Source organism: Ananas comosus, linkage group 17 (genome assembly GCF_001540865.1).
Source record: "Ananas comosus cultivar F153 linkage group 17, ASM154086v1, whole genome shotgun sequence".
In the NCBI taxonomy this organism is placed as follows: Eukaryota; Viridiplantae; Streptophyta; class Magnoliopsida; order Poales; family Bromeliaceae; genus Ananas; species Ananas comosus.
Window position 1 is genome coordinate 1784164 of NC_033637.1, and position 138035 is coordinate 1922198.

At 37.1% G+C, this 138035-nt stretch overlaps 20 protein-coding genes and 1 pseudogene across 35 annotated transcripts in view; 10 read left to right on the forward strand and 11 right to left on the reverse strand.

Moving 5' to 3' along the window:
• Nucleotides 5636–10703, forward strand: LOC109723466 (ultraviolet-B receptor UVR8). 4 transcript variants are annotated; one of them, XM_020251834.1, is made up of 13 exons: nt 5636–5811; nt 5927–6073; nt 6491–6677; nt 6779–6925; nt 7028–7109; nt 7428–7583; nt 8113–8286; nt 8579–8650; nt 8992–9063; nt 9290–9408; nt 10008–10093; nt 10197–10249; nt 10391–10703. In XM_020251834.1, the coding sequence occupies exons 2-13, from the start codon at nt 5962–5964 to the stop codon at nt 10484–10486; spliced, it is 1356 nt and encodes a 451-aa protein (XP_020107423.1). In that variant the 5' UTR covers nt 5636–5811; nt 5927–5961; the 3' UTR covers nt 10487–10703. The 4 variants fall into 4 exon arrangements, with proteins under 4 accessions (XP_020107423.1, XP_020107422.1, XP_020107424.1 ...); XM_020251833.1 differs by having other exon boundaries at nt 5935–6073; XM_020251835.1 differs by having other exon boundaries at nt 5944–6073.
• On the forward strand, nt 23070–25757 carry LOC109723549 (amino acid permease 3). The gene is made up of 7 exons (XM_020251974.1): nt 23070–23477; nt 23594–23827; nt 23925–24018; nt 24098–24312; nt 24410–24549; nt 24734–24964; nt 25069–25757. Exons 1-7 carry the CDS (start codon nt 23372–23374, stop codon nt 25492–25494), a joined length of 1446 nt encoding a protein of 481 aa, XP_020107563.1. The 5' UTR covers nt 23070–23371; the 3' UTR covers nt 25495–25757.
• Nucleotides 27511–30064, reverse strand: LOC109723535. 2 transcript variants are annotated; one of them, XM_020251948.1, is made up of 2 exons: nt 29264–30064; nt 27511–27783 (listed from the first exon to the last, which is right to left on the reverse strand). In XM_020251948.1, exon 1 carries the CDS (start codon nt 29828–29830, stop codon nt 29306–29308), a length of 525 nt encoding a protein of 174 aa, XP_020107537.1. In that variant the 5' UTR covers nt 29831–30064; the 3' UTR covers nt 27511–27783; nt 29264–29305. The 2 variants fall into 2 exon arrangements, with proteins under 2 accessions (XP_020107537.1, XP_020107535.1); XM_020251946.1 differs by having other exon boundaries at nt 27511–27860.
• On the reverse strand, nt 30522–32146 carry LOC109723424 (WEB family protein At3g51220). The gene has a single exon (XM_020251781.1). It carries the CDS (start codon nt 31450–31452, stop codon nt 30709–30711), a length of 744 nt encoding a protein of 247 aa, XP_020107370.1. The 5' UTR covers nt 31453–32146; the 3' UTR covers nt 30522–30708.
• Nucleotides 32647–36255, forward strand: LOC109723066 (dihydrolipoyllysine-residue acetyltransferase component 5 of pyruvate dehydrogenase complex, chloroplastic-like). The gene is given in 7 exon segments (XM_020251276.1): nt 32647–33598; nt 33601–33764; nt 33880–34077; nt 34179–34266; nt 35367–35437; nt 35542–35625; nt 35739–36255. Coding segments are annotated over 7 exon segments (1458 nt in total). The 5' UTR covers nt 32647–32850; the 3' UTR covers nt 35844–36255.
• On the forward strand, nt 38152–39080 carry LOC109723067. Its single transcript, XM_020251277.1, has one exon. The coding sequence runs from the start codon at nt 38281–38283 to the stop codon at nt 38758–38760; it is 480 nt and encodes a 159-aa protein (XP_020106866.1). The 5' UTR covers nt 38152–38280; the 3' UTR covers nt 38761–39080.
• Nucleotides 39999–42107, reverse strand: LOC109723068 (cx9C motif-containing protein 4, mitochondrial). Its single transcript, XM_020251278.1, has 3 exons — nt 41930–42107; nt 40976–41137; nt 39999–40355 (listed from the first exon to the last, which is right to left on the reverse strand). Exons 1-2 carry the CDS (start codon nt 42013–42015, stop codon nt 41032–41034), a joined length of 192 nt encoding a protein of 63 aa, XP_020106867.1. The 5' UTR covers nt 42016–42107; the 3' UTR covers nt 39999–40355; nt 40976–41031.
• On the forward strand, nt 45400–49463 carry LOC109723259. 2 transcript variants are annotated; one of them, XM_020251573.1, is made up of 7 exons: nt 45400–45713; nt 45810–46454; nt 47224–47579; nt 47880–48091; nt 48279–48535; nt 48664–48842; nt 48928–49463. In XM_020251573.1, exons 1-7 carry the CDS (start codon nt 45461–45463, stop codon nt 49009–49011), a joined length of 1986 nt encoding a protein of 661 aa, XP_020107162.1. In that variant the 5' UTR covers nt 45400–45460; the 3' UTR covers nt 49012–49463. The 2 variants fall into 2 exon arrangements, with proteins under 2 accessions (XP_020107162.1, XP_020107161.1); XM_020251572.1 differs by having other exon boundaries at nt 45401–45713; nt 45804–46454.
• Nucleotides 50129–55367, reverse strand: LOC109723055 (protein disulfide-isomerase-like). The gene is made up of 12 exons (XM_020251267.1): nt 55285–55367; nt 54235–54475; nt 53507–53537; nt 53107–53394; nt 52831–53019; nt 52566–52691; nt 52160–52297; nt 51947–52069; nt 51675–51792; nt 51285–51397; nt 50972–51174; nt 50129–50459 (listed from the first exon to the last, which is right to left on the reverse strand). Exons 2-11 carry the CDS (start codon nt 54417–54419, stop codon nt 50977–50979), a joined length of 1509 nt encoding a protein of 502 aa, XP_020106856.1. The 5' UTR covers nt 54420–54475; nt 55285–55367; the 3' UTR covers nt 50129–50459; nt 50972–50976.
• On the reverse strand, nt 56650–65009 carry LOC109723054 (pentatricopeptide repeat-containing protein At2g13600). 4 transcript variants are annotated; one of them, XM_020251263.1, is made up of 5 exons: nt 64916–65009; nt 62116–64783; nt 61896–62023; nt 61690–61762; nt 56650–57113 (listed from the first exon to the last, which is right to left on the reverse strand). In XM_020251263.1, exon 2 carries the CDS (start codon nt 64577–64579, stop codon nt 62492–62494), a length of 2088 nt encoding a protein of 695 aa, XP_020106852.1. In that variant the 5' UTR covers nt 64580–64783; nt 64916–65009; the 3' UTR covers nt 56650–57113; nt 61690–61762; nt 61896–62023; nt 62116–62491. The 4 variants fall into 4 exon arrangements, with proteins under 4 accessions (XP_020106852.1, XP_020106855.1, XP_020106851.1 ...); XM_020251266.1 differs by having other exon boundaries at nt 61896–61963; nt 62116–64999; XM_020251262.1 differs by having other exon boundaries at nt 62116–64999.
• On the forward strand, nt 66613–67997 carry LOC109723556 (NAC domain-containing protein 104-like). Its single transcript, XM_020251981.1, has 3 exons — nt 66613–66809; nt 67117–67415; nt 67684–67997. Exons 1-3 carry the CDS (start codon nt 66647–66649, stop codon nt 67822–67824), a joined length of 603 nt encoding a protein of 200 aa, XP_020107570.1. The 5' UTR covers nt 66613–66646; the 3' UTR covers nt 67825–67997.
• Nucleotides 71147–75244, forward strand: LOC109722958. The gene is made up of 4 exons (XM_020251133.1): nt 71147–73316; nt 73510–73614; nt 73685–73842; nt 73926–75244. Exons 1-4 carry the CDS (start codon nt 71702–71704, stop codon nt 74988–74990), a joined length of 2943 nt encoding a protein of 980 aa, XP_020106722.1. The 5' UTR covers nt 71147–71701; the 3' UTR covers nt 74991–75244.
• On the reverse strand, nt 75471–78981 carry LOC109722959 (SAL1 phosphatase). Its single transcript, XM_020251134.1, has 8 exons — nt 78661–78981; nt 78045–78120; nt 77532–77605; nt 77246–77448; nt 76727–76937; nt 76549–76647; nt 76316–76469; nt 75471–75866 (listed from the first exon to the last, which is right to left on the reverse strand). The coding sequence occupies exons 1-8, from the start codon at nt 78949–78951 to the stop codon at nt 75694–75696; spliced, it is 1281 nt and encodes a 426-aa protein (XP_020106723.1). The 5' UTR covers nt 78952–78981; the 3' UTR covers nt 75471–75693.
• LOC109722876 (U-box domain-containing protein 26-like) lies at nt 89787–92027 on the forward strand. Of its 4 annotated transcripts, none has more exons than XM_020251047.1 (3): nt 89787–90461; nt 90600–90670; nt 90768–92027. In XM_020251047.1, the coding sequence occupies exons 1-3, from the start codon at nt 90392–90394 to the stop codon at nt 91998–92000; spliced, it is 1374 nt and encodes a 457-aa protein (XP_020106636.1). In that variant the 5' UTR covers nt 89787–90391; the 3' UTR covers nt 92001–92027. The 4 variants fall into 4 exon arrangements, with proteins under 4 accessions (XP_020106636.1, XP_020106637.1, XP_020106639.1 ...); XM_020251048.1 differs by having other exon boundaries at nt 89788–90461; nt 90565–90670; XM_020251050.1 differs by having other exon boundaries at nt 90376–90461; nt 90570–90670.
• Nucleotides 102759–104343, reverse strand: LOC109722725. Of its 3 annotated transcripts, XR_002219534.1 has the most exons (5): nt 103875–104343; nt 103755–103795; nt 103599–103672; nt 103363–103501; nt 103131–103272 (listed from the first exon to the last, which is right to left on the reverse strand). XR_002219534.1 is itself a non-coding variant. In XM_020250841.1 (3 exons), exons 1-3 carry the CDS (start codon nt 104271–104273, stop codon nt 103088–103090), a joined length of 723 nt encoding a protein of 240 aa, XP_020106430.1. In that variant the 5' UTR covers nt 104274–104343; the 3' UTR covers nt 102759–103087. The 3 variants fall into 3 exon arrangements, 2 of the variants coding, with proteins under 2 accessions (XP_020106430.1, XP_020106431.1); XM_020250841.1 differs by lacking the exons at nt 103599–103672; nt 103755–103795 and having other exon boundaries at nt 102759–103272; XM_020250842.1 differs by lacking the exons at nt 103131–103272; nt 103599–103672.
• On the forward strand, nt 105123–106244 carry LOC109723318 (annotated as a pseudogene).
• Nucleotides 107077–108257, reverse strand: LOC109723605 (photosystem I reaction center subunit N, chloroplastic). Its single transcript, XM_020252043.1, has 3 exons — nt 107850–108257; nt 107597–107722; nt 107077–107386 (listed from the first exon to the last, which is right to left on the reverse strand). Exons 1-3 carry the CDS (start codon nt 108138–108140, stop codon nt 107297–107299), a joined length of 507 nt encoding a protein of 168 aa, XP_020107632.1. The 5' UTR covers nt 108141–108257; the 3' UTR covers nt 107077–107296.
• On the reverse strand, nt 111159–112869 carry LOC109723283 (transcriptional activator Myb-like). Its single transcript, XM_020251606.1, has 2 exons — nt 112487–112869; nt 111159–112191 (listed from the first exon to the last, which is right to left on the reverse strand). The coding sequence occupies exons 1-2, from the start codon at nt 112641–112643 to the stop codon at nt 111419–111421; spliced, it is 930 nt and encodes a 309-aa protein (XP_020107195.1). The 5' UTR covers nt 112644–112869; the 3' UTR covers nt 111159–111418.
• LOC109723500 (small RNA degrading nuclease 5) lies at nt 123790–130243 on the reverse strand. Of its 3 annotated transcripts, XM_020251885.1 has the most exons (15): nt 130063–130235; nt 128946–129002; nt 128802–128867; nt 128006–128139; nt 127746–127858; nt 127504–127611; nt 127352–127422; nt 126863–126922; nt 126667–126722; nt 126316–126376; nt 125965–126232; nt 125227–125408; nt 124838–125133; nt 124297–124421; nt 123790–124195 (listed from the first exon to the last, which is right to left on the reverse strand). In XM_020251885.1, the coding sequence occupies exons 1-14, from the start codon at nt 130156–130158 to the stop codon at nt 124298–124300; spliced, it is 1692 nt and encodes a 563-aa protein (XP_020107474.1). In that variant the 5' UTR covers nt 130159–130235; the 3' UTR covers nt 123790–124195; nt 124297. The 3 variants fall into 3 exon arrangements, with proteins under 3 accessions (XP_020107474.1, XP_020107475.1, XP_020107476.1); XM_020251886.1 differs by lacking the exon at nt 130063–130235 and having other exon boundaries at nt 128006–128096; XM_020251887.1 differs by lacking the exons at nt 123790–124195; nt 124297–124421 and having other exon boundaries at nt 124988–125098; nt 130063–130243.
• LOC109723534 (probable gamma-secretase subunit PEN-2) lies at nt 132384–134594 on the reverse strand. Its single transcript, XM_020251945.1, has 2 exons — nt 134198–134594; nt 132384–132721 (listed from the first exon to the last, which is right to left on the reverse strand). The coding sequence occupies exons 1-2, from the start codon at nt 134469–134471 to the stop codon at nt 132561–132563; spliced, it is 435 nt and encodes a 144-aa protein (XP_020107534.1). The 5' UTR covers nt 134472–134594; the 3' UTR covers nt 132384–132560.
• Nucleotides 137835–138035, forward strand: part of LOC109723255 (thioredoxin M-type, chloroplastic-like) — a 1555-nt gene continuing 1354 nt past the window's right edge. The window contains exon 1 of the mRNA XM_020251568.1: nt 137835–138035. This exon is cut by the window's right edge and continues 159 nt beyond it. Coding sequence (XP_020107157.1) covers nt 137975–138035 — 61 coding nt within the window. The 5' untranslated portion in view covers nt 137835–137974.

Genomic DNA, 138035 nt, shown 5'->3' on the forward strand with positions numbered 1-138035 from the left:
ATAATAATAATGTCTCATATCATAATTTATCCATCGTATAATAACTTTTTTTAAAAAATATTTTTATTATATATATATATTTTTTAAAAAAATATAATTGACTGATTATAGATAATATGGTGTATTCATTATATAGTAAATTTTCTTAGAAATTCTACATTTGCGCACACACTTATCTAGTAAATTTAAAAAAAGCACGCTGCTACTGAGGGTGGAATCCTTGACCTTCAGATTATCTCTACAGTATACATAAGCTTGCCTATCAGCTAGGTGTGCTTTTATTAGTGTTTGGTGGGAGTGCTTTGTTTCGGTTTCAGTCGAAATAGTGAGACCCACAAAGCAACGGTTCTATGGAGCTTTCAATGGCAAATTCATACCTTTGGTCCTCCACTTATGATGCACATGATGCTGTGCTCCTCAAATTTTAATTTATTATAATTTTTTTATTAATTTTTTTGATCGTTATAATTATATCTCGTAATTCAATTTAGCTAGCTGAATATTGATAGATTATTATTAATACAAAAGTAATATTTAAAATATTATGATTAGTGATTCGGAAATAATTAGGATATATTATTTTATTTTAATTTCTACATTAATAATTTGTAAATATTATAGAAATTAATTATAATAATTTTAAAAAATTAAGCTAAAAATTATAATAAATTAAAATTTAAATAGTAAAGTACAACCCTTTGTAGTTTGGGGACCAACAAAACCTACAAAAAAAAAAAGCATAATTTACCCGAGCTTTAAAAGGGCACAGTACAACGCAAGCCGTGGGAGGCGAAGCATGTGGGGAAATAGCCGAAGGGGGGGGGTCCCACACCAGCATAGCATTTCATTTCGTGGCGGTACAACGACTCTTATGTCCACAAATTAATGCCTGTGTCCTGCGCATACAAATATTTTCAAAATTATATTCTAATTCGATTGACAGATGATGTTTTATACAAATCATCAAAATATTCATATGTTTAAAATTTTAGAGATTGTTAATATCTACGCATTCAATGCGTTAAGTTGGCGTGTCTATTCTAAAATTTTTTTTAGAGATTGTTGCAGATAAGCTATACGATACTATTTATAGTGAACGAACAATATTTTATTATTTAATTATTGCCGTCAAATAATAAATCCTACGCATCTAAGGCACGTTTGGTTTGCGCTATCTTTTTAAGATTCCTAATAATCTGATAGAAATAAAAAAAATATGACGGTGTTTGACTAAACGTACTAAGTAATCTAGCTGGTGATATTAGATTTACTTGGAAATGAGATTCATTCCAGAGTACTAATCTCATCCCCTTGAGGGAGGGTGGGTATGCTTATATTAATGGATTCGGATAATTATAATATGTCTAATTTTTTTCTTTCTCCCTACCCGCGGGCTAGTTGGTTTTATTTTTCTTTACACTCTAACCTCATATCCCTCTCTAAACTTTTTTTTTCTCTCTAAACTTCAACTCTTTTTCTCTCTCTAAACTAAGCTCTCTCCCCCCTCTTTTTCTAAAATCTCAACTCTCTCACTCCCTCTGATCTCGATTCTGTTTCTCTTCCTATTTCTATAATTATGCTCTCTCTCTCTAACCTATGTTCTCTCTCTCTTTTTTTTTTAAAAAGATGTTGAAATTTTTAGTGATATTATCTAAACTTAATTAAAAAAAAAAATAAATTGTATATTTTTTGTAAGCTTAAATAACATGACTAAATAATATAACCGTACGAACCAAACACAGGAATGCCACATTCTTAGTAATAGAATGAATAGGAATAAGATTCTCGGACATCTTTTTATTGCTAGTAATCTTTCATTGTGCGAACCAAACGCATCCTAAGAGTATGATTTCACGTCCGTCAATAATATTCTAATTTTTCTCATAATTTCTCCTCCATTTGAGGTGCAGGGCTTGATGGGAGTAGTGATGTTGAACTTGAAATTTGCCTTAAACATGACAAGCAGCTGATTAATACATTAACACTTCTTTGCTTGTCTTTTTGCATCAGAGGTACTGATATTTTGTTGTGGTTCCATTTAATTAGTTGGAGAAGCATCACCCATTTAATTAGTTGGAGAAGCATCATCAACCCATTAAATAGGAATTTTCGTTTTGTTTTTCTTTTTTTATTTCAAGAATATATTTTGGCTTTTCTGTGATGATAAATCCACTACTTCATCACCTCATCCATTGAGATATACGTGAAAAAGTAAAAAAAGAAAGAAAGATTCTGAAGCTAGCATATAGTGTATTGTGCAAATATCGGTTGCTGTGGATGCAAAGAAAATTTGGAAATGAGTTTTTCTACAAACTCTGATAAAATAATTTGCAATTTGCTGCATTAATGATACCAATAGAGAATCTATTTAGTACAGTTTTCATATTAATAGTGTCAAATTAGTAGTTTTAACTCAGCTAATAATACTATTCAAAATATTCAATACTGCAACAGTATGCACAGGAATATTAGAGTTTTTAATATTAAGGACATATTTGGTTCATGGCTGAAATTTAAATGGTAAAGAAAACTATATTGCATTATAAACTATGTTTGGTTCATTATAGAAATGAAAATTAAAATTGATATTTAAATTTTTTTTAAAAAAAAATCTGTTAAAAAAAGAGAAGAGTGATGAATGGAGAGGAGTGCGAGATGGTACGTTTTGAAATAGATCAATTTAGAATTCAAAACTAGATTGAGTAATAAATTGATTAGTCATTTCTACTCCAGAATGAAATAAGAATCAAAATTTAATTTTTGTAAAGTAAGCAACAACTACCAAAAAGATGAATCTTATTTAGATTTCAAAATCTAAAACAGTTGAAATAACATTTAATTGTTGATTATTTTAGCTAAAAATTTAAGAAAAATAATGCTATTCTCTCTTAAAAGTTAAAACCAGCAAGATCTATCTATTTCATGATTATGGAGGCTAATAAGTAATAGGGTAAACTTTAAAAATCCACCCGTGGGTTTCGCACTTTTTCATTTTAGTATCCTGTAGTTTAAAGTATATCAAGTTAGTACCATATGGTTTCGTACTTTCTGACTTTAGTATCTGCAGTTTAAAGTGTATCAAGTTAGTACTATGTAGTTTTATTTTTGTATCAAGTTAGTATCCAGTGATTTTATTTTTCTCTTAATGAAATATTAAATCACAGGGTGCTAAAGTAAGAAAGTGTGAAACTACAGGATACTAACTTGACACATTTAAAATGAGAAAGTGCGAAATCACATTATACTAATTTAATACACTTTAAATTACAGAATACTAAAATGAAAAAGAGTGAAACTACAAGGGGTATTCCAAGTTTTCCCTAAGTAATAACAAACCCAACCACATGCACTGCGCTTGGAACAGGATCCACCGTCCCCACTCTCAATGACTTATCTTTGTCTCGAGCGCACCGCCAATCGAGTTCGCCACGTGTCGGTATTTCATTCGCGGCTTACTCTGACAGCGCCACAGTGAAATTGGCCTCCACGTGGCTCGCTCGGCGAAAATGCACGTACAAGACCCTGTACTATTCTCAATTGCGACATTTCACCATACCATTATTTTTCAAATATTTGACTTTTTTTTGTACTTTCGTTTTTCTTTTTAATTACTTGCTTATATTAGTAGCTTATTTAAACAATTCAATATTTATTGTAAGATATACTATTATTTGATAAATACTATACAATTAATATTACTAGAAGAAAATTATATACACATATTTTTTTATCAAATCTTAAAAATGAAAGCAAAAACAAAACTACCGGCAAATGATTATTTAAGAGCGCAAGTAATCAAATACTAGATTTCTCTTTCTTTCTTTCTTTTATTTTTTTTCAGTCACAATAGTATATAGATGTTTCAAAAGCTAACATTACAAGTACAACATTAGTACTAAATTGTAATAAACGAATTCGGCATGGACAACTCGTACATTTTACTTTTTTTTTTTTTTTTTTTTTTTTTTTTCTAAAGAATGATATTTTTTGTGGAGAGAGACTGAGAGAGTGATAGTATAGTGTTGTACTCGTGTTTTCTTCATCTTTTTTAATAAATTTAGTTGAATATATATATACAAATAATTAGATATTATTAATTATTAAATTTTTGGGTTTATCACTTGATTTTAAATGGTTTTACTAGAGTAGAATTGATAAGCAAAACTGCAGTGAAATGAAGAGAACTACATGCTACTTCAACTTAGGGTATGTTTGTTTGGATGGAAGTGGGATGAAAGTGGAGAGCAGAGAAGTCGTTTTCGTTCTAAACGATCTCTTTCGTTGTTTAGTTCGCCGTAAAAAAGTTACGGTCGAAATTCGAGTTAACCTCGAACGGCGTAATTGACTTCGCCCCATCGTGGGCCGAAGTCAATTACGGTGAAGAGAGGTGAAAAAAAAAATTATAGATAAAGCTAGTTATATTTAAATATATTTAATTATGTTACTAATTATTTTTTTATTCAGTTAATATATCTAAAATATGATAAAAATTGATTAGTTAAGTTTTAATATTTTTTTATTTAGTTTGTATATTTAAAATATGATACAAATTGATTAATTAAGTATTAATATTTTTTTACTTTATAATTTTATAATTGTATTACTATAATTTATGTATAAAAAAATAATTTAGTTGTTTTAAATTAAATTTTAATTATATAAAAATACAATTATATTATTTTTATTTATTAAAATATTTATTATTTATATATAAATTATAGTTTTATATTATACACTTCCTACCAAACAAACAGCAGAACTGATAGAATTTCACTTTCATAAGTCATAACTACGAAACAAGGGAAGAAGTAGTTTTAACCGAACTCCGTTCAACCCAAAGTTCAGTTTCGGTGAAAAAAACATGTCCTTATTGTCTCTAGTGCAAGTGACAATAGATTTGATGGTTGATACTTGAGATTCCTAATTCGAATTCTAATTGATTTATATTTTTAAACTAAATTTATTTTTTTAATAAATAAATAAAATATATAGTATACCGTCTTTCTCTTTTAAAATAAAAAAAAATTCAAAAACCCCCATGTAGTTTCATACTTTATCGCTTTAGTACCTTGTGGTTTAAAGTGTATCAAGTTAGTACCCTGTGATTTCGCACTTTCTCAATTTAGTACCCTGTGGTTTAAAATGTATCAAGTTATCATGTAGTTTCGTACTTTCTCACTTTAGAGCCATGTGGTTTAATATTTTGTTAAATTATATACAAAAAACTTCAGATACCCTAACTAGTTTTATCGAATATTTATTTTAGTACCTTTAGTTTTAAATTTGTAATTGATTTAACAAAAAAAATACTTCGAAATGAATAATAAAAAAAAAAAATAAAACTACAAATATTAACTTGATACGAAAATAAAATCATAGAGTACTAACTTGATACACTTTAAATCACAGAGTATTAAAATAAAAAAATATGAAACTATATGATACTAATTTGATACACTTTGAATCATAGATTACTCAAGTGAAAAAATACGAAGAGAAAAATTTTTGAAGTTTTCCCAAAAAAGAAAAAAAGAAAAAAGACATGCTCACTTCACCTTTTTGATGAAATTTCAAGGGGATAAACGGTGGGTGTTTTTGGGTCCGCAGCGCATTGAATGCGCGCGCTCACACCCATCCAATCCCCTCTCTCTCGCTCTCTCTCTCTCTCTCTCTCTCTCTCTCTCAATCTCCCGATCCTTCTCCCACCAAAAAAATAAATATAAAAAAAAATGAAATAAAAAAGAAATTTGAGTAAGGAGACCAAAAGGAGGAACCTGAACAAGGAAAGTGAGACATCTTCCCGGAATCTAGGTATCCTCTGCTTCCCCTTCCCCCTTTTGGCCCTTCGATAGTTCTATTCCCCCCCACCCATCCTTCTCCTTTTCTCAATTTAATGGATTTATTATCTTCTTATTCTTAAATTTATATCCGGAGCATTCAAAGTTGATCGTCTCCGGCGGAATGGCGGAGGAAGGAAGCGGCGGCGGCGGCGGCGGAGGCGATGCGCCTGCGTCGGCGGCTCGGGAGGTTCTCTTCATCTCCGCCGGCGCCAGCCACTCTGTTGCTCTTCTCTGTGTGTATCCAAATTTCTTTTTTTGTTTCCGTTTTCTCTCTCTGTTTTTTTTTTTAAAAAAAAAAAATCTGAGTTCTCTTTTTCTTGGTGGGGTATTTTAAGACGAGATAATGTTGCTTCACACTGTTCCAAGACAAAATTGTAGTAGTAGCTTCTGGAACAGCTATCTAGCTTTGTGCTGCAGCAAAAGGAGAGATTTTTAAACAAATTATCTGTGCCTTTTGAACAGCAGCAGCTTTATTTGCAAAACCCTCTGTGCTAAACCCTGCTAATTGGGGTACAGTGAGTTGAATTCTCGCTTCGCGCGCGCGCGCATACACACACACTGATTTGTGTTTACGTTTGTAGCTTGCTTTTTTCATCGCTTCCCCGCTAACGAGCTGGTTTTTTTTTTTTTTTTTTTTTTTTTTTTTGCAGCTGGAAATGTTGTATGCTCGTGGGGAAGAGGCGAAGACGGGCAGCTCGGTCACGGCGATGCCGAGGACCGGCTCGTCCCGACGATATTGACTGCCCTGGACTGCCCCGGTATTGCGTCCGTTACCTGCGGCGCTGATCATACAACAGCATACTCCGAGTCCGAGCTCCAGGTTTACAGCTGGGGATGGTATAGTTAAATTAAGTTTGCATATTTCTACGTCGTATTGGTCGATAATTAGATGCGAATGAGTGCAATTTTCAGCTGCTTTGCTGTTGTTTCATTCGCAGGGGTGACTTTGGAAGGTTGGGCCATGGCAATTCCAGTGACGTATTCACTCCGCAGCCGATCAAAGCATTAGAAGGCTTAAAGATTAAACAAATAGCTTGCGGCGATAGCCATTGTTTGGCTGTGACTATGGACGGCGAAGTGCGAAGGTTGATTTCCGCCATATTTTAGATCGTTTTCAAGCTTTTACGTCCTCGATGATTAATTTGTTTGGGTTTCGTTTGATTATATGTATCAATCATTTTTTGAAGTTGGGGGCGAAACCAAAACGGTCAGCTTGGTCTTGGCACCACCGAAGACTCTCTAGTACCACAGAAGATCCAAGCCTTTGAGGTAGAATTTTTGCTGCTTATCATACATTTCTTACTTTCGAGTGAGTCAGTACTTGTCTTGCTTGGTTTGTGAGCAAGACATGTCCAGTTGCCTCTCAATGAATTGATAGGATGGAATGATAAACAACAACGTGATTATGTAAACAAATGAAATGATTGAGATAGCTGATTTAGTGAAATTCTTTTCTTCTCTTTGACCTCTCACAGCTTATTATATTTGTGTTGTTTTCTCGAGAATAGCTGTTTCAATATTATCTCGACTGCCGCCAGTTCTTTTGCATTACGCATGCGTCACTCTGACAGTGTGAGAAACTACCAGGGAATTTCTGTTAAAATGGTTGCTGCTGGTGCGGAACATACGGCTGCAGTTACAGAAGATGGTGAACTATATGGATGGGGGTGGGGCCGATACGGTAATTTAGGCTTGGGTGATCGTAATGACCGCTTAATCCCAGAAAAGGTCTCGTCTATTGAGGTATGTTTGCTGTACTTTACTTTTAGATGAAGTGCGAGAAAGATAGGAGCTTTTGCATATATTCTATAGGAATGTAGTATACTTGTATATATACTTTGAATTTTCAAGTATACTCCTCCGAAGTGTAGTTTCTTACAAAAGTACCCTTCTCTTAAGCTGAGGAGTCACCAATTCATGGGAAAAATTGGGTTTTGTAAGCAAGGGTGTTTATGAGAATGTAGATAGCTGCAGTGGTAATCATGTTAAAATCTCAGCGTGATATGTGCTTTGCTCTAAGGTTCTCAAATATACGAGTTCTTGACTTCACTAGTCATTGTGAAACTGTTCACTGCAGGCGGAGATTAACTTCATTCCCTCTCATTAACAGGAATATTAGACTAGTGATAGGATGCGTAACTTACAGTAATTGCCTATCATTGTAATGGCTACCATCCTTATGTTACCTCATTTTGTTTGTTCCCTATGTCCGTTGTTTTTCTTTTCAACATGTTTTTTATCTGCGACTTCATTACATATCTTTAATTTCTAGGGAGAAAAAATGGTGCTTGTTGCATGTGGATGGCGCCACACTATAACTGTTTCCTCCTCTGGAAATTTGTACACTTATGGATGGAGTAAATATGGTCAGCTAGGGCATGGTGACTTTGAAGATCATCTCATTCCTCATAAGCTGGAAGCCCTAAATGACTATTGCATCTCACAGGTCCTGATTTATTGCTTCAGTTAACTCATTCTTCAGCTTATTACTTCTTTTTTTCACTTCGTCTATAATGGTATATGTAAGCATAAAGATATCCAAAAAAAAAAAAAAAAACATTTACGTGCAAAAGCAGTTGAGTTCACCTCATTTCTTTCCAAAGAAGTGTTTATTTTTCTTTTATGTTTGTTATATGACTTTGCTGTAGAATTATTAATTAAAGTATGCTTTCATCGGTACGTCCAAAATCCTTTCATGCCAAATATTAAGTATGACCCTGTCTGGTATTTGTCTTCAGATTTCTGGTGGCTGGAGACATACTATGGCGCTCACATCTGATGGAAAACTTTATGGATGGGGATGGAATAAGGTCTCTGTCCAATTTTTAAATCTGTCACCAAAGTTTTATCCTGGTTTCATACATCATTTGTATATTTTGCGATCCGCTACTTGTGAAGAAAATTTATTAGTCTTCATAGTTCTCAAAATTTTTAACTCATCTCAGAGTACCAATTTGTGGGTTTTGGCATAATTAGAGAGCTTCAGTAGAATTCAATATATTAGGATTAAACTAGGACATTCAATTTGTTTTTTGGTAGATTTTCTTCTTTTGGTCATTATCAGGGATTTTTAGGATGGTACTATTTAATCTACTTTTCATTTTGCATGTGTCAGTGGCTCTATGATGCTCATATGTTCTTTCTTGTGTAGTTTGGTCAACTAGGTGTTGGCGATAATGTTGATCACTGCTCTCCAGAACTGGTTAACTTTCCAGATGAGCAGGTTCGATGTCATCTCTTAAAACTCTAAATTGACGAATGTGTTTCCTTTTGTGCTCCAATTGATTACTTGGAACCTTACCTTTTGCACTGTAAGCCAAATAAAGATGAATTTTGAAGGATCGGATAAGCTAATTCTTTGATTCTCGTGCAGTTTTATTTGCTTAATTTTGCTGTTATGATCAGCATTTCGACTGTTTGCTGATTCTTATTATTGGACTTAACTGCAGAAAATTGTTCAAATTTCTTGTGGATGGAGGCACACTCTTGCTCTAACCGAAAGGAAAAATGTCTTTTCTTGGGGGAGGGGTACAAGCGGACAACTTGGTCATGGCGATATAGCTGATAGGTATTTATACAGCTCTCAAAACATTCGATAGGTATTTATACAGCTCTCAAAACATTCGAAAGTACCGAGTTGTATTGTCATTAGATTAGTTAATACTGTTGAGATTCCCAGTTTCATTTAGGTAATCAAATAGCCCAGCAACATATTCGGGGAAGTTGACATCTGATGAAATTCTTCCAATTTGTATCATGAGGAATGTAAAGTTATTTCTAATCAATTTTGTTCATTTGGATACTGGTTAACAAAATAAAGAGTTCCATTCTAGGGCAAATGCTGTGCTAGATAGCCTGAAAGGAAGCTCTCAAGTTTCAACGCTATTTGATTAAGCTGGAAGAATTATGTGATATGTTGGGCCATCGTGTTATAACTTGTGCTTAATGAGGTTAAGTCAATAACAGTTTAATGTGGCTAAAATAGTAGAAGTTTAATCCTTGTCCTAGGATATTAGCTATAAGCATCTTTTAATGAAAGTTAAATTGTGTCCTCCTCCTTTTGCTTCATTTACTTTCTTTAAGCAATTGATCTTAACTACTATGAACCATGCTTTACATGTAGTTAGTACTAAGTTCTGACAGCATATATTCTTTGGTAAATTGAAGGAACACACCTAAGATGATCGAGGTCTTAAGCTCAGATGGGTCTGCCTGCAAGCAGTTAGAGTCCTCGAAAGCAGTCCCTTTGTCAGGTTTGACTTCTTAGGAGGGGAAAAAAGAAAGAAGAGAAAATACAATATTACCTATCTAATATCATGAAAAATGCCTCTTTTTTACTTTCCCATTCTCTCGCAGGAAAAGTCTGGGTATCGCCGTCCGAAAGATATGCTATTGTTCCTGATGAGAATGTAAGTATTTGACCTGACTAGTGATTTGTTTAATCCCATAATTTTGACAGAGTTGAAGATTATGTCTTTTTGGCCTTGTAACTCATTTCTATGTCCTCAAAATAAAATGTGGTGACTTAGAATATCGAGAATTTCTTTCAGGTTCCCGGGTCAGCAGGAAACCCAGCCAGGGGAAATGGTAATGACGCAAACGTACCAGAGAACGACGTGAAGAGGATGCGGCTACATTCGAATTGAATTCCCCTTTATTCTAAATGTTACTAGTATTTGATGTCTGTCTTTACTCGTCGCTGCGACTCTTGGTCATCTAGAACTCTTTCGTTTGGATTTTCTTCCAGTTTCCTGCAATTCTTCTCTATCTTCTTTCAGCTGTGTTTTTCTGTTTTAAGGGAATGCTTGCTGTAATCTGGAAAGACCTTTGTTTGGACTGAAATGAACAGTTAGCTTCTAAGTATGTGGCTGGCCTCTTCTGAATACTTTCGTAGGTAAAGAATTAAGATGGTAATGATATAGGTGAAAAGTAAAGATGATAATCAAGATACAAATCGACGGTTTTCATATAGTTGAGAAGAGAGTCGGGCTAATGCGACAGATGTGAAACTGGTACTAAAAAGCATATTGAGTTAGATAATTCTGAGAATCAGGATCCTAAGTCTGCTGAACTTGTATTAGATCTTGTTAGTCCATAAAGACAGCTATTGCGTGTCAGTTTCAGTGAGACATTTGAGGCCTGCTTTAGGAACTCAGCTAATCAGTTACCTCAGAATAGAGAGATTCTTAGAAACTTCCCATGTTCCATATATCTTTCAAATTGAATGCACTACCATCGCCTGCACCGCTGTCGGATTTCGGACCACTCGTTAATTTTCTCCAACCATTTTTAACTTTATGCCTGTCGCGGAGATTTCCGGTGCCTGCTGAAAAATTTCTTTTCATGTTTTGTCAAACACCTACCAACTTGTTCATATCTTTCTATGCACCTTGCTTTCTTGTTTCTCCAAAAGATAAAAGAATGGTGCAGAAAATTTCCATTTTATAAAGACCTTATCATAAAGAGAGGCATCGAAATTCAACAATATAGGGTGCATCAATTGCGCGTAATTGCCTGTTTGGCTTCACTTTTTGTGTAAAATTTTCAACTCGAGATGCAGACGTTAAAGCTTAGCCAAAAACCTACTGAGATTTTTCGTCATTTTAACCCGTTGTCGAATCAATTCGCCATTCGAAGCAACAGGGATGCTCCGAAATGTTATCAGTTGGCTGCGAGATCGGAGGGTCCAAAACTAGGGTTTGAGAAACCAATCCATGAGCTAGTCAGGTATGATTTCTAAGGTGCGTATATATACACTCTCAAACAGTAAATTCAAACTGTTAATATTAATAAGCCAAACTCCTTGCTTCCAAGTAAGAAAGAGTTCCTACCTTTCCCAATATAAAAAGGGAGAGCAAATTGAGCAAAATTACTTTAAGAAAACCTACTTTAGGCGCCAATAATATAATTAGGTTTAAAGAGGGGACCAAAACCAAACTCTGGTTAAACATGTGAGTTCCAACACTTTGGCATGCGGTGGGAGTTATAAAGAGAAATTAAGGACTTCTTTAAAAAAAAAAAAAAAAATAGAGAGAAAGAAAAAGAGGGAAAAACTGAACATGAAAAGTGATGGGCGCTTTATAGTGGAAGGAAAAGTTGGCGCCGGGACATCACAATAATTTGAAGGCGAGATGGACCCAAAGGTTAGTGGTTGGTAATCAAGGTTCCAAATTTGAATCCTAATTGATTCACATTTTTTACTAAAATACAATGTTGCTTTTTTTTTTTTTTTGTTGAGAGAAAGAGAGAAGGGAAGGAAAAAAAAAAAGAAAAAGAAAAAAAAAAGAGCCTTTGCAATTTGTGCACCCTGAAAAAAAAAAAAAATGTATACTTACGCTCCTGATCTAAGAGTAAAAACTGATTTCTTATTTTGCTTTCTTTTAGTACTTAAAATTAATGAGATTTTTATGAATTTTAAGATGAAAAGTATAAGATTCACATCGAATATGTACAAATTGAGAAAATGTATGCAATGGGTTAGAAAGCGATTTTTTTATTTTTTTTTTCGCCCTTCTCTCGAGACCCTAGCTATCTCATTTTGTAGCCGAGTTCATCAACGTAATGAATGGAGTGGTAGCATGCTACCTTTTCTCAAAAAAAAAAAAATAGAAAAGAAAAAAAGGAAAGTGTTTGCGAACTCCTGCCTCATTGGATGGTCCACCTTTTAACATGGAGGCAATGAGCAATTGCAGCAAAAACAATTGTAATAAAAAAAATCTATACTTTACTCCTCGTGGGGTGCGCGCCATCACACGGGTGATGGAGGAGGATGGAGAATTTTTAGATCGAATATATAAAAATTTAAAAATAAATGTTTTACTAGAAATATAAAATCGGTAGATTTTTTATTATGCAAATTGGTTTTTTTTTTTTTTTTTTTTTTACTTTCAAGATTTCTTGTAACAAATTATTATTCATTAGTTGGCTTAAGTGTATTGCAAGCTAATTGATTATGACAATAAAAAATATTTTGTTTTGATATATATTAAATCATGGAGAATTAGTATAAAAGATTAAAAAAATAGCAGTACCTAAAGGAGCTGCATATATGGTTGCTTTCTTGTAACTAATTTTCAGATTGAAAATAACTTTTGTAGTTGAACTTGGGTTCGGGTGATTTTTTTTTTTTTTTATTTATTTTTTTTTTAATGAAATCAATAGTTGTAAAATCATAATTATCCTATTTTTTAATTTAATTTATCAAAACTTTTATACTAGCACATAAGAGAATGAAAAAATGTTATGGTTTTTAATTTTTAATTTTTATTTATTTTTATCTCTTTCCCTTTCATAATTGACTTAGTCACCATCAATAACCAAGTTAATTAAGACATTTTGAGAAAATGGAGTTAAAGATAAATTTAATTTATGATAAATCAAACAACGAAAGTGAATATTTATGGTCAACCACGCACCTTCAACAAAACAAATATGTTCTCAGAAGGTGAACTTCTGTATCAATATTTACGTGTATGACTATTCAATAAGCTACTATTTAAGTTACGCCGGACATTGTAAAAAAAAAAAAAAAAATCATATCAACAAAATTTGTCTAGTAATTTTTTTTTATAACAAATATTGTAAGCTCTCAATTAGCTTCTAATTTCAAATCCATGGTTAATTCCATGCAGCGAAAGTTACCTACCTTTATATTTGCCAAATATCTATAAAAAGCTGGTATGGTAAAAGGTAACATTTGAAACAGAGTCAAACAGATAATAAACTATACAGAAATTAAAACTATTGATTTAAGTTACTATAAATTAATTATATTTACTAGCTTTTTCTAAAAATATAGTATTATATTTTGGGAAAACTTTAAAAAAATCCCCTGTGGTTTCGCACTTTTTCATTTTAGTACCATGTGATTTAAAGTGTATCAAGTTAGTACACTGTGGTTTAAAGTGTATCAAGTTAGTACTCTTTGATTTTATTTTTGTATCAAGTTAGTACCCTGCGGTTTTATTTTTGTATCAAGTTAGTACTCTGTGGTTTTATTTTTCTCGTAATGAAATATTAAACCACATGGTACTAAAGTGAGAAAGTGCGAAACCACATGGTACTAACTTGATACACTTTAAACCACAAAGTACTAAAGTGAGAAAGTGCGAAACCACAGGATACTAACTTGATACACTTTAAATTAACCACAGGATACTAAAGTGCGAAAAAGTGAAACCACAGTGGGATATTTGAAGTTTTTTCTTATATTTATACTGTACAAATTTATCTGCATGCAGAGTACGTGTTATAATAATACCGGAACATGCTATATTAACAGCGTTTTGTAGTGGTTCTTAGATGATGCGGGAGATCTAGTTTTCCAGGTATATAATAATAACTCCTCCATGCTAAAAAGACTCCGCAGTCCACCTCACACGTACGATCTGGGGAATAACTTATCACAATAGTGTCCCCCAAAGTCGTGTGAAGCAGTTGGTGCCGCTGCAATTGCATGCGTGTTAATTAAAGCGCTTTTTGGATCAGTGTGAAAGGAGAATGGGAATGGGATCGAGCAAGCAATCACCGCGTACCACCCTATCATCATCATCATCATCATCATCATCGATCTATAATTAAATCGTCCCCAGTTGTTGAGTGCCCCGTCGCCACTTTTGAAGATTCAAACGCACTTTGAAGCTAAAGTTTTCACTCGTCAGGTAAGTTAATTGACCATATCGTCATTGCTCACTGCTACCCAACTAGTTATGCCTTCACATTTGTTACGTGCATACTTTTTTTTTTTTTTCTTTTTTCTTTTTCATTTTTTTGTTTTGATTTTTGACACTAGTGATATTGATGTACATAGTTAAACCTATTACGAATAAAGCAAATTTACTGCACTTGATCGTTATTCATATAGCCTAGTTTTATATATATATATATATATATATATATATATATATATATATATATATATATATATATATATATATATATATATGATATCAGAGTTGATCATATTCATTAACTTGCTTTCTTGGAAAGATAAGTGAGAAAAGTATTTCATTAAAGCATCTACTTGCTGGTGTTTTGGTTATTTTGATGGGGTTGCTTAATAAGAGTATTAATTCGCGAGAATTTTGAAGAATGTAAGGTGCTTTTGATATTATTGCTCGTGTTGAAAAAGATCGAAATACGAACCCTTTGATCGAGCATGGTTGCATTTGTGTGTAGACCCCTATCCTGAAACTTTCTAATATTTTTTTGAGAGAACTAAAACTTTTTAATATAAATCATTATTTTTAATATCCAAAAAGAAATTAAGGGATACGAGGTTCCAAATTCGAATACTAATTGATTCATATTTTCAACTAAGTGTATTTTTAAATAAAATAAATGAAGCGGGTAGCATACTATCTATTTCTCTCAAAAAGAAAAAAGAAAAAAAAAAGATACGAATCGTGCTTTTACAGTATTGGTATGACAAATAATTTTATTAATGATTGGTCTCTCTCTCTCGTAAAATAATAATAATAATAATAATAACAAAATAAAAACAACGCATATCATGAGTTAACTAACATTTCCCATTAAAATCTTTTGGTTAATTTTGGAAAATAAATTAGAAGAGCAAGAATGAAATTATCCAAACACTGCACTATTCATCCACCACGTACTTATGCTAGTGGAGGACTTTGACCAGTAAAGTGTTAAAGGACTTTTACAGAAGTATTTTCATATCAACCGTCTACGTCCAACTTTTCGAATTACCCGATCGTTCTTTGCGCAAGTGACAAATTAAGGACATCGTTGGTATCTCAGATCCTAAATTTAAAATTTAATTATTTAATATTTCAATTAAATTAATTTTTTTTAAAAATAAATGAAATAGATAACATACTACCTTTTTATCTCTTTCTCAAAAAAAATAAATTTATAGAGTAGATGTTTTGGAACGTACGATAGGAGGCACTGATATTGCACTTTCTTTTCGAAGCTTTTTCCATATCATTTTTTCTTTCATATGCTTAAGATATGCGATAATCTAGTCGGTTATACTCAAGATCAGCATTGCTTTTTTATGAAAGAATTAAATATATTTCTAGACTCTTTTGACTTAAAACTATCTTTTAAGTGTGGTAAAGTTAATTCGTAGCTTCTGCATTCTGTAAAGTTGTGTGTTCAATTTTCCATCATCTCATCATATAGTTGAATTTCGTCTCTTGTATAGCGTTATCACATATTGTATTTTTGTATTATATGTATCTCAGGACCTAGTTAGTCAAGTCTTATGGAGCTAAATGTCAATTCAAAGTTTGATTTGTACATATTATGAAACATAAACTAGTAGATAAAGTTGGCTCATTTGACATCAATCAAGCTTAATTGACGTAAGATGTTATATATACTATGGAAACAATTTGTTCTTTTTTAATTTATCATTTGAGATCAAATCAAGCTCCATAAATTTATGTAGTCAAAGTTCTTAGACCTAACTAGTTTGGAGAAAAGGGGAAACTTAGTGTTAATAATAATAAACACGAAGGGACCTTTTTGACTCTTGGTGTTTCACAACCCTAGTTTATTTGAATCCTTAATTATTATGGGATATTCTAGTAATGGTCAAATTATACAATCTATCAAATATCTCTATCAGGAACTTTTTGAAATGTGTATCTTTAACAGGATTGCGGGCTTTGGCTGTTTCTTAGTTCTTAAATATTATTGTATGGTTAATAATTTAGATGTAAAAATAAAAAGTTTCTTCAGAAACCAAAATTCTCTATCACGGGATAAGTTTGTAGTTGTGTTCGTGTTCTTTATCCACTTTAATAATCATACATAGACTTCTTCTTCATAAAGTTAAACCACTACTATTGAAATTATTGCCACATGCACCTACTTGGCTAAATTTCTCAAATAGAACTCAAAAAAGTATTGAGTATATAGTTAGGGATCAATCAAAAACTCTAAGCTTTTCTTATAGTGGACGATCAAATTAAACTTTTCAGCTTTTCGTATAGTATAGTGGACGATCAAAATAAACTTTTCAGCTTTTTGTATAGTATAGTGGACGATCAAAATAAACTTTTTTATTCGTTCATAAAAGTTCTTAAACTATCAATTTCATAGTTTCCGTGACATGCAGTTCCTAATACAATTTTATAGTATTAGACGAAAAAATAAATTAATTGTATTTTCCAATCCTTTTGATCTTTCAAAATATAAAAGTAAGTATTTTTAGACATGTAATCTAAAACTAGAACCGTATGCTTTGTAAAAAGTTTGTACAATTGGGAAAGAGATTTTTATGGATAGAAAAGAAAAATCTACTTCAACCGATGTGCCTTACATAAAGGCAAAGTTTGATTTTTTTTTTCTTTAAGATAATAGTAAAAAACATGGCAGATAAGTCATCTTTACTGTCATTCTTAAGGTAATAGTAAAAAAATATGGAAGATAAGTTATTCTACAAAACCATACATAAGATTTTCACTTTATACGGCTTCTCGTTCAATTCTAATCTTCCAATCATCACTGGCCTAGTCGGTTAACACCTAGTGATGGTAACTGATGAGGGATTGGATTACTTTTGATTTGAGTGCGAAAATATTAGATTTCTGAAATGCTTAGAATTTTCTAAACAAAAGGGAAAAAAAAAGAAAAGAAAAAAAAAAGAAGAAGATCATGATGAAGAGGCTGATTGAGATCTTGCATAAGATCTCTAAGATTTTGAGCAATCTCTATCCTCAATGATGTACAGGGACAACCATTACCCACACAATCACTCGCTCTTTCTAATAAGACAAGAAAGAAGTTACACTCTAAGCCGAAAGTGCACCCGAGATATATATATATATATACACATGTAGCTATTTTATTTTATTTTTTTTAAATTTTTTTGGGCAATTTCAATACTTTGACCTTGACTTATACACCTACCCTACTATTTAATACAAAAAAAGTAACACAAGTAATTAATAATCGATCCCCAATGATTGAAAAAAAGATTTTTAAGGCCTAACGTGTCAAGTTGATTGGCTTGACTCGTAGCCGCGGCGACTAGCTAGTGCAGTGCACGCGGACCTGATCAATTTTTAACTCGATGTGGATGGTTGTATCAAATCTTTTTTTTTGAAAAAAAATAGTATTACTATCCGATTTATTTAATAAAAAATAATTAGACTACATAAGTGAGACAACAGGGATTCAAAAAAAAAAAAAAAAAACTGCAAACAAGAAGTAAAAAATCTAAACCAAAAATAAAAAATAAAAACTATAGTTTACGAATAATAATACATAAACTGACTTCAGCTAGTTCAGTGGTCTTTCCAGAGCATTCTTAAATTAGGAATTTAGCTTAAGGCACGATCTATATTATTTTTCAAATTTTAAAATGTTATGTAATTTCACTTAGGGCTCGATCAATTTGTTGACCACGTACAAAACCCATTAATTAGTCGAGTCGTTTGGGTCGGGTGTACTTTGTAATTTTTTTTTTTTTTTTTTAAACAGTGGGACCAATTTTGACTACTTGCCCAGAGGGTGACTGGTGTGGTTTGTTTGGGAGAACAAACTTCCTACAGTTTCACGCGTGCGCCGAATTTTTCTACACCATATCTTAAGATGGAATTACTGGAAACTGATAGTTTGGACGCGGATTCCTGATTCAACTCATCTTAGATAAGCAGTAGGACCATTCCGTGTGGAGAAAAATTCTGTACATAAACTTGTAGACAACTCGCACCCTCATTTGGTATGGAGTACGAACTAATTATTTGTCATGTGAATTAACAGAAGAGATAACTAAAAAGATAATTTGTGATAACACAGCTAATTAAGTGGTGGGTGTGGGATATGTTATAAATTTCTGACCTATTTTTTGATCTGAGGAGTTTAAGATTGTTAATATAAAAATATTTAAACACCGTTCTTTATAAGCTTAAATTTTTAGAGTACATTGGTTGTTTCATATATGTCACATGATATCAAATTGATCAGAAAGTCCTGAGTTCGAATCACGCTAGATTTTTGGTATTATTAATTTCTTCCCATTTAAGTCGAGTCCACGTTTTCAGGCCTACAAAAAGTCTCAAGTTCAGATGTGAGGGAGAGCGTTAAATATAAAAATATTTAAACACCGTTCTCTGTCACTTTGAACTTTCAGAGTATAACGGTTGTTTCACATATTTCACAAAAATCTGATGTTTGCGAGAAATTAAGAATTAAGAATGAAGTGAAAAAATAATCTTAACAAAGATCGCATTGGGAAATTTTTTGCAAGAAAAAAATGATGAAAATGATATTCTTGATAAATTTTATGCAATCTTGTGAACAAAATCTCACATAAAGAATTTTTAGTTGGTGCAAATGATCCTAAATGGTAGATAAAAGTGCCAGTAAGTGGATTCACTACAATAAAAACGGTGTATAGCGATATTTTTAAATATCGGTACATGTCAAAAAAAAGTACTGCTGGTTAAATTACCAACACTTTTAAAAAATGTTATGTGGGGTCGCTAGGTATATAGTAACAGTTAAAGAGTGTTAGTATAACCTAAAAAAAGTGCTGCTAATTTACCAACACTTATTTAAGTATTAGCAACCGCCGGAACTCTAAATCGTTGGTTGCGGTGGCGTTGGAGGAGGAGAGGAAATGGCTCTTCGTATAGAATTTCAGTGGATTGAGTGAAGGAAGAAGGAGAGACGATAATCGAATTTTCTTTTTTTTTTTTTCTTTTATGTTTGTAATCGGACTGAATGGACTGGGTGGGGTGGGTTGAGTAGAGTAACCTTTTATTTTTGGTCGGATTGGGCTTTATATTTAGGCATTAGTAGATTTTTTTAAAAGTTTTGACATAAATGAGATACTTATACAAAAGTATTTTAAACATGTGTCCTTATAATCTAATTTTGTTGTAGTGATTTTTCTCCCCACATAAAGTGCCAGAATATATTATTTTCACAACCAGCTCATGAGAGAGAGAGAGAGAGAGAGAGAGAGAGAGAGAGAGAGATTCCTACGTTTTGACATGTAAAATGGCATTAATTTCTTGATGCTAATGATAAATCAAACCAGTACTAATCACTTGGTTTACATTGCTCCTACAGAATCTACAATTTATTAATTTATTACAATATTTCATGCCAATCAAAATTGGTATGGTCCGTCCATGTCTGACGACTTCTTAGCTAAAAGGGGCTGGCATGGTCAGTCCATGTGTTCTCTTTGCTCGAAGAAAGGCGAAGATCTCGAACACATTCTTTTTTCCTGCCGCTACGTGACGGATGTATGGACTCACCTGCTTCATAATATCCCGATCAACCCACAACCGATTGCTTCTTTATCAGGGAATCTGCCTGCTTGATGGAACCAAGCAAGAAGATCTGTGAGTGGGCGGCACAAGAAGGTGTTCAATCTCTGTTTTGCAACGGCATGTTGGGAACTGTGGAAGGAGCGAAATAGGCGCATCTTCGACCCCGGCTCTACCGGTGCTGACGAAACTGTACGAACAGTTCTGAGCCTCATCAATCTGTGGCGAGCTGCGTTACAAGCATGACGGTTCTGACTGAGGAGTTTTTGGTTGTTGCCTTCGACTCTTTTCTTTATCCTTATTTTGTTGTGCTGTACCTTTCTGTACCTTTGTGTTTTGTCCAACTTTGTCACTTCTACGTTCGCTTTATACCAGGGCAATAGCTGCCTCTGTACTGACGCAGTTGTAACCTTCCACCCTCTTTATAAATAGGGTATATCCCTTATTCCTCAAAAAAAAAAAAAAAAAAAAAAAAAAAAAAAAAAAAAAACAAAAAAAAACCAATCAATTAGTGACTAAAACATATGAGAGAGAGACTCTCCACTCAATTAGTGACTAAAACATATGAGAGAGAGAGAGAGAGGGATTATGTTCTTAGAAGTGGTCCATGAATGATTCCAAATTGAAGAAAATGCACCCTAACTAATTATTTAAACCCCAAAATTAAGGACCATTCTTTATGAGATTGTACATTCTCTCCAAAGACCTGGTTCGTTCTCATGCAAACAAAATTAATTCAATTATAATTAATATTCCTCTAATCTCCTCCATTATCATGGTCCCTACACCTACACAATTAGAGGCAAAGAACTTTAAATCTATGTTAATTAAGCACTGAAAGGAAGAGAATAAGTTCGAGATGTTCACCGTTCTTCGCTCCCCCACGTGTCGCGTTAATTTTTTTTTCTTCTAAACCCACCAACATGAATGATTGCTAATAGAGTATTAACCATTATTATCAACTTGTAAAAAGTTGGTCAAAAACATGAGAGGTTTAATTTCTCCTCTCTAATGATGTGATTTAGATTCTAAACTTCCCTTTTCCTCAGTGTTTGGAAACATTAAAGTTGGAAGAGTATAAACTAATCCTATTTATATTTACAAGTGTGTGGTTACTTACATGTGTGTAGTGGTAATTAAAGCTAGGAAAGGTGAGTGACATTATCTTTAATTAAGTTTCTTACTGTTGCCTTTTTTTGTAGTAACACTTTTGTTTTCCACCTCTGCGCGGCCGCCGACTAATATAGAGAATAAGAAAAAAGCAAACAATAACAAAAAAGAAAATTCAAGAACCATTCAATTTGATGTGCTACAATAACCTTAACCATCCATTTATAATCATGATGATGCTTAATATTCTTTCTTAGCAGATAACATTTTTTAAGCCCTTGGGGAACATGCTAACACTAATTGGGTTAATTAATAATGTAAGTTATTATTATTATTTTTAAAAGGAATGTACATGGTATTGTTTACATGTTTCATTGAAAGTAATAGGAGTTAATGTAAAAATGAGTATAAATTATAATTGTTAGGGTTGAGCTGACCCACAACAATAATTGAACTCCCTAATTGAACCTCCAATTATAAAAATTCGAACCACATTAGTGTATTATTTGTGATACTCGAACTAATTCTTCACATGATGTCTACAATCCATTGAAAATTCTATTATTATGCTCCTTTCATACGTTCCAGCATATGACAATAAACATTGAGTCAATTTTAGGTTGCAGTTTGATTGATGCTTTTTTCCTTATTTGGATTCAGGTGAAAAGAAGAACACCATCTTACTATAGTAAAAGCCAATGGGTGTATTTGGAGAATTTTTCACATTTAGCCCAAGTAAGCTTGAAACAATTACGGCAAGTAAAAAGAGATAGAGAGAGAGAAAATGAATTTTCTATCTACGCAATAATGCTCCTCCCTGTTTTCTTATATTTTTCATCTCTTATTACTAGTACTAGTGTACAATAGATCGCGATTGTTAATCCTCAGTTTAAAAGTTGATAGTTGCTGTAAAATTAGTTGATGAAATAAAGTATAAATGAAATGAAAGTATGGTGCACATGAAGTGAAATGATGAACATGCCTAATGCAATTTTCTTCTATGTTTTTGAGAAAAAGGTAGCATTTCTTCTAATGCAAGGTTTCAACACTATTAAATAAACTTACTGCCAAGTGCCAAAGTGGCTATTGAGAATATTAACGCTCGATTCTTATTTGTAACCAGTATAAAATTACTATTTTCACTCCTTTCAAAAACAAAAGAAGCTATTTTCAGTTGTATCTACCTAGCAAATAACATACATCTAGAAAATAGTACTCAAAACTCATAGATCAAAATTGCCCGGACGAAGTGGTTTGGGGCAAAACTCGGCCAGACGAATTAATCTTTTTTTTTTTTAGCTTTCTATCCTAAATTCATTACGGAATACAAAAGCGTCTTCTTCTGCTATCCTTAATTCACTTACTCTCTTCTTACCACAAAATTAGAGATGCAAGCGAATTAGGGATACAAGCGAATTCAAATTAGTAGAGCCTCCGATCTGATATGTCTTAAATGAGATAATAAGTGAGGGCCCAAAATATAGAAAAATAATAATTTGTTTCGAATATCAGAATATGTACCAATATGTAAAAAACAATAAAATAAAAAATAAAAAACTACCAAAAATTTACCCCCACCTCAGATATGGGAGCACCGGAGCAGGAAATAGTTTGTATCTCTGGTCGGAATTCGACGGCACGAGAGTGAGTACAGTTGACTACTTTACTGTACATGGAGGTTGGGGGACTACGTCGGTCGTTGACCTCTCCGTGTACACAACACGGCCCCCCCACTGCTCTACATGATAATTGTGTCACGTTTTCTCCTTCAAATATTTCCCACATGGATGAATTAATTAATAATTAAACTACTCTTCTTTCCCCACTACACACCCACCACGCCTCTCTATATATACACCCTTCACCCCTTTCCCCTCATCGCCCATTCCATACCCTTTCCTCTTCGTCTCCTTCTCCCTTGTTTATAATTACTCAGTTGGTGTGTAGGTCGGCTGAGTTTCACACATAAAACTTGAGCTTTTCCTTCTTTTCCGTACCAAACCTTCCTTTCTCAACCTTTGTCGTTTAATTTCGCCTTCAGCACCGTGTGTGCGCGTGAGAGAGAGAGAGAGAGAGAGAGAGAGAGAGAGAGAGAGACAAGAAACAGAGCATACTCTGTAAACACACGCGCGCACTCACACGCACACAAACGCTTCATCTCTCATGGGTTACGAGAAAAATGGTTACCCTCCAATGGAGGTCTCCCTCGAGCTCGGCAACAATGGCGACTCCAAATTCTACGACGAGGACGGTCGCCCTAAGAGAACAGGTGAGGAGGAAGCGCGTACCCTTTTGTTCCTGCTCCAACGTGAGATCGTGTGGCTCGAGAAAGATTGGATTTTTATGCAGCAGATGACTCAAAGGTGGGATTTTTTTTTATCGCAGGGACGGTGTGGACGGCGAGCGCGCACATCATCACCGCGGTGATCGGCTCCGGCGTGCTCTCGCTTGCGTGGGCCATCGCGCAGCTCGGGTGGGTCGCCGGCCCCGCCGTCATGATCCTGTTCTCCTTCGTGATCTACTACACCTCCTCCCTCCTCGCCGATTGCTACCGCTCCGGCGATCCCTCCACCGGAAAACGCAACTACACGTACATGGACGCGGTTCATGCCAACCTTGGTTTGTTCTCTTTGTCTCCTGTATTATAAAGATTAGATTTTTTATCACAACTCTTTCGCTAAAATTATCGACAATTCTCCGCAATTTCGACGACTAGGTGGGCTCAAGGTCAAGCTTTGTGGATTCATCCAGTATGCTAACCTCTTCGGAGTCGCCATCGGGTACACGATCGCGGCGTCCATTAGCATGATGTGAGTGCAACGCATCTTGTTTTGATCTTTAGAGCGGGGAATTGGACTTTTATAAGTGTTTGTGCTTGTGTTAAAACAGGGCGATAAGGAAATCGAACTGTTACCATGAGAAAGGCCACAAGAACCCGTGCCACACCTCTAGCAACCCTTACATGATCCTGTTCGGCGTCATCGAGATCGTGTTCTCGCAAATTCCCGACTTTGATCAGATATGGTGGCTCTCCATTGTTGCTGCGGTCATGTCCTTCACGTATTCTACCATTGGCCTCTCCCTCGGCATAGCCCAAGTTATAGGTAGGGCACCACGGAAACAGCTTTGTATTTTGCCTCAGTTTCTTCTACTATGTATCAGATAGTAATATCTGTATTTTCATATGCTTTGTACATGTAGTTAACAAAGGAGTTAAGGGTAGCTTAACTGGCGTCAGCATCGGCTCCGTCACACAGACGCAGAAGATCTGGCGCAGCCTTCAAGCCCTCGGCGACATCGCCTTCGCCTACTCCTACTCCATGATTCTCATAGAGATCCAAGTAAGCTCTCTTTACACCATCATAAACCATCCGTGTTTGTTCTTCCTTTCATATGTGACAATATTAGCGCAAAAGGGTTTGATATTGAGATATACGCAAGTTCAATATATCTGTTGTGTCCGTAACCACAGTATTCGTTCTCAGTCCGCTTGCTTATCTGGGTATTGCTATAATCTCACCCCAGGACACAATAAGGGCTCCGCCGCCATCGGAGTCGAAGGTGATGAAGAAGGCGACGCTCCTCAGCGTGGCAGTGACCACAGTCTTCTACATGCTGTGCGGATGCATGGGTTACGCCGCCTTTGGCGACAATGCTCCAGGAAACCTCCTTACTGGCTTTGGCTTCTACAACCCATACTGGCTCCTCGACATCGCCAACGCTGCCATCGTCGTCCACCTTGTCGGCGCCTATCAGGTACATACTCGCAGTATTTCCCTATTTTTATCAGGGACGCTGAAGTTTTTGTTTCTTTATCAGATTGAATTTATTCTGAACGCTGAACTTGTGACTGTGGCCAGGTCTACTCCCAGCCTCTCTTCGCCTTTATCGAGAAGTGGGCCGCTCGGACCTGGCCTGACTCGACCCTCATTTCGAAAGAGATTAGGATTCCCCTCGGCCCGACCAAGTCCTACAATCTCAACCTCTTCCGACTGGTCTGGCGGTCGGTGTTCGTCGTGTTAACGACGATCATATCGATGCTCCTACCATTCTTCAACGACGTGGTGGGCCTCCTCGGCGCACTAGGGTTCTGGCCGCTGACCGTCTTCTTTCCGATCGAGATGTACATCATCCAGAAGAAAGTTCCGAAGTGGAGCACGAAGTGGGTGTGCCTCCAAACGCTCAGCCTCGCATGCCTCGTCATTTCCATCGCCGCGGCCGTCGGCTCCATCGCGGGCGTCGTGTCCGACCTCAAGGTCTACAGGCCGTTCAAATCCAGCTCGTGAAGCCGATAAGATAAATGACTAAAACATAGTTAACGTTACACTAGAATTCTACTTGTTGTAATGTATGTTGTTGTCATTACTATTTTCTTCGGTGAGCTGTAGAATCTTCATAGAAAGTTAAAGTGTATGAATAAAATTTTAAGGAGTAAGAAGAAGATACGATGATTCCCGACCAAACGATTTGTCTAAAAATTCCTCGTAGAAAGTTCCTTCATATTAAAGTAAAGGAATGAGGTGTTAAATAGCGCTTTGTGTGCGGACAACTTATACCGCAATCGTCCCAGTTGTCCTATAAACTGCATTTTACTAAGCTTCTTTTTAAAAGTAAGAGTTTAATTAATGAGAAAGGGCATACTATGGTGGCTGCGATGGATGATTTGAATGGAAATGCTGAGGAAAGTTGGGAGGGGGGAAAGGAGGGGACGTGAAGATTTTGGGTATGAGTTGGCTCTTCTAGGCCACTGCTGTTGCTTTCCAGGGAGAGGAGAGCTTTTTATAGAGGGTCAAAAAGAAGAGCACAGTGATTGGTTTTTGAAGGTTCTGGGAATCTTAGTACAAAGTGGATCCGTGGGGCTAAAGATAGATCCACTATTGACTTGCGACTTGGGAGAGATACCTCACGTCGAGAATATTGGGAAGGGATGTTATTTTACTAGGATTCGTTATAGCTATGCATGTTAAATTACTTGATAAGTGACTGCAATTCACTGTCACGTTAGCTCCAATCTGATTAATCATGGCTGAGGATGATACTTATTTTTGTTAAAAGTATAAAAACAAAAGAAAAGAAAAAAAACCGCACTCGAATCGAAACTCATTACTAAGAGAGATAGAGAGAGAGTTCTATCAAGAATTTCAGAAATCAAAAAGCAAAATCTTCGTATCAGAGCTGTTGTGTTTCGCATTAAGAAGAACGAAAACTTTGCTTGCTGAATAGAAAATTTGTTTTGAGTATTTGAGCAGTCGAAATTATTAGCACTAAACAATGTCTTTACTAAACCCTGTGTAAAAATTAATGGGTCGGTCCTAAACTCTATCCAGCTTTATCCTAATCTGAAACTCAATTAGGCACCTGTGACCTGAATCAGGTCATGAATCTGACCTGAACACAGAGAAAATACAATTTCCTGCTGTATATATAAATATATATATATATTCATGGCATCTACAATAACCATAACAGAAACCATGCAGCAGAGCATACAATATTAGACAAAGAAGCAAAAGCAGAGCTTCAATGGATCACAGGTAGACCGGCTCGAAGTTCTTCTCGATCGATCTCTTAACAGCATCGACGAGCGCCTGCGTTTTCCGGGAAATCTCCGGCCACTTCGTCTCCGGAGAACGCTTGTAATCCCTTATATCCCTAACAAGCCTCGCAAACTCCGTGATCATAAGCGCTTCTTGCGGAAGCTCGGTTGCGACCTCGACCTCTTCGGGCTTCCTAGACCAGCCAATATGCAGCTCTGCGAACCGCGCCCCACGGTTAAACTTGAATGAAGCCGAGTTTTCCTCATATGGGATCGCGAGGTCGCGAACATGGAGGGAGCCGGATTTGCCGTGGACGGACAAGTCCATGGTGACGTGGGAGAGGAAAGAGCAGTGGAAAGAAGCCACGGTTTGATCGTGATCATCATCCCAGTGGAAAGAAGCAGAACAGGCGAGGATGGCATTGGATTCATTGACTCAATTTATCGCAATTGTTGTCTTTCTTCTATATGAGTAGATTTTGAATTTTCAAATATTTTTTTCTTATTATAGATGAGAAATTCAATCAAATAAAAGACTGATTGATTCTCAAATATATATATAGCTCTATCTATCTATCTATCTATATATATATATATATATATATATACAGTTAACAATTTGATTGAGAATAGACATGCAAACAATTTGAATTTTTTTTTTAAATGGTTGTCGGTAAGAAGAACAATATCAATTATTATTCACCAATAAGATAGAAATGCTAAAAAGAAAAAAAAGAAGAAGAAAACAACAAAGAAGCTGGGAGAAATAAGAAATATCTGTTTCTTTTTTATAAGTCTACAATAACACGAATAACTCCAATGAGAAATCCTTGATCCAATAGTAGTTTACACAAAACCTTGACTAGCCCCTCTCCTTACATATATGTTACACTGTGCAAAGAAGAATTTGAGAAGGTCCCAATATTAGGGAGCATTTGTTCAACACCTGTGGGTTTTCCCCTTCTTAAGACACATGTAGAGGTGAGATCCATTCCATAAGTGAATGTTGCAGCTTCTAAAGGGGCAGTGATATCATCCTCTACATTGAGTTGGAGAGAAATTTGGTATAAAGTTAACAATTGTAGCCTTTGTTGGCAAGATAGCTATGTGCCAATGCTGCAGCCGGAAAAAAAGAAAAAGATTTGCTATTATTATACAAGCATAGGAAGTTTGAAGATATAATGTACATTTGTTAGAGAAAAGACACACAGGAGTGTGCTAAACCATAGGCATATTCTTCAAATTGTATAATAATAATTACCTCGTACATACATAACATGTTCTGTTTTAGTATTCTGTTATAAAAAAAAAAAAAAAAATTAAAAGGTTTTGGATGGAGAGAATGTATAGGAGAGAATGAACAAAATGGAATAAAAGGAGAGGAAAATAGAAAAGAGAGTGAGCTTTTGATATAGTGTGATGATTTTTTTGCTGCTTCTCTCTTTGTTAATAAAAGAAAGAGTTAATTTCATACAGATCCCTACAAATATAGGAAATAGCAAATATATTCTTGCAAAGTTCAACTTTCATAAGTTATTCCTGCAAAAGCCCTAATGTATCCAGATATGTCCCTCTGGTTAGGATCCGTTAGAGGACTGCTAATTTTTTAACAGTAGAGTTATGAAATGACTATTTTGCCTTTGCCCTCTTCAGGCTGTGGGAGCAGACGACGACGATGGCAACCTTGTGGAGCTTGTTAAGGTTGTGACTAATGAGGACAAGAAGGAGGCGGAAGCCGAACGCGCGGCCGATGCTGTCGGAGGCGCCCGTGACAACGGCCCACGCGGGCACCACGACGGCGACGACGATCGGATCATCGACGACGGCGACGAAGGAGTAGGAGAAAAGGAGGAGGAAAATGAGGATACGAAGAAGAAGAGGAAGAAAAAGAAGCCAGGGAGGAAGAGGAAGAGGAGGAGGAAGAAGAAGAAGCAAGAGAGAAAGAGGAAGAGGAAGAGGAAGAGGAAGAAGAAGCAGAGGAAGAGGAAGAGGAAGAAGAAGCAGAGGATAACTTATGAAAATTGAATTTTGCAGCAATATATCTGTTATTCATCATGTTTGTAGGGATCTGTATGAAATTAACCCTAAAAAAAAAGGCTGGATATGAAAAAATGTTTTGTTCAGTTTATGTCACTTTATTTTATTTTCTCTTTTTAAATTTCTATAGAAATAAGAAAAATAATTTTCTTCGTAACTTTTTTCTTATTCATTTTGTTCATTCCACTATTGAATTAATTGGACGAAAATGCACCGTAATTATTGCATAAGAAGTCTCATGTTACAGTTTGATAGATGATAACATGGACACTTCCATCACATTTGATAAATGAAAATTTTGCCACTGGGATTAAACTACAAAGAGGCACAAATACTTGGGACGAACTATTATTTCTGAACTATTATGATACCCATTTTTGTCACTCGCTTATCATGCTTTAAATTTATTTTTTTTATTTGGTACCTTATAAAGATTCATGTTGCTTATGAGATGAAAAAATAAGACACTTTGGATGATTTACCTGTAAAGAGTACTCGTGGCTGCTGTGTCTGTACGTAGAGGGTCAAGACATAGACAAGGCCAGCGGCACCTCGCTCTCGTGCGACTTGAGGGACGACGAGCCGTCCTCCGTCGACTCGCTCTCCGCCTGCGGATCCCCGCGCCCGCCATTCTCCCTGGAATTCTCCTGCGCCGCCCCCATCACCGTCGCGTTCCCGAACCGCACCCTCCTCGCTCCCCCCGGCGACCCCGCCGGCGACCCACCTCCCTCAACGGCCCCCACGGGGGCTCCTCCGCCGCCGGCCGGAGCGACCGCCGCCGGCCGGATCGGCGGCGGGGGCCGCTCGACGTCGGCGGCGCGGACGGCGACGCAGCGGTAGACGCACATGAGGAGCCAGAAGGTCCAGGGGACGCCGATGAGGGAGATGCCAACGAGGGGGTACCAGGCGGGGGCGGCGTGCGCGGGGAGGGAGATGTAGAGGGCGAGGAAGGTGCCGCCGGCCAGCAGGACGAGGAAGAGGAGCCCGACGATCAGCCAGACGCAGACGTCCCCCGTCGCGGCCTTCTCGTCCCGCGATGCCGCCGGCATTTGCGCCGCACCGAATTGCACCGCGCGCCGCCGATCTAGCTACCTACTATTATCGTAACATAATCTTTCTCTTTCTTTTTTTCTTTAACCTGAATAAATATACAATGATTGATCTCAACGCATGGAATGGTTTGTTGATGGGCTTCGTAGAGAGGAGCCGAGGTTGGTGGAGGTGGTGGTGGGTATTGGGAGGAAGGAAAAATTATGGGGAGAGAGAGAGAGAGAGAGAGAGAGAGAGAGAGAGAGACAGAGAGAGAGGGGGTGATCACGTAAAATGAGGGCTTGTAATTGGATTTTGGGTGGAGAGAGAGAAAAGGGCGGGGAGACGTTGAGGCCTCCAACTACATTTCTATATATGGGATGTCTATGATCTGCATCCAACATCTTATAAGAAATTAAGTAGACTAAAAGGATTCCTCATATAAAGATTTTTTATATAAATAGTTTAGTTATCTTTTTTCTTTTGTAGATATGAATGCACTCAGGCACAAATTAAATTAATTAATACGGCCCGGCTCTATATAATTTTAAATATTTGATGGATATTTATGAATAAGAAAATTCTTGTAGCAATGATCTCGCTTAATTAACTTTTTAAATGTAAATTTAATTTTTGAACATGCATATTTTGATTAATTTCCTTGTCAAAATATACACAACAAATTAACATTATCACAGGAACAAAGGACAATTAATTAACAAAGTGAAAAAGCAAATTATTATTTCAAACTTCAAACAGTTTAACAAGGTACGTACTCCTCCCTTGCCAAGTAACTAAGCATGCGTACATGCATACGTTCAATGCACACGTTAACAAAATTAAGCTCACCATGCACTTCAACACAAATCAATTAAACAGTACCCATTTCACTCAATCCTCACAAAAACGACTGCGCGTAGAGAAAATGGTTCTCATCATCTCCCCCTGAGCTCTTCCTCCTAAAGAACAACAAATCTCCGATAAGAGGAACAATAGGCTTCTTCTTCTTCTTCTTCTCCTCCTTCTGGGCCTTCCTCTTCCTCCTCGCGCCGAAGTCGTCTTCCACCTCCCCCAACCTCAGCGCCTGCGCTAAAGAAGGCAAGTATTCAAAGCTCATACGCATCTCCTCATTCTTCTCGCCCCACCGATTGCTCCGAATCTTGTAGGGCCCTTCTTCTATCTCTGTGCTGCTCTCCGCGGCTTTCGCTGCATCAATCTCTGCCAGTTTTGACAAGCTCTTGTGCAGTTGCGCGTTGAGGCTCGCCACGGCAAGATCCATCTCCGACTCTCTCTTCTTCAGAAGCACCACGTCTTGCTTCGTCTCCGCGAGCTCCGCCTCCAGCTTCTTCAGCGAGCTCAGAATGACGGGTTCAGGTTCGGCTTCATCTTCAGGTTCGTGCTCGTCATATTCTCTATTTGCTTCTTGATTAAGTTGAGCGGCCGAAGAGGAGTAGGAGCGCGGAGAGGAGGCAGCGGAGTACATGGGCGGCTTCGGAGGTGAAACGCCGAGCTTGGCATTCGAGTTGGGTTTGTGACAAGAGGACGAGGCGGCATCGCCGACGAGGAAGCGCTCGCCGAACACTGCGACGGCCTCCTTGACGGAGCGGAAGGGGCGGGTTGTGTCGACCTCGGCGCGCTCCATTGAGTTCGAAGACGAGTTCCGTGGGGCGGAGAATTAAACGGTGGAGGGGGGGTATATGATATGGGATCGACGGTGATGGGGGGATTGGGTTTTCTTTGCTTCTACTTCAAAGACATACCGGTAAAATGCTAGTTGCATGTGTGAAGGAAAAGTAAGTCATTTTTTCTGATTCTCAGAAGTGGACTTTTCACCTAAGTGCTTCTCCTTTCTCAAATGTACGTAGCACCAAATTATACTTATGTGGAAGAGTATAGAAGGCGTGTATATTGGGTGTGTGTGTTGGGTTATGAAGGCTCAAGTAAAATGTAAGTTTACTTTTTGGAACTCTACTCTTAATTTGTACCCTCGAATTGATACTTGGAGATTTTTTTTGTAGTTAGGAAACAAATTAGATTTAGGTGAGGTGGGATGTACACGCAAGTAACATACCCAAAAAAAAGAAAGAAGAGAGGTATAGTGTTCCCTAATCTATCACATAGAAAAAATAATAAAATAACAATGAAAAAGAACTTGGTTGGTAGTCTATTTGATGGAGTAGGGCATCCTACTTTAACTCCTTTGAGCTCCTAGAAATTAAGTTAATTGTTCTTTAGAGAGAGTATGGATTAAATGGCAAAATTTAGAGAATGGTAAAGTTTCTTATATATCTTGGAATTAGGTGAGTTCCATTTCCTAAGTCCGTGACAATTTCAAAGTGCCAAATGTTATAGTGGGTGGCGAGTTCAACTTAATTAGATGAAGAGCGGGACTTCAATTTACTTGCTAAAGACTCTGTCCTTATCATAATACATCTCACTTAAAATAAGTTTTTTTAACTAACTAACTATATCATAATAATAAAATTAATGAGAAAATAAGATGTCGGGTTAGAATGAAGAAATGATTTATTAGGGCGTTTTATTTATCTAAACCGAACTAATTGATAGCTAACAAGTTATTACTTCACAAGAATTGACCTAGTCATAACGGTTCGATTCCGCAAAACCTTGTGTAACCCGAGCCCGATGGGATCAGGCCGGGCAGGTTGAGTTCGCGCCGTATTAGATTGGGCTCGATGATTTGGTGGGTGGCCAACCAGACTTCGACGCGTGTCGCTTGCTTTCTCGGACCTGGTCTACCACATCGACCGTGAACTTTACCCAGTTAAACTAAAAAGCACAGCAGGTTCTTCTCTATAGGATCGGTCTACAGAAATCGGTCCACCCAAATAATTCGCCCAGTGCCCTGGGGGAGAAACCACGGAGCGAGCACTCTCGGGAGCTCCGCCCCCTCTTACGATGAGTCCGAGGCGAGCGCGAGCACGTATCACTCTTTAATGCTTTCTCCTCCTCTCCATTGTCCAATTGAGGAAGAAGACGAAGAAGAAGCATCGTCATCATCATTATCATCATCATCGCCATGGCTACGCTGTCCCAGCTCCAGCTCCGCTCCTCTTTCCTACCCTCCTTTCCCTCCCTCCGCCGCTCCTCCGAGCCCTCGGCGGCGGCGGGGGTGATGGGGCGGGGCCGGGGGCGGGGGAGGGTGGAGGCGAAGATCCGGGAGATCTTCATGCCGGCGCTGAGCTCGACGATGACGGAGGGGAAGATCGTGTCGTGGACGAGGGCGGAGGGCGACAAGCTCTCCAAGGGCGACAGCGTCGTCGTCGTCGAGTCCGACAAGGCCGACATGGACGTCGAGACCTTCTACGACGGCTACCTCGCCGCCATCATCGTCGACGAGGGCTCCGTCGCGCCCGTCGGCTCCGCCATCGCCCTCCTCGCCGAGTCCGAGGACGAGATCCCCCTCGCCAAGTCCAAAGCCGCCGCATCGTCCTCCTCCTCCTCCTCTTCCGATCCCTCAACCTTCCATCCATGGAGTCCATCGCCTCCTCCGCGTCGATCTCCGCCCCCTCCCCCAGCTACCGAAGCCCTAGCATCGCCTCCCCCTCCGTCACCTGCAGCTCCGTCGCCGGTGTCGGCTTCTTCTTCGACTCACCCCGCGGCTGAAGGCGGGCGGAGAGTCGTGGCCACGCCATTTGCGAAGAAGCTCGCCAAGGATCTCAAGGTGGAGCTCGGATCCGTCGCGGGAACCGGACCAATGGGACGAATTGTTGCTAAGGACGTGGAAGCTGCTGCCGCGGCAGCTCCAACAACGGCCGCCGCAGCCCCAAGCCGGCTCCTTCGGCTTTGCCAGCCGTTGAATTGGGCTCGGTGGTGCCGTTCACTACAATGCAGGGCGCAGTGAGTAGGAACATGGTGGAGAGCCTCGCTGTCCCAACCTTCCGAGTCGGGTACACCATTACCACTGATGCCCTTGATGCGCTCTACAAAACAGTAAGGGTCCCTCTTTCGCTTTCCCGCTTGAAATAGAGTCAAAAGAACAGTATTTTGGTTAAATATATCGAAATGTTAAAGTTAAGTTTGTTGTGGTATGTATGATTCGTATCAGATTAAGTCGAAGGGGGTTACTATGACTGCGTTGTTGGCTAAGGCCACTGCAATGGCGTTGGCGCAGCACCCGCACCGGGTGGTTAATTCCAGCTGTAGAGATGGGAAGAGCTTTACCTACAATAGCAGCATCAACATTGCTGTTGCTGTGGCCATGGATGGAGGGTTGATCACTCCTGTTCTTCAGGATGCCGATAAGGTTAAAATTTTGCCTTTGCCATAATTGCTATTAGTTTGTTATTGTCACTGGGAGATTTTTGTTTTGAATGCTATTCTGATTGGAGAACCTCCAATATGCAGGTTGACATTTACTCGCTGTCGAGGAAATGGAAGGAATTAGTTGATAAGGCCCGCGCTAAGCAGCTGCAACCTCATGAGTACAACACTGGTACTGTTCATAAATCTTCACAAAATTTAAGAACAACGCTGAATTAAATTGTTTGGAATATTAATAAGCTATATTTCTTCACTAAGCTTCTGCCCCAGAATAAGTTCTATTTCTGAGTATTTGTTATATTCTATTCTTGAATATTTGTCAATCTCCTGCATGTTGCAGTGCCTTTTAGTTAGCATTGTAGTTTCTTGATGAATATCAATACCGCACTATGTAATAAGTTGCTCAGTATGATCAATGATTCATACAGTTTATAGCTCTTGCTCACATTTCTATTATTCTTTGAAGACAAGCTGTGTCTTACATTTGGTATTTGAAGGTCCGAAAGGCATTAAATGGTGTATTTTTAGACTTAACCCTTTTGTTAGTCATCTTTCTAGGACTTCAGAAACTACCTCTAGATAATCCTTGAGCCCTGTCTTGGCTGAGTTCACTATGTCAGATAACTCTGTTTACAGTCAATGTACCTTTACATTTTATCAATGTGACTATTGCATAAGTTTTAGAGGTTGTTGAAGTGGTATATAGGGAAGTCATATTAAGGTGATTTGTAAATTGTATGTCATACTATCCATACTACATTTGCTTACTAGAGTATTATAAGATCTGGCAAAAAGGGTAATTTGTAACTCTTCCGCTTTCCAATACTATCTCAAAAGACTTTTTTCCTATTCAGGGGTGATATTTGCAGCCATTCTCGATGTTGAATGTCATTTTGCAATGCTTATTTCTTGCTCAGTGTGCCATATGTTTACTTATTTTCAAATCCCTTTGTCTCTCAGCTATATGACTGTTATAATTAGCCCTTTCTAGGCATTCTAAGTTTCTAACAGCCTAAGATGTGTTCCATAAGGCTACTTCTGGAGAGTTGAAAGTTATCTTTCCCTCTAATAGTCTTGTCAGTTGAACTGCCTTGTTTGCATATAAAACTTCTGGAGAGTTGAGACTAGTCCTGATAATTGCCTACTTAATGTGTTATTATAGTGCAACAAAGTCAAAAAAAAAAGGGGGGATGTAGCAACTAGCAGTTCTTTCCTAACTACATACAATTTATTTCATTTCACTTCATAGAATTTGCATGTTAAATCTTCCAGGCACGTTCACTCTCTCAAACCTTGGAATGTTTGGTGTCGACCGATTTGATGCTATTCTACCTCCTGGAACTGTGAGTATAATTTGTCGAAACACCTAATCCTTCATCATATCAGTTTGTCAAACTTAAAAACTTAACATAATCCCATGTTGTGACTTTGTTAAACTTCTCTTCAGGGAGCCATCATGGCCGTCGGTGCATCACAGCCAACTGTTGTTGCTACTAAGGATGGCAGGATTGGTATGAAGAATCAGATGCAGGTACTTCTTCACGGAAACACTAAAATTTTTGGCTATTTTCCATCAAATATTTTAAGTTATCAAATGCTCTAAATTTGCTAATTCTCATGCGTCTCGGGTGTGAATACCTCCAGGTGAATGTAACTGCCGATCACCGCGTAATTTATGGGGCTGATCTTGCTGCATTTCTGCAAACTCTTGCGAAGATCATCGAGGATCCAAAAGATCTTACCCTTTAAACACTCCCCGCGTTTCTTCTCTCAGCTCGGTAATTCATTGAGCTATTCTCAAAAGGTTATTTCTTTCCTCTGATAGATGGTCAAGATTTGTTCTTGTTGTAATTTGAGCTAGCCGCTTAGTCAGCGTCAATCGGGCTTGCAAGGACTCTGTTTCTTCTAGGTGTTTTCGTTTCTTTTTTTTGTTTGTTCATTTTCCAGTTAAAGTCTATGTGTTACACAGCACTTCCAATAGAAGTTTTGACTTCTAGATCTGTTAAATTTTGTGGCGTGTGTGTTTGTGTGTGTGTGTGTGTGTGTGTTATCTAAGGTGGGTTGATTTTTGGTTAATTTATTTAGAAAATGGCAGAAACACCTTTTCTGTCTTGGATATGTATGAACAAGTGTTGATCCTACGGCAAAAGTATGTTGATCATAGACTTTTGTCACGCGGGTCTCTAATTTCCTAAATGTGATGATTGACCCCAGCACAAACTATCTACATAGGATTTGATGGTGATGTTGGAATTTTATCAACAAATATTCCTCTCGTCACGGCGGGACGGGATCAATCTAATTGATAGCCAAGTTTCCAGAAAAAAAAGGTTCTTTCAAGGAACTGTTTAGTGATAAGTGTTGAGATTTTTCGACGCAGAAATGAACGGAGTCTGTTCACGAATAAGTTATCTCAGAACCATAAACATTCCTACACGAAAAGAAGAAGAAGAAGAAAGAAGAAGAAGAAGAAGAAGAAGAAAAGTGTCCCTAACTTGTTATTTGAGGCCACATTGAACTTGAATTGCTAGTGTTTATAGCGGGTAAATGACTCTCTGAGGATTCGTTTGAAAATGGTCGGAGAGAACTTTCCTGCTCATCAGATCAGTTGCCTTGCTTTTAACATTTCAAAAGTCAAAAAAAGGGTTGTTTTATAGCAGGTAGTGTCATAACCGCCAGGAATAACTCACAAGAACAACAACAGTGTACGAGGTTATAGCACTCGGCGGAGCCTCCGTGGGGACCCGAACTGTATACTCTATGCAGACAGGGTGTGTTTATACCTGATTCCACTAGGTGGAATGTCTGACTTGCACGTCGGCTAGGACATTACGATGGTGTAGGAAAGGCAGAAGGAGAATGCTAACCCTCAGACAGAAAAGTTGGCGGCTTGTTAGTAGGTGATTTAGAGTATAAGAACTAATTTGGTATCCAGAAACAACAATACCGATCCGCTGATAGCGCTTGGGATGGCACAAATGACGAGCCACTGGAATAACTTACTAGCTTCTAGACACTCCAGCCAGTAATTTGGCCGCTTCTTACTTTTGTCGGTATTCTTTTTCTGTCTCTTTCTCTTATTCTTTGTGTTGTTTCATTTCTTTTTCTCCTCCCTCTCTCATTTTTCCATCTGGAGCCTTGTTGCTCCACTGGTATAATTTAGTCTATCTTTTTAATGAACGAAACGAAAAGCATACTACAGTTCTTTCTCTTTTAAAATATATATATATATATATATATAAGAGGTTAGTAATTGTGCGAGCTGCTTACACAATCCCAACTGAATAAACCCCCCAGATAGTTTTTATTTAAGAGGGCCGAGAAGATGAATGAGTGTTTTGGTTTCACTTTTTCTCCTCCTACAATGGAGGGGACACAGCAGCAAAACATAAGTTGGAAAAACGAAAGAAAGAAAAGGATAATTAATTAATGTTCTCAAGGTATTCTTAGTTGATTGCTAAAAGGGGTGAAAATAGCCATTATGGCCGTCTCGAGCCGAAAGGTCATGCGAAACATACCACTCCACCATCCAAAATGCGCGATAGCTCAAATGATAAATTCCAGCTCTCCGCTTTTAATCATGCTTTGTCACATAATATTCTCAATTGGAGATTACTTGCTAACATTGAAATAATTCTCAAGACCGCGGAGTTAAAGTAATGTTAGGTAGGCAAAAGAAAAGAAAAGCGCGATTAATGGGTGTAAGAGTTGTCTTACTCCCACTAACCTATTAATAAAAGCTAAGCAACAAAAAGGGACTCAAAAATCATACCTTTATGTTCTCAGTGTGGCCTAACACTTCGGCTTTTGCTGGGAATAATAAGGTTGAGTGGTGTACCCCTTCAAACATTTGAACACCAACACCATTTAATCACCCTTTTTCCTTCCACTTATTTGGTCTTGTTGCTTTCATTGTCCAACGGCTCATTTCTTCGCGGGTCCCTCCAAAAACCACTCCTCTTTCCCCCCCCCCCCCTCTCTCTCTCTCTCTCTCTGTCTCTGGACCGTTCGATCCGGCGGTGGATGAGAAAGATGTTCCAACCCCCATGAAAGGGATCACCATGACACAACAAGGGATTAAGTTCACAGAGGCCCACTTATTTTCTCTAGCACATTATCCCTTCCCTCATAATTAGTGTGCCCAATTCCATTCTGGAGAGATAGAAAAAGAGCGAGAAACCGAAGAATGGATGATTTTAGCTTCCCCACCATTCAAACAGACCAAGATTCTCTTCCCCGTCTCCCCTTCCCTCACTACGCCGCCTCTCCCGTATGGTTCACATCCTCCCCTACCGCCGATAACCCCGTCCGCAGAAGCTGCTCATTTAAAGAAGAGGCGAAAAGAGATCCCGAGCCGGATACAAACAACCTCGCGGTTTGCAGTTCCGGGCGGCTTATCGTCGACGAGGAGAAGATGGACATGCTGTGGGAGGATTTCAACGAAGAGCTCATCCGGGTGTCCCGCGAGATGGGATCGGAGAAGGATTCGAAAGCCAATTCGGACGAGTCGGTCGCGACGACGGTTGATCGGTGCGAGTGGAGCGCGTCGAAGAGCGGTAGCATAATTCATCATAGAAGGCCGAGCTTGCTGCTGATACTGAAGGTGCTGAAGAAGCTCTTCTTGATCCAGAAAGCGAGTTCTGCCAGAAACACTTCACATTGTTAAGTTGATCAGAGAGAGATCACACACAAAGAGTTGCCACCATTGTAAGTATAATAAACTCCGTAAGATATAGAAGTACACACAGGGATGCCACAGCAAAAAAATGGATAGTTGATAAATTGTGTTCATGGATGGAGTTTGAATACAAGAGAGATATATTGGAATTAAAAGTGGCAATCAACAGATTTGCAAAACCATACATCTCTATGGGCAAAACAATTGTGTAAGATACTATAGTTAGACTTGCATTACTTTTGCTATAATTGTATGTGATGTGAAACTGATCATGGCATTAAATTAAGCATGTGCAATTGTAATTATTACTTGCCTATATTTAGATTCATATCAACTCCAATATCTGCTACCATATTTGCTCATCTTCACTGTTTCATGATGATAATGCATGACAATAACACTTGATCACTTGTGGGAAGAGAACATTCTGGATTGCCCTAGAGAAACTATTGCCTGAGCGCGGTGCATCGTGCCCCGCTCTACCGTCTGCCCTTCATCTCATCACATACGTTCAATCCGATCATCCAATTTTCAAATGCGAACACACTAATTTCTCGTTTGACCTATGCCTTAATGGTGCCCGCCTACCTTTACTTTTTGTCCTTGGCGGTGGGATTGGCATTTGATTTGTGTACTAAGCAACTAGGACAACCCATGAGAAGGACATCTAACCACCAGTTTCATTTCAAAAGCAAATCTTGTTGCTTTGTGTGGCTGTTACATATGCCTGGTTGGAGTTATAACAGTGTTTTTTGTTTTGTTAGCTCATTACATTGGACCTATTAATAAAAAAAGCGGCAATGACATGGGTCAGATATTATTGAATTGTGATCAGTTACTAATACATAAGCAGATCGCTAGATCCGCCAACTAGTTCTCTCCCCATTAGTGGTGCTTCAATCTAAACAAACATATCACAGCCATCTTAAATTTAACCTCTCTGATTTTGAACAATTTTTAAGCTACATTATCGGTGCAAGAAACAATAAACTTTGATATCACATTGACATTGTTAACCAGTTGAGCACACCAAATACAAGCTAACCAAAAATATTCTATATATTCACCAACTAACCAACAATGCTTCCCGACTAAAATAAGACATCTGAAGATAGATGCTTATTCTTTTGCAACACACATTTTGTATACTGTCGAAGAGCTTTACTGGCATGAAAGCTACACCACGGAGGCGATTGCTTTTCCCTTGCTGTCTCCAAAGCATTGTATTAAGAAGTTACCAAATAAGCATAAGAGTAAGATATAGAATTATAGTTGTTCATACAGTAGTGGATCAATCTCAAAGTGCATTGTACATCTTTGTCTGTACGCTGTAAAGATATATACAATGTTTCAAACATTTCAATTATGTGTTAAGAAAATTTGCAAACCATGCTACACATACAAGCGCGTCGGGGAGGGGAGAAGAAGTTGAATGCATCAGAAACTTCTCAAAGAAGAGACTGATCCTGTTAATAACAGCAAGAGTAAACCAAAAAAAACGAGGAGAAGAACCATCTACTGGAACTGCTTAAGCTGTGTGTTGGGCTGGGCATTGCTGCAATGATTTATGCCCTAACCATACCCTACAGAAAAAAAAAAAGACGCATTAACTCGATTGATAAGAAACAGTACTAAGAAGTATTTTGTAGCACTACAATTGCAAGGTTTTAGCCCAATTTATATGAAATTACTATGTCTTTCCAATATCATTTTGCTAAAACTCCCACCTCCAGGTACGGATTCCATGAAACAGCTAAACTAAGTTCTGCTACAAAAGTTTTTTTAAAAAAAATGCAACTACTTGTGGTCTTGAGAAACAAGTGGATTAGAAGAATGAAAAACCCATTTTCGTACAAGCGAATCAGATTGAGTTAGATACAACACAATTAACAAGTTTTCAGAAAAGAAACACAAGTAGTTGTGACGTAAAAACTCTCCCCCCCCTAAAAGAACCGAATGATGGAACAGATAGAAGAGGACTTAAAACTTTACAAATGAAAGAAATAGAACAATCTATAGAAGAAAGAAATATTTCTACACCCAATTGACAGAACCAACAGTTAAGGAGGCTACCATAATGTATGAAATCAAATTCTTGTTAATTCTGCAGGATATGTTTCAAACAACTATCAATCGCAAGGTCGAAAATAGAAATGTATAAACTAACGGGCATGCAGTGTGATAAGATTTCGCAACTTATTACTTTAAAAAATTTCTCTTGGAAAATGATCAAGCGGCTCTAGGATAGATTTTGCAGTGTCACTTTGAACTGGTTTTCAGTAATCCGGAGAGCGAAGCACAATGTGTGGACTTGTACTCGCATTTCTCGCAACAAGATTGCAGCAACTCGATGACTTTCAGGCACCTGAAACAAAATGCAGAAGTCCACAATCCAGATATAGTAACTCTACTTGGAATCATAATCTGCTAAGTAAAATTATCATAGCTAAATTACAGAAAACTCCCTTATAAATACCTTCTTCATTTTTTTTTACTTTTTCTTTGTAACTTTCAAAAATCTGTATTTTACTCGTTTAACATTTCAAGTTGTTATATTTCATCCCCTTCGTTAGAATTTCATCGCCACCCTATCTATTTTATATAATTTATATCGAAAATACTTTCCAAAATGACTAAAATATATTAAATTCGTCAGAATTTCATCGCTACTCAATTTATTTTTTATAATTTATATCGAAAATACTTTCCAAAATGACTAAAATATTTTAAAAAATTAACTTTTTTTATAGAAGAAGTAATGAAAATTTAATCATTTTGCCCTTTCTATTACCCTCTCTCCATTAGCATCGTACAAAATATTTCTGAAATTTTAAAAGAGCAAAATATAGATTTTTGAAAGTCAGCGTCAGCGTCAGGATTACAAGAGATTTTCTATAGTAATTTAGGCAATTATCATTAAGTGATTTTATTGCATCAGCTACCGAAACCAATCCCGACCCAATCCGAGTTGACTCGAAACACTAACGATTGGAACCCAAACCCAAACAGGGAGATGAACCCCAGGAAGAATCAAGAATCCATCTCCTTCAACATCTAATTCATCAAATTCTAGCTGGAGAAAAAAAAAAAAAAGAAAAAAAAAAAGAAAAGAAAAAATCGCAGCAACTTTAAGGGTGGTGGGTGTTGGATTGTTTACCTTTGGGGATCGAAGTTGTTCTTGGTGAGACAAGCTTGGATATCGCACGCCTCTTTTTTGCACGGCTCTTTGCTCTTCTGCGCCATTTTTTTTTTAATTTTTTTCGCTTTTCCTTCCCCTTTCCTTTCCCTTTTCCCAGCAACAACACCGCCGAGAAGAGAGAAGAGAACGATCGAACTCCGACGAGTTTGTGTTTTTGTTTTTGTTTTTGTTTGACACGCTCTGGGCCTATTGGGCCAGTGGGGCCCCGAGATGGGTCCAGTCGAATGTAATGGGCTTAGCATAGGCCCACTAAGATAGCGGGCCGTGATGATGATATTTTCCGAATACATATGGTTAATCACTTCACTCTCCCACCGTTTTCCTTTTTTTTTTTGGGAAAACTTCAAAAACCCCCCCTGTGGTTTCGTGCATTCTCACTTTGCTACCCTGTGGTTTAAAACGTATCAATTTACCCCCCTGTGGTTTCATTTTTATCTTTTCGGAAGCTTTTTCGTTAATATTTTGTTAAATTATATACAAAAAACTTCAGATAACCATCTATATTTATCGAATAGTCACTTTAGTATCCTTTAATTTTAACTTTGTCACTGATTTTAAAAAAAAATAATAATAAAATTGATAACAAAAAGATAAAAATGAAACCACAGGGGGGCAAATTGATACGTTTTAAACCACAGGGTAGCAAAGTAAGAATGCACGAAACCACAGGGAGGGTTTTTGAAGTTTTCCCTTTTTTTTTTTTTACATATAAATAATGTGCATAATAACCTTTTAAATTTTTATTAGTTGCTTAAATTAAGTTTGTTGTTAAAAAAAAAAAAACATCTGTGAATTCTAACCGGAGTTGCCAATTTAGCCTTAGACACTTTAACACACGATAATTTCTATTTAATTTTGTGGACATAAAAAAAAAAAAAAAAAAACAGATAGCATATTATTTATCTCTTAAAAAAAAAAAAGAAAAAGAATAAGGAGTAGAACCAAATATTGGGCAAACGATGAAAGCTACTGGCATTTATTTCAAACAAACGTAAACTTAAAATTTTTAAAATTAGCGATATTCAATTATACTATATTACTATAAACTGAAAAATAAATAAAAAAATTCAGAACTTTAAAGTTTAAATAAAATTTCTTTGAGTGAGTGAGCTCTATGTATGTAGACTGTAGAGTATGCTTGCAAACTCTACTTACAAAATTTAAAAAAAAAAGGAAAAAAAAAGAGAAGGGTAAAAGATAAACATTTTATCCACAAGCTTTTCTCTTATTTTATGACCCTTCACGCACCACGAACTCCCTAAAATCAAACTCACGGGTCGCACGCATGTGCCTACGAGTTAGTATAGATTATAGAATCTATAGGGGTACATAAGGTCCATGATCTTGCCTTTTCGGAAGGTGTTAAATGCATGAGTACAAGCACGTATCTTCTTATACATGATCCCTAGCTCCTATTTTTATTTAGAGAGAGTACTCGGATATAATAAAAGGTTAAAATATTAATGTTGCTGTTTGAAAAATCTTACTGTCACGCGTTAAGTGCTTTTTTGACTTCCACAAAACCTACCGCAGCTACCATGCACACTCACTGTGAGAATCTTTGCACCTTCCAAGCTACCACATCTCCTTAAATTTGGGTCTTAACATGACACAAAAGTGACAAAATTTCTCCTTCCTCCCTTCATTTCTGGTGAGATTATTTGCATCCATTAGATGGACCAGTATATTTGTACAGTACATTACTGAACACTCTATGATAAAAATTTTAAAATTGTATTTTCATTCATTGAATATATTTTCTATATATATATTGAAAACTTATTGTTCATAAGTCAAAAAGTGGTTCTTTTTCTATTTTGGATTGTTAAGACTATACGATGCTTTAGTAATAGACTTCTATATCTTTTTTTTTTTTTTACAAACCCTTTTAATAGTGTACATCGTATCTATCGGATTGAATTTTGATTTTAAGACGTTAACTGTTAAAAAATAAGTACGATGAATAAAGAATACAAATACACTGAAAAAAGACAATAATTTCTCTCATTCTGACTCACTTTATCAAATCCTTAATTTCCATTCACATTGTGGCTTGATGGTTCGTTTTACTACATTTAAAAAATCTATAGGCCACCACTCATATATCTATTCTAGCGTGAAGTGAGATTTAAACTCTGAATCTCATATTTGGTCAGAGATGTGTCACCCACTTTTCTAAGTAATGTTGGTTCGATCAACAATCTTTCTATCAGCAAATAGAGAGAGAGAGAGAGAGAGAGAGAGAGAGTGAGAGATTATTGCTCTGATAGTCAGTGTGTCAGCAAAGCAATCTGCCAATGAGAATGCAACAAATTATCTCAATTATTATTGAAACTCCTCTAATTACAATCTCTAATGTCACCTTTTTCATATATAGTTTTTCTCTTTCAAGCAAAAGCCCATTACCTCACCTTTAAAATTTTATTAAAGCTGTCTCTTCAATGAGATAAAAATATTACATGGCTACTAGAAAATAGTACTTAATGAGGATATAAGGATATAATTAATGCCTTTTCCTTGTCTACCACGTTAATTAGTCATGCATTCATTTGCCAATTTTTTTAAAGAAAATGCTATATATATGTCTATATATATATATATACATCTTTAGATAGGTGTAAATTATACGCCTTATATATTTATATAGGATTTAAAAAATTTCTTAAGCTGTTAGTTAAAAAAAAAAAAAAAAGTAGTACAAATAAAAAAATAAAGAACACTTGGATGAGTGAGATATGAAATATGCACCTAATTTAGAACTGTATAGATAGTATTGCTTCTCTATCTTACTATTTTTTTTTTTTTCTGTAAGTATTAATTCATTTTATTATATTTGAATAGTAATCTGTCCCGAAAAATAATCAAAATTCTTTAAGTCAAATCTCTTATTAATATATTGATAAAATTATATAACATTTTAAACTACGTAGGGGAGAGTTTTTTTAATCCTTTGTATAATATATATTGATAGTTTAACAAGTTATAAAGACAACAATTTAAGGGATCCATAGTGGATTTTTTTTTTTCTTTTTTTTTTTCTGGTGAAGTCCTACGAGTCCTATTCTACAAGTTTTTAAGAAACAGCTAATGAGCTCACGTACTACACCATCTATATATAAATCATATGTACAATTCAATTACAATATTATATATTATGATATAAATCAACACATTATAGAATCTTTTTCGCAAAAATTTGCAAACTCTTTCTTGCGGTTAATCACCACAATGTATGTAATATAATTTAAGAGAGCGAATACTTTGGAGTTTGGACTCTGACTATAAAATCTCAGCTGATTGCTCACCAAAATCCTCGGAACCCCACTCTAGTCTCAATTTCCACCCTATTATAATTTATTAATATATATTTACTATTATTATATAATTTATTTTTATTTTTCATTATTATTTAAGCAACAACAAATCGAGCCCCTACTCTCCCTTTCTCCAAATCGAACAACGCAGAGAGAGAGAGAGAGAGATGTTGGAATGGCTCAACACCGGCAAACCGGTTCGGAGCGGTTCGGGTTGCGGAGCCACCTCGACCAAACCGGACCGGCCGATCCCCGGATCCCCTACAAGCCCTCGAGGATCCGCCGCTCCGCCGCGAAGCTCCACCACCACCACCACCGCCACCGCCTCCTCCCCTCCTCCTCCGCCTCCGCCGCCGCCCTCGCCGTAACCCTAGCGCTCGCCCTCTTCGTCGTCTTCCTCGCGCTCCGCCACCTCTCCGGCGACAAAGGTACCCTCCGAAATCTCACCTTGGAATCGTTCGTTCCCTTCTGGCCCCTTCTCGATCCGATCTGATTGCGATTGTTTCCGGTTTCGGTAGGAGCAGGGGACGAATCGAGCGGGAGTTTCGAGTTTAAGTTTCGATCGAATCGATCTAAGGAGCTCAAATTTGGTCACGGAGTTGGGGGTCGGATTGGGCGGGATTCGAGGTATTGGGATGGAGACGATCGGAGACGAGATCAGGACTACAGCGAGGACGAAGCGCCCAAAAAGGATCCGATTTTGGATAGCGGAGAGAGTGGTGCGGGGACGGTTACTGTGGAGGGTGATAAGAAGGGGGAGGGGAGAGGTGGGAATAAAGGGGTATTGTATAATGAAGGAGGGAGGAAGGAGTTGGATTCGTATAAGGAGGAGTATGAAACCTCCTTGAAGAATGGTGTGAAGTTGGATAAGGATGATGGAGTGAAAGAGGTTGTTGATCCGGATGATGAGTACGACGACGGTATCGATGTGCAAGATGATCATGATGATGATAGTGGTGGTGGTGGTGGTGATGCCATTCATGGTGATTTGCGTGGGAGTGAGAAAGATGTGTTTTTGGATAATACAAATGAGAAAGCTTCGAGTAAGATCAGCGGCGGTGGCAGCGTTCGAAAGAAAGGTGGGCATATGGGTGGTGATAGTGTGAAGGTTTCCGGTTCTGAGAAGAAGTCGAGTTCGAAAAGAAAGCCAAAACACCACAAGATTTCTGGTGAGTGGTTTATTTCTTTCTCCAGTGTGTTTACTTAGATTGCTCAACTTTATGATTGCTTTTAGTACTTGTTAATTAGAAAATCAAAGTTCTAATTTTTCCCTCTTAATGTTTGTGCCTAGTATGAAACATTTGGTTTTGTTCATGGGTTTCTCCTTTTGTTTGTTATTATCACTGTAATTTGCTCCTTGATATAGTTGTTCTTTCTTAGATTTTATGAATCTTGTTGTAGTGTCCTTCATCACCTGTAACGCTATCACCAAAATTATATGGTTGGTTGATGATATTCCCCATTGTTGAACTCTTAGACTGCAAAAACTCCTATTCCCCATTCTCTTTTGTTTTTCAAAACATTGAATTTCCTGCCAGAGCAGGCCTAAGTCATTATGATGATAACATTCATATTGAAAATCAGAAGAATATCAAATTCCATAGTCTCTTAAACTATATTCACAGGACATGATAATGTCACAATCCAATTCGAATGAAGGTATAGTCAACTAATTATGAACTTTGAATTGTGAACTTTCCACATCCATGTCACATCATCAGAGCATACTAGTTTATATCTAGCTTTTTGTGAAACTTGTTGTACTCAGAAAACTGAAAGGTGCATCAACACTTGTGTAAGTTCTTGATAAGATACATGTCATTACAGTCATTTCTAAAAGATTAATTTGCTGGTTGCAAGCCATATAATCAGGCATTTAGCATTTATATGCTTTGTTCGTTTATTATTTGCCTGAATTATTTTTCTTAATTTGATCAGGTTCAACTTGTGAGATGAAATTCTTGAACTCTACAGCTCAAATCGTAGAGCCTGTAGTGAACAAGAAATTTGCTAGATTTTCCTTGCAATATACACAATTTGAAGACAAGCCAAGCGGGTCTGAAGATTGGGAGCCGCGATTCGCTGGCCACCAGACATTGCAAGAATGGAAGGAGTCATATCACGCCAAGGACCAAACGATAAATTGTGGCTTTATTAAAGGTCCTGATGGTTCTTCAAGTATTGGATTTGATATATCTGAAGATGATAGAAAATACATGAGCAGTTGCCACATTGTTGTGTCCTCTTGCATCTTTGGTAATTCAGATCGCTTGAGAACACCATTTGGCAAAACGGTATGCATCTTCGGATGAATTATTTAACCGGAGTATCCACTTTTCGACTTTCTTTAGATTGCGTTATGTTCTGCAAACTGTTCCCATTTTATACACATTCTATAGATCCCCTCCCCCCCCCCAATCAATAATGTGAATATATATTCAGATTCAGCAAAAATCTATTCCATAAGTGAAGTTTCTGAACAACTTAGCTATTTTATATGGTGCAATTAATAAAACCTACTTGTGCATGATACCTTGTTCAGTTATCTTGACAATAGCATTTAAACAAAAAAGTGGTTTTTGACATCTCTGCAGATCACACATCTATCAAGGAAAAATGTTTGCTTTGTTATGTTTTTGGACGAAAATACATTGCAGACTTTAGCAACGGAAGGGCAAAAAATGGACAACATGGGGTTCATTGGTTTGTGGAAGATTATAATGGTTAAAAATCTACCTTATGATGATATGCGGAGGGTTGGGAAAATACCCAAGTTTTTGGCACATCGGCTTTTCCCTTCTGCTAGGTGAGAATGAAGCTGTCAGATATCGTCATATGCAGTTTTACTAAATTTTCCTTCCTGCATCCATGTAATGTGTTCAAAATTGTTTTATTCTCATGTATTATCTCCTGTTAGTTAATTGTACAGAATTTTTGCCTTATTGTTATTTTGCACTCTTGGATTCCAACGTAGAGGTCATGATCTGTTTCAGGTATTCAATCTGGCTAGACAGCAAATTGCGACTTCAACGTGATCCAATTCTTATTTTAGAGTATTTCCTCTGGCGGCATGGTCATGAGTATGCTATTTCCAATCACTATGATCGGCACTGTGTTTGGGAGGAGGTGTTGCAAAACAAGAAGCTGAACAAATTCAATCACACAATTATCGATCAACAGTTTGAGTTTTACCAGTCCGATGGACTGAAGAGATTCGACCCCTCTGATCCCAACAAGTTGCTTCCTAGTTGTATGGGCTCTTACCGCACTATTTGTTCTCTTCGTAATATTTAGTCACACAAGCTATAAATATCTCTATCAGTTATTTAACATTAGCGGCTTCACTCAGATTTACCGTCTCTTTCTCTTACTGAGCAGATGTTCCAGAAGGTTCTTTCATTGTCAGAGAGCACACACCAATGTCAAACTTATTTTCTTGCCTATGGTTCAATGAAGTCGACCGTTTTACTCCTCGAGACCAGCTGAGTTTTGCATATACTTATTTGAAACTTAGGAGGATGAATCCTGAGAAGCACTTTTACCTCAACATGTTCAAGGTAACATCTCAAACATTTGTTTAGATTTCGACAATCTTCATTCTTGCACTATTCTTTCTAGTTTAAGAATTTTTTATGTTTCCAGGATTGCGAGAGGCGTTCCATAGCGAAACTTTTCCATCACAGAGCAGAAGAGAAGCGAAGTAGTTCTACACAGCAAGCCAGATAGCAGGAGGTATTAGGCAAGCATTGGAGAAGAAAGATGAAGCCGAGGTGGTTATTTGCAGAGAGGCCCTTGGCTCATTGACATTTTGGCCATTAAGCCCATTAGTAGGACAGAAATATCGCTCTATGAGCAGTTCAAGCTTAAAGTTCGGTATGCAATTGATTAAGGCCAACTTTTCAGTGTCATTAGCAGTTCAAGCTTGAAGTTTGGTATGCAATTGATTAAGGCCAACTTTTCAGTGTCATTGCACGATATTTTCGATTATCTTTCTTTTTATTTACCTTTTTTACAGAGGCTGATCTGAAGGTACTAATTCTTGTATTATATAGTTGTATTAATTAGCAAAATTTTGCCTATAATGGTCCAATCTTCCATGTTTTATGTAATCAGATTGTGGCACTCATTATATATTTCAATCCTATTGGATGATTACCAAGGCAAAATGATTCTCAGGATCCATTTTGTTAATTATTGTTTCTCTTATTAACGATATAATTACCACAGATACTAACAACATAGTTTCAGACACCACTTGCATAAAAACACTTGTATGATAGAAAACATGGGGTGAACGTGACACGATCGTAATGACAGGCATGCTTAGCAATCTGAGATTACTATTCTCTGTATTTTGCCAGTAAAGAAAACTATCCTGCGTGGTGTTGCTGTATTAGTTTAGTCCAATAATGCATTCTATGAAGTTGCTATCTTGTTTAGTTTGTTGTACTCACTCTCAATATATTTACATAACTTAGGAAAATTCGTGACAGTTGTACAAAGATATTAGGAGTTAACGTTATACAATGTCGCAGGTGCTCAGGTGCGTAGGAGCTTAGGGCTTGTTTCGCCTATTCCACTTTCCATGAACGGCTTGTCTAATTCAAGAAGCATCAATCAAATAATTAGAAAAGTGGCAAGAAATTAAAAGTAACTATCGTGGAAACTTCACAAAGGCTAATCAAATCAAGCCATTTTAATTATTTAAACTACTGACGAATTTTACTTGCCCATTAGCTGCAGATGGAATAAAAGAGCACATTCAAATCTGCATACCTTTGTCGCATCAATCAAAGGTTTTTCAGTCAAACAAAAAACCATTGAAGAAATAATAGATGCAAAATGCTCAATTGGCAGAATTATGCTTGTATAACAGTACAAAGCTTTGTCTTGATATTTGATCAGAGTCACTCAGGAATGTCACAGATGATAGGGATTCCGTTTTATTGAAGGACTCATATAATCTCGCATTGAATTGTCAGGACAGAAACTAACTTAAGCGAACATTGACGGAGCCCCTTCGAAGTCTATAAAACCTAACAATTTGAAAACTAGCAAGATACTACGTTATTCTAACTGTTTAACTCAAAATTTGGATTGGAAGGTGTGAGTGCTTTCATCGATTCTGATGAAGTCACCAGTTATGCTCGGCATTGACGGGCATCAGCAATATTCTGCAAGATAAAGAGAAAGTTTGTCTTTCCTAATTTTCTTCTATAGTTGATAACAATGTAGCTAGTGATGTAAGTGTCATCTCTGTAACAACATGCCATAAGAATTGTATCAAGCCTACAAGAGTCATGATTTATAAGTTTCAAAAGTATTTGTATCGAACCTTCTTATTTAAAGTAACAATTTTGAAAGTAGGGGGGTAGCTCAAGTACTCTTTCATGGTACATTAATCTTGTTTTATAAAGAAGTAAGAGTAATCCATGAGAAACACTAAAAAGAGTGCTGTACCTACAGGAAGAGCCTGCATCATGACAAAGAAACTCCCTTGTTCTAATCACTAATTATCTTATACTCGTTAGTCTTAAATCATTGGCTTGCCAAAAAAGTGAGTTATTACGGTAAAAAATTGCATCTTACTGTAGAAAGTAAATAGGAAGAAAGTCGGCAAAACGGGAAGCTGTAAGATATAATTAGTTAAAATGAAAATCTGAGGGCAAACTAGTTATTTGCGCACCTTCGTCATAGTTCATCCTTTATCGACTCAGAACTAGTGGTGGTATCACTGGTGGTTTCCCTGTTCTTCTGTACAAAGTCGATGATCTCCTCCGCTGTCCTTTCACCGTCGTAGGGCAGACGCTTTCCGCTAGCTGATACGAAGTACAAAGTCGGATATCCTGGAATGTCAAATTCCTTTGGAACATCATTGGCAGTAGCATCCTACGATGTAAGTTTGTCCACAAAAATGTCAAAACAGCTGCAGAAAATTATTCCTGTAATCCAAGCCAAATACAACTCATTATCCAATTGGTGTGGAAAAGGAAGGATACCATCTTTGCAATGACGATGTCAGTTTCGTTTTTGAATGAGATGGCTACTTCCTCCAAGATTGGTGCTAGCTTCTTACAATGTTCGCACCAAGGGGCATAAAACTCAAGGAAAACTGTGATCAGAAGATTGCAGCAGAGCCAGTGATTGGGCTGTTAAACTTATAGGATGGGACTAAAGAACTTAGCGCAATAAATTTGTTTGTAACAATGTTATTTTGATGAACAAGTTAAAAAGGAAAAAAATACAAGAAAAGAATAGGAGCATGTACAAGTAGTTTTGCAGAATGTGCAGAAGTACATCTAAACCTTTAAGATTTTAAGCATGACCTACACATAAAATAGAAGAATTTCATTACTATTAGGAAAATGGAATAGCTAAAAGAAGCTTACCATTTTTGCCAGAGTTGAAGACTACATCGCGGAGGCTATCAGCTACAACAACTTTTACAGGTTCGTCATTGACAACCGGAATAGGTTCTGACTTTCTGAATGGCGTCAATTTACCATCCTATATGCACATTTTAAGAACAGGTGATTTTTTTCATAAACAAATCATGATACAATTCATGAATTTTGTCCAACTCTTTGTGTAAAATTTCATGGAGAAGAAACGCCTATTCTTTCGGACATGGCATTTTTCGTAGAAGTCGATATAAGTTTACCTGGTAATCCTTCAACCAAGCTGCAATTTGATCAGGCTCCACATTGGTTTTAATATATTTCTTATTATCATCCTCTTGAAGTAAGATGATGAGGGGTGCTTGATCATCTTTCACTTCAAAGTACTGATTACCAAACAGTTTGCGAGTTTCAAATTACAATGTGATCATCTTAAAATATTGCCAAAACAATAAAAAGAAGGGATAGATAACAACCTCAAAGGCACTCTCACTATTTTCAGAATCACCAATCAGGAAGCTTATGTTCTTCCCTTTGTATAGCTCAGCAACTTCATGAAGCTTGGACTTGTAAACATCAAATTTATAGCTATTAAAGCGTAGGAAAAGCAATGCCTGTTCATCACCAGGTGCCAAAAGAACAAAAAAACTCACTGGGATTGGGTGCAATGAAAAATAAAAAGAAAATATGTTGTATTACCAGCAATTGCATGACAAGAAGCTAAGTTCAACAGATCAGGAAAATAAGAAAGACCCACCAGTACAGTCCCGGCATAACTCAGCTATATAAGTACTCAAATGATAAATAGAAAAAAAAATGCTATGTAAGTATGATACTTATGATACTCTATCCATGTCATATCTGTCAAGAAGAGTTTCTTACTTTGGAATTAGGACTATTGAAGAATTTCATAAGAAAAGGGTGGTTGCTTGGATCCTTATTAAAAATGGTGATGGTAGGCACACTAGCTACTTCAATAAACTTCTCCAGCGCGTCCGTAGAAAAATCCTGCATAAATAATAAAAAGACATCGATTATTAATGAATGACTGAAGTAGCTTTTTCTATGTTGGTAGTGTAATAAATCAGAACATATTGTGTAGCAAAAGAATATGATCTGAAAACAAAAACTTGCTGCTTAAATATACCTCAAAATCCATGAAGAGTTCGTCAAATGGTTTAAACAGCCTAACTGCCGGCCCTTTTACTGCTGAATCACCACGCGGAAGGAGCTTAGCATCCAAGGTATGAGCAAAAACATAGTCCGAACGTAATTTCTCTGCCACAGCTCTGAAGTTTTCAAACTCTTCACCAGTATATTCAGGGAACACCCCGACCTATGATCATGTGCGAATTGTAACAGAATAATAGGACTTGCCACGAGGATTATCAGATAGAAAGCTCTGAGAAATGAACAAACTTACAATAGTTACTGTTTTGTAATCAATGTAATTACCAGCATCCTCTACTGTTTTAATCTCAGCAGATGCAGGACCAGCTTGTTTCTTCAGATATTGAACTATAGCTTCTGCCTTCCGAGGACCCTTGTATTCTTGCGCGCTTTTCCCTTGATTCCTTAGGATCTTCACCGTGGGGAAGCCATCGATACCGAACTGATCGGCAAGACCTCTATTTTTCTCATCATCCGCATCAAACTTAGCAAGAATGATTGGTGGATCATGTTCGCTAAGCACTGCTGCCGCCTTCTCATACTGTCATTGTCCCAGAAAACATGTAATTAGATCCGCTATCGATCTAAAATTTAAATATCAAAGAAGATTACTTCAGCATTGATAATTTTGTTATTGATAAAGAAATAATTACCTCTGGGTCTAGTTTTTTGCAGAGCACACACCTGCCAACATCAGGATTTAATTAAAAAAAAAACAAAAAAGAGTTACAGTAATAACATAAAAAAAAAAAAATAAAGCTTCTTGAAAGATGAGGAAATACTAAGTTACGTCCCAAATTAGCTAAATCCTTCTCTGTATTCAGCATGCCTGAATCTATAACCTTCAAAATCTTAAGAATTAGCAAATCTTACTAACCAAATCATTCAACAACATCGACAAAATCACATCTTTACACAAACAATACGCCACCAAAATCTAGAAATATATATATTGCAATCTAAAAACTAATCAAACCCTCAATTATCAGAAATTTACTCAAAATCAGAGATCTACCATTCCTAATTTTTAAGGGGCTCGGGTCCAACCTAAAACCTTAGGTGAAACCCCTCAAATCATAATTCTAATTTATATCCAATATGAGACTAACAATACGTGCTAAACCTTAGCCACGAACCCAATGCAGTTATCGGTTAAAGCAGGGCGAGTTTAAAGCTCTAATATCATGTTAGAAGGGCTCGAAACTAACCCAAAAGCTTAAGCTATTACATGGTATAGCACATTATATACAGATCAGGATTATAATTTGTATCTAATATGAGACGATTATTCTTAACACAAATTATAGCATTTACGCATCAGCATCCGATCTACATAAGCTCATAGAGATAGAAGAGCATAACAATATGGCGAGATTACGACCATGGAGCGTAGAACTCGACGACGATGAAGGGGTGCTTCGCGACGACCTCGGAGAAGTTGGAGGCGTCGAGGGTGAGCACCGCCGATCCCTCCACCACCGCCGCCTCCTCGCCCTCCTCCCCATCCGCCGTCGCGAGGAAGAGGGCGACGACGAAGAAGGAGATCGAAACCCTAGAAATCGCCATGGGAAACCGAAGCCCACAACAAGGAGACGAGCTCTCCCTCCCTCTCTCGCTCTCCTCTGCGAGTGTGTTAAGAACGGGGGAAATTAATTAATTAGTAGTAAATGAGGTGTTAAGGGGGAGAGGCGGGAGAAAAAACGCGCCAACGCTCATGCGTTAAGCACGACGGTTTGAGATTAACAAAACAGGAGACATGGTTTTTGGCCCAATAGAATCGTGCCACGTCGGAGCTGTTATTCGTGTGTTTAATGTTAGAGCCGTTTTGTGTCAACATGAAGTCGTCGCCGGTTTCGGTTTTAAGTCTTTTGTGCAGTTTTTTTTTTTTGTTTTTTGCGTTGATTCCGCGCGCCACGTGTCAGAACGGTAAGCTGGAAGGTTAGTTGGTAGCGAGAGATCCACCGTCCAACGAGTAACTGCCCAATCTCGACCGTCCATTAATGAACGGCAGAGATGCGCTGTATCTGGATCAGATTCTGTATATTGCGTGTCCTAAACTTAACTTTACCGTTATATCTCGAAGCAAGTAATTGGGCCCGGCCCAAGTCAATGGGCGGCCCAGCCTAGAATCCTTTGGGCCCGAAGATTCTGTGATCAGCGCAATTTAGTTTTTGTAATCAATCCCGTTGTAGTTGAATATTTTTATTATTGCGTAGAAAAAACTTATGCACTCATTTCATATTTATGAATGTCTTTTTAGGCTATTGAAAAATAATTTGAATTTCCTTTCTATAAAACTAATATGAATTCGCCCAATCAACTATATAACAAATGAGCAATCACATAAGAAAAAGAAATAGATCAAAGTTTTCCTAGTATGGTAATTGCTAAACTCGCATAAGAACATGGCAGAAGATGATATGCAACTCACTATCAAAGATTAGCTGCAGTGCGTGGGAGTCAACATTACATCTAGTCCTGCATGTTCCTTTAGCTGATGCAAGTACTCACGCTGTACAATCACGAGCCACGTTCAGCAGCACGAAAAGTTATGTTTTCATCATTTAAACATTGAGGCCACTTAGAACCACTCAATATATAATACTATCACTTGGCTATTGGACCATTTATTGCATCTGAAAACTACCTACAAACAACCTGAAAGCCCCCTCCCCCTTCTAGTGTACCCTACATGTGCTCACAAATCGAACTCCTACTAATGGAGAGTGCGCTGATTATTTATGTGATAATAACCGAGCATCATGTTCTGTTATTTGTCGATAATTGTTGTCTTATGTTTTCTAATCAATTGATAATATGATGCTCGTCATAAAAATTTTCTTGATGATTGCAACCTAGATTTATTGAGTATGACTGTAGCAGCCATCCCAAAGGTTTTAGAATGCTTTTGATCTACCACTTTTTTTTTTTTTTTTTTCCTTTCTTGAGAGAGAGATAGCATATTATCCACTTCGTTTAGAAATAAACTAAGTCGGAATTAAATGTGAATCAACTAGAATTCGAACTTGGAATCTCTAATACCAACCACTAAGTCCTTTGCCATTTGCGCTAGGGACGGTCGGTTCAATCAACTCCTTGCTAAATGGCTATTGAGCATAGAAATTATTTTAGTAATGCTTTTTCTGAAAAAAGAATAGTATGTTATCCGCTTCATTTATTAGAATGATGAACTAAGCGATGGGGATAAGACAATATAGACCTCGAAGTGTGCGGCAAAATAAAAAAATAAAAAAATAAAAAAAAACCCTACGCTAGTGATTATAGCTATGCCGATTTGCTGAGAGAAAATGCTCCCAAAGGTTCGTCAACTGTTTAATCTTGTAGACTGCTAGAAGTTGGTTCAACTGGATATTCCTAAAAATCGCATTATTCCTGACCTCCCACGTGACTCACCAGCAGGTTTTTAGGCCGGTTAGCTTAGTACTCATAAACTGCGACCCATTCCTAGCTTTCCACCTATTCCTGACGAAGTGCACATCGTCATCCAAATCTTCGGACCAAACACTCTCCAACGTCATCACTATTGGAAATCTAAAAAAAAAATGTACTGAGTGAACAGGTGATCGATAATTCCCTCTTCCTTCGGGCCCAAACAACGCATATGCCGTGTTGGCGGTCCAATACACAATATTTCAGTAATGTTTATTTTGAATTTATGAGGTTCTATACATCATTTTACTATAAGCGCGTAAGCGTGAAGCCACTGACACATAAAACTTTGCAGTAGTCATGCAGCATAATCAAATACATTGAAAGATGAAAAGCATAAAGCAAATTAAGTGGCTCAAAGCTACATCTTTCATCTTATTACAGTAAGACATAAAATTTACAATGTAGTCATCACGCAGCATAAATACATTCCACAGCACGGAAGGCTCAGAAGTACATATTCAACTTATTACAACGGATACAGTTGATCCATTCTCACAGTATAATACATGATAAAATATGTTGCATTGCATCTTATACATAAACAACTTTCTCAAAATTTTGTCTTTAAATATTGAGCTCTCGTTGCAGAAGCAAAGCCAGAAAGGCAAAGATGAAACACTTCACACACCCGGGTACTTTCGGGAAACCATCACTTGAGCATATTACCGGAGAAATCCCAGTTAAAGCAGGGGATGTTCCGAGTATATGCGTATGGATTCCATTTGAGATCGTCTTGCTTTTATCTTTTAGCTTCTCCTGGATCTGCTTTTATTGGAGCGAAAGAATGAATAACAGCTACTCATTCTCCTGAAAAACAAGGGGACAAATAAGGTTAGTGAATGATATGCTGTGGCATTTGGATTGCTGCTTCTTCCTGTATCTACAGCTATTCATTAACTTATATCCAGGATCATTTATTCTGATTATGCTATCTCAACTAATCTATAGTGTGAGAAGCTTTAAACAATTAAAAATCTTATACTCGATAGTACAAGCAATGACGCGGAGAATTAAGCTTCATGAGATTATTTCTGAATCAACCAATCTTAACGATTTTTCTTTTTTTTGAGAGACAGGTAGCACGCTACCTACTTAGTTTATTTCATTTAGAAATAAACTTAGCTAGAAATGTGAATAAACTAGGATTCGAACTTGGGTCTCGGATACCAACCATCAAATTCTTTGCCACTTGCTCTAGGAACGGGCGGTCCAAATTCTACAGAATCTACACAAATCTACCAATTTACTCAATAAAAAAGATCATAATTTTGCAAAATTAGCTTACCTGCCCCTACTCCTGGAGCCGGATTTAGAACTAGAACTACCACTGCTGCTACTGCTATTGGTACTACTCGTCCTGCTACTCTCTGCTTCGCTAAACTCGTTCTTATTCCACCATTCCTCGCCCGAAGCTCTTCCTCCTCCCTCCCACCGAGAGCGGCATGAACATCTTGATCAATAGCCCCCCAGTGTCCAAGCTCTCGCTCCTCGATATCCTCCTCACCTTCTTCTTCTTCTTATTCTTTTCCTTCTTAGTCTCCTTCTCCGATCGACTCGCCCCCTTCTCGCTCTTCTCCTTGGGCGATTCCGCCTCATCGGTGGGTCTCTGCCCTTCGATCCGCGCGATCCGGGGGGAGGGGGATTCGACGATGTCCCTGAGCGAGAGCTCGTACGCGGCCTCGGGCAGGCCCCGCACCATCTCCATCATCTCCTGGCGGTACCTCTCGATCGCCTGCACCCTCTGATTAGGGTGTCGACCCCGATCGTCGCCGTCGTCGTCGCCGTCGTCGTCACGGTAAACGCTTCGGATAGGCGAGGACCCGGCGGACCGGGCGATGGGGGGACTCTTCCACAGAGGCGGCGAGGGCGTGTCGGAGTCGTAGCTCTCCTTCGCCGCCCATCGGAACCCCTGCTCCTCCGCCGCGGCGGCGGATCTGATCGGGTCGCCGCCCCCAAGCCCCGTGGTTGGGGGATTGGTCGCCGCGACGGCGCGGCGGACCTGATCGGGTCGCCGCGCCCAAGCCCCGGGGTTGGGGTCGGGGGATCGGGCGAAGTAGCCATGGTTGGCGCCCTTGATCCGCTCCGCCCACGCGTTGTACTCGCCCATGGCGTCCGCGGCGCCCGCGGCGCGTGGAAGGTGAGAGAAGCTGAAGTGGTTCCCGGCGGCGAAGTCCCGCCGGCGGTGAGAGATCATGGTCGGAGGAGAGAGCTCTAGAAAGCTCGAGAGAGAGAGAGACGAGGGGAGTGAAAGGAGATGAGGCTTTGGGACTGGGAAAGGGAGGTTGGGTACTTGGTTAACTTGGATTGTAATCTTTGAACGGCGCGGGGCAGCTCTTTCATTTATTAGTTTATTAAATGGGTGCGGGTCGGGGACTCCGGGGATGCGTCCTCCTTTTCTCTCCCCCGCAGAAAGATTTGATTGCTTGTCCCTGGGGTCAGGAGCGGCCGCAGGATCCTCTCCCTCCCAGGTCGTACAAATTTACTACAGCCCATCATATTAACCCTACTTCACAACCACGGAGGATTTTTTTTTTTTTTTCTATTTAGTTTTCTTCTAGTTAGTTTATAAAATAAAATAAAATAAATAAATAAATAAAGTGGGGCGTAATGTACTAAATTTGTACATCCGGCGCCGCAGAGGATCCTCGCCCGTGCGGAGTCGCGTGAGTGCAAAAGTCGCCGAATTTCTAGATGGGTGCGCACGTAAGCGGAACACCGTTGGCTTTCTCCATGTGTCTCCAATAATGACACGCCTTAATTAATCAATTAATTAATTAATTAGTACCCGCCCCCTCTCCCCCCTAAAATTTTCCAAATTCCTTTTTAACTATTTTGTCCGTACCCGTTACGATCTAATGGCAGATATATTGTGGGATTTAATTTTCGTCCTCGTTATTATTCTCCACCTGCCGTTTTCTAATAATCTTCTCACTTTAAAAAGGGTGTCTTTATCTCCACCGTGTGGTAGAGGTTTTACGAGGGTTGATTTCATAGAAGCCAAAGTTGGGGGTTCATTTACTTAGAGGTCTCCTTCTAGAAAGATAGGGAGACTCGGGGAACGTTTAGTTATGTATCAGGATTTAAAAATAAAATAAATAAAAAAAAAAATCTGGGAATATGTTTGGTGCTTCCTACAAATTTGTTTTCTTCTTCTTCTAGAAGCAAATTGGATCACGTTATTTTATACACACAAAGATACTACTAATCCAATCAGAGTTAATTTGAACTAGAACCACATGTTCTCTTTTTTAGATACCTTGGCAGAAAAGACAAGCCAAGAGGAAACAAAAAAAGAAAAGGGAAAAAAAAAAAGCTAAATCTGATTTCTTATTTCTTTTTTTTCAGATTTTTTTTTTAAAAAAATTCTAATAAAATTGGAACCTGATCAATTTTTTTTTAATACTAAATTTTTAAAAAAATTAACTTTAATTTTTGTGTTAATTTTTTGCTCATTACAAAGAAAGTGGGGCTTAATTTTTTTTTTCCCTTCTTAAATTTGCGGTTATAAGACCGACGGAATGCAAAGATGGGATCTAGGGTAATTTTTTTTGATTTATTTAAGAAACATATAAATAGTACTTGATAGATAACTAGTATAATAAAGTATTTAGAATGAACATCGTATTCAGTTTTTTAAGTTAGTTTTTTGAAATAAGATCAATTATTTTATTAATAAAATATATTATTTTACTAAATTATAAATATCAAGACTTTTTAAAAATTATTCGACTAAATTATAAATATCAAGAACTTTTAGAAAGTTAAAAATCAAACACCTACCTCCTTATCGTACAAGCAAATTTTTACTGAAGCATGAGAAAATTAGAAACCTCGTGTAATCAAAATATCATCCAAAAAAACACTTGCAAATATCAAAAGAGCGACTTAGCACGCACGGCGCCCAAATTTTCTATGTCCACCAAAGTTCAACAAAAGGTGGGGGACGTCTCTTATGTAACAATAACAACAATAACAACAACAAAGGACATTTATTCTCCCCCAAACTATTTTCTTCATCAAACGTATGCCATACTTCAGCTAGGAAAATGCTTCGAATCTTTCGTAATATTATCTTTATATTTCATTACCGACTTACCGTGGTGGTGCCTATAATGTTGAACTTCTGATTGACTTATACATATGTTTCAAAATACTACATAAATTTATCAGCACATCAACTATATATGAAAATAATAGTGCGAAGACACCTCCCAAAGTACTTCTTTTATGTTGTTTATAGCCATTGTCAATAGTTTTTAACTCTTAAACAAAAGTACCGACCGTCCCTAGAGCAAGTGGTAAAGGATTTGGTGGTTGGTACCCAAGACCCAAGTTCGAATCCTAATTGATTCAAAATAAACGAAGCGGATACCGTGCTACCTATCTCTCTTATAAAAAAAAAAAAAAAAAAAAAAACCCCTCTTAAACAAAGGTAAGAGATCTCAAATATGAATTCTGAGGAGGGACTGAATATCCTTCATCAAACGAATAATTATTTCTAACAAAAATTAGTCTAACGGTTGAGATTGAAAGTACTTTCCGAATATTTAGAGAGGAAAAAAAGAAAAAAGAGGAATAACATAAATTTATTTTTTTGGCAAGATCACATGGACTAATCGGTTTCACCAAACTTACGTAATTCGGAATTGTTAGATCAAAATTGTCGCCGACAGTAACTACATGTGGGACTCTCTTGGGAAATCCAAACCTTGGACTGCCTTAATGGAAACTACTTAACGAATGTTAACTATCAATGCTACAATCAAATTCACAGGACAAAGGTTATTTACTACAACCAAATGGATTAACTTAGAAAGGTGCAGAACTCTGCAATTAGTGGGTGATCTAGATATTCTATTTTCGTAGTCGTCGATCTAAATCATCAGCAACCAGTTCAGCTTAAGGTAAATTAAAAAAAAAAAAGAAAGAAAAAAAAGCATTATTGTTCAACAATAAATGGCTCTGATTGATAATAGGTTGCCAGATGGTGGATAGAATACTCCATCCACAAGCACAATCAATGTGGAGATAATCATCTATCAAACAAATGGTCGTGACAAAATTCGATATTGCCTTCTAGAATAGATAGCTGTCACATTTATTTATGGCGCAGTAGTATTTGATAGTCTCCATCCTTATATAATATAGCTCATCAGGTGTCATCTTCACCCTTAGTTGTTTTCTTCTATTTAGAACCAAACAATACTAAAACTGACCTTACTCTAACCATGCATATATTTATGCTACACTTTGTCCACTTGATTAAGGCCACTCAATGTGAAAAATCTTGGCAATTTTCTGAGTACCTCAAATGAACACACAAACCAGAAAATGACCTGAGAATCAAACTATACGCAAATAAAAATGAGGTGAAAGTATGTACCTTGCATGTGAATACTTTTGTATCCTGAGTACAAAGTGTGGCTTGAGTAAGCACATGTGTATTCAAAAGAATCCTGAGAAGAAGCCAACTAGGTGAAGAAAGGGATTTTTGTGAAAGAGAATGTACATGGTAATAATGTATTGGAAATGCTAGAGCTTAGCAATAAACAAGTTGGAAATGTCTCTAAATTTAAAGAATCTACTCACCAGATTAGTAGCTCATTTTGTTAACAAAAATCCCACTTCATTTGGTAGCCAGTCTACTCTTTCTCGACCTATTGATTAGAATGTTAACAGTGAAAGATTTCATCGCAGGCTTCATCCAAATTATGGTCCTACTAAGCAATGTAGGCATGAGTTAAAACAGGAAAATAGAGTGAAGTTAAGAATTTGAGATTGCAAAATTATTATCTCATCTGATGTTTACCTTGTAAGATTATATCCGTCATTAGCTCCTGGCAAAGAATATGTTATCTGTATGCTGTTAAATACCATAGAAGCAGAAGTTCTTTTATGCCTTTTCTCTTTCACCTATACCGGTCGCTATGAGTTTCACATTGCTGGGCTCAAATCATGCCCAGAACTTACTAAACCGGATCGAAATGCCCTTACATGCTGTACACTTTGTCTTCCTTCTTTTAGACAGCCACCATCAGTGATCACGCTTAATGGCAGATTCTTGGCCATTCACTCCTATTGGTATCTAACTAAGCTTCATCAATACACCAACTAAACAGAATCTCACCATTTGTTATGTATACCACATTATCATCATAATAATTACCAATTTTCAGTGGTAAGGTTCAATCAAATGAATAGTTTATGTCCTCATATAACTCTGAATCTAATCCTATCATTTTCATTTGTAGTTTAAGAATTCTCAATATACCATAAATGTCTTTCCTACATGGATGCCTTTTATCTCTCACCAAGAACACATGCACCTTCCTACTAATCTCAATCCAACTGCACCCTGGCTGCTTCGCAACCCCTCTCTCCTTCATTCTCCTCCTCAACCTCACAACATCCGCCCATCTCCCCATCCTTGCGTACATGTTCGACAGAAGAACATAAGGCCCTGAATTCTCTGAATCAAGCTCAAATAGCTTCTCTGCCACCCATTCTCCCAACTCCACATTATCATGCAGCCTACATGCAGCGAGTAAAGAATTCCAAAGAACAACATCGGGTTTTATCTGCATTTCCTTTATCAATTCCTCCACTTCTTTTAGGTGCCCAGCGCGGCCAAGAAGATCGACCATGCACGTGTAATGATCCTGTGAAGGAATTATGCCATGTAGCTCAGTCATCGACCAAAAATACTGACGCCCCTGATCGACTAAGCCTGCATGACTGCATCCAGAAAGAACACCGATCATTGTCACATGATCAGGGTTCTCCCCTGACGCTAGCATTCTGTCGAATATATGCAATGCTTCTTTTCCTCGCCCATTTTGTGCGCAACCAACAATCATGGCATTCCATGTTACTTTGTCCCTGCCAATCATTCTTTCAAAGACCTTTTCACTCTCATCAATTGATCCACATTTAAGGTACATGTCAATAAGTGAATTCCCGACGAATATATCAGACTCAGGGCCAGGCTCAAATCGGAAACCATGTTTCAAAACGTGTGCATGGGTTTGCTTGCCTAGATGAAGATCTGAAATATTGGCGCAAGCATTAAGTATGTTGCCATAGGTATAATGGGTCGGCCAAACAGATTCCCTCTTTAAATGGAGAAATAGATCAAGTGCTTCTTCATCTTCACCATTTTGCGTATAACCAGCTATTAGTGCATTCCAAGCTATGATATTCCGTTCCGGCATACCTAAAAACATTAATCGAGCATCTTCTACACTGGAAGACTTTGCATAGCCGCTAATCATAGATGTCTCGGCGACCACACTCTTAAAAGGCATACGATCAAAAATTGATCTTGCCTCTCGAATTCTCTTACATTTCGCATACATGTCCACCAAAGCATTGCTCAATATCATATCGTTTCGGAATTTATCAAACTTTATAGCTCGGGTATGGATTTGCATGCCCTCTCGAATAGCCGACAAGCTTGCACAGGCGCTGACCACACTGGCGAGCGTGACCTCATCGTACTTAATCCCATCTTTCATCATTGCCACGAACAACAGTACTGCCTTGTTCACAGGACCGTTCTGTTCATAGCAAGTGATCAAAGTGTTCCACGAGACCACATTCCTCTCTGGCATTTCTTCAAACACTCTTAGCGCATCCGACGGTCTCTTGCACTTTGAGTACATATCCAAGAGCGCGCTGCCCATATATACGTCACGAACAAGACGCAACTTTGATATCAAGCCATGAATTTGTGCACCAATTCTCGAGTCCACCAACCCCGAGCAAGCACTGAGCGCGCTCGAAAACGAATAAGCATTGAGCACGAAGTCCTCGGCATGCATCTCTGCGAAGAAAGCCAGCGCCTCTCCAAACATGCCGCACTGGGAGAACCCCGAAATCATCGAATTCCACGAGCACTGATCAGGCTCGGGCATCAAACAAAAGAGCCTGCGGGCTTCGTCGACAAAACCCACCTTTGCGAAGGCGCCGATTAAGGCGTTCCAAGAGAAGGCGTTTCTCTGAGGCATTGCGTCGAACAGGTTCCGTGCGTAGTCCAAGCTCCCGCATTTCGCGTAGGCATCGATGAGGCGGTTGAGGATGAAGGTCTCGGAGGAGAAGCGGGTCTTGAGAAGGCGCGCGTGGACGCGCTTCGCGCTGCGGAGGGAGGCGGAGTCGATGCAGGATTGGAGGAGGTGGGCGAAGAAGGTGGAGTTGGGGAGGACGGAGAGGTCGCGAAGGTGTTTGGAGAAAACCAGGGACGCGTTACTCCCCATCCCATCCTTCGAGACAGACATACACCCACCTTTCCCACTTCCCAGTGGAAACGACTACGATACAATTAAGCGCATCAAACAGGGGAGTGCTCCCTTCTTAAGAAGCTCTTCCGGTGAAGCATTACATCAAACAGGTGGTCTACGACAAATTGCAAAAGGCTTCGCTATGGAAGGCCCAGATGGGCCTGGCCCAGTCCAAAATTATAAGTCCGAGTCTGATCCTACCTGCGAAAAAGAAATCGGGCTCGATCAGCAAATCGGGTTGGGTCGTATTAGTAGTTAATAATTTATAATCTCATTTCTCAAAGCAGTGCAATTACTGAATTAATACAATTTTGGAATCTCAATGCAAGCAACCTCAATGCCCATTCATATTCTGTTGATCCACCATTCCTTTTGCTGTTGTTCCCACAAAGGATACAGAAACATAAAAGGGACAATTCATGCTTCCTCACACATTTATAGATCCACACTTATATCATGTTGGCTTGCATTTTTTCCAATCCACAAACCCTGATCATTTTATTGGGTCCGTGATCACTTCGCACACCTCTCTGCAACCCCCACTCTTAAAGATCAGTCCCCTTCTTCCTCGTCGTCATCCCCCCGTTGTCTAATTCTGTATAACATCTGTACCGCACGAGCAATATCACGAATCAATCAAAAAGTACTCCATATTAAAAATAGAAGAAAATCCTAAAATGTCTACAAACTGATATAGTAATATTTGATTGATTTATAATACATTGGTATAAATATATGATGTGAGTTTACGTCATTCCTACGTCGGAGTGAGAGAGGTGCCCTACTAAGTGGGCACTAAATAAAAGTTGGTGGACTGGTTCCTTTTTTTATGTAGGGAATCCTCCTCCTTGGCTATATTGTCTTGCAATAAAGCAGCTGCAGTACTATATATATTTACCAATTAAGGGGAAAAGAAGGGGAGAAGAAGAGAGTGTGGGAGTCTCATGTCGAATTTGGAATGATTATTCGGCGTTTCGACGCGTGTTTATAGCAATAGCTCGCGCAGCCACAAGTGATAAGTCGAGAACATAAAATATATGTGGCTTCTTATCCAAGTGATGCTCATGTACTTTGCGCACCCACTGTGCAAATTGCGCTGCGCAAATTGTAGGCCATGTATAATTTCTTGTAGTAGAAGAAGGGGAGAGGGGTGGTGGACGAGAGTGATGCGAGCATGACGTCGTCAAGAATCGGTGTTCGGTTCGGTTCAGCTCTGTTTGATTCAATTGGTTCAAATCGTTTTGAGCATGGCATCTCAATTACTGATTCAATTAATTTGTTTTAAACGCAAACTTAAAATTGATATGGCCGTTTCTCTTCAAATTTTCGCAATATGTAAATCAATCATTATAATGTTTTATATTCAATATTCAATAAAATAGTAGAAACAACATATATATATATATATAATATCCCATATAATTTGACTCTCCTCTAAGCATACAATTGTGAGGGAATATGTGCTGTAATTTCAGTGAAAAGAAAGAAAAAAAAATCTTTCTATTACTTAATTATATTCCTTATGAATGAGGAATCAAGAGCTTTCCCAATTCTTTTATTGCTAGCATCATTGCTATCAATATAGAAATTAAACTTAGGAAGTGAACATATTTACAAGTTGTAAGGCATAATTTGCTTCCTTTTTAATTTTCTATCACTATATGGCAAATATACTGATTCAATGCAAAATTAAGCAAAACAAAACGATCAAATCTTGATCAATTAGTTGTCTTGTGATAGTTAATTACAAACATTCCTTTGAGATATATATTTAGCGCATAAAATCTAATTATTTTATGCTAGGAGCCTAATATATGTTTATATGCATGATGATTACAATATTAGAATTGTATGCACAAACTTAAAACTTTTTCTTGCGAGGTATCATATCACGTTGAGTTTTCAATGCACCTCAAACTTTTTGGTAGCCGCCACAAAAAGAAGGGTAGAACCCTTCTCCTCTCTCTCTCATGCACACACTATATATACCAGTCAAACAGATCTACACACCCCCCCTACTCTCCCTTCTCCATATTTGCTAAACTCTCACATAAAGAGACAAATATGGGAGGTGCAACTATCAACCTTCCTCCGGGCTTCCGCTTCTTCCCCTCCGACGAAGAGCTTGTTGTTCATTTCCTCTACCGCAAGGCCGCCCACCTTCCGTGCCAACCGGACATCATCCCCACCATCGACCTCCGTTGCAACGATCCATGGGATCTCAATGGTTAGTATATGTTAAGATCATTTTGAGGACATTCTTTTTGTCAGATCGATCTTTTAGATAGTATGATACTATGAGCTTTTAAGCTCCTTCTATTCTAAGAGATTCTTGGTTCACTTTCCACATCTTGCATTTTCTGTTTGTTTGTAATTCCTTATCACTCCTATTATCAATCTTCTAGTAACACCTACTCACATATATGTACGTACGTACATATTTAATCAAAATTCTACACACTTTTCCTTCATTGTCTCTCATCCTTCTCATCTGTAGAGATTCTCATACTATGTGTACTCTTCTTTCATTGAAGGCAAAGCTCTACAAGGAGGTAATCAATGGTACTTCTTCACGCGCAGGACCCCAAATAGAGCCACACCAAATGGATATTGGAGCCCAATCGACACCGATGAACCGATTACTAGCTGCGAAAGGGTGGTTGGTGTGAAGAAGACTCTCATATTTTACTATGGTGAAACCCCCCAAGGGACTAAAACCTATTGGATTATGCATGAGTACCATCTAGCAGAAGCTGGTCTTAGTAACACTAGAAGTACTACAAGTTGCACCAATGCAAGTAGGCCTGTTAAGAAGAGAGGGAACCAAACAACAGTAAGCTTTCTACTTCTAATTTTCGTTAGATCAAACTATTCAACCAACTACCCACTCAACCCTAAGAGACTGCTATGATTCTAATCGGGGACAACTATCATCTTAGCTGTATAACTTTTCATTTAACAGCTGAAAATTTATGAATACAAAATGGTCTATACTCATAAAAGTATAGTAGCCCTAATATATATATATATATATGAGTGTGTGTTTGTGTTCACTTCTTATATACTATATATTATGCTAATTGACCTTAATGATCTATTAGGAATCTAACAAGTGGGTTTTGTGCCGAGTCTACGAATCGAACTGTGGATCGCAAGTGAGCTTCTGCGACGATGGGAGCGAGCTTTCATGCTTGGACGAAGTGTTCTTGTCGTTGGATGATCTCGACGAAGTAACCAATTGATTTTCTACGTACCCGATCGAGTGTGCTAACATTAAACAGTTAATAAATATAATCATGTAACTAATTACACTCTATTAAGGTGTATTAATATTCGATCTTTTCCTTGGTTGTTCCTCATGACATGTATATGTACTCACGTACCAAGTACCTACACGAAAGTGCATGTGCTAGGATATTTCAACGAAGATATATAGCAACTGGAAATTGGAGCATGTTTTTTGGGATCTTTTACTCATTTTGAGGTGAATTTTTTAATTTTTTTTTAAGGGTCAATATTTGTGAAACAATTAACCATCAACTATTTTTCAAAAGCTCATGACAATCTCTCTGATGCTCTACGTGAAACAATCGATTAGCTTAAAAATGTATAAACAGCTAAGAAACGATATTTCTAATATTTTATAATATTCAAAAGCTTAAACTTTGAGATACTACCAACTCTAATGAATGTTTAGCTAGGATACTACGCACGTATATACCTATGATTCGAGCATTAGCACTAATAAGTAGTAATTAATTAAACTATACTTTGATGACCCACAAAGTCAAGAACTTTTATTTTGTTAATTTATTTATTTATTTATCATGAAGAACATGTACATGGGTGGCGCTTACGCAAGCACTTCGCTATCAATGTCGTCGATGTCGATAAGAAGAATAGGCTCATACGTGCACAAAGCACGCGTGGTGAGGAGTGTGGTGTGGTTTCAAATTTTCCAAGAGATTGAGGAAGTGGAGTTCCCTTAGCACTTCAAAGTTCAAGCTAATTCTTTTGGGGACCCACTGATATATATGTCCCCATTTCCACTAATGAGAAATCATAGTGACACACTTTTTTTCCCCAAAAAGAAAAAAGTCGATTAACAAATTTAGAATTCCTTTTACCTATTATAATTCCGGATGCCTAAACCTTAAGGCCCTGTTTGGATCGCGGGATAAGCGGGGATAACGAAAGTTATCCCCGCTATTCCGCCAAACGGGGTGAAATTTGGCCGGGATATTTTATCCCGGTCAAACCTTGCTATTCCCGGTTATTCCGGAATAGCAAGGGATTTGCTATTCCACCATTTTGGTGGAACAGTGCTATTCCAATGCTTAATTTCAAACTTAATTAAACTTATAAATTGAATTAAACTAAATTATATAAATATAATATGTTATATATTATAATACATTATTTTTATTATAAAATTATTAATTGTACTATATTAATACATATTATTTATATTTAAATATTATAATAAAATTTATAATAAATTATATTTAAATATTATAATAATTTTTTTTATTAAATTTAAATTTAAGTAGAATTTTAAAAAAAATTATAGATTTATTATAATAAATTATTTTTATTAATTGTTCCCACCACTATTCTTATTTTAAAATTTTAAAAATTAAAAATTTAAATTTTTAAAATTTATAATTTATAATCTCAAAATTAAAGTTTAAAATTTAAATTATAAATTTTAAATTTTAAATTTAAATTTTGATATTTTAAATTTTTGAAATTTAAAATTTGATATTTTATATTTTTTTTAAATTTAAATATGATCTTAAATTTAAAGTTTGAAATTTAAAATTTAAAATTTTGAATTTAAAATTTGAGATTTTAAATTTCAAAGTTAAAATTTTAAATTTAGAAATATAAATTTAAAAATTTAAAAATTCAAATTCAAATATAATAAGTGGATAATATCATTATTTTTTATTTACAAAACCCATTATCTTTCTTATTCCATCTTACCTAACCAAACGCTATTTTTTTTATTCCAGGAATAACCCAATTTTCATCCAAACGCAAAATTGATCTAATCCTCGCTTATATCTCAATTTATATCTATCCCTGGAATAGCCACTATTTTTTTATTCCCGAACCAAACGATACCTAAATACGTAGCAAAAAAATTCGAATTGTGACTAACACTATATATAGTTATGAAATTAAGATACAAGATTCCCCCGAAGTAAAAGCCTTGTAGTTATTTAATTTGGATAGAAATTAAAGTTGCATTCATCAATGGCTCTAGCATGTCAAGGTTAATGTAAATGAAAATGGGGACATGATATGCAGTTGAAATGAGGCATGCTATAAAGTTATGATTAATTTTGGACTTTGGCTTGTTGATACCTTTAACTCTCTTACTTTTTTATGTCACTTCACGGGGAAAAGTCTACGGAGTAATGCTAAAACAATATGCATAAAATGATCCACAAGAACATTATCTTACACTGCCAATATGCGCAAAGCACATCAATCATACTATAGGCCAAGTGCTTAACTCCCTACTTGGGCCACTCATGTCATTTTCCAATATCTCACATCATTTACATGAATTTTTCGCATAAAATAAATAAAGCACTCCTATATCGATCTTTGCTTAATAAGTTCGTAACCACATTGACCTTTTCCATCATCTCCACTCACTCATTCCTCAAAAAGGTCTTTGTGGTACAAGCAAGCAAAAAAACTTTCCCTCGAAAGCATGTTGACATTGATTCCCCCTTACAATATTATATTTAAAAGGACACACAAAAAGAGATCATGATTTGGTTGTGGAAATTCCTTAGGCTTTGTAACTGGCCAGCTTAAATCTATGAATCATGTATCATGTTCAAATTTCGAATTACCTGTACTACAAAGTTCCAATTTAGTTGTTATTTATTTGGCTCTAAACCTAATTAATCTTACAAATTAGGGAAACGAAAGTAGGAGGATGTGTCCTATAGAACAAACAGGAATATGCGCCATTGGATAATACTTTTCACCTGAGATTATCCTTGTTTCCTACTGAATTATTTTCGATCTCAAAAAAATTGTGACGCAGGTTGTAGGAATTTTTTCGCAAGGGAGGCCTTGTTTGAGGTAACAGTTTAATTTTCTCAAACCCTTGCAAAAGTTTTAAGGCTCTATATAATTTGGTCTAATCATGATTGTATAAATATAAGTGTGGATTCATTAAGTGCGAGATGAGTGATTAGTGGCCCACCCTCTTAACCTTTATCCAGTGCTCATTATTTCAATTGTACTACAAAACTTTAGTTGAGCCCATAAAGCTCAATTAATATTTGAGCCCATTTGATAGTGGGCTTTGTTCTCGAGCCACACAAAATTTAGCCCAGGATCACGTTGGCTGGGTTGGGCTCAACCCAAGTTCGAGCCGAACCGATTCGGACCTGATTCTTAGGCTTGAACACGATTCGGACCAAATTGATTCGACCCAAACCGCTTCGTTCTCTCGTGTAAACCGTCTCCGTTTTGTCGACATCGCCACGTCGATTCCCTGCTTCGCCGACACCCTTCGCCTCGTCACTCCCGGTAAAACCCTAGTCGACCTCCTCATTTCGTCGAACACCTCCCCCCTCCTCCGCTCCGATCGCGTGTATGGATTTTTTTTTTTTTTTATTCCTTTAATTCACAGTGAGTACGAAGTTAGCTCACGATTCCCTGCGATAGCTTTAACAGATCGTTTTTTCTGAGAAAAGGAGGTGTTTTTAGTCCAATTTGCTTCTCAAATTAGTGCTTCTTAAACATCCTTTGACGATTTCTCAATTGATAGCTCGAATTTGGGGTTGTGTGAATCAGGGAATGTGGTGGAAAATTAGGAGTGGAAAATTTAGGTTATTGATGGGGTAACGTACATAATTTAAGAATGTTGAAACACTAGATAGTGAATTGAGTCGAGATGAGTAGCTGGTAGTAACAATTTGGTTAATCTCGTTGAAATTGTTGTGATGATCATCATACGTACATACATAGTGTGTTGTTCTCTAGCGCAAATTTCTTCTGTTTGTTAAGCAATTTTTAACCTTTTTATTGTTTCTTACTTTCACTACCGGTGTCCACCCCCATTTGAGTTCTGCTTCTGTTCTGAGAGTTATGGCGCCATCTTTGTCGCATCACTCTGCGGCGGAGGAAAAGGTGAGAGTTTTAGAAGGAATTGACCCTGCACAAGTCGACCTCCGAGTAATGATCCCTGCCTCTACGGAATCCGACTTGCATTTCATTCACGGCCCGGCAGTTAAGGTTTCTGATTTTGATCCCAGCCTCCAACTTTCCCGAAGAATTAGGAAAGAAAGGCTTTTGTTCAAGCGCCCTGCCATTAATGCCTTTAGCTGGAACCCTTCTATAAGTCGCCCCTTTCGGTCTTGGCCTGCTTCGAACCTTAAGTACGTTGCTTGGTTGGATCGCGTGCAAGCGGCTAAGGCCGCTCACTGGCGGCGAATCGACGTCTTCGATGTCATTCAGTTTTCTAGGGACCCCCCCAGACCCGACCCGTATTTGATAGGTGCATCCCTTTGTTTTTGGTCAACTTCCACCAATTCCCTGCATTTGAGGTATGGGATGTCGACACCTACACTCTTAGATCTCGCTGCCATTGCGGGGCTTCGGCCCCATGGCACTGAGGTGAATGCAGGGATGGAGGTGGACTTCTCAATCTTCAATGTTAGTTTCGATAATTCCCTCGCCTTCACCTCCTTTATTGACCGGTTCAATGGTAAGGAAGGTCCGGTCAGTGATCAGGAGCATGTTGCCTTTCTTTTGTATTGGATCTGTCGATATTTAGTTTGTACAAAGTCTTTGAAGATTGTTAAGGAGTTTCTAAAGTTATCTATTTGCCTAGCTGAAGGCCAATTCATAGCTCTTGGCCCTTTTGTTCTTAGCCAACTCTATCGCAGCCTTGCTTCTGTTGTTTCTGACATTAGGAGTGAGGATAGGGATTTTAGGTTTACCAATGCTGGGGGCCCCCTATGGTTATACCAACTGTGGCTATACGCATATTTTCCTGAGCTAGGTCGATGTAATAGGTCCCTTCTCTCCAAGCTTGATAATCGCCCCAACTATGGCGTCATTTTGCTTTGTGTTCGTCCCGTATGGGACAAACTAACTGACTCTGTTTTCACCGACTTCCTCTCCTTCTTCTTCCACGTTGAGAGCCGAACGCCTGAACGTATAGCCCCTTTTGTTGATCGACAGTACGGTCCGGATTGGTTCCGCATGTCTTCCCAATCTCTTCTCGAGGATCCAAACGCAGGTCATTTACTTTCTGAGCTGCCTCAAATTTGGTCGAGCTTTCTGGTGCCTCGTGACCTCCATGTCGGCCTAACTTTCAATTCCTCCTTCATTGTCCCTGGTACCGAAGTGTATCTGCCTCACTTTGTCGCTCGGCAGTTTGGGCTTATACAAACCATCCCTCTCCCCTTGATTTCGTCATTTAGTGATCTTGGTGCGCGGACATCTTTCGACGTCCCTGCACAAGTGAATATGGTTGACGAGGTTAACAGTTATTTTTTTGACCGATTCCACTTAGAGGAGTTCACTCCTTATCCTAGTACCGTTACACTCTTTGACGAATGGTGGGGTGAACATTGCAACCATCTCTTTGGAGAAGACTTTAAACATTTAATGGCAGGAATCCTCTTTACACCACCTATCGAGAAGACTGTCGATGCGGGTCCTTCTATGCAAGTGAAGTCGAAGTCGAAGAAGAAAGGTATGCATGCTGTATAGATCTTCGCCTTTGAGAAAACATTTTAAATTTAGATTGAACTTGTTTGTTTTCAAGGGGTATTGGAACAGAGAAGGCAACAACACCAAGAATAGTTTGTTGGCACAAATTGGAAGTTGGTTTTCTTTTTCTTTTTTCTGTCTTCAAGTAGGATTTGAGGCCTTTCTACCTCGCTTAGGTGGAATCAAATCTCCTGGGCAAGTCACCTTTTCTGGCTATTATGCAAATTGGCCTGAGGACAAACTCCCTAAGCCTTGTGTAACTGGCGACAAGCCTTTCTTTGGTGAGTTTTTCTAATATATGTGCTCATCCTTGTTTGTTGTATAACTATTGATTGTCCTCCTCTTGTTCAGACGTCAGGCCGATTGGGGATGGTGTTGCTTCAAAGCCGAAGTTGATTTTTGAGGAGGCTTTCCCAGAGATTCAAGAAGCAGAAGAACCGTTACGAAAGAAGCGAAAAAAGGAGATTTTGATTGAATTTTCAAGAACTCCTACTGGAGGTTGCCAAATGGTATTCAACCCTTAGCTTATATCTTTATGTTAATACTTCTTTAGTTTGGTTTGAAATTTTACTAGTTGTCTCTCATTGCACAGAACGTTCTATCTACGGTGAGCACAGAAGTGGCTAGAAAAGACTCTTCACACGAGAGCCAAATAATTTCAGTTGGATCAAAGGGCTCATTAGTAGCTGAGTCAACTGCCGAGGCTACGGGTTCTTCATCCCGAACTTTGACCATGCAAAGCTCTTCTCCCAGTCGAGCACAATCTCCAATTTCTCCTGCTCCAATCCGAGCTCTTTTTCCAGATTCATCCACCAGCCCTAAAGAAGACTTGGCTGCAGAAGCCACTAAATTACCTAAAAAGGAAACCACCCCATTCAATGCCAATCCCCTAACAAAGGATAGCATCGCTCGCTTGATAAGTGTGGGTACAGAAAATGAGGAGTCGATTAAAGCATTTTTGACTTCCTTCTATCAGGAAGACCCTTCTCCTAATGTTTCCTCAGTTGATGCCCCTGAGCTCGAGATCAGTAGGTCAACAGAATTCACGGTTGTATTGAGTGAGCTACGGGCCCTTTTGCAAAAGGGCATTGCTGAAATCAACCAAAACCCGGCCTTTAGAACCCGCTTAAATTATGCCCTTGATCTCCTCTCAGTGGTGAATTCCGACGACAAAGCCTTAATTCGGACCAAGACCCTGGTGTTGGACCTGCAGGCACAGCTTGGCGAGTTATCTTCCCAATACCAAGCAGCCCAAAAATCCATTAAGGAAGCCGAGGAAACGGCCACCTTAGAGAAAATTTTATTAGCTGAGGGAGCAAAGTGTAAAGAACGACTAGCTGAACTGAAATCTGAGCAAGAAACTGCTCAGGAGGAACTGGCCAACCTCGAGATGCTCAGGGCAGAATGTGAAGCTAAACTGAAGGCATTGAGTAATGATACTGTCAAGTGGAAAACTATTAAGGACTTGGTTGAAAAGAAGAGAGAGAATGCTCTCGAGGAGACGAGGAGTATAGCAGCCAAATTCAAGCAGGTTGTGCAACAGCGAGAGCGTACCGAACAGCAGAGAGAATTGGCTAGAAGAGATGTGGCTCACATTGAAAGTAAATGGGCAGAGTTTCGGGATAGGTTTAGGAGGGGTTGTGAGCTAAAGGATTGAGATAGTTGGTTCGTAAATCTAATCAAAATTCCGTAGAATCTCAATTGTGATTTTTGCTATGTAGCCTGTATCTTTTTCTTTTCCTGTTTGGATGAATTGTTTTCTTCTTTGTTGTTTCATAGTTGATGTAGATTTAGATGTTTAGATTTGAATAGCATGCAAATCGTGTTCAGTTGAAGCTTTTTTTGCCTGTAAATCGTAAGCCTGGCTCCTGTACCATTGCTTGTCAAGGAAACTGTTCTTTTCACCCTCGACATCCCTATGATTTAGTATGTTCTTTGCAGAAAAGCACTGATAATTATTTATCAGTTAAACAGCTATTAATGTGCAGATGTTTACTATTGGATATAAAATGTTGTGAACGAGACTCTGTACATCATATTGTCTCTGCGGATATCATTTCTCTCTTACAATCTTGGAAGAGTTCTTAGCATACATCAATGTAAAGCATATGAATGATTCTGAACTGACAACAACAAATGGCACCATCAGTGAAACATTTCTTTCCTTCTTTAGCAATCATCCCAAAATTTTCAACATAAGAGCAACATACATGGTAAACATTGCAACAATTTTGTGTGTGCCGTGTACAAGATGTAAATAGTAAATATAAGGTAATAAACGAAGAATGCTGCTCTGGTTGATAGCAGTTATTTGCTCAAGGGCTATAATTTCTCAAAACAAAGATCATCATACAAAAGGATCACAAGAGGGAAGCAGAATGGTCTCTCTCCCTGATAGCTTCTTTTACGGCATTTAGTAGGGAAGGCATTAACTTCTTATTTGTGACAACAATGCCTGTGTCGAGGTCTAGGTACCTCCCTTTCGAAAAGTCCAAACTATTTCCCGCGGCATCAGTCACTACACCTCCGGCTTCTGCAGATCATCACGGAAGGAGAAATTAAAATTTCAAGGGGAAAAAAAATGTCAATGCGCCTGTAACATTGTTGACTTCGTTTCTATCACTCTTTTCTCCCTGATTCTATATGGTTAAAGTCACATAGGAATAGTTTTGCTTTTGTTGGACTGTTCGCAATCAATATAACATATTTTGTTTCACAAGAAATTAAAAATTTTCGTACTAACTTTCGTTTCTTTTAACTTCTTACAAGACAAATTTAAGCAACAGTGGCAAAACTAAATAATCACCTGCCTTCATAGTGCCTTTAACCTATATAACTTGAGGAGGAAAAAGGAAAGGGGCAAAAAGAAACAAGGCCAAACATGCAAAAGAGCATAGTTTGGAATCCCATATTTTACCATTTTATACTAATAATTACCTTAAGATAATCTATGAAGAGAACTATATATAGAGCGGTTCATACCTGTGACAACAATACAACCAGCTGCATGATCCCATATCTTCTCTCTGTAACCTTTATGCGGGAAGCGTAAATATATAGCACCATCTCCTCGGGCAAGAGCACCATATTTTGCCTGACTGTCAATTCTAACTGGGGGTGCATGGACACCAAGTTTCTACCCAAATAAACAATAATAAAGTTAATAATGTATAAAACCCTAAAGAACAAAGCCAAAAGAAGATATTTCTCAATACCTCTGCTATCGAGCTAGATAAATCATGCATGGAATGTGCTGCTTCAAAAGATTCAAAGAATGCAGCTTCAGCTGGATTTTCTATGCTGCTGACTTGAATCTGAAGGGAGCCAAAAATTAATAAAAAAATGCTGTGCTTCTAGAAATATCAAAAATGAACAAGTCATCAGAGTATGAACCTTCGTTGGTGGAGAGCCATCCAGTGACTGCATTTCTGTTCCACAGCCAATAACAGCAGAGAAAAGGCAACCGATTTGGCCTTCTGAATTTTGCCCGTCGAGATTGCAAATTGATGTTAGAGGAAGATTCGGGCATGCCAAGACCCCTAATACTACTTTTCCTTCATCAAGCAATGCGAGTGCAATAGCATACTGATCTCCTCTCAGGAATCTAGAGTAAATTTAGCACATGGGAGTTAAAAGAGGCAAAGAGCAATGAAGAACAATAGTAGAAAGAAGCTGAATGCATCTCCAACAACTTGATCCAGCTAACATGACATACTGTTTATGTTAGGATTTAATTCTCTTGTTTATTAATCAATTGAACGATAATTACAAGAGAGGGTTTGGCCAATTATATATAAGCTTTGAAAAGTCCTATCCTAATAGAATAAATGTATTTTGAGGGGCATATATGTAAAAACCTATTATTCTAAGTAATAAGATGCTAGAGTTTCAAACTTATGTCATCGTACTCACCCTTTAGTTCCATCAATGGGGTCCAATACCCAATGTCGGCCAGAAGGGCCTCCTTCAGATTTGCCACTATCTATTGCAGCAAGCACGCCTTCTTCAGATAGCTGAATAGTATATGAACCATCAGCAGAAAGAGTCTCATTTATAAGGTCGGTAATGCGCTTTAGTGTTTCTTGAGCACCATCTTTCCGCAGGTCTCCTGAATCCTATAGGTGGAACATGATGATAGCTCTCGAGTAGCGTTTTGAATATATTTCAAGTTATTAAATTGATAGTCAAGTTCATGTACCTCCTCAGCCACCAAAGAGAAGGATTCAGAAGAGAGTTCCAAGTTCAAAAAAAGACTAACTAGTGCTTGTGAACCTGCAGAAAACAAAATAAAATAAGGAAATGTAGTACTTAATAAACAGGGTCCTGTACATCAAAAAAGAAAAAATGTTAACCATATAGAATGTAAATAAGCTAGGTAGCCTATTCTTCCTTCATCACAAGGAAAGCCAATAAGCAAGTTCACAATAGTTTCTTACCTACTATCTAAGATCACTGCAAAGTATAGTATCACTATGATCTGTTCTCTTTCTCATGATATGTTTTCCAGGTTCAAGTACTTTGTTCAACTAACTAGCCAAAAGCTAGACAGGTTACATTATCACAACATTTAATGATTCCTAGGATGAATCAGATATCAGATAAGTTCCATAATGCAAATTATTTTGCACATCATGAGTTAGAATACCTCCTGCAGTGTCAAAAAATAGCACACAATCGAAAAAAAAATTGAATGCAATACTCAGAATTATACCATAATCAGCTATAGTGACAGGGCTTTTGTCTGATTTTGATTGCACATCTGATTGCACGAGCGCCTTCTGCACCTTCTGAAATAAAGAGATAAAAAAAGAACATCTATTGGTAGAGAAGCCACAAGCAGAAATGCATATTCAGACATTTACAATCTTAAGACGAAACAAAACACAAGTGATTGATTGAGGCGGTTCGCATTTTACTCAGCAATTGTATAGGGGGGGGTACACTACTGTTTGATATAGTGTTACTAAAGATAACCAATATAGTAAAATCCCCTCAAGGATCTCACTCCCCTAAACTTAATGAGTCTCAAAATTGCACTTTTAGATTCCTGCTGCAGCAGAAGCCCCAAACTTTCCTGTTAGCCAAACTCTCTACTAACAGCAAAATGCCAAACGCCAAATCCCAAATTTGCAATTCCCCTCCCGAATGGAAATCAAGCCCAGGAGCACGCAGATTCGAAGTTCCGAATCCAATCGGCGAGAAACAAACACATGAACAGCAACCTCGCAAACACTTAATCGCCACACATTCAAATCGATCGAAGCACAAAATCCGAGAGAGAGAGAGAGAGAGAGAGAGAGAGAGAGAGAAGGATCGAACTGCAGGACCTGGCAAAGGCGAGCGGCGAGAGAGGCCGCTTTCTTCGCCGCGGCGATCTCCTTGTCGTATCGCGAAGAGGACGAGGAGGAGGAGGACGAAGAGGACATGGATGCGATGGGAGATGGTGGAGGAGCTCGACGAGGGCTGAGGCGGAGGAGGGAGAAGGGGAGCGAGGGGACGATGGAGCAGGAGAAGAGGCGATAATGCGTAGAGGGAGAGGGAGAGGGAGAGAGAGGGGAACGGAGTCGATTTGGGCTTATAGAGGCGGAGAGAGTGGCGAGGCCCGTTCGTGTCGCCATTTTTTTTCTCTCTCTCGCTCTATCGCTCTCCAATTTCTCACTATTTGGGTTTCGGCCCATTCACTCTTAACAATTTGTGGGCCCCACAAAATTCCCTTTTTTCCTCGGACCCGGACCGCCACGTCATCCATGGACCTCCTATTCATTTTCACTCTGCTAAAGGTAAACTTCTGATTTCGCACTTTCTCACTTTAGTACTCTATGATTTAAAGTGTATCAAGTTAGTATCGTGTGATTTCATTTTTATTTCGTCAGCTTTTTCGTTAATATTTTGTTAAATTATTATATATAAAAAACTTTAGATATCTTACCTAGATTTATAAAATATTTATTTTAGTACTTTTTAGTTTTAACTTGGTTACTGATTTAACAAAAAAATTAGTAAAATTAATAATAAAAAAATACAAATAAAATTATAAAATATTAAATCAATACACTTTAAACCATATGGCATTAAAATGAGAAAGTATGAAACTATATAGGTGGTATTTGAATTTTATTTTAAAAACAAGAAAAAAGTAAGTGGGGAGTTCACAATTTCACATGGTGGAGATAGTCCAAGGAATCATATTCACCTTTAGTGGGAGCTCTCTTGTCTTATGCTAGTTTTGTTTATATTCAAAAAATTTTATTCTTCGCTATAAAATTAATTGTTTTTTAAAAAAATAGTTTTAAAAAAATATCCAACGATTTTTCAATGGAGGCAAAATTAATATGTGATGGCACATCCGTAACTCTCCAATTAAGACGCTGTTGCGGAGCTCCCTACTAAAATTTTATCGCAAACATGATAAAATAATGTTTCTTTAGTTATCTTACTATATCATTAACTTTTTGTTTATTTCAAATTTACTATTATATCTATAATTTGATTCTACTAATCTAGCATATTATTATTTAATTTAATTTTTAAAAAACTAATTTGACAGTGAAATCAACCGTGAGAGATAAAATTTCCCCACATTTGTTTTTTTAACTCCCGGATTCAAATTTGATGACTTGACTAGCTTAGTAGTTGATGGACCAAAATATGATTCGTTGATTCGTTTTTCCTCGAATCGCCGGTCTCTGTTGTTGATTCGTTTTTCCATTTCTACATTGAAAATGCGATGCAACTACTGCTTCTTTTTTTCCCCCTTCTCTTGAGCGAGTTAGATAAGAGTTGCAATATTGCTATATTAATTTGCTTTTTTAGAAAAAAAAGTTTGATGTACTTAATTTCTAAATAACAAATATAGTTTGAGAACTTTTGCTTTTGAATGAAACTAAAATGTGAATCCTAAAGGCACTGTAAACGTGGTTTTTTTTTTATTTAAACAAAAATATTTATACTTAATTCAAAAAAGCTCTACTAAAATGTAGCTTTGGAGAGGCTACAATTGGAGCAATCAGGGACTGGGCTTCAGCCTACATGGGGCCCACAATATAATTAACATTAGTCAAAGTAGACCAAGTCCCAACTCAAACCTGGCCCAAAATGGTTGGGCTTATTAGTCGTTGGGCTAAATACAAAATCGTGAATTTTAAAACCAGGGTACGTGGCCTGTTCTTGGGCCCGCCCACTTAAACTTATCTCGTTGGACCCAAAACATGGCCCCAAAAAAAAATGTGAAAGNCTCGTTGGACCCAAAACATGGCCCCAAAAAAAAAAAAAAAAAAAAAAAAGTTATAGGAGGTGGTTATACGAGTAGAGCTACTATGCTATCGGAAGCATTGAGGATCTGGTGCTTTCGATTTTTTTGACCCTTAAATCAAATCCTTTGATAATTTCTAATTTTTGAATTAATACTATTACCCTATGGGAACCACTCAACTCTAGAGGTACTACTCAACATTGGGGGGACCGCAATTATCCTAACCGTATAATTTTTAATCCAATGGTCAAAAAGTTGGAAGCATCAGATCCTCTATACTTCTGATAGCATAGTAGCTCTATACAATATTAATGATCCTTATTTTGGTGTAGCAAAGTAAATTTATAGTTGTTAATATCAATTCCCTAACTTGGGATGTTTAGTTTGTGATTGAATCTGGAATGAAATTTTTTCTTTTTTTTTTTGAGAGATAGGTAGCACGCTACCTGCTTCGTTTATTTCATTTAGAAATAAATTTAGCTGGAAATGTGAATCAACTAGGATTCGAACTTGGATCTCGGATACCAACTACCAAGCTCTTTGCCACTTTTGTTGGAAATGTGAATCAACTAGGAACGGTCGGTATCTGGAATTGAAGCTGGCACGACCAGCTTGGTTAATGCGATTCTTATGCAAGGGAGAATATCCTCTTCCATCAATCTCCAAATAAAATCTCACTCTTGTAACTTTGATCGGAATAAAAACCGGTTGACTTACGAGAGGAGACCTCTATTCCATCTTTCGTAGGAATCAAACGTCAGAATATAATTTTCTACGACCAAACGATCACGATAACATTTTGTAACAAATGATGATCTAATTTTGGTTTTTTAAGAGGCAAGCTAGGAATTCAAATGTAAAAAAAGTTGTCATTGGACCACACTTTTGTCGATGAACACAACACGTGGATCCAACATACGACCCAACCATTAAAATTTGACCCGCTACGATATCTAAGCTTATCTGAAGGGGATAATGTTAAGTTTGATTCCAACTTACATTTTTCATCCTTTTTGAATCTACTCTCACATTCTCTCTATTCTCTTCTCTAGAGGTTCGTTTTCAATTACGTAAAACAAGAGAAAAGAATCTTGTAAATGATTCGCTTCTATTACTGGTCCAAGAATTTTTTGGTTTTTTATTTTGAAAAAAAAAGGCCAAACAAAAAGGAATTTTGTTTTCATATTTGTGTTATGTATTTAATTTGTAAACCAATTTCACGTGGTGTTGTACCTATTTGGGAAAGGCGGATTCTGTTGACTTGAGACTCGGACCCAAATGGCCTAACCTAACTTTTCTTCTCTCTCTTTCTTTTTTTTTAAAATTTTTTTTATTTGACCTTTTTCTTTTGTTTTTTTTCCTTTTATTGGGGACATACCTTAATTGTTGACTCGGAACCAATAAGAGTTGTAATTTTCATGTTTTAGTGTGTAATTAGTGTAGTAATCCTTGAGATTCGACAAATAGATAATTCGAGAAAAAAAAAAATCGACAAAGGAAGGAAAGAGAATACAGTGATGAAAGAAGTGATGATAAGGGATGAGATTCATCTTACTAATAAAAAAAATAACAGCCGAAGGAAGCGAAAGAGGAACAGTTTAGCACAATACAGAGATATGATTGATTCCGTTCAAGCCAAAAAAAAAAAATAAAGAAACGCAAAGAAAGAGAAAAATATATAGAAAACTTGAATCAGTTCGGAATGAAGTTCACACCCAATAATAAACAGAGTGTTGTCATGTGACAAATTTAGAGAAAATAATATACAGATATAGATACACTACATGCAACAATTTAGGATTTACATTTTGTAGGAGCCCAACATGAAGCACAAGGAGAGTAGCATGAGCTGGACAAAAATTTCCTGGTCACCGTTGTTGTTTTTGAAAGTTATTTTAAATGGCGTAGAATTTTTTTTACATACAACTTATTGAAATATATGAATATTTTATTAAGTATATATGTATATATATTCCTCTACCCTCCATTGGTCTTTGATTTCGGACAAAACTAAAACTATTAAAATGTATAATATCATCAAAAATTATGTTTTGCTCTTGCTCTAAGTTTNGGCACCATACCCAAACAAATTGTTTGGGCACGGTGCCCAGAAAATTTTCGTCCGCATGAGCTTGCACATGTCTAGCTATAAATAGGTACCACCTCCTTGTACTTGTAGTTTTTGAAAGTTATTTTAAATGGCGTAGAATTTTTTTTACATACAACTTATTGAAATATATGAATATTTTATTAAGTATATATGTATATATATTCCTCTACCCTCCATTGGTCTTTGATTTCGGACAAAACTAAAACTATTAAAATGTATAATATCATCAAAAATTATGTTTTGCTCTTGCTCTAAGTTTTTACTAAATTACCTGTTTAAGCGCTAGAAATTAAGTAAATCAGCGTAGCTGGTTTTTCTTTTTGGTTTTTTTTTACTTTAAACAAATTGTTTTCACACGTGTTGGAAGATTTTTTTTTTAAGAAAAAAGAAAAAAAAAATAATGTTGTTCTCACTAGTAATTGTAAAAAGAAAAATGAGATAGTCGCTCTCAAACGCATAACCTTTTTGATGGGAACATATAGGAGTACACCCTACGTTGAACTTTATTATTAACTTTATTAACAACGGATACAATGAACAATTAATCTAGTGATGTGTGAGTCCACTATTGGACAAAAGGATAGGCACCTTTAATGCACCTATTTATATATGAGCTAGCCCCATAAAGCCAAATCTACCACACTTAGAGCCTATTATGTGGATGCAAAAAAAGACCTACCCCAGTTGATTGATAAACAAGACGACAAATGCTCACAATTACACACCATGCATGCACTGTTGAAATTATTCCAATTATGATTATCTTTGAGCACCATAAATTATCTTGTAGATAAAATAAAATTTTCGTCTTTGAAAGCTATAATTACTAAGATATTTATAATGGAGTGTTGAATATAAATGATAAAAATATCGTGCCAGAGTAGTCCAGTCTTATTCAATTTTTTCGTGTTTATTTTAGAGCTGTACATTTTATTTTATTTGTGGTAAAAATTACTGATTCATTAGAAAGTTGGTAGGTTAAATTTTTAGAGAAGTGCTACTTAACAGTAGCAAATTACACCAAACAACTCTTTTATTCAACATCTCGATCTCTTTCATTCACAGCTTTCAATTTAGATAACAGCGAGACTTTCAAATTAGAGCTAGACTGGTATACTATCGGTACACGTAGGCCTTCGTGCTATCAAGTTATTTTCACTGATGCGGCTTCCAAATCAACGATCGGCTCCGTTAGATTTGATCTACACTATTGAAAGTATTTGAAAATTAAATTTTATAATTTTTTTGTATCATTTACCTATCAAACAACTAGTCTAAAAATGAACGGCTGAAAATAAAAATCTCATAAAAAATGATGATAAAAGATTTGAATTTAAGATCAGAGATACTAATCTTATTCTAAATAGTGAAAAGAATTTTCTATAAAAATTTTATCAAATGTGGATTGTTTTACACCGTTCAATTCACAAACACATCACATCTACCATTAAAATTATTAATTTTGAGACCTTTTGATCACTAACCAAATGATGTCGAATAATTATGAAATTTAGTTTTCAAATACTTTTAATAATATAGATCAAGTCTAACGGAATCGATCATTATTTTAGAAGCCGCATCATTAAAAACAACTTAGTAGTACGGAAGTCTCCGTGCTACCGATAGTATACCAGCCTAGCTCTTCAAATTAAAGCTTATTTATTTGCTCTGAAGCTTCATTTCACCAATGCCCTAGACCTATTTAAAGTCTTAGTCTGTGGATTATTTTTTAAAAAAAAAGCAAAAATTTTTTTTTTAAAAAAAAAGGTAGCACGCTACCCGCTTCATTCATTGAATTGATAAATTAAGCTACAATTGTGAGGCAACTTGGCACCAAAAAGAAGGACAACATTAAAAAAAAAAAAATCGCTAGCCCGGGGATTTGGTAAGTAAAAGATCCCACTCCTTCACTAGAAGCTTGAGTCTGTGAACCGCTAGCCCGGGATTTAGTACGATGTTTCGAAAAATTGAATCGTTTCTGACCTTCCAAATGATCCACCAGCAGCCAACTAAGTCAGTCAATCTGGGTCTATTCCTACGATGATTCTTTCTACCCATCCACCTATCCCATACGAGATTCACGTCGCCCCCCAGGTCTTGGGTCTGGATATCGTCTATCTCGGTGACTATGATGAACTTACCGAATACGCAACGGGTAAAAAGGTGATCCGCTGATTCTTCTTCCGCCCCGCATAGCACACAGGTAGGATCGTCTATCCACCCTCTTTTCGTAAGAATATCACGTGTAAGGACCCTTTTCTTGAGCACTAACCAGCTAAACACTTTTACTTTTAGGGGGATTTTGAGGTTTCGGATTTTAGTGGCGCGTGCGTCTCTCGTTCCACCGTTCGTCAATGCTGAATATATTGATTTAACCAAAAAGTGTCCGTCAGGAGTCCAACGCCATTGGATCAAATCCGGCCTTTGATCGATGTGGAAGCAGGATACCCTCTCTTGAGTTCCGAGATGCTCGGTAGCGACATTTGCAATTGGCCAACGTCGTCCCCCAGGATCTTGGACCAGTTCCAATTACCCCTCGTGCAGTAATCACTAACTCTAGCGTTTTTCCCCTCGGCCCAAAGGTACACACCCGGGAACTCCACGTTCAACGTTTTCTCCCCACACCATCGATCCAGCCAAAAGTCGATGGTACACCCGTTTCCTAGTTTGAAAGTCGCTCCCGAATTAAAGATGGTCTTGAGACTAAGTATGCCCTTCCACCAGCTAGAAAAAGGTCTGAAGGATCTGTCTTCTCGCCGTGGCTTTCTTCTTCGATAGTACAAATCTCAGATTAACTTATTCCACTGTAGTTCAGGAGCTGTATGGAATTTTCACCGCCATTTGGTTAGGAGCGCTTGATTCATGATAGCAACATCCAAGATACCCAAACCGCCTTCTTTCTTGGTCCTACATACATTTTTCTAAGACACCAAGTAGCCCTTACCGGGGCGTTACAACCGCCATTCCAAAAGAAGTCTCTTCTAAGGTCGATGCGCTTAATCACCCATAGAGGAGTCTTAAACACGGATAGGTAGTATAGGGGTAAGTTGGTTAATACCGCGTTGACCAAAATAAGTCTGCCCCCCCTAGAGAGGAGTTTGGCTTGCCAACCCCTTATTTTGCGGTGAAGCTTTTGAATGACTTCCCTCCATGACTCCTTGGGTGGCGGTTTGGGAGAGAGTGGAAAGCCCAAATATTTGGTCGGACGAGTGCCCACTTTACACTTCAGAATGTTCGCTAATCTAGCTCTTTTTTCATCCTTTTGACCCAAATAATACAGTTCTGACTTCTCCGTATTGATTTTCATCCCCGAAGCCCATTCGAATAGTCGCCATAAGAACTTGAGGTTTTTCAAGTACCTGATTTTTGCCTTGCAGAAGAAGAAAGTGTCGTCCGCAAACTGAGTGAGAGTGGCCTTACCTGCCTCGGACGGCCCAATGCCTTTAATGAGATTATTAGCTATCGCCTCATTGGTCAGACGAGCCAGACATTCTGCCACCAGTAAGAACAGATAAGGCGAAAGTGGGTCCCCTTGCCTCACGCCTCTCTTCGTCATTATCCATTTGGTTGGCTCTCCATTCACCAGAATCGCCACTTTCGCATGACACACACATGATTCGATCCAGCCACGCCACGTGTCGTTAAACCCCCACCAACGTAAAGTTTGAAATAAGAATGGCCAGTAAATCCTGTCGTAGGCCTTTTCAAAGTCTACCTTTACCCCCACTCCTTCAACACTAGACTTGCTCCCCCATCCGATAAGTTTCGAAACGGCTACGAACGTGTCGGTAATATTTCTACCTTTCAGAAAAGCTGATTGGGTTGGGGATATCAGGTTCAACATAACGTGTTCTAGCCTGTTCACCAAAACCTTAGATAAGATTTTTTGTATTCCATTCAGCAAGCTTATTGGTCGAAAATCATTTGCCCGTACTGCCTCCTCCTTTTTAGGGATAAGGCAAATGAAAACGTAATTAATAGGGGCCGTGAAGAGCCTCCCCTCATACATCTCGTGGAACAAACTCAAGATATCTACTTTGACGCTGTCCCAAAACGTTTGATAGAATTTTAATGAGAAGCCGTCCGGACCCGGCGCCTTATCACCCCCAGTTGGAAAACGGCTATTCTAATTTCGTCCAAGTTGAAGGGTTCGGAAATCCTCGATAGCTTGGGAGCCGCAATGCGATTGGACCGGAATAACATGGACCAGCCACCGAAGGAACCTTTAAACTAGAAGGAACTTATTCTCCAACTTTCTCCAACTAAGCAGGTCCATTTGCTTCTTATCCAAGGGAACAACAACGTAAACACAAACGCGGAAGCGACCAGCTGTCTTTATCACAAACAGTAAAAGGCTTAAAGATTGATATTCGAGATTTTAAATTCGAAGTTTAGTTATCTCAGATTTTAACTAAATTCATTTGAAAAAAAAATAACTACGAAACAAATAACATACTATCTTACTCTCCGAACAAAAAAAAAAGAAAAAAAAAAAGAGGAAAGTGTGGCTTCAAACATTTTGCCTGTGGGTGTTACCTTGGAAAAATTATAAAATGCATGAATTATATTAGTGACGGGCATCCTCAAGCAATTAAATAATTTTTTTAGATTAATCCGTCAATCATAATTTTTTTATTATATATTGTTTTAAAGAAAGAGATGTGATTGATTTATAATTACTGCGGCGGTGCAAGTATGATACTATAGACTTTCTCGTTACCTTGGGCCATTAATCATCATATCTATTGCTGAATTGATTGAGCCGAAAAATTGTTAGAGCCAATCAAAGCGCCACGTTCTAGTTCCACGCATGCAGTCAAAGAAGTGAGGATGCGGACAATGCGAACAGGTAGGAGAAAGTTCTTAATGTAACAAAAATTCCACATAGAATAATTATATGTTCACTTATAATTTTGTTTTGTAACATATCATTGTAAGGTCCAATCAGAATTAATAAATAATTTTTAAAATTTGAAAGATGTTAATGAAGATATTTGTTTTTTTTCTTAATACTTTTGTGACTGCTATCATTGGTCCTAATTTTTTGAGAGAGCATTAGCATATTATTGTCTCATTCATTTTTTTTAAAAAAATAAACTTAGTAAAACTATGAAATAATTATATTTCAAATTTAAAATTTTAGGTATTAATTATTAATTTTTTTATCAGACGGACGGTTAAAAAATTTAGAGAAAATTTAGGAGCGAGAAGCGGTTTTATGTAGAGCCGCTTTTGAACACTATATTGTCTCCTTTGGAACGTGCTGATGATGCCATGTCATTATTCAAAGTCACGAGTCTAAGTCGACAGTATTTGCATGTGTCAGTAATTTTGTAGTTTAATTTTGGGGAGTTAGTGATTTGATTTTGTTGCTAAATGAAAGATGGTGCAGTATCGGCTGTTACCACTGGAAATTGAAAGAGTTTTTTTTTTTTTTTTGAAACGCAGAGAAGTAGCACGTTATTTGTTTCTTTTATTTTTTTTAAAAAAATATATTTAACTGAAAATATGAAATACTTAAATTTTAAATTTGAAATCTCGAATACCAACCATTAAATCTTTTACACTAAAGATAAGTACCGTCCGTGAAATTGAAAGGGTTAAGAAGAGCAAAATAAAAATAAAAAATAAGAAGAAAGAAATAATGATGAGCCATATTTTGCTAAAATACCATAATTTCATATATATATATATATATATATATATATGTATATATATATATATTTCTTCATTGATATGTAAATTATTTTCTAGATCCTAACACCACAACTAGGTTATGGGGACACATGTTTGGGACACATGTTTGGGACACTTTTGTGTAAGTGTCTCATTTGTGCCAAAATTTTTTTAAAAATATATTAATGCCTAAATATAAAGCCCAATCCAACAAAAAAAAAAAGGTTACTCTACTTAACCCACCCCATCCAGCCTGTTTAGCCCGATTACAAACAGAAAAGAAAAAAAAAATGAAAAATTGATTACCATCTCTTCTTCTTCCCTCACTCAATCCACTGAAATTCTAGACGAAGAGCCCTTCCCTCCCCTCCTCCTCCGCCACGGCAGCAACGAGCTAGAGTTCCGGCGATTGCTAAATGCTTAAATAAGTGTTGGTAAATTAGCAACACTCTTTTTAGCTTATAGCGACACTCTTTAACTGTCACTATATACCTAGCGACCCCACATATAGCAATATTTTTTAAAAGTGTCGGTAATTTAGCAAGTAATATTTTTTTTAGCTGTACCGATATTTAAAAGTATCGTTATAGACCGTTTTTGTTGTAGTGTAATAAAATGTGCCCTAATTTTCAATAAAACTGATCAGTTCCTTGCGAGAGGTGCAAAATTAGAAGTTAAATAGCTTCTTCGCTCAGGAATAAAAACTTCACCTCTCAGAGCGTGTCTAAATTTAGGATTCGAGCTTCAGACTTGAGACTAAATATATATATAGATAGGTCCTCAGGACGAGGTTTTGGCATATAGAGCATATATATATATATATATATGTGCATTATACCTAAAAAAAAGGGGAAAAAACAGAAAAGATAAGCCACAAAAACCTAACCCTACCTCCTGAATTCAAGATTAGGTGCCGGCCTAATTGGGCGCACAGCCATATTAATTGTCCACACCCAAGTTTATTATTTTACAAACATGAGCACTTTTGATCCACATACGAATAAGATAATCAAGTTGATGGCTCGAGGCTGGTCCCTTTAATTAATTAGTTCCCTGGATCATGATCACTTATTTCACTGCTAAAAAACAAAACACAAAAAAAAAAAAAAAAACAACTGTAGTAGGGGTCTATGATTTTGGTAGATATCTTAACTATGCAGTAAAAACTATTGAGTTATATATTCTGGTTGAATAAGGTAAAATTTTTGTTAGATTTGGTAAAAATTTGAAGTCAATTTTACAAAATCAGAAGTTGGGAGCTGTGCAGGTTGAAGCAAAAAAGAAAAAAGAAAGAAAAACTTTACTTTATGGCAGTGTCTAAATATTCTTATCTAAACTAAAACTACCTGCTTTTCACTTTGTCAAATTTTTTTATTGATTCTTTTTTCTATCTAGTCATTGTTTTCTGCCGATGCATTAGTTGTAACCCTCATGAATCTTGTGACCCCCATGGTCGTCTCTCTCTCTAGATCTCTCTCTCTCTCTATGGATCTCTCTCCAAAATGGGAAGGTGTGATCAAAGCCCTTTTCTTGGAATGGGTCTAACAAGGAAAGCTTGACTAGATGCTAAAACAAGATGTGAGAGATTTGAATGCCCACCTCCCCATCTATTTCTGCAGCTGGGAGTAACTTGGTATGCAATCTCAGACTGCACACCACACTCTCCATCAAGATAAGGACATCCAATTACTCACCCTCCCCCCCCTCTTCTTCTCCCTTTGTAATCTCCAACTTCTCATTCCCTTTTCCCCTTCCCACAATGCCATACACTATTTTTTCTCATAGCATGCAAAAAGATCAGTAGTTGGTTCCTATTTTCCTCTTCATAGTGCTTTCGCAGCCATATTTTTTTGGTCAAATTAAAGAACCCCACTTCATGGTCTTTTGCCTTTTACCTTTGTTTCCATTTGTGACAGCTCATAGTTGGATATAACCACTATATATTTCTCTCACCTCCCATCTCTATCTACTCATTTTTACTTCCTCTCTCTCTCTCTCTCTCTCTCTCTTATGTACTGTGATGAGTGTTCTGCTCACTCAGATAAAAGCAACAATATTTGCAGGAAACAGAATAACACCATCAAACTCATGTATGCTTCCCCCTCCTCTCTCTCTCTCTCTCTCTCTCTCTCTCTCTCTCTCTCTTCCTTATTTGTAGGCCTCATGGTTTTTAGTACAACATCTCTTACATAGGAAAGGAACCAACTGCTGCCCTGTTTGATTTGAAGTGTCCTCAGAGCTTTGGATTTTGGATGTTGATGTGCCTACTGTTCCCTTCTCACCTCACCTATGCATGAGAGTGAGTGCCCCTCAACAAACCATTATATATATATATATATAGATATTGTGCACAGGGACAATTTGTGTTTGTGTTGTAATCTTTGTGAGTGATATAGGATCATCAGGGGAGGCGCCAAAGCAACAAAATGAGCATACCACACTTGTTCAGGTGCCCAATAAGTTTGGACCTGTTCACAGACCCGGTAACTTTGTGCACCGGCCAGACCTACGACCGGCCGAGCATCGAGAAGTGGCTCGCCGGCGGCCACCTCACGTGCCCGGTCACAATGCAGACGCTCGACGACACCACGCTCGTCCCCAACCACACCCTCCGCCACCTCATCGACCAGTGGATCCGCGGCGACCCCGACCGCAGCTCCCGACCGGGCCCGACCGAGCCCGCCGCCGAACCCCAGCTCTCGCTCGCCTCCCTGAAGCTGAATTTACAGTCCCCCACCGCCGCTGCCGCCGACGCCGTGAAAAAGATTCGGATTTTATCGGTCGAATCCGATATCGGGCAGGCGTGCTTGATACAATTAGGATTCTTTCCTCTTCTTCTGCACCTGCTGTTTCGATCTGCGTCGGCTCATGACGACTCGGAGCTCGTCGAGGCGGCGCTGGATTGCGTCCTCAGCCTTTCGCCACCCTCGCAATTGGATTCTCTCAACATGCTCAAAGAAGAGCATAATTTGGCTTCGTTGGTGGTGCTCTTGGAGCAGGGCAATATAAAGATCAAAACAAGCCTTTGCTATCTCTTGGAGTTAGTTGCCACTTCTCCGGCGACGAAAGAGCTAAGCTTGCTCGTCGGACGATCGCAACGCGTATTGCGAGAGCTGATCTCTCTGATGCAGTGCAACAAACGCAATGCGGCGGCTGCGGAGGCGGCGGTTCGCGCGACCGCCGGTCTCTGCATGCTAGACGAGAATTGGGGCAATGTGATAAGAGAAGGCGGCGTGGGCGGCTTGATTGCGTACTTATCGAGCTCTCCGGGTCAAAAGACCGTTTCCCGGGCGTTAGCCACGCTAGAGCTTTTGCTGGGGCAGGAAGCTGGGAAAAGCGCGTTCGCTGAGAATGCGAACGCGGTGAGAGTGGTGGTGAGGCACGTGTTCGTGGTGTCGGCCGACCGCGAGGCGAGCGAGCACGCCGTGGGGGCGCTGCTCGCAGTGTGCTGCGGCTCGGTGCGGTTGCAGACGCAGGCGGTGGAGGCCGGAGTTTTGACACAGCTTCTGCTTCTGCTGCAGAGTCAGTGCGGCTCCAAAGCCAAGAGCAGGGCCAGGGCTTTGTTGAAGCTGCTCAGGTCCGTGTGGGCTGGGAACCCGGGTGAATGTAATTTTCAAAATGATAAGTAGTTTGATCCCAAAAAGAAAGAAAGAAAAGCGTGCTACCTATCAAAAAAAAAAAAAAAAAAAAAAAAAAAAAGCACTTGATTTTAAAAGAATATAGAAGTGTAAAGTAAATTTTATTATCCCTGTTACGAGTGGGATCATACGAAGTAATTAATATTATTATAAGCGTTTAAACATTATCTTAACTGGTTCTTGATTAAGGTATACATAGTAAATACTAAGCCATTAATTTGCAAAATGCATTTATTTCACTTCCATTAGAAGCGTGTGAAAGAGGTTTTTTTTTTTTTTTTTTTTTTTTTTTANTTTTTTTTTTTTTTTTTTTTTTTTTGTTATCATAAATTCTTCGAAGGTTCTAATGTTTAAGTTATTGTCAAGGATTTTAATACAGTACCATAACAATCACGAAAAATTCACATCTTTCCATGCGACTTAACCTTCCTATTATTCGCTCCCAAATTTAAATTAAACTTGATTTTTCATCAACAAACCAACAAATTTGGATCATGGTTAGCTCAGATTTCAATTGAAACAAAGCCATCAGAATTTGGATTTGAACTAAAGTTTTGAATCGGATTTGGATACAAAATACAAAATCGAGCACAATCAAAATTCTGAAATCCGAAGAGTTTGAACAAGATTGACAGATAAAATTTTTACATGAAACCTTTTGAGACCGTCTAAGTGAAATTCTTCGTGAGCATACCAAACATTTGCCACTAAGGTAAAACATATTTGTGGCAAGCATATAAAATTATGTCTTTTTATTTCTTAATGAGAGTGTAAAAATTATATATTTTTTTTATTGTATGTTGTTACTGCACCTAACACAATCAGTTCACAATTTCAACGAAAAAGAAAAAAAAAAAATCTTTAATGTGGGCTGGATAAATAGCACGTGACAGTAGGACATTGGTCAATCATGATGATCCTGAAATAGCAGTTATCAAAGCAATCGTAAGTTGACCAAATCATGGAGATGAAGAAACTTTGGAGCCATAGAAATAATTGCCATGTAGGACCACAAAAGCACTTACATTTTACACACGCTACATGATGATCTACATCCAATGCTCTGGAGATATGGTTCAATCCCTGTTTACGTAAAATACCATCTCACATTTAGTTTTTGCCCACGGTCAGAGCCGTACTGCTGCTACATATGCCTCATAATATTACTTTATATCTTATTAATATATTAGTAAATTTGTTTAACACTTTAAACTAACGTGTAAAATTCAATTACAAAGTCTTAAAAGTATTTTTAGCGAAACAACCCCTTAGTCTGTGGTAGGTCATCTTATTAGTAATATATAGGTACGTGGTGTTAGAAAATTGCGTACGGTAAAAACGCAGCGGAAAAAGAAATCAAACAAATTTGATTTTAAAACTCTCGAGATCTAATCTCAAAACCACGCAATTAGGATCCCTCATGTTCTTTAAGATTAAAGGAGAAAAGTAAGATCGAATCATTACCTTTTTCGCGGATAAATCCTTCCCTCAATTTGATGATCGTGGAATCGGGTTCTCTTGAAGCCGCACACGCGTCCGGCCTCTATAGGTATCCACACGAGGTTCTTGATTTGATCGATGTCCTCACCGGGATGCTAGCTCCCTTGCAAAAGGACGTCTTTGTTGCTAGAAGATGGAAGAGAGAAGAGAGGATAGATGACGGCTTCTGTTTTCTCAAAACTCCCGTATATTATATATAGGAATATAATCCTATTCCTAATAATATAATGACAATTAAGGATAAATATAAATCTAGATTTAAATTTATCTTTTCCTTAATTGGTTAGATCGATCAAATCCTAATTTGATTCGACTTGAATTTTATATTAATTTGATCTTATCAAATTAATAATGCAACATTTGCACATAAGTCCTCTTATAATTTACTAACTATTAGTACGTCCTCTCTAGTAACATTTACACTTTAATACCACTAATTTGTAACAATTACAAATTAGTTCAATTATCAACATATTGACAATTAGGTCCTCCGACGATTCAATAATCGCAATCTAGCTATCCGATCAATCACAACCTCTTATGTGTGTGACCCCATAGGTTCTATTCTATCTGGTAGTGAGATATATTTTGATCACTATCAACAATATCACTGAAACTCCTTTCAGTGGATCGGAACAATTCCAACTCAGCCCAATGAGAATTATCGATCATCTAGATAATTCTCATGAGTCTCACAATCCACCAGTGACGCCTAGCAGCATGTAGTGGCATTCCAGTAGAATGGAATACTGAACCTCTTGGTGCAGTTACCGTGTGATACAATCCTTCTATCATGAGTCCCGACTAGACGGAGGTTATGGAATAACTCGTCAAACCCCATCGTCTGTCATATGTTAAATTTATTCGACTCGAGTTTCTAATATCGGAAACCCTTTTCCGCTATTTATTCTGCCCTGGCCAAGGTCTTCTAAACTCGGTCTCATAAATCACATAGGACTAACACCCCTATCTACCAAGGGAGATAGATTCCATCTAAGTGCGCACCCTATTCCTACAATGAACCTACTGCAGCCAACATGCACCGCAAGGACCCGAATGGCTAGGGACCAAGTGTATGTACAGTCAAACTACAGTAACCTCATTGTGAATAGCCGAGGCACCGCAGGTCAAAGGACCAGTCACACTACTGCAACAATTGAGTAAGTCACTGACGAGTGAGTAGACATCCAAGTGACTTCTCGCGTTGGTCACGCTCGGTACCCTTGTTCTCTAACAACCACCTGCATATTCGCTTCAGTGTCCCCACACTGTCGACTCGAGACTCGTCTACCCAAAAGGGAAGCGACCTATGCACCAATCTCACTGGATCAATCACCGTCCCCGTGATGATCCATTGATCGGGAGCATTTAGGAATTAATCACCAATGACACATGTCTCAAATTCTCAACACTTGAGAATATATGTCATCATCTTATTAATTCCTTGGACGATTCATGGACACATACACAACATGAATGGAAATAAAAACCCAAAGTTATTCATAATATTTTAAAGTCAAATACAAAATTATGTCCTAGAAAGAATACATGTGTCGGCCTGGTTGGCTTCTAGGGCATACATCTAACAATCTCCCACTTGCACTAAAGCCAATCAGCCATATACCTAAGCCCCATCTTCTCAAGGTGGACTTCAGTCTTCTACTGGCTAAGTGGTTTAATCAATGGGTCTGCCACGTTATCCGTGGAGTCTACTCTCTGCATCTCGATTTATTTCTGTCGAGATAGTCGTGTATAATATGAAACCACCGCTCTATATGCTTGAACTTCTGATGAGACCTGGGCTCCTTAGCTAAGGCTATGGCGCCATTTTTGTCGCAATAGAGTGGTATGGCATCCGATGACATCACACTTAATTCCATGACAAACTTCATGTATCAGAAGACCTACATCAAATGCGGCGATATACTCTGCTTCCATAGTAGAGTCAGCAATAATTGGTTGTTTGGAACTCTTCCAATACATCAAACCACTATCGCATAAGAACACACATCCGACGTAGACTTTCTATCGTCAACATCAGACATAAAGTCTGAATCAGTATATCCTTTTACTTTCAACTCTTTTTCTCCAAAGATCAAGAACATATCCTTAGTGCTTCCCAAGTACTTGAGTATGTTCTTCACAGCAATCCAGTGCTCATCGCCTGGATTAGATTGATATCTACTTGTGACACTCACAGCAAGCTCGATATCAGGTCGTGTACACAGCATGGTGTATATAAGACTCCCTAAAGCTGAGGCAATAAGGGATCTTACTCATACGTTGAATCTCTTCAAATGTATTGGGGCACATTTTCTTAGAGAGATAAATTCCATGTGTAAGAGGTAAAAGTCCTATTTTGGAGTTTTTTATGCCGAACCTCTTCAGCATCTCCTCTATGTACATTTTCTGTGAGAGGCCCAGCATCCTTTTAGATCTATCTCTATAGACCTTTATCCCCAAAATATAGGATGCTTCTCCTAGATCTTTTATGGAGAATTCTTTAGACAACCGTATTTTAACTGAAGTCAGCATTGGAATGTCAATCCCAATTAAGAGAATGTCATCCACGTACAATACGAGGAATGTGACAGCTCTCCCACTGACCTTTTTATAAACACATGGCTCCTCCTCATTCTTAACGAAATCAAACGATTTAATCACGTTATCGAAACGAGTATTCCAAGTCCGAGATGCTTGCTTAAGTCCATAAATGGACCGTTGCAACTTGCATACTTTGTGACTTTCGTCACCGGAAGTGAAACCCAAAGGCTGCTCCATATAGATATCTTCTTCAAGATATCCATTTAGAAATGCAGTTTTCACATCCATTTGCCACATCTCATAATCATAGTATGCTGCAAGGGCAAGCAGTGTTCAAATGGATTTAAGCATGGCCACAGGTGAAAGGGTCTCCTGATAGTCAATGCCTTCGCGTTGACTATAACCTTTTGCAACCAGCCTTGCTTTATAGGTCTCTATCTTTCCATCCGAACCTATCTTTCTTTTATAGATCCATTTACACCCAATAGGTACTATACCTTCTGGTGGGTCTACCAAAATTCAAACCTGGTTGGAATGCATTGAGTCAATTTCTGACTTCATGGCATCCAGCCATTTCTCGGAATCGATGTCAGACATCGCCTGGTTGTAGGTTTTGGGATCATCTCCATGTTCCCTATCTCCCATGGGGAACATTTCCTCTACTACCTCTATAACGATACCTAAGTATCTTTTAGTGGGATGGGAGATTCTACTCGACCTACGAAGTGGAGGAGGTACAACATGTACTGGCTCAGCTTGAATAGGTTCTGTAGGTTTGATGACTCGTTGCTCTTTAGAGACTCTCTCTTCGAGCTCAATTTTTCTCCCACTAGCTTCTTGAATAAACTGTTTTTCCAAGAAAATAGCATGTTTGCTCACAACTATATTGTGCTTCTCTGGGATATAAAAATAGTAACCTAAAGTTTCTTTAGGATATCCAATAAAACGAGCCCTCTCAGACCTAGCCTCTAACTTGTCCACCTGTAGTCGCTTAACATAGGCCGGACATCTCCAAATCTTGATATGACCAAGGCTTGGTTTCATACCATGCCACATCTCATAAGTCGTAGTAGGAACGGTTTTAGAGGGAACTCTATTTAACAAATAAGCTGCGGTAAGCAAAATATGTCCCCAAAGAAATAAAGGAAGATCAGTGAAGCTCACCATAGATCGAACCATATCCAATAAGGTTCGGTTTCTCCGTTCTGACACACCGTTGAGTTGAGGTGTTCCCGGAGGAGTCCACTGTGAGACTATGCCGTTTTCTTTAAGATAATTTAGAAATTCTCCACTAAGGTATTCTCCTCCTCGATCTGATCGAAGAACCTTAATGGATTTTTCAGTTTGCTTTTCTACTTCATATCTGAATTCTTTGAACTTTTCAAAAGCCTCAGATTTGTGTTTCTAAGATACACATACCCATATCGAGAATAATCATCGGTAAAGGTTATGAAGTAGAGATAACCACCCCTAGCATGCACATCAAATGGCCCACACACATCAGTGTGTATTAAGGAAAGTATCTCAGTGGCCCTTTCCCCTTGTCCTACAAAGGGTAATTTAGTCAATTTTCCTTGAAGACAAGATTCACAAACTGGATAAGACTCTGAAGTCAATAAGCCGAGAAGCCCATCTTTATCCAATTTATTGATCCTTTCTTCTTCAATATGACCAAGCCTGAGGTGCCACATATACTTTAGGTTCATCTCATCTCTAGGTCTCTTAGACCCAACAGCAGTCACTACTTGCTCAGAAATATTTATAGATACATCCATATGTAAATGATAAAGACTGTCAATTATAAAACCACAGCCAATAATTTTATTTCTAAAATAAATTATGCAGTAGTTTTTGTCAAAATTAAACCATCCTATGCAGAAATCAAATTTCTGCTAGCAGGAGGTACATAATTGCAGTCTTTAAGTAACAAATCCTGACGGTAGTCGCAAAGGAGAGGTGTCAGCAGCCACAGTAGCAACTCTTGCTCTGTTGCCTATCCGTAGGGTCACATCACCTTCCCTAAGCCCTCTACTTTCTCTTTCTGGAAGTAGAGGAAACCGTTAGTTTCTATTACGAGCAAGTCTGACATACCTTCCGAAGGTGTGTCCTTCCTCTTATTCTTTAAGCTCTCCAGGTAGACAGGACAGTTCCTCTTCCAATGGCCGTCAACATTGCAGTGGAAACATTTTCCTTTGTCGGCGGCCTTATTCTTAGAAGCTTCCTTCTTTGGCTTGTTCTCCGTCTTTTGTTTCTTCGCGGGTTTCTTCTTCCAATTAGACTTTCTTTTGGAAGAGGAAGCTCGCTCCACAGCGAGAACCGTGCCTTTTGAACTTTTCAAAGTCCCCTCTATTATTGCCAACATGTTCAATAACTCTGCATTGGTGCAGTCAATTTTATTCATATGGTAGTTTACAATAAACTGTTCATATGATACAGGAAGGGAGCAGGATCAGATCAACTTGCAATTCCTTATCCATTTTACGCCAAGCTTCTCAAGCTCCTCGAGGTCTATGATCATTGTCAAACAATGATCATGAACAGACTGCCCTTCTGTTAGTTATTGGACGGTTTGGCAACGTGAGGTTTACCTGGTCGAGAACAATGCAGAGTTTATTGGAATTTAAAACTATTTTTAAATTCCTTAGCCAGTCTTTATAATTAATTTCAGTTAAGGATTTTATGTCGAGAACATGAGAGAGATAATTGGAAGCAGTCATTTACTTTGCAAAGAGTAAAGATTCAAGTTAGATATTTGTATTTGTTTTGAAAAATTGTTTTAGGGATTTTAAAAACAAATTTAACCTCCCACTATTTTCTCGAGTCTCTTACACTCCTCGGGTAGAGAAACGAAAACCCAACACGACAAGAGGTTTCAAGTGGGTACTGCGGTCCCACCAATTTAATGTACCACCTCACCTAACAGTTATTGGTGATATGCAAACCGATGAGTGGACAACTCTTGTCCAATGCTTCTCAAGCAAATTGCAGTGATCGGTCTCTAAGTCCTGTAGGCCTCACCTGACAGTTATTGGCCTCATTCCTTAGTTAAGTCAGACCCACCGTTCAAACGCGTAAGCAAAGCCGTCATTGGGTCCCTCACCTGACAGTTATTGGGCCCAACCCCATCTTTACTCCGCAGCATCTCATGCTAATAGAGTGGTTGCGAATTCCCGATGCAACTGACCACTGTAACCAGCCGTGCCAATCAACACCATAAAAGCGCCCGCACTTCTACAACGGCGGAAGACCGCTCGACTTAATATTTATGAGGAGGTTAATATTTAGGTCTCAAAAAATATTTTATTTATTTACATCTAATGCAAATAAAATAAAAAATCAATCCGCGCAAACAAGCATAATTAAACTGGTGATGATCATGGATCTTAGAAGTGGATTCGAACTCGAGCCACTGAGTCGGAATCGGGGTCTTCGGGTCATAATTACAAGCACACACACGTCATTGGTTTGATTGTCTTCAACTTCTTGATTCGATCTGAAGCTTCAACTTGATCCGATCCTTATCAACACCTTGATCCGACCGCCATCAAGTATTCGTCACTATCCGGGCCTTGCGAACTTTTAGGCTTGCAACCGATCAACCAATGACGTGCAACCATACATTATACAACCCAATAATAAAAATGAAATAAAATTTAATTACATTTGATAACTTTTATCTCTAACCTATTGAGACATGCAGGTCTCCAAATAAATCGGCTTGTGCACGCAGGCACAAAAATAGCCATCTCTAATACAAAGTCCTTAATTTAAACAAATTTAAAATTACAGGATTCTGCATACACATCATACATCACATGTCGAAATATAAATAGGTCGCTATCCATGATCATCACCGATATGTATCTCATACATCACATATAAATAAAAAATTTTGGGTATTTTAATTAACCGTTAATCGATAATTCGAAAAATAATAGTGACTAATCACTAAAACAATTAATCTAATTAATCGTTTATAATCTTGATCAAAAATTTAATCGTCAAAAATAACAACTTGATCTCATCAAGATTTGATCTAATCAAATTAGATTTTTCTTTTTCTTTTATTTAAAAATTGAATTGATCTAATCAATTTAGAAAAAAAAAAAAAAATTTTAAAAAAAAGCAAAAAAAATTTTTTGACGTCCATACGGACGCTACAGTAGCGTCCGTACGGATGCTACAGTAATTGCTACAGTAACCTTTTTTTTTTTTTTTTTTTTTTTTGAAAACGAGAAACCGTGGATTAAATTGTTCGATCAATTTGATTTTACGAATCATCCAAACAACGATCTATAAATCGTTCGATCGGCGAAAAACGGTTTAGAATACCCAAAATCATAATTTTAATCTTAAAAACATGAGGATGGCTCTGATACCACTGTTAGAAAATCGCGTACGGTAAAAACGCAGCGGAAAAAGAAATCAAACAAATTTGATTTTAAAACTCTCGAGATCTAATCTCAAAACCACGCAATTAGGATCCCTCATGTTCTTTAAGATTAAAGGAGAAAAGTAAGATCGAATCATTACCTTTTTCGCGGATAAATCCTTCCCTCAATTTGATGATCGTGGAATCGGGTTCTCTTGAAGCCGCACACGCGTCCGGCCTCTATAGGTATCCACACGAGGTTCTTGATTTGATCGATGTCCTCACCGGGGTGCTAGCTCCCTTGCAAAAGGACGTCTTTTGTTGCTGAGAAGATGGAAGAGAGAAGAGAGGATAGATGACGGTTCTGTTTTCTCAAAACTCCCGTATATTTATATATAGGATATATAATCCTATTCTAATAATATAATGACAATTAAGGATAATATAAATCTAGATTTAAATTTATCTTTTCCTTAATTGGTTAGATCGTCAAATCCTAATTTGATATCGACTTGAATTTATATTAATTTGATCTTATCAAATTAATAATGCAACATTTGCACATAACTCCTCTTATAATTTACTAACTATTAGTAGTCCTCTCTTAGTAACATTACACTTTAATACCACTAATTTGTAACAATTACAAATTATTCAATTATCAACATATTGACAATTAGGTCCTCCGAATTAATAATCCGCAATCTAGCTATCGATCAATCACAACATCTTATGTGTGTGACCCATAGGTTCTATTCTATCTGGTAGTGAATATATTTTTGATCACTAATCAAATATCACTGAAACTCCTTTCAGTGGATCGAACAATCCAACTCAGCCCAATGAAAATAGTATCGATCATCTAGATATCTCATGAGTCCCACAATCCACAGTGACGCGCTAGCAGCATGTAGTGGCATTCCAGTAGAGATGGAATACTGAACCTCTTGGTGCAGTTACCGTGTGATACAATCCTTCTATCATGAGTCCCGACTAGACGCGAGGTATGGAATAGCTCGTCAACCCCATCGTCTTTCATATGTTAAATTATTCGATCTCAGTTTCTAATATCGGAAACCCCTTTTCGCCTATTTATTCTGCCCTGGCCAAGGTCTTCTAAACTCGGTCTCATAAATCACATAGGACTAACACCCCTATCTACCAGGGAGATTAGATTCCATCTGAGTGCGCACCCTATTCCTACAATGAACCTACTGCAGCCAACATGCACCGCAAGGACCCGAATGGCTAGGGACCAAGTGTATGTACAGTCAAACTACAGTAACCTCATTGTGAATAGCCGAGGCACCGCAGGTCAAAGGACCAGTCACACTACTGCAACAATTGAGTAAGTCACTGACGAGTGAGTAGACATCCAAGTGACTTCTCGCGTTGGTCACGCTCGGTACCCTTGTTCTCTAACAACCACCTGCATATTCGCTTCAGTGTCCCCACACTGTCGACTCGAGACCCGTCTACCCAAAAGGAAAGCGACCTATGCACCAATCTCACCGGATCAATCACCGTCCCCGTGATGATCCATTGATCGGGAGCATTTAGGAATTAACCACCAATGACACATGTCTCAAATTCTCAACTCTTGAGAATATATGTCATCATCTTATTAATTCCTTGGACGATTCATGGACACATACACAACATGAATGGAAATATAAAAAACCCAAAGTTATTCATAAAATTTAAAGTCAAATACAAATTTATGTCCTAGAAAGAATACATGTGTCGGCCTGGTTGGCTTCTAGGGCATACATCTAACACGTGGGTCCTTCTACATAGCACGCACGAACATATTGGGAGTTTTTTTTTTTTTTTTTGGAGTTTTCTTTCACTCGCATAATTAGTCAAATAGCAAATATTTAAGAAAATGTTACTTACAAGTAGCATTTAAACCAAAAGTCACCAATTAATTGCCAAAAAAAAAAAAATAAAATTGGTAGGCATTTTTGGAGAGGGATCTAGAAGATTCCATATTCGATTCTGAAAACTGCTCATGTGACATCAAAATTCAGCCAGGGGGCCTGGCATGGCATGAATTGAAACCTGCATTAAGGGCATACTTGGCCGGGATGAGCTCTTGGCTCAGAGAAATTCGAAAAACTCCATGCAAAAGCGATTCCGGATGATTCCGGATGAGTCCTCAGATCAATATTTCTAATTGTGCTGAGATTTCCACTTTTGCGAGGATCCACAACCAAAGCAAAAGCGCAGCCAAACAGACCCTCAATCAAGTCATAGAGAACGATTACACTGAAAATTTTGACACTATAAGAGATCACAAAGACATATCATTACAGTAGTAGAGCCGCTTACCATGACATTAGATTATTCGCACAAATTTCCTCATTAAGAGCAGATGAAAAGCTTCAATAGGATGAGAAAAATACAAATACACTATATGCAGTGTGTGTATGGAACAAATATAAGTTGCAAATTCTCCGTTATGCGCAATCTAAAGTATTGTTCTGAGAATGCAGTATGAAATGGAACACGAAAACTTCGAACGAATTCACTAGAACTGAATTCTACTGATACTTGGCATTCTCATTCCACATCTTTACCACGATAATCACTACTACATATATATATATGAATGCAAAGGAAGTAAATGGAGATATATGTATGTACACTCTGCTTTGAATCCTCAAGATAGGGTGATGAAGTGTTGCAGTGAACTGACCAAGCTTGGAGGCCAATGCTTAGTCTCTTTAACATAAGAGAGATCAGTGTAGTGCGGATCCAACAGAGTGGCAATTGCGAATTGGTTCTCGGCTAGTAATGGAGCATGCTTATCCGCATACAATGCCGCAGCGAGAGCCGCATGTATCTCTGCAACAAAATTGCCATAATAAGTTTACAGAAAACCACTGAAAAACATAAAAATTCTTAACAATTTTCTAAAGTGAAAGGAATTTGAACCTGGGTAGCCCTTCAGAGAAACGGAAACATCCTCCATCTCCGCAATGGCCTCATCTCTGTCGCCAATTTCATATAACACTAGTGCTCTCCCTACTCTAGCATATTCCGAGAGTGCCAAGTCCTTGTAATCTTTTACCACCTATACAGAGGGTAAAAAACAAAAAGATTTTTCACTACAACATCCAATTTTTACATTCTAGGGACGACCTAAAGAAATAAAAAGTTTTGATTTTTACAGTAAAATTTGATCTTTATCATCCGACTTCTACCACCGGAATTCAATTTTGACATCCTACTAACTTCTGACGACCTAAAAACGACGAAAAAGATTGGGTTTTTACACTACAAATGTGATCTTCATCTACAGAGAGACGAAAAGATGCTCTTTTTACCGCAGGACACAATTTTTAGATCCTGGTAATCTCTTGATGCCCTGAAAAGAGGTTTAAAAAAAATCGATTTTCACGATAAAAATGTGATCTTTAAGAAGAGGGAGGGAGGGGGGAGTGTACTTGGGTGAAGTAGAGCAGGGCTCGGGGGAAGTCGCCCTGGGCCTGGAGATCGCGGGCGAGGTCGAGGAGGCGGACGGCGTCGGCGACGCGGCGGTCGAGGACGGCGCTCGCCGAGCGCTCGGCTTCGGTGAGGGGGTCGAACGCTGCGGCGGCGGCGGCGGCGGAGGAGGAGGAGGAAGAGGAGGTGGTGGGATTTGGGGGGAGGAGGAGGAGGGTGGAGAGAGGAAGCGAGAGGACGAGGAGGCTTCTCCTCCTCGTCGTCCTCTTCAATGAAGCAGGGCTAGGGTTTTGTGAGGATTGGATTTGGATGCAGAAGAGGAGAGGTCGGAATTTAGCGGCGGGGTGGTGGCGGAGGAGAAGAGACGACGATTTGGGGGACGAGCAACACGCGCTGCTCATCGTCGTCGTATGGTCGCGAATATTGGGAACGAAAAATAGAAAAAATAAAAATATACATATGGTGTTGCCGCGTTGGTATACACACATATATATATATATATATATATATATATATATTATGACTATGATAGTAAATATATATATATATATATATATATATATATATAGAGTTGGACTGGGCTACTATTAGTAGCAAAATTTCATTGTTGCTACCAGTTTTTTAGCCTTTAGATCAACTCTTTTTATTATTTCTAACCATTGGATTAAATATTATAACCCAGTGGGGACCACTCAACCCTAGGGGGACCACTCAACTCTAACCGACTAATATCATCCTGACCCTACAATTTTTCATCCAAGGGTTAAAAATTTGGTAGCAAAAAGAGCGTTTTACTATTAATAGTATTCCAGCATAATTCTATATATATATATATATATAGATATAAATATATATGGTACCTCGTTCCTGCTTTAAGATAGTTATTAGTTTGGGGAAATAAGTGTGCTTCGTTCAAGGAAAATCTAAAAATGTTGTTATGATTTGATGGTTTAAACAAAAACTTGTTTTCCCAATATTTTAATTTTGGAGTTTGATCCTCCGACAGTGTGTTTAATAATTATTAGTATATTAGTAAATATTTAATGTTGTTGAATATTTTCTTTGCAGAAAAAAATGTAATTTATACATGTTAAGTGATTTGTAATCTTAGATCAGTGTTCTACGTAAAACTTATGGTATTGAAACAACTCCACTTGTTGAAGCAATTCTGTGAATTGCTGTACATGCCGTTACCCGATTCCGCACCGACATTCGTCTCGAAGGATTTCTCTAGTGAGTACTAGGATAACTATGCCTCGCATTTCAAGCTTAGCCCTCAGTGTCGCGCCATAGTTGAATCGGCCTCGCACGATGAATGGGGTTGCCCTTGGAGCGTTGTGGCTCGCAATACGGTCACGAACAAAGTGAGTGAGCACACCATGAGGTTTCTGGTTGTGGCAACGGGGGAGAACGGCGAGGGATGGATACTGGATATTCTCGGGTTGAAGGGGACTAGTTTCAAATAGTTCGGATAAGCTCCATACATTTGTACCATTATTACACATGCACATTTAATTATGTGATCTTAGAGGTTCCATATATACTTAGTCATGATTTAATTAATGAGCTCTTTCTCAACAGCTTCATGTGATCACTAAAGAGATGCACAACTGGTGATGGTTTTAGTGAAGTATCTCCCTGTTTCTTTTGTGGACTCTTCTTCTTCTCACGCTAGCCAAGCTAAAATATGGGGATTTATCCAGACGTGGAATTGTTAGGCCACAGATGGGCCCAATCTCTCTCAAGTCGAAGGCTGGATCTTCTGTTCTTGACGTTGGTACTGAACAAAAGACTAAAAGTGGAGAGAGACTCAGGTAATTTTACCGCATGTAATCTCCTTGATATGTTCATTTTTTATCGTTTACTAAATCAAGCAAGAAATCATCCTGTGTCTTACGATCATCGAAACTACGGAACTTATGCTACTGCAAACGGCAGGTGTTTCCAGGGATATCTAGCATCCAAGGAAACATTGTTGTGTTTGGGGACGAAAAATCCAGTTTTTTTTTTTTGAGAGAAAGGTAGCATATTATTCGCTTCGTTTATTTCTTTTAAAAATAAATTTAGTTTGAAATGTGAATTAATTAGGATTCAAACTTAAAACCTCGATTATCAACTATCAAATCCCTTGCCACTTGCTCTAAGGACAGTCGGTAAAATCCAGTTATTTTGATGCGATAATTTTCACGGTGAGGCCATAAGATCACTGCAAATGGTTTTTTTTTTTTTTTTTTGTTTTTTGGTGATTCTGTGCAGGATGGTGAGAGTCTACTTAACAAAGATGGATTACCCAAACAAAGTTATCCAAATCACTAGAAAGGAAAGAATGGATTGTATAGCGCAGTTCTAGCTAGAATAGTATTGGGTGGTATCTCCATGGATTCTTAAAATATTTTTGAGAGAATAGATAGCACGCTATCTACTTCATTCATTGAATGGATGAATTAGATTACATGGGCGAGGCAAACAGGGTCTCAAGAAAAACAACAACACAAGAGACTAGGGGAAAAAAAAAAAATCGATCATAGGAGATCTTTCCACGAAGAAAGCAGCATCTTGAGCCTTTGAACGGCTATTACAGGGTCAAGCTGTAGGTTACGAAAGATAAAGTTGTTATTGGCCTTCCAAATGGTCCACCAGCATGTGACCAATTCGGAAAGTCTATTACTCCTAATTCGCACACCAGACCCTCCCTTCCACCTATCCCAAATACATATACATCAGCACCCAACTCCCATGCCTGAACATCCTCGAGATCCATCACCATGATGTACTTGATAAAGACGCATTGAGTGAACAAATGGTCTACTGACTTGTCGTGAGCCCTACACAACACACAGGCTGTATCTCCTATCCACCCTCTCTTTAAGAGGTTATCAGCTGTAAGTGATCTTTTCTTAAGAACTAGCTAGCAGAACACTTTGACCTTGAGTGGTATTCGGATTTTTAAAATATAGCTAATGGTATTCAGAGGGTTAACAAGAGCTTTAGCACTCCATAGGCTCGATTTTACTTTTTGTCTACAATAATACGCAAACAAATACTCTGTATAGTCATGTTACAGAACATGAGATTATTGGTTCATGTTTTTCTGATTCTCATGTCCAATTTGCAAGAATGATGCCGAACCAACCTTTCATTTGATTAAATAGGAGAGCAGAGACTACGTTGATTTCGAACATCGCGGATTCACGAGAAAAAGCATTCAAGCATAATCCAAGAAGGATTAATTAGCTCAGATTATTTGGAGACCCAACTTATACAACAACTCATTTTACTAGCGATCACGGTACAACGAAGAAGAGAAGAGAAAAGGTTACATACAAATCCAGGAAAGAGGGAGGAGACAGAAAATACGAAGATCAATTGAAGCGAAAAAGTTTGAGCTTTGGACTAGTAAATTACATAAATAAGAAGGATTAAATCACCATTTCCAGAAGACGTTCGATCCGCACTTGAACTTATCCTTCCCTTCGCACTCGATCTCCAAGTCGTCAGAGATGAATGGAACTTTCTATAACAGGCCAAAACAAAAAAGAGATAGTACTTTTAGTTAAATCAAGAATGTACATATTTAAAGTACTCTTTAGTGTTTCTTTTTGAATATGAATTTGAGCCGACAAAGCGACAGACATTTTGGCGGCAAAAAAGAAAGTTAGACAGGGAAGAAATTTAACATGGATATGTATAATTTTCATCAAAAATGAGAAGGCTATATTTGAACCTTTTTTTTAGCCAAATCGTGGCATCCGGTGAAGTTCTGCGGGAACTGGCACGTGCCAAATTCAACGGTGTACGCACGAGCGAAGTTCGCGCCGCTCGTAGCCAGCCTCTTCTTGTCGTTCAGCTCCTGCAGAGAATGCGTGTGTTACCTCTAAAAAGAAAACAGCCACAACCGTCGCTTTCTAAACCGGAATCAATTTTACGGTTAGAAGCCACAGATACTTGGCGAAGAGCGCGAAATATCGAGAGCAGACCTTGTTAGCCTTGCTCTTCTCGAGATACTCATCGAAGACACTGGCTTTGGCGTGCGGAGTAGCTGAAACTGCGGTAAAAGCCGCAGCAGCGAGGCCAAGAAGCGCGGCCCTACGCCCCTCGCCTTTCTTATCTTCTCCAGCCTGAGATTGCTGGGCCTTAATCACCAGCTGTCTCGGATAAGAAGACGAAGCTGCAGCGGTCGAAGCCGCGGGCGTAAGCTTCAAGCTCGGCTCTGATGCAGCGGAGATCGCGTAGTTGCAAGCCAACACACTTGAGTTCATCGTAGCCATCTCCTTACTGTTGCAGGTGAGAAAGAGAGAGGTGTCTGAGTTGAGTTTTTTAAGTGAGAAGAGGAGATAATGGAGAGTTTGATGAGAGATATTGCAGGGGAGGAGGAGGAGATGATGAAGAGAGTATTGAAGGAGGGGGTTGTGGTTGGAGTGTGGATAAGGTGAGGTTGCCTCGCGCCTATTGGATGTTAAATGTGCTTGTTGGGCCCACAGCATCCAATTGGGTGGTGAGATTGGAGGGAATGTGGGGCCCTTAGATCCTCTGGCTTTGAAATATATACTCTCCATTTTAAAATTTACAAAAATATAAATATATTCCAGTAGAAAAAATAATATGGTAAATAAATAATGGTGATTCTTGAATGAAGAGGATGTAAAATATATATAAATACTCCGCCTTGAAGGGTGCCGTTAGTATTATTTAATTTTTTTTAAAAAAAATACTATGCATTAAATATATATTTTTTAATAAGAAATGTCGCTTGTATATTTTAAAAAACGAGCGTCTTCTCATTTTTCTAAAAGAATTCAAATAAAATTTTAAATTATAAAATTAAGATGTAAAATATACATCTCTCTTTTAGAGTGTACAGTTAATAAAATTTTGTATACTACTAAAAAAAAGTTAATATTTAAATTATGTAAATTTTTTATCTTAATTTCTTACAAATTAAATAATAAATTTTTATCACATTTCTAATAGATTTGTTAATCTTGTCATTGCCATACGTATTCCCTTTTGATGGTGTAGCTCGTATTTTTATCAATTATAAAAGTTTCTTTGATAATTAAAAAATCGGATGTGGTGTATAAAGCATGCGGATGCACCGGGTGCGGGTAATAATTTCTCAGCGATGGGAACGGCACGTTTAACGGCTACAGTATAAGGCGGTTGTGACCTTCCGATTTGCTTCGAGATGCGTGCCCCATTTTGCCACGTTAATTAGAAACCGAACGGACGGTGATCGAGGATTTCAACTTTACGATTGCTTCTATTAAAGCAATTAAAAGCGATTTATTTATTTACTTATTTATTTATTTCGTTTTTTACTTATTTATTTATTTCTTTTGGGAAGATTCATATTGAAATAATTTATTTCTGCTTACCTTTCACTTCTCAAATAATATTTTTGTAAACTCAAATCGAGCCGAAGAAATTCCAGAAATTAAAAATGTTTTTAGCTATGAATCCTCTAATTTTGAGATACTAGGGAGAAAAAAAAAAGAAAATGGATGTGTGTTATATAAGACTAGTTCCATGTTATTTAATATAAAATCGATCGATTTTTTAAATAATATGGTATCAAATTAATCTAGCTCAAAACTTCCTCCATTTTAGTAGGTTTTGAATTTGATCTTCGCTTAAGTCATTTTATAATATAAATTTGTGCATGTTATTCAGATCGATATTTTGGATAATTACATTATGACGGCACAATTATGTTCTTCTAAGTTGTTTTGGTGGAGTGTTGCCCCCATTTAAAAGTCTCTTCTTATAAATGAAAATTTTTGAGTGTAGGATTAGTAGCATATAGGTGTTTGACAAATAATCTAAACCTTATTTAAGTTAAATGAAAGAAAAGGCATCTTCAAAATAATAAAAAGTTGGATTTGATTTAATCAATTGCCAAAGCTAGTTAATTAATTAGCTTAATTGATATGCACCAGCAAACATTGATACAGCAAACTTTGGTATAAGGTCTCACTATTTAATTTCCTATTAGAAAAAGATATTTCTTAAATATATACACAGTATTTAGGAAATGCTTAATACTGTTATATAGTTTTATTTGTTGCGTTTAACTATTTCTTATTATCCAATAAAGGTACTTCACTTTTAAATATTATTGTAAAAATTAAGGCTTGCTGATTCATTTTCATCCATGACCATAGATAAATTATTATTTGTGTTTCATTTTCTTTTCTCTTTAGTGATGATCTTTGCTGTTTCGTGCCCAACGAAATAGGATTTTTTGAATCTTGTTATAGCACTATAAAAGATCGAAGATTTTAAAAGAAATATCGATCAACGACAGTTATAAAATAAGTTCTTAATTTTCCTGCCACAAAAAATCTTGTTAATTACTCTTCTTTTCCTAGAATATTGACATGCAAGCTTTCATGCATGTTTCGTATACCATACAGCTGAGAATCATGTCACGAACATACATTGAGACTTTGTGCAACTACATATTGGAATATTAGAGCATACTTTTACCTAAGTTAGATTACTTATCGAAGTGACGAAAACGATTTGTGACGTTCTTGCATTATTGGTGCATATCCAATGCATGTAAACTCTTACTCGCAACACGATTTCACACAGCAGCCGTTAAATGATGAAAACAAGCACATCATGCTTTGAATACGTAATGTACAAATCATAGAGATAACCTGAATAAAACTCGTGAGAAAACATTGATATTTTGGCTTGACACTCAACATACATATTTCTTGACCTAGTACTCCTTTCTTACTCAAATAAATACAAGTTAAGAAGACCTAAATGGAATAATTCTTTTGTTATTTCACTTAAGCTATTTATAGCTCCATGTACAAGCAATTTTCTTTCATTAGAACATATATAAGAAAACCATTGTCATATTTTTCTTGTTACCTAAATATTATTAATCAAATGCAAAGAGGAAAGCAACAAGATATCATAAGAAGAAGAAATACTATTTTTTTCCCTTCTATTTCTACATAAAATTTTGACCATCTATGTATATAAATATATGAAAAATATTTTTAAAAGTACATAAATAGAAATGTAGATAAACGTATCATTATTTACTCTAGGAAAATTTAAAAAAATTCTATTAATTTTTCATTCATATATATGCATATATGCATATGCAAAAGGCTAGCTAGCAAGAAAATAATAAACTTCTCCTTTGTTATTTCCTATACCCGTGCAAATAAAAAATGAGAAAAACATTATTAATTAATTAGTATATACCAAAATATGTTCATATCGAACTAAAAAAAATAGTAAATAGATCGAAGATTCATCAGTACTTGTGTGCAAACCTAAGATGAGGGCTTTATTTTTCGGTAATTCACAATAGAAAAAGAACCAAAGCTTAAAAAACACAGAAGAGAGGAAAATTTTTGTAAAAAAAAAAAAAGACTACTTACTTCAATAGATCCTAGCATGTGTTAGCATCTTATTCAAATAACACATACATAGCTCCAAGAGCAGTGCTAACCAAAAACTGTGAGAAACTTTGTTTTCTCTTAAATTCCACAAGCTAAGCTACGTCGAAAAGATTCTTGATTCATGAAGTAATTCCGACCCCAAGGAAGTCGATGAAGGGAACATCCTTTTGTTTTACGGATTCATCACTCTCATCCTTGTGATCATTATTAGTTCTAAGGTTCAAAGAACTTGAATTATTCCCTAGGGTTAGCAATTCATGCGAATCTGAAGCCTCGTTTCCGGTAATTCGCTCCCTTGAAGAGGAGAATCTGATCCCATTTGCACCAAAGTTCTTGCTTATCGGATCATAATTCGCACGTAGAGACCGATCATAGTAATCTGAACTCTCTAGGATGCTGCAGTTATATTTATGGCTATAAACATCGCCGTTGGCACCAAATACTTGAGGTGTCGAGGGCACATTTGATCTGGAGAAGGCCCAGTAAAACGATGAGTTCGAAGGCAATACACCGAAAGCCGGTCGATCCTTCGAAGAGCTCCCAAAATCAAAGTGAAATGGTTGTGAGCTATCCGTGAAATTTCTCTTATCGCTAGCGGAGCTCAAGGCAAAAAGGCCGCTCATGGCGGTATCCGAGCTAGTAAGAAACTGATCCGAATGCGGTCTCTTACTGAACAGCCTGGACCGCTCTCGGTGCCGCCGAGCCATGATTACATGCCAGTGGTTCTTCACAGCATTGTCGGTCCGACCAGGGAAGAGCCGCGCAATCAAAGCCCATTTGTTCCCGTGAACCCGATGAGCCGCGAGGAGCCTCTCTTCCTCTTCTTCTGTGAACGGCCTTTTGTTTATCCTCGGGTCAAGTTGGTTAAACCACCTTAACCTACAGCTCTTTCCTGCAAAAGGAAATATATGAAAACCCTAATTAGCTAGAAACCCAACAATTGAATCATACATAGAAAAAAGGAAAAAAGAAATAAAGAGAGAGAGCGCGAAAAAGAAAAACAGATTAAAAGATGCATGGCAAAATAATTGTATTGATCATAAATATTCCATTGATCATTAGCATCTTAATTTGGAGACAACCCAAATATGTATATATATATATATATGCATGTTCCTTTAGGAAAGATAATTATATAGAGATATATTAATTTTGATATAATCTTAAATTTTAGTACTAATATGCACCTGATCTTCCTTGGAGCTTCTCAGCAATGGAGTTCCAGTTCTGGGGCCCGTACTGCTCGACGAGCTGGCGGAGCTTCTCGTCTTCGCCGGGCCTCCAATGGCCTCGAGGGCACGACCTGGAGTCGTCGGAGCCATTCGCCATCGACAAAGATCCCATCACAACCCTTACAAATAGAATTGATTAAGCTCCTTCGAATTAATCCAGCTAGCTAGCTAGCTATATTATCCTTAACTAAAAAAAAAAGTCAAAAAACGAAAAGGGAGGGGTGGAGAACAACTAATTAGGGTTGGAGGAGGAAGAGGAGGAGGGTGAGAAATGGGAGAGAGGGGCGCCGGGGGGGATGGAGAGGATAAGTAATACGAAGGAAATAATAAGAGGAGGGGTTGGGTTGGGTTGGTTTAGGCGTTTTAGGGTTTGGATGGGAAGTCTCTTTTGTTAGTTTCACACGACAACATGACTGCTATTAATATGTTTCCATGTAGCATCCCACCAACTTGCGTGTTTGGCCATTGCCCTCTTCACCTTTCCAATCACACTCCACCTATACATCCATCCTTAGTTACATTTCTTTACTTTTTTATTCTTATTCTCTCAACTTCCTTAACAATATTCCTCTCTCTCTCTCTCTCTCTCTCTCTCTCACACACACACACACCTCTCTCTCTCTCTCTCTCTCTCTCTCTCTCTCTCTCTCTCTATATATATATATGTGTGTGTGTGTGTGTGTGTGTGTGTGTGTGTGTGTGTGTTTGTTTAATGTGTGTAATTTGAAAACAAAAGTTTGTATACGTAGAGGAATACCAAGTTTACAACCAAAAAGTAGTTGTAGCCAGTGCAACCCCTCATTCAAGGACAACTAGGATTTACTCAAGTCCTTTTTCGACTGAAAATACTAAGTGGACGACCAAAAACAATCCTTCATCGATGATCCAAGTATGTAATTAACTCTTTTTGGTATTTAGCAAAAAGATAAAAATGATTAGTCTCTCTCTCTCTCTCTCTCTCTCTCTCTCTTTCTATGTATATACAGTTGTATGTGTTTGCATGTGCGTGCAAGAATATATATGTATGTACAGTATATACACACACACACACACACACACACACACACGCTAATGATGACGAAATATTTTGAAAAGTTGAAGGGTGTCAACCGATAAAAAGGGGCATTTGGTACTGCTATTTCTAGATTTTTGCAAACCTTCTCTTAGACATTTATTTAAACTGGCAAACGGTTTTAGATGTGCAGTTGGACCACCACGCGGAAAATTAAATTGTTACTATATAGAAAGGTAGGTATACATTGATAAGCTTAAGGACACATATATAGATATATGTGGCACGAATTTTGGGTAAAAATGGTTAAGTTTTTAAAGCCTCCACGTGGTTGACAACTCATAAAAATTTAAATTGAACAGTAACTCAAACTTGATCAATTTAACTAAATCATGTTAAATTGCCAAAAATTAATCATAAATATTAGATATTAGTTAGCGAAACTTTGGAAACATGAGCATTTTATTAGTTAATCAGCTTATATATATAGAGAGAGAGAGAGAGCTAGGCTCCTGCGCTTTCGAAAGTACGGAGGCTTTCTTACTTGCAAGTTGATTTCAATGATGAGACATCTGATTCGACGATCGGCTACGTTAGCTATGATCTACACTATTAGAACTATTTAAAAATTAAATTTCATAAATTTTTGACTTCATTCGCCTAATGAATGGCTAGCCTCAAAATAAACAATTGAAAACAAAAATCTCATAAAAATAATAATAAAAGACTCAAATTTCAAATCAAAAGTATGCCTTTCGCTCTCGATACTAAGTAGAATTTTCTATTAAAAGTTTCATATAATTTAAATTATTCTACATCATTAAATTTACAAACATGCCATATCGGCTATTAAAATAGTCATTTTTTAGACCTTTTGATCATTTGATAAATAATGTCAAAAAATTATAAAATTTAATTTCTAAATAGTTATAATAGTGTAAATCATACTTAACGAATGTGATTGTCAAATCAGATGTTCTATTATGAAAAATAATTTACAAGCACACTTAACATTAATTGTAGCCGAACTCTGTATATAAAACTAGGCTAGAATACTATTAATAGCACAAAGTTATTGGTGCTATTAAGTTTTTGGCCCTTAGATGAAGCAATCTATGGTTAGAATGATAGTAGTTTTCTAGGGTTGAGTGGATGGTTAGCTGAATAGTATGATCTAACGGATGAAAATGGTCAAAAAAATTGATCTAACGACAGAAAACCTGATAGCATCAAGTGTTTGGTGCTATCGATAACATTGTAGTCGGACTCCATATATAGAACTAGGCTAGAATATTATTAATAGCACCAAGTTATTGGTGCTATTAAGTTTTCGGCCCTTGGATGAAGCGATCTACAATTAGGATGATAGTGGTCCCCTAAGGTTGAATGGGTGCATGGTTGGTTGAATAGTATAATCTAATGGCAAAAAATGGTCAAAGAAATTAATTTAACGGTAGAAAACTTTGTTGCATCAAGTGTTTGATACTATCGATAACGTTATAGCTGGACTCTATATATATATAGTAGATCTTGTGTACTATTAAAAGCACGGAGATCTTCATACTCCTAAGCCGTTTTCAATGATAGGACTTTCGAATTAACGATCGGCTCCGTTAGACTTGGTTTAGCGTATTTGAAGTATCTAAAAAATAAATTTTATAATTTTTCGATATAATTTACCTAGTGATCGAAAGGATTCAAAATTAACAACTTTTAATTGATGTATATCGTTTTCAAGTTTAACGGTATAGAAGTATTCAAATCAGATGAAATTTTGATAGAAAATTTTTTACTATTTACTGCAGGATTAATATCTCTGATAAAAAATTTTAGTACTATATCACTACTTTTTGTGAGATTTTTATATTTAGCTGTTATATATATATATATAGAGAGAGAGAGAGAGAGAGAGAGAGAGAGAGTAGCGTTACTGTGCTATTAGGAGCACAGCAACCATTGTGCTCTTGACTTCTTAACCATCTATCAATTTTTATGGATGGTTGGGGTGAAAGTGAACAGAAATTAAGGAGAAATTGGATGTTTCAATTTCTCTGCTTTTTAAATATTTCTTCAATTTCTCTTTTCTCTCATCCTAACCCTCATCAATATTGATGGATGGTTAGAAAATTAAGAGTATAAGAACTGCTGTGCCTACCAATCGACTTATCATACTAGATTGCCTACTTTTACCAGTTTTTTTAACTAGATTGCTGTCTTTTGGACTATCGTAGTTCACAAACCACGATAGCTATTGTAACATCAGCCTGAGGTATATATCTTGATCCGATCTTATAATAATTATCGTGGTTCAATAACCACGATAATTCAAAAGCCGGGAACCTACTTCGCTAGATGTTAATCCTACTATCACCAGGGGATTCCAACTTACCCACGTACCAACCAACTTATCATATTAGATTACCGTTTTTTACCAGTTTCTTTAATTAAATTGCCATCTTTTGAAACAACGTAGTTCACAAACTATGATAGCTATTGCAATATCGACCTGAGATATATATATATCATCTAGAACACATGATAATTTTCGTGCCTCTAGAAGTATGAGGATTCGGCAAAAGTTACTATCCTGAAAGCTTAATTGCTAGCCGAGGCAATCTGAACCAAATCGCATAAACTTCATAGATTTTTTATTTAAAATATTAAAAAGCTATATTAAATGGATCACTAGCTTTCCTAAGTTTTAATTGTTGAAAATTAACTACATATAGCAAAAGTTCAAATTGCCATATCTTCATAAGTTTAGTCTACTTTAAAACTATCTTTTAAAAAATGATAAATGACGTCCTAATTATAGAGACTATTTTTTAAAATCATGATATAGTGATGAAAAACACTCTAAAAATATCACCCGAGCCTCTACACATATTCTCTGTCCTCTCTCTCTCTCTCTCTCTCTCTCTCTCTCTCTCTCATCGTGATGACACGATAATCCTCGTGTCGTTGGTNAATCAGTACTGCAGTGCAGATTTTACACAGAATTTATCATCTTGTTAAACAAAAAAGTATATTTGGGAGTACTTTGTTGAATTAAGGATCGATGTGGGTTGAAGTTATTATCTGAATTGAAGAGTACGTATATATATATATATAATTAATTACCGTGCTAAATATTCCGTTAGAATTAGTGATGTTTCTAATTAACAGTATAAAGTGAATTGAAAGATAGGGGGAAAAGAAAAGTTGGAAACAAAAACAAAAAACGGGGTAAATAAAGGAAACTAATTAATGATGCAATTAACCCCTAAACGAAACATGTTTATTTTACCATTATCCAATAAACGACCTCAAGGGTTGGGACCCCACCATGGAAAGTAATATTAATTGTTTCGTGCATGGTTGCAACTGATGAAACCAACTAATAAACACATTTTTTTTAGTCAAAGTAGTTTCACCAATAGAACTTGTTCATCAAATCACAAGGGGAGAAAAAGGGGAAAAAAAAGAGAGAGAGAGAGAGAAAATAAAAAACCGGTAACGACGTCGAGCCACATCCGTTAACTATTACTTTTTGGTCATCTCATCACCTTGTGTGATATGATATACCTTTCTCAACGGCCACTATTAATCAAATAATTTCGTGGTACCTAATCTAGTTGATAACACTCATCTAATGTTATATAAAATGACCTAACTTATTATACAAAAAATCTTTACTTATAGCATAGGCAAGCACAATTATGTAACATATATAGCCACAGTAGAAAACCATGCATGGAATTATTCTAAAAAACCGCCTAAAAACCTTAAAATCAATGAAGTGTGTTGTAAGGTTTTGTACTCGGTAAAACATGGACACTAACAACCAATTATACAAAAAATAATAGAAAATTTTGAGAAGTTGGCAAATCCAACTTGGGTTTTAACCAAAATGAAGCTGAGAAATTTTCCGAAATAGAAAGGTGGGGGGTGCGGAATCTCCACGCATGTGCGCAGAAAATTATTGCACGGAACTAGTCCATCGCACGAACTATGGGTTACCCATTTGATCTATTCGGCTATACTTTACACATCCTGCAAATTTAAATAATTCTAAAATTTTATTTTATTAAAGGTCGAAATGAAAAAGATGAGATGAACGGTAGATCCATCAGAATAACCGATTAATGTGTAATAATGTAGACCACATCAATGCAGTAGTTTCTCCACGAAGGTATATATGATTGGCGGGAAACGACAAAAGGTGGGGTCAAATTTTGCTTCATAAGTGACCCAAGATTGTACTAGGAAGTGAAAGGGACGAAGAGCCAATGCCTAAGAGAGGAGGGAGTAACAAGAAAACAGTGTAGACCATCAAAGTACAGCACACCCACAACTATATATCTTTTATTATAATCCAAGGTGGCATGCTCTAGATGTAGGACACCAATAAATATCCAACAACCTTCATATATCTTCATATATATATATNATATATATATATATATATATATATATATATATATATATATATATACTATTAATATATTATAAATAAATAATATTTACTATTAATTTTTTAGTTTTAGGATGAATATTGCTTCAGCTATCACCACTAAATCCTTGACATCTTGGGACTAAAAATTACATAATAATACTATTTTTTTAGTATGAAAAATATTATCTCTTTATAGAGTTAAACTCCTATATATGCCTTTAAAAGCATCAAATTATTTGTGCTTGCGATTTTTTATCTATCAGATCGTATTATTAATAGTGTGTCCCATTAAGTTTTATTTACTAGTGTTACATGAATATTGAGACGATTTGAGGGATAAAAAATCGCAAGCATGTTGAACTTCTGTGCTTTTAAAATAACAGGAGCTCAACTCCTATATTATATATAGAGAGAGAGAGAGAGAAAGAGAGAGCTATTATACTATCGATAGTACCAAGCGCTTAGTGCTATAAAGTTTTTCGCCGTTAGATCTACCCTTTTAACCGTTAGATAATATTATTCAACCAACAACTCACTCAACTCTAGAGGACCACTATCATTCTAATTGCACATCTCTAATTCATTCAATGGTAGAAAATCTAATAGCATCAAGTGCTTGATACTATTAATAATATAGTAGCCTATTTCTCTCTCTCTCTCTCTTTATATATATATATATATATATATATATATATATATGAAAGAGAAACGCCAGATTCAATGATAGAATAGGGCACGTACGTATGCATGGGCGGCTAATCGGGCAGATGCACGAGTGGCGTGAAAATTTTGACGTTGGTTAGACAATTAAACACCAAGTTGGGTGGGTATTTTATTATTTAGTACAATATCATGGTAATATCTCTATTACATTATTTTTTGTGTTACACTTCAAAATTGGCATAACATTGAACTAATTATCTTTTACTTCTTTTTTTTCCCAGAAAAGGCCGGATCAAAGTTCTGCAATAGTTAGAGCTTTTTTTTTTGGCTTATTCATTTTTATCAGAATCGAGAGCCTGGCCCTTGTATAACAAAAATGTACTGGTTAAAATAGTCAGCGGATCGAATTACTTATAATTTTCTTGGACATCTCAATTTCTAAATTTTAAAATATTTCTAAAAAAATCTAAATTTCTAATTATGTGTCTGTGATTTATTGATTGTACTTGTTAAATCCATTAATTTTTAGCTGCAGACACAAGGAAGTTGCAAGATGAATTAAACTATAATGCGAGGACCACCTACATGTTAAAAGTACCCAAACTTTGGATACTAAAATACCAATCTGTAACAAATGGGTTTGATTTATAAACTTATTCAACACACAATCGTAAGATTCAAGTTGAGAAGAAAAAGGCTTATTAAATATTTAAGGACTAATTATAATAATCATTTATAAACTTATTTAACACATATACAATCGTAAGATTCAAGTTGAGAAAAAGGCTTATTAAACATTTAAGGACTAATTATAACAATAATTATTCCTTACGATACATATCAATGGAAGTAAAATTTAACTATTCGTGCAAAGTATGATTTGTGGTGGGCTTTTATATCTATTCTCGCATCACTATATGTGCATCAAAACCAACAAACTCTCTGGTTTAATTAAGTACCTTTCCACTTTTTTCTCTTCTCTAATTCATATATAGTTTCTGCGTCATCTACAGGCAGTGTAGGCATGGTTTTTTAAGCCTCTAGTTATAAATAGAGATTAGGTGAGGGATCGCGAGGAAATTAAGTAGGGCAACCCAAACTCCATATAAATTTTGCAAATCAATCGGCTCAAATTAATTAATAATACAAAGAACACCAAGGTTAGTGCATGTGCCATACGGAAAATTGACTTGTGCAGTATAATTCAACTAGCACATCAGCAGTAACGAGAGAAGAGCATTTTATTGTGACCATGGATCGAACTCTTCAATGAGAAGGGCAGATGTGAGCGGTCAAATTGTAAGTATATTTCCACGACTCGCGCCCGCATTGAAAAACTCGCGGTTGAAATTTTGTTAGGAATGAGGAATGCCCACAAGCAATACCCAAAGCACGTCCCAAATGAGGAATGTGACCTAGTTATGGAACAATGCACTACAACCTCCCACATTTATTTCTCCTTTAAAAGTTTGATGGTGGATCAAACCCCCCCCACTAGGAAAAATGCTCGTATATACGCCTTCTCCTGACCAAATCTTAAAAAGGTCGTTCAAAAGTACACTCTATATATTGTATGGGATTTCAATTAAGGTAGTATGTTGTTCGAGTTAGGACAATGCCAACTAATTCCTGGTTTGGTTAATTAAACAATCTAGTCCATGCACGTACAATCTCAGTATCGTGACAGCCCATATACCTTTTCGCTCGAATATTATGATTCTGAACTTTGACATGTATCACAGTTCGATCCTGCGCTACGCGCTAACATTAATTAGTCAGAGTTCTGTGACAAAATAAGCAAGGCATTTCGAAAGAAAAGGCATGACATAGTCATTGTAAATAAAACTGTTACGACGAGCGCAACAAAAAAAAAATGAAAAATGGCGAAAGTAAAATAGAACAAAAGGTAGTAAAAAAGAGATCAGAAGAATTTACGTGAAAAAGCCTTTTGTAGGAAAAATAATTAAAAAAATTACGAGCGAAAGAAGAGAAAGCTTTACTATAAAAAAGGAAATACAATGTTTTTACAGTCCAAGTCTCTATACCGCCTCTAGGGTTAAAAAAAATGGAAGAAGATTCTTAATGGTTATCTTCATTATCGGGCAAGCATTCATTTTGCATTCATAATTTTTTTTTTCATAATATTTTGTCACACCTCAAATCTGTTGGCAAATCAGGAGCGCAAAATCAACCTTGATGATCAAATTTCGAGGCTCATCTAACAAAGAGTGATCAGAAACTAAAGTATAATGCATGCAAATAGCTTATGTCAAGTGTACATGACTAACTTATTTAAAATACTGTTGGGATAGTACAGGAACTATTCATTCGTGTGGCTCTTTTGGTTTTCTTAAACTTTGTACGAGTTAGGTCCTCGTTACCCTACGGGACTAGTAGCCGTAATAGGCCTCTCACATCATAGCGTGCATCGGGCTCGAAAGAGTCGTTTGAATCGCATTAGCTCCGCATGAGATCTTATTAATGTTGGATGGGCATCATCAAGTGCTCATAAGTACTCGAAAAGTTTCTTCTCTCGTGTGCCCTGGATCTGAATCCGTATTCAAACTACCGTTGTTGAGACCCATGAAAGAGGTATTATTATATCGTGTCCGGTGAAAAAGTTTGGAGATCATTTTGAAATTAATAACCCAACTTTGTTTTTCCTTCGTTATCTTCTTCGAATTATTTCGTTAAATTATATTAACGACTCTAAAAGCTGCAGTCATTAAGCACTGCTAATGGAGTCCACAATCTCATGGTTGAAAAGGAGGTGAATTCATTAGCTTTAACACTAATTAATCCGACTAATCTTAAACCAAAATGGTCTGTTATTAATTTTATCCCGATGTATGACACACAAACAAATAACATCTTAATTTACGTTGGCGCCATTCCTATTTTACAACTACAAACAAATTAGTTATGTAGTCCATTAGAAGCTAAACAATTAACAGTTCATACTTATCCTCCCCACATGCAAATATATATATATATATATATATACAACTACATAATGGAATGAGGTGGGAAAGGTTTGAAGTAGCTTTCACCAAATGCGGGAGCCCTTAATTAGAAGGGTTCCGTGTAAAGCCTTGAATTAACTAGTTTCCTAACATGGTTATTAATTTCCTTAAGATCAAAAAGGAAAACCCCTAAGCTTGTAAATTATTGGACGTGAAAACACCTTTGAAAGCAACAAGTAACAATCTCGAGTTGAACCATAAATACACCTCCCTATCTATTCCCAACATGCACCTGACCCTAACACTATCTAAAGCAACATACTCAACGGCCATCTAAATCAATTTAGAGTTTGTTCCACATTAAAATATGTTATTCAATTAATTATATTCACCTATAATATATATTCTGAATATTCTATGGTTTTAGTATTGGAAATAGAAAATAATCGCATTTCTAATAAGAGATTATATACACTGAAAAGCATGGAATCAACTCTTCATTTAGTTTGTAGGGTCACTGGTTGGTTTTTTGGCTAGCCTACATTTTTTTTTTCGACAAATTAGTAATTAATTAATCAATTTGTTCTCAAGCGTTTCAGATAATGTCTAAACCCATTTTATTTAATTTCTTAAAGCTAGCACTTAATTTGATCTTTTTAAGTTTTTACCGGTTTACAAGAAAATTAGTGACATCCAAATAGTCCCCCGTGTGGGTTTAAGGCGTTAATTAACTTAACCTAGCCATATTTGCGCTAACTCCAAGTTGCATTCACTTCAAGTGGAGAATTCTGCGAACAGAAGGACTTCGATTTTCTACTGTAGCAAATAGTTAAAATGAGTATATGAGACACAGACTAATAATATAAGCTTCAAAATTAAATAGAAATTTCAATTTTTTTTTGAGAAATAGGTAGCACGCTACCCGCTTCATTCAATCAGACGATGAATTAAGCTACATGGGTGAGGCAGCAGGACCTCGAGAAAGGCGAAAAATCGAAAAAGCCAAAAGGCCAAAAAATAAAAAAAGAAAAAAAGAAAAAAAAAAGGCTATTTCTCATTTAGAAATTTCAATTTTTAAAGTTACGTTCTTGTCGTAGAACAAATTAAGGCTATTTCTCATTTTTTTGCTTTTTGTTTCTTTTTTGGTGCTCTTCTAATAGCTCTGCTCAAATGTTAACGCAAGAAACCAAGCAAAAGAAACAAGCCTGGAGTGCATTGCCGTAAAGAATTTACGCACCAAAATTCAATAATATAAGCCAAAAAGTTTTAGCCACATCTTAAATATAGTTTTAGACAAAGTTATAAGGTCACATTTTACTTTCCACTTGAATACCATCCCTCCACTTCATTTGTTAGAGCCTATAAAAGTCGATTCCTTGTGATTGTACAACACCATGTTTAATTTCTAACTGCAACCTAACGATAAAGTATACATATGTATATATACCTGATGACGTGTTGAGAGTCAATTATGGCTGGCTCAGAATGAAAGATAAACCAATATAAGGAGATAATTACTTACATATGTCTCCTCGCGACACAAACGCATAATTTACAGCTAAAATAAAGATTATGTTGTTATCTTTGTTGACTTATAGTTATGGAGCATTGGCTTAAGATAGTAAAAGATTGTGACAGCTTAGCTACTCCTAATTTTTGGGTTGGACAAGAAACCCTAATGATGGTTTCGGTGTGTTTTCGCGGTGGCGACGGTTTCAGGAACTGCTTTTGTTAATGAATAACGGATGTGGATTCAGTAGCGATAGCGATATTAATCGACCCCGATAGCCTGATTATCCGGTCCAAATATGGCCATTAAGGAAAGTAAGATTGAAACAACAGGTTTTGACTCCTTCGCTACGAAGAGACTATCACATTTGCAACAAAATATATATTGTCTTATTTTAAACCAAGTGGTTCGAATGGGTTTTTCAACAGCATATTTAGTTCGGTTAGTAATAAATGAACATGAGACCATAAAACGTACGAAAAAAAAGTCCAAGATCTTACTCCAAATTGACAAACCACAATTAATTTTTGAACAAGTCATTCAGAACTTATTATAGTCAAAACGTATCATCGTAAAATTAGTATTTGATAAAACGTGTAGATACTAGCTTGCTTACGCAGCACAAGAAATGCATACTATAGTACACAGTAACATATTGTTCGCAGAAATGCGAAGGGTCAAGCAAAGATTGGCTCATTTCATGATTCCATCATCAACTAATTAAATAACAAACATAAGTTTGAAGTAACTAGCTCCCAGAAAAAAAAATTACAAAATTTGACTATGGAGCTGCAGTTATGAGGTGTTTTTTGTAATTTGTACACTCTTAGGTTACCTTGTAAGCCACCCGATTTTATCATTTCGTGTTCATTGAAAAAAAAAGTCAAATTAAATAAATGTTAATGTAGGTTTTCTTCTGCATGCAATTGAAAAATATTGCACGGCTTCAGTTTGAACTCCCAAAATCTGAGGTGGCAATTTGACGCCGAATTCGCTCGTCACCGGGCCTGTAATATTCGTCTGCGAGTTCCTCTAGGTACTGCAGAATCGGAATGGAATTCGCTGGTACCTATGAGCAAGACTTGAGAAATAGCAGGCAACAAAAGTTTATTGTTAGAAATTCATTGCTTGAATAAGTCTAGGAAAAGGAAAGATAAGAAGGACGAAGAAAAGTAAGCATACCCTAATGTTTGACGCATGCAAAACACAAACCAACTTCTGCTTGGGCTTGAAGCTCTTCCAAAGCTTGAACGATATTTTCACGGCTGACTCCCATCGCACTGTTTTCTTTGAGCATTTTCCTTAATCTTCACCAATAAGCACAATCATCCAAGGAAGCAACAAAGAAGAAAACCAATCACAAAGGAAGGGGTTAGTAAAACCATGAAGAAATAGTCAGCTTCTCACACACACACGGGGAGAGAGAGAGAGAGAGAGAGAGAGAGAGAGAGAGAGAGAGAGAGAGAGAGAGAAGCCAATTTCATGCACGTGTAGCAACGCAACCACTTCTCAGTACCCAAAAAGACCCAGGTCAATTTGCATATCTTATAACTTGTAATAGAAAATCATGACAATCACCTACTTAAGTCAAAGAAACCAAAAAATAAAGAATTTAGAGAACAACAGCAATAATTGGAAAAAATAAGAAGAGGAAACGATGTCAATTTAGATAAACAGAATATAAATGTAAAAATGCTTCTAGATGTACGGCATAGCTTTGTACCTTTGAACTAGAGGCGTATCTCCATGACCAGTGGAGACAATAAGCATCGCATTATCAGGCAATGAATTATACACTCCTCGAATTTTAGCATCAATGTCGGTTAAAATATTCTTCAATTCGGGGCATACATTATCATGCTTTGCTCTTTTCTTGGCCTTTCTCTTATCACATGTGCGCAGTGAGATCACCTCCGCAACACGATATTTCAACCTCTCTGAATCACGCGTTTGTGTCCTAAGGCAAGAGATCAATCCGGAAAACCTGCTCCAAATAAAGCTAACCTTTTCATTCTTTACCTACAGTAAAAATAAAACTTGTATTGAAGCAACCAAAGTTAAAAAAAAAAAAATCAGTAACTCATTATATGATGAAGTTACTGGAAAGCTAACCTCCTTTATAACTCTAGAGAGAGCCTCATTATCTGAAAACACTGAAATTGAATTGCATGATTCATCGGAATATCTCTTTACTACAAACGTATCATCAATGAGAGTGCAGGTTTTGCCACTTTGGTTCAAAACTGAAACCAGCTTTCTCCGCATGAATGAAGGAGGTGAGCCAAAATCTGGTCCTGGTGCCACAAAAATCATTTATACTAGATAATTATAAAATATCTCAGTCATGTTACAGCATAGAAATCTAACCCCAAGTTATCTATCATAGAAGGCAAAATATCTTCCAACCAAGATTTCTAGGATACTGCAAACTATAATTACAAAAATTGTCAACTACAAATTCAGTAACTGAAGTTTGAGTTTGACCTGGGTTCCAATTTCATCCCCAGAGTTTTAATTACAAAAAACTTAGTCCCTGAATTCTAGCCTCAATTTCATTTTCAAGCTTAAGAGTTTCAATTTAGTCCCTGAAGTTTGAACGTGATTTCAATTTTGGCTGCAAAACTGGACCTCATTTTCAACTTCATCCTCTGAGTTTCAATTTTAACAAAGGATAGTTTAATGATGGTGCTTACATGGTTCTTTCTTAGAAGATAAATTAGAGAAAGGACATTGTTGTTACGCAGAACAGTTTTCAAGGACTAAAATTTGAGTTGGTTACAATTGAACCTATGAAGAGGAAATTCAAACCTGGTCCAACTTCAATGGCTCAAATATTAGCACATGCCTTACCATGCTTAATCTTTAAAAGTGCAAGCTCCATGGCAGCTCTTGCATCTTCAATACTGTCATGCCCATGTCCAGAACTTTGGATTTCCTGAGATAGAAATCTCCTAGCTAGGACACGTAAAGCCACCTTGTACTGCGAGCCGCGATGGTGCTTGTATAAAACAGCAGTGTCGATTACCAAATCATGAGACATCTTTAGTGCTAGAAGGTCATTTTCTAGAGAATGACCAACAAGAATCGTTTCTTTGTGGACTAGCTGAAGAAATTCATCCTAAAGAATACAAAGTAAGAAATACCATTAAATGGAGTGTACAATAAAGACTACAAGAGAGGAAGAAGCTAGACCATTAGCACCTGAATGTCCTTGAGGGTTGTTGTCACATCATTTAGCATTTCAGCAGTGATTCCACTGAACCTGTAGTACCCAGAGGGTTAACTTCATTACATAAATGTATATCAAGTCCTATCCAAGAATCAAACAAATGAAACAACTGAGTGCATGATCACAAGTATACTGACAAGGGTGTGAAATATTATGATTAAGAGCCAATACTCTCTCACTCTGAATATTAAGTATGCATATTGGCAAGTAAACTTGATTACCATACTTGAACTTTCAGTAATAGATATTTGTCCGTAAGTTCACACATAATTATTATAAATGTAGTCAAAAGAAAAAAAAATGGCAGAGTCACTTATATAAACCTTGTATTGTAGTCAATGATAGCATTGCAAGGCTTAACTAGTTCATCCAGCACCACCTGCAATAAGAAACCATATTAGGTCAAATAAAATAACCATATTTTGAATATTATACGCAAATCCCTGCTACCAATTAATGTATTCCAAGAAACAACTTTGTATATTTTCTTCATGAAAAAAGGAGAACGAAGATATTTACCTCTCCTGCAATATTAACTAATGTCACCCTTGTAAGTTCAAACCCAGCTGCAGTCACGCACTAGTAAAATTAAAAATGAACATTGTTATCAGAGAATAATTATAAAAAAAAGAAAAAAAAAGTACATTCACTTTGAGTCACAGTATTTTCAGCTTCATCAAAATTAACAGAAAGACCAGCAATACAGTACTTTAGTATCACACGTCAACTGCACTTGAACACAATCTGCATGGTGCTACAAGCTTCTAGTCGCTATTGTGAGAAATCTAACTTCAGGCACTAGTTGTTTGTGCTGAGTTCATAGGTAATACTAATTTAAGCAAAACAAACTTAATGAATACAATGCCCATTGTTAACCAATTTAAATATTCAGGCTCTTGATTAGTCAACCATGTTGGCGTTGAACATCCCCAAACAAGGAAATATCAAAATGTTTCAAGTAGGCATCATTCATTTTTAGTATATATAAGTTAATACTTGCATCCTTACCATCTCACAATCAAGTGCAAGAATGTCATAAAATGAAGCACCAGTAGGAGCGGGAACAGTGGAGACAATATCTGAATAAAACGGCAAGCGTTAAAAACTGAAAAAAAAAGTCAGGATAAAATGATAAAGAAAATAGCAATCTAAAATGAAACCTGGCACATTGAAAAGATACCCATTATCCTCTAGCTCCTTTTTTGAAAGTGTATAGTATGTAACAGGAAATGGAAGATCCTTTAAATTCTGTAAACTCGATGGTTTTCCTGTAACCAGAAGCACACATCATTAGTGAGGTAGATATTCCTTTTATCAGAAGACACAAATGATAAAATAGTAGTAATTACTGTTTAAACATGCGATCTTCCATCCAATAGGAAGCAAGTCCATGCTCACTAACCTTGCTCAAAAGTTTGTTTGGGTGCTCTGGTTGCCAAATCAATTGGCTCACGCTTTCGTTTCACTTTGCATGTTAGGAGTGCGTCAATAGTTTGCATTTCATCTGACACACAACTGGTATCATATAAAAAAAAAACATATCAGTAGACAGCAGAGGTAAAAATGTTGTACTACCTAAAGTGCCACTATAGAAAGCATCTATCTTATAGGGATTGAAATATCACAACACTATAATGGCATTTCACAGAACTGATAACAGACCTCAAAGCTGAAACTGGCTTTGGGATACCACAACATTCTTTTAGACCAGAAAGAATGCTGGAGGATGACATGTATAATGCTGCATCCAATCCTGGAACATAGAGTAGGATGACTTTCCGTATAAGTGGCTTGTTCTGAAGATCATAGACAAGTAATTAGCGTCCATATACGGACCTTTGCAGAATGAACAATGTTATTCCAACAATCAACCAAACGTTCACGAGCAATGAAGAAGTTAAGATTGCAAACTAATTGTAAAAAATTGGAATGTATCAACATATTTAAAAAAGAGTTAGCATTCACTAACTAAGAAGGATTGTGCAAAAGAGAATAATTTCAATATGATACCAAGCTTTGTCTTGTCATACTGAAATAATGGCAAAGCTTTTAGGATTGTCAATTCATGTTTTTCATAATGAAAAGGTACTTATATACTAATATCAGTTAAGTGATATTTCAGTTTTAAACAAATTACTCCTGAAATGTTGGGAAAATCATGATAAATTGGAAAAACCATGTTCGAACTACTGGCGATCACCAGCTGTTCCTCCAACATTATTGATCATGTCAATACAAAGTGTTCCTTGTTCATAGATCAGGGTTGTAACATATGTTGTTTATACAAGTCCTTTTAAAATACAAAATAGAATGTATAACTACTAGATGGGTTACGTAGATGTTCTAGGGTCACATGTTCTTGAAAGTTCACTACAAAATACAACAACAAAATGCCAGAACATCATACAGTTAATAGCACATTTGAAACTTATACAAAAGAAGGACAGACAGATCATACTTTGACAAAGACCCAAGATGGCAAGAGACCATCACCAATAACCCAGGTGACAAGTCCTTGAATATCCTGCTCCAAAGTGCAAGGAAGCATCAAAATACCGTTGTAAAAGGTAAAGTCGCTCAAAATCAAAATTATAGAAGAAACCTGTAAATCTAATGTTGAGCCAGGAGCCGGAGTCTTAAAAATAAGATCAGCCTTTGCCTGAAAGCAATATATCAGAGCCAAAAGAATGAAGACAGTTATCAAGAAAACTGCACTCAGAAGTTAAAATCACAAAACAAAGTTGGAATCAATGAATAGCATTAATATTCAATCACTAACATGCAAATAATATTCATTAAGAATAAAATAAGTTAAAGAGAAATCATTTCCATAAGAGGGAAAAAAAAATGAGGTAATCCACCACTAAAAATTCTTCTATTATCGACGCCATCGTAAACCTGGTACCCTCTTTTATTCGGCATACAGGGCAATAACTATGCAGCATATAGTTTATGTTTCATGCATCATCATCAAACAGTACGATACACATGTCAAAAACTATATTTTTGTTTCCACTTTAAAATTAATTTAGACAAGACACATACCAAGCAGCCATAGATCAACATACAACACTCAATCATGTTGGATACAACGTTTAAATTCCAAAAAACAACATTAATAAAGTAATGAAGCATATTGAAAGTATGCAATAGTGTTATTCTGAACTAATTGTATACAGTTAGTAAAAAGATCAACGAAAGCTAAGCAAAACACCATCAAACATATAAAAACAATGTCGATTATGCATTCTAATTCCTAAAATCTTAGTCTGCATAACTTAATCCCACAATCATCTNAAGCATATTGACAGTATGCAATAGTGTTATTCTGAACTAATCGTATACAGTTAGTAAAAAGATCAACGAAAGCTAAGCAAAACACCATCAAACATATAAAAACAATGTCGATTATGCATTCTAATTCCTAAAATCTTAGTCTGCATAACTTAATCCCACAATCATCTATCGTCAAACAATATCATGTCTCCCTAATATCCTATTGCAGTACATGCTCTGAGCAGCTAATTCCCAAAAAAAATAAATAAATAAATAAATAAATCTGATTCTCAACATGTAAACTACTCCCGCACGCCTTTAAATTGTGACGACGATAGAAACTATCGATATTTAGATCAAAAAAGGAAAGGAAAAGGGGAAACTTGATGCTCGTATAGAAACCTCATAAGAAGAGAGAGAGAGAGAGAGAGAGAGAGACTCACGTCGGGGCCATAAATGTCGAAGTAGGGAGTAGCGGTGGTGGCGCCGCGGCTCTCTTCGCTAGGGTTTTGGGGGCTCTCGCACGAGGAGGAACCCATCGCCGCGAAGGGTTTTTGGTTGTGAGGAGCAGCTTTTGCCGTGTCGAGACTCGAGAGGAAGCGGCGAAGGAGAACGAAAGTAGAGAAGGCGAAATCGCAAGCGCCTCGGTCCGGCTGGCTTGCGTTTCGTTGGAGTCCAAAGTTTGGACTCGAGTCGCGAAGTTTGGGTGCGGGTCGTAATATCGGTCCGTGTTGGCCCGATTATCTGAAGTCACCTGATGACTGACTATCTGAATTTTAAATTTTTTATTTTTATCCTATATGATAAAAAAAGGAAAAGGTAGCTGTGTAGTTTTTCTTCTTCTTTTTTTTTGTTCTTAATATTTTTAAAATTATGTTCAGTTATTTGATCAAAATGAATATTTAATTAATAATTCGCTTGAGAGTAAAAATCAAGTACACTGTTTGATTAAATCTTAGATCAGCTAATTAAAAAAGTTATCGTATTAAAGGCTAAGGTTCCTATTTTTGTGCACTTATCTTTATTTTTAATGGACCCTCCAAAGCTGAATTAACATCTTAGAAAATATGGCAAAAATCATTAGATTTTCATTCAAATTACATTTCAGTGTATCAAAGAGGGGGAAAACAAATCTAAATTCAAATGCCTTTTTTTTTTTGTGTTCTTCTGACAAAAAGATTAGAGAGCAATTTCTACCTTCATGCACCACAGAGTTTCATTTTCCCAGCTTTAAACCTTTCACTATGAAGTTTGTCACAAGCATGTAACAAACTGATACATGTTTACACTTCTTAAACTAAAAGCTACTCTTTAAATAAGCATTGCCCATAATCTGCTTTGCACACAAAATTAAACCCAATCATTTATCCATAATATACCAAAGTGCTCAACAGTTTGGAGATTCATTAATGCATTCATTCAATCTAAGTCACCACAAAGTGCCAAAAAAGAAAAAAGGAAAAAAAAGAAATAGTTACACCAAGCAAAGAAGAATGCTATTGATATTGCAACACTAAGTTGAAGGTTACAATGTTGATAGGGGATTCACCCAAATTTCTCATTTCTCAACTTTTTACATCCAACCAGTAAGCCCTAACTTGTCTGCAACATTGTACATGACGAGATTATTCCACACTGGGCCGAATAGACGCTCGCCCCCGATAGCAAACGTCAACGCCCACGAAGAGAGAAGCACCACGAAGATCGCAAAGCCGATTGCCGATCGCACGACATCTGANAGGGAGTAGCGGTGGTGGCGCCGCGGCTCTCTTCGCTAGGGTTTTGGGGGCTCTCGCACGAGGAGGAACCCATCGCCGCGAAGGGTTTTTGGTTGAGAGGAGTAGCTTTTGCCGTGTCGAGACTCGAGAGGAAGCGGCGAAGGAGAACGAAAGTAGAGAAGGCGAAATCGCAAGCGCCTCGATCCGGCAGGTTTGCGTCTCGTTGGAATCCAAAGTTTGGACTCGAGTCGCGAAGTTTGGGTGCGGGTCGTAATATCGGTCCGTGTTGGCCCGATTATCTGAAGTCACCTGATGACTATGTGAATTTTAAATTTTTTATTTTTATCCTATATGATAAAAAAAGGAAAAGGTAGCTGTGTACTGTGTAGTTTTTCTTCTTTTTTTTTGTTCTAAATATTTTTAAAATTATGTTCAGTTATTTGATCAAATTGAATATTTAATTAATAAGATAAAAAAAGGATTATCAAATAGTGTACTGTGTAGTTTTTCTTCTTTTTTTTTGTTCTAAATATTTTTAAAATTATGTTCAGTTATTTGATCAAATTGAATATTTAATTAATAATTCGCTTGAAGAGTAAAAATCAAGTACACTATTTGATAAAATCTTAGATCAGCTAATTAAAAAAGTTATCGTATTAAAGGCTAAGGTTCCTATTTTTGTGCACTTATCTTTATTTTTAATGGACCCTCCAAAGTTGAATTAACATCTTAGAAAATATGGCAAAAATCATTAGATTTTCATTCAAATTACATTTCAGTGTATTTTGAGGGGGAAAAAAAATCTAAATTCAAATGCCTTTTTTTTTGTGTGTTCTTCTGACAAAAAGATTAGAGGGCAATTTCTACCTTCATGCACCACGGAGTTTCATTTTCCCAGATTTAAACCTTTCACTATGAAGTTTGTCACAAGCATATAACAAACTGATACATGTTTACACTTCTTAAACTAAAAGCTACTCTTTAAATAAGCATTGCCCATAATCTGCTTTGCACACAAAATTAAACCCAATCATTTATCTATAATATAACAAAGTGCTCAACAGTTTGGAGATTCATTAATGAATTCATTCAATCTAAGTCACCACAAAGTGCCAAAAAAAGAAATAGTTACACCAAGCAAAGAAGAATGCTATTGATATTGCAACACTTGAAGGTTACAATGTTGATAAGGGATTCACCCAAATTTCTCATTTCTCAACTTTTTACATCCAACCAGTAAGCCCTAACTTATCCGCAACATTGTACATGACGAGATTATTCCACACCGGGCCGAATAGACGCTCGCCCCCGATAGCAAACGTCAACGCCCACGAAGAGAGAAGCACCACGAAGATCGCAAAGCCGATTGCCGATCGCACGACATCTGAACAAATTTCTTAGTTCAGAATTGATGTAAAAAGTGGATTATGAAGTAGAAAACGAGGAAATGGTTAGTAGAAAAAGAATATCATCAATAGAGAATGCAGTAGAACCCAATAGTCTCTAAATAATTCCGAGATCACATCAATAGTAATTAATTTTCTTTCTTTTTGTGTTTCCCCAACGTTTCATTAACAATCCGGTATTCCAGTCGCAGAAAAATGGTTGAAAAATAGATACTTCAGCATCTGAGAACTTTGAATGCGCTCTAAACTATGCATATTCAGTTACTATTTAACAAAAACAATGCCAGTGTGGAAAGAATATATATATCATTGGCATAAGACGCTAGACTTGACAGAAGTGAAAGGAGGATGTACCTCAAATCGGGAGAAAATGAGTATAAACACAGGTCAATGTTACGACAGGATTGATGGAAAAAGCTGTTATCACTGAAGATTCTAATATCATCAATAGCTGCAAGAAGTTCAATAAAAGGAACAAACTCCTAATATGTCAAACCAATCTTCTACACACTCCCATCCAAGCCTAAGACATTCGGTAAGCGCTCTAGATTATCGTAGCATAACAGGAATGAGAGAATGTAAGCATGATCACCAGTTAGTCTGGTTCCTTTTTAATAGCCAACGGCAATTTCCCACAGAAGTCCCATTCCTATCAGCTGCGGGAGCGATAAAACTCCCAGCCACATGGTAACATCAGATGCCTGCTGGTCAGGAATCGACAATGTTTACATCACTTCCTAAGAAGCCCTTTAAAACCTTCCGTGTCCCGAGTCCCGATCCAAGTTGCAAATGTGACAATCTTACGGTCTCGAAAAGATAGGTAAAACATTCCCGGAGTGTTAAGAATCGATATTTCAAATGCCTCCTGACAATTTTCTATTTCATCGGTGCCACCAAAAGATTTAGTATTCAATTGTTTCATGAAATTTACGCACAGAAGAGGCGCACGCACAGCATAAGGTAAGGTTATTGATGATGATTAAAGAGTCAAAATCCACATTCTATTCTCATAAATCAGCAATCAGTAACACTGTTAAGTATGAACCAAAATTTATCCTCAAATTTGAGGATCTCAACACACTATTTACTCCTCAAATTACTCCCACTTTAACCTACACATAAAGAACAAGCAATCATAAAGATTAAGGAAAGGTAGTAAAATTATATTAAAAAATACACTATTCATGGCAAGATCTAAAACTAGATGGCAAATTAAAACAATCCAGTCAAATCTTCTTCTTTTTTGTCCTTTATTACTCAAAGCTAAAACGCCACTAAATAAAAACCCTAATTGAGCAAAAATCGATCGGCGGTCACAAATTCGCCGCAAAATTTCTCAAACGTCACACAATTAATCTCAAAATTCCTCAAAAAACAACCAAAAATCCTTCGAAAAACAGCAACAAAGTGAGAGATCGATGAGGAACTCCAAAAAAGAGGGGATTTAGACTCACAGGGGCGAATGGGGGCGAAGGAGGAGGGGGAGGAGGAGGGTGGGGAGCGGAGAACGGGCCAAAAGTAGAGGCAATTGACGGCCCAAAGGAAGGGGAGGAGTGCGAACCCCCACAGGAAGAAGCTGCGCGCGTGCTCCGCCGACTCCTCCGCCGCGAGCCCCAACGGCCCGTCCACCGTCGGCCATCCTCCGCCGCCGCCGCCGCCGCCGCCGTGGGCGCGGGGACGGGGGTGGCTCTCCTCGTCTCGTCGCTCCTCTCCTCCTCTCCTCTCCATTGGTCCTTGGTTTCTACGGTGGGATACAAGGGATCGCCTCGACCCTTTCCCGTTACTCTCTCTCTCTCTCTCTCTCTCTCTCTCTCTTCGTTCGATGGGTTAAGTCAAGCTGAGAGAGCGGGACAAAGAGCGGAGAAAAAAACAATCCATACACTACTGGATTTAGGAATTTCACTGGACACAGATACTCAAAATTTAAATTTTATCCGAATATGAATTCGAACAGAGTAATTTTATTCAATGCTAAGTAAATATAGTTTTAAATATAAATATTAAAAATAAAAATATGACGGATTTGAATACAGTTATGAATTTTGATTGTATACGATCCGAACCGGAATCCGACTTAAATTCAAAATTATTTTACATTATATAATATATATATATATATATAAAATATTATATTTAAATTTGTATTTTAAAAATTTAGATTTAATATAATATATTTTGAAATATTGTAAAGATAAATGGATTCTAATTTTCGGGTTCGGGCTCGGATTTGGGTTTTGAATTTTTGGTCGGATATGGGTTTGAATATGAATTTTTAAAATCCACTAGGTTCAGGTTCGGATTCGAATTCGAATTCGAATTTTGGATTGGGTAATCGGATTCGGGTTCGGATTTTTGAAAATCTGCCCTAAATCAGAACGNCTCTTTGTTCGATGGGTTAAGTCAAGCTGAGAGAGCGGGACAAAGAGCGGAGAAAAAAACAATCCATACACTACTGGATTTAGGAATTTCACTGGATACAGATACTCAAAATTTAAATTTTATCCGAATTTGAATTCGAACAGAGTAATTTTATTCAATGCTAAATAAATATAGTTTTAAATATAAATATTAAAAATAAAAATACGACGGATTTGAATACAGTTATGAATTTTGATTGTATCCGATCCGAACCGGAATCCGACTCAAATTCAAAATTATTTTACATTATATATATTTATATATATATATATATATAATATTATATTTGAATTTGTATTTTAAAAATTTAGATTTAACATAATATATTTTGAAATATTGTAAAGATAAATGGATTCTAATTTTCAGGTTCGGACTCGGATTTGGGTTTTGGATTTTTGGTCGGATATGGGTTTGAATATGAATTTTTAAAATCCACTAGGTTCAGGTTCGGATTCGAATTCGAATTCGAATTCGAATTTTGGATTGGGTAATCGGATTCGGGTTCGGATTTTTGAAAATCTTCCCTAAATCGGACCAGTTGACATNATTCGAATTCGAATTCGAATTTTGGATTGGGTAATCGGATTCGGGTTCGGATTTTTGAAAATCTGCCCTAAATCAGAAAAAAAAAAAAAAAAAAAAAAAAGGTTTAGAATATGATATTTACATTGTTGATATGATATTTTTTGTCAATCAAATTGTGCATTTAAAATATATCCATCTTACCATAATTTTTTTTAAAATATTTTTATTATATTATTATTCTAAAAAAAAAAAGATATATAATTGGCTGACTATAAATGATATGGTGGGTCTGTCATATATAAACTACTTCTAGATCGGATATTCATCTTATACTATAAATTTCAAAATTTATTTTTTAAAAATTTTTTAATAAAAGTAAAAAAATAATAATAAAACAAGTGGGTGAATATATATAGGTCATTTCTATACTTAAANACTAGGTTCAGGTTCGGATTCGAATTCGAATTCGAATTTTGGATTGGGTAATCGGATTCGGGTTCGGATTTTTGAAAATCTGCCCTAAATCAGAATAATAATACAATAAAAACATTTTAAAAAAAAAGTTTAGAATATGATATTTACATTGTTGATATGATATTTTTAGTCAATTAAATTGTGCATTTAAAATATATCCATCTTACCATAATTTTTTTTAAAATGTTTTTATTGTATTATTATTCTTAAAAAAAAAAAGATATATAATTAGCTGACTATAAATAATGTGGTGGGTCTGTCATATATAAACTTACTTCTAGATTGGGTATTCATTTTATACTATAAATTTCAAAATTTATTTTTTTTTTAATTTTTAATAAAGTAAAAAAATAATAATAAAACAAGTGGGTGAATACATATAGGTCCTTGCTATACTTAAAAAAATANTTATTTTTTAAAAATTTTTTAATAAAAGTAAAAAAATAATAATAAAACAAGTGGGTGAATACATATAGGTCCTTGCTATACTTAAAAAAATATACAAAATTCGTTAAATACTCAATAGTCCATGCATTGTGCACACACCAAATACATATAGCTTTATTGCTTTTGTTCACTGATAATGTAACCAACTTCTAAAATAACATTAACAACCGACCGTTGCTAGCGCAAGTGGCAAAGGGCTTAGTGATTGATACACGAGGTCCCAAGTTCAAATCCTAGTTGATTCACATTTTCAGCAGGTAGCATGTTACCTATCTCTCAAAAAAGAAAAAAAAAACTTCTAAAATAACTTTTCTAGTCACCAAATATGTACTTACGATGAAATTAAATAAGAAATTAATTAATGGTGAAATTAATTGATCACGACCATATTAACTAAGAGCAATGTTTGTACATATGAGACTATACTAGGATAATACTTTACTTGTGTCCCACATTAATTGGGCTTATAAATGTTTAACACATTGTTTTTCAAATAAATGTTTAACATAAACAAATGTTTAACAACTTTTACAACAGGGGATGATGATCTACATCACCATTCTATAGTTTTTTTTGAGCCAAAATACATATTTTATTAATTATTCTATAATAATAATGAAACAATAGTTGATTTCCATAACTAAATCCAAAACTCTTTTCATTATATATTTATTTAGTGTAAAATACGACGAAGATAAGACAAAATCATAGTTTTCATGCTTTTTAACCCTCGACATATTTACGATTACAGAACAAATTGGCTCAATGGCTTGTATAAGTATATTAATTACTCTAGGAGCTAATCGCATCGATTCAATCCAACATTTTTGTGTAATTAGATCCCTATCGATCAATACAATCGATTATGCATGAGAAAGTTCGAGGATTAAAATACGTAAGTGAGAAGTATATGGATGTGCTTATCGGAGAGTCCGAATACTCTAGTATTTGGATTCTATTTTGTGGCAATGTGTGGGTTTGGTCTTGATCTGGATTCTGGAGGAGCCAACATGCATTTTGATCAGGGCCCAGATAGTGAGCCAACCTGCACCAATCCCTGTAGCAGGTGCTGGTGCACAAAAGAAGTAGTAAAACCATGAAGAAGAGAAGTTGGTGGTCCAAGTGAGCTACAAATCTCAACCACATACCACAAGAAGCTAACAAGCACCTTACATTGCTAAGAATATCCAATGTTATTCACTTAAAATCATTCCTTTTTTTTTTTTCTTTTTTTATTTCTGAAGTTAAATTATTCACCCAAAAATCCCACTCCATTCTATCCTCCCCCTCTCAATCCCTTCAATATTATCCAACTGGGTAGAGGGGAAAAGGAGAACCAAAGAAAAAGGCAGCAAAACAAGTAGGAAATGGCTTTAGAGGCTTGCAGCTTCCAGGTTAGCACCATTGTTGCCTCCACAGCTGCAGCTA

What these genes read in the sequence shown, in the direction of transcription:
- LOC109723068 (XM_020251278.1), bottom strand. Translation starts at nt 42,015, where the DNA reads ATGGCGCAGAAGAGCAAAGAGCCGTGCAAAAAAGAGGCGTGCGATATC. An exon ending in AACAACTTCGATCCCCAAAG is followed by an intron (nt 41,138 to 41,929) that starts GTAAACAATCCA and finishes ATTTTGTTTCAG; the next exon opens with GTGCCTGAAAGTCATCGAGT.
- LOC109723549 (XM_020251974.1), top strand. Translation starts at nt 23,372, where the DNA reads ATGGGTTACGAGAAAAATGGTTACCCTCCAATGGAGGTCTCCCTCGAG. An exon ending in CGCGGTTCATGCCAACCTTG is followed by an intron (nt 23,828 to 23,924) that starts GTTTGTTCTCTT and finishes TTCGACGACTAG; the next exon opens with GTGGGCTCAAGGTCAAGCTT. An exon ending in TGATTCTCATAGAGATCCAA is followed by an intron (nt 24,550 to 24,733) that starts GTAAGCTCTCTT and finishes ATCTCACCCCAG; the next exon opens with GACACAATAAGGGCTCCGCC.
- LOC109723283 (XM_020251606.1), bottom strand. Translation starts at nt 112,643, where the DNA reads ATGGGATCTTTGTCGATGGCGAATGGCTCCGACGACTCCAGGTCGTGC. An exon ending in GAAGCTCCAAGGAAGATCAG is followed by an intron (nt 112,192 to 112,486) that starts GTGCATATTAGT and finishes TTCCTTTTGCAG; the next exon opens with GAAAGAGCTGTAGGTTAAGG.
- LOC109723067 (XM_020251277.1), top strand. Translation starts at nt 38,281, where the DNA reads ATGGATGATTTTAGCTTCCCCACCATTCAAACAGACCAAGATTCTCTT.
- LOC109723424 (XM_020251781.1), bottom strand. Translation starts at nt 31,452, where the DNA reads ATGGAGCGCGCCGAGGTCGACACAACCCGCCCCTTCCGCTCCGTCAAG.
- LOC109723556 (XM_020251981.1), top strand. Translation starts at nt 66,647, where the DNA reads ATGGGAGGTGCAACTATCAACCTTCCTCCGGGCTTCCGCTTCTTCCCC. An exon ending in CGATCCATGGGATCTCAATG is followed by an intron (nt 66,810 to 67,116) that starts GTTAGTATATGT and finishes CTTTCATTGAAG; the next exon opens with GCAAAGCTCTACAAGGAGGT. An exon ending in AGAGAGGGAACCAAACAACA is followed by an intron (nt 67,416 to 67,683) that starts GTAAGCTTTCTA and finishes ATGATCTATTAG; the next exon opens with GAATCTAACAAGTGGGTTTT.
- LOC109723605 (XM_020252043.1), bottom strand. Translation starts at nt 108,140, where the DNA reads ATGGCTACGATGAACTCAAGTGTGTTGGCTTGCAACTACGCGATCTCC. An exon ending in AGAAGAGCAAGGCTAACAAG is followed by an intron (nt 107,723 to 107,849) that starts GTCTGCTCTCGA and finishes CATTCTCTGCAG; the next exon opens with GAGCTGAACGACAAGAAGAG. An exon ending in ACGATTTGGCTAAAAAAAAG is followed by an intron (nt 107,387 to 107,596) that starts GTTCAAATATAG and finishes GGCCTGTTATAG; the next exon opens with AAAGTTCCATTCATCTCTGA.
- LOC109723259 (XM_020251572.1), top strand. Translation starts at nt 45,461, where the DNA reads ATGGCTCAACACCGGCAAACCGGTTCGGAGCGGTTCGGGTTGCGGAGC. An exon ending in GAACACCATTTGGCAAAACG is followed by an intron (nt 47,580 to 47,879) that starts GTATGCATCTTC and finishes ACATCTCTGCAG; the next exon opens with ATCACACATCTATCAAGGAA. An exon ending in TTTACCTCAACATGTTCAAG is followed by an intron (nt 48,843 to 48,927) that starts GTAACATCTCAA and finishes TTATGTTTCCAG; the next exon opens with GATTGCGAGAGGCGTTCCAT.
- LOC109723055 (XM_020251267.1), bottom strand. Translation starts at nt 54,419, where the DNA reads ATGGCGATTTCTAGGGTTTCGATCTCCTTCTTCGTCGTCGCCCTCTTC. An exon ending in GTCGAGTTCTACGCTCCATG is followed by an intron (nt 53,538 to 54,234) that starts GTCGTAATCTCG and finishes TGATGTTGGCAG; the next exon opens with GTGTGTGCTCTGCAAAAAAC. An exon ending in ATAGTGAGAGTGCCTTTGAG is followed by an intron (nt 52,070 to 52,159) that starts GTTGTTATCTAT and finishes TTTGGTAATCAG; the next exon opens with TACTTTGAAGTGAAAGATGA.
- LOC109723466 (XM_020251834.1), top strand. Translation starts at nt 5,962, where the DNA reads ATGGCGGAGGAAGGAAGCGGCGGCGGCGGCGGCGGAGGCGATGCGCCT. An exon ending in ATGGACGGCGAAGTGCGAAG is followed by an intron (nt 6,926 to 7,027) that starts GTTGATTTCCGC and finishes CATTTTTTGAAG; the next exon opens with TTGGGGGCGAAACCAAAACG. An exon ending in ATGACTATTGCATCTCACAG is followed by an intron (nt 8,287 to 8,578) that starts GTCCTGATTTAT and finishes ATTTGTCTTCAG; the next exon opens with ATTTCTGGTGGCTGGAGACA.
- LOC109722958 (XM_020251133.1), top strand. Translation starts at nt 71,702, where the DNA reads ATGGCGCCATCTTTGTCGCATCACTCTGCGGCGGAGGAAAAGGTGAGA. An exon ending in GTCGAAGTCGAAGAAGAAAG is followed by an intron (nt 73,317 to 73,509) that starts GTATGCATGCTG and finishes TACCTCGCTTAG; the next exon opens with GTGGAATCAAATCTCCTGGG. An exon ending in CTACTGGAGGTTGCCAAATG is followed by an intron (nt 73,843 to 73,925) that starts GTATTCAACCCT and finishes CTCATTGCACAG; the next exon opens with AACGTTCTATCTACGGTGAG.
- LOC109723535 (XM_020251948.1), bottom strand. Translation starts at nt 29,830, where the DNA reads ATGCCGGCGGCATCGCGGGACGAGAAGGCCGCGACGGGGGACGTCTGC.
- LOC109722725 (XM_020250841.1), bottom strand. Translation starts at nt 104,273, where the DNA reads ATGAGCAGCGCGTGTTGCTCGTCCCCCAAATCGTCGTCTCTTCTCCTC. An exon ending in CCCTGCTCTACTTCACCCAA is followed by an intron (nt 103,502 to 103,874) that starts GTACACTCCCCC and finishes CCCTCTGTATAG; the next exon opens with GTGGTAAAAGATTACAAGGA. An exon ending in TTCTCTGAAGGGCTACCCAG is followed by an intron (nt 103,273 to 103,362) that starts GTTCAAATTCCT and finishes ATTTTGTTGCAG; the next exon opens with AGATACATGCGGCTCTCGCT.
- LOC109722959 (XM_020251134.1), bottom strand. Translation starts at nt 78,951, where the DNA reads ATGGCGACACGAACGGGCCTCGCCACTCTCTCCGCCTCTATAAGCCCA. An exon ending in TATCTAGCTCGATAGCAGAG is followed by an intron (nt 76,470 to 76,548) that starts GTATTGAGAAAT and finishes TTATTTGGGTAG; the next exon opens with AAACTTGGTGTCCATGCACC. An exon ending in TGGTTGTATTGTTGTCACAG is followed by an intron (nt 75,867 to 76,315) that starts GTATGAACCGCT and finishes GATGATCTGCAG; the next exon opens with AAGCCGGAGGTGTAGTGACT.
- LOC109723500 (XM_020251885.1), bottom strand. Translation starts at nt 130,158, where the DNA reads ATGGGTTCCTCCTCGTGCGAGAGCCCCCAAAACCCTAGCGAAGAGAGC. An exon ending in CATCTTGGGTCTTTGTCAAA is followed by an intron (nt 128,140 to 128,801) that starts GTATGATCTGTC and finishes TATGATCTTCAG; the next exon opens with AACAAGCCACTTATACGGAA. An exon ending in CAAACAAACTTTTGAGCAAG is followed by an intron (nt 127,612 to 127,745) that starts GTTAGTGAGCAT and finishes TTCTGGTTACAG; the next exon opens with GAAAACCATCGAGTTTACAG.
- LOC109722876 (XM_020251047.1), top strand. Translation starts at nt 90,392, where the DNA reads ATGAGTGTTCTGCTCACTCAGATAAAAGCAACAATATTTGCAGGAAAC. An exon ending in AATAACACCATCAAACTCAT is followed by an intron (nt 90,462 to 90,599) that starts GTATGCTTCCCC and finishes TTTGATTTGAAG; the next exon opens with TGTCCTCAGAGCTTTGGATT. An exon ending in CACCTCACCTATGCATGAGA is followed by an intron (nt 90,671 to 90,767) that starts GTGAGTGCCCCT and finishes TGAGTGATATAG; the next exon opens with GATCATCAGGGGAGGCGCCA.
- LOC109723054 (XM_020251263.1), bottom strand. Translation starts at nt 64,579, where the DNA reads ATGTCTGTCTCGAAGGATGGGATGGGGAGTAACGCGTCCCTGGTTTTC.
- LOC109723534 (XM_020251945.1), bottom strand. Translation starts at nt 134,471, where the DNA reads ATGGAGAGGAGAGGAGGAGAGGAGCGACGAGACGAGGAGAGCCACCCC. An exon ending in CTTCGCCCCCATTCGCCCCT is followed by an intron (nt 132,722 to 134,197) that starts GTGAGTCTAAAT and finishes AAATTTGTTCAG; the next exon opens with ATGTCGTGCGATCGGCAATC.